Source organism: Oncorhynchus mykiss, chromosome 11, assembly GCF_057628025.1.
Source record: "Oncorhynchus mykiss isolate SJ-2025 chromosome 11, ASM5762802v1, whole genome shotgun sequence".
Lineage (NCBI taxonomy): Eukaryota > Metazoa > Chordata > Actinopteri > Salmoniformes > Salmonidae > Oncorhynchus > Oncorhynchus mykiss.
In genome coordinates, this window is record NC_143032.1 from 506485 (window position 1) to 622733 (window position 116249).

The 116249-nt window shown below is 44.9% G+C and overlaps 1 protein-coding gene and 1 pseudogene across 2 annotated transcripts; both read left to right on the forward strand.

The window, feature by feature from the left end:
• Window positions 1-11072: 11072 nt before the first annotated feature.
• On the forward strand, window positions 11073-113830 carry dlec1 (DLEC1 cilia and flagella associated protein). Of its 2 annotated transcripts, none has more exons than XM_090189206.1 (38): window positions 11073-11156; window positions 11342-11467; window positions 12096-12236; window positions 17217-17373; window positions 17844-17954; window positions 21483-21676; window positions 21944-22155; window positions 32583-32667; window positions 37663-37750; window positions 44252-44425; window positions 45740-45876; window positions 49459-49551; window positions 49659-49749; window positions 50050-50212; window positions 54145-54337; window positions 54437-54658; window positions 55938-56031; window positions 61407-61537; window positions 62825-63085; window positions 63280-63410; window positions 66685-66838; window positions 67581-67691; window positions 70459-70577; window positions 71599-71790; window positions 72061-72128; window positions 72238-72389; window positions 74538-74653; window positions 74776-74846; window positions 74959-75173; window positions 79789-80058; window positions 88942-89064; window positions 89146-89240; window positions 97198-97285; window positions 97601-97810; window positions 105564-105725; window positions 105881-106034; window positions 112207-112327; window positions 113361-113830. In XM_090189206.1, the coding sequence occupies exons 2-38, from the start codon at window positions 11384-11386 to the stop codon at window positions 113485-113487; spliced, it is 5310 nt and encodes a 1769-aa protein (XP_090045332.1). In that variant the 5' UTR covers window positions 11073-11156; window positions 11342-11383; the 3' UTR covers window positions 113488-113830. The 2 variants fall into 2 exon arrangements, with proteins under 2 accessions (XP_090045332.1, XP_090045333.1); XM_090189207.1 differs by having other exon boundaries at window positions 79789-79923.
• On the forward strand, window positions 108086-108961 carry LOC149979458 (uncharacterized; annotated as a pseudogene).
• Window positions 113831-116249: the final 2419 nt, after the last annotated feature.

Consider the following 116249-nt stretch of genomic DNA (forward strand, 5'->3'; position numbering starts at 1 on the left):
GTGTTTCTGTCATCTAATATTTATAACATGTTTTTATCTGGACACTCTGTTTTCCTGGAATTCTTCCTTCTTGCAGGCTACTACCACTTTTAGTCTTAATCTTTACTACACTACTCACTGTTTAGCATATGACCTTACATGTGAATCCTTAAAGAGATGGGTGGTGCTGGCTTAAGAGTGTGTGAACAATGCTGAATGGGTGTAGACAAGGAGAGCTCTCCAGTACAGTAGGTACCAAAACATTCAAAGGCCCTTTTCTCAAAAGTGAGTTTACAAGTTTTTAACTTTCAAAGCAGAATTACTTTCCCATTGTTCCTCAAAAATGCAGTGTATGATATACCATTTTGTAGCTCTGATTCTCTACTTTTATCCAATGTAAAAAAAAAAAAAAAAAACAATTTCAATTTTTCTACTTCAGACCAATTTGAGCCAATCAGTCACATATGTGATTTGTATATGGTAGTACGATGTGATTTGTATATGGTAGTACGATGTGATTTGTATATGGTAGTACGATGTGATTTGTATACGGTAGTACGATGTGATTTGTATACGGTAGTACGATGTGATTTGTATACGGTAGTACGATGTGATTTGTATACGGTAGTGCGATGTGATTTGTATACGGTAGTTAGATGTTAGCTTTAAGCACCAACTGTCAGAGCAGCTCACAGATTACTGCACCTGTACATAGCCCACCTATAATTTAGCCCAAACATCTACCTCTTTCCCTACTGTATTTAATTTATTTATTTATTTTGCTCCTTTGCACCCCATTATTTTTATTTCTACTTTGCACATTTCTTCCATTGCAAATCTACCATTCCAGTGTTTTACTTGCTATATTGTATTTACTTTGCCACCATGGCCTTTTTTTTGCCTTTACCTCCCTTATCTCACCTCATTTGCTCACATCGTATACAGTCAATAATACAGTGTAAACAAGTCAGTTTGTTTTACTCCATGTGTAACTCTGTCGTTGTATGTGTCGAACTGCTTTGCTTTATCTTGGCCAGGTCGCAATTGTAAATGAGAACTTGTTCTCAACTTGCCTACCTGGTTAAATAAAGGTGAAATAAAAAATAAAAAAAATAAAAATTTGATGTGTATGGTAGTTAGATGTGATTTGTGTATGGTAGTTAGATGTGATTTGTGTATGGTAGTTAGATGTGATTTGTGTATGGTAGTTAGATGTGATTTGTGTATGGTAGTTAGATGTGATTTGTGTATGGTAGTTAGATGTGATTTGTGTATGGTAGTAACATGTGATTTGTGTATGGTAGTTAGATGTGATTTGTGTATGGTAGTTAGATGTGATTTGTGTATGGTAGTAACATGTGATTTGTGTATGGTAGTTAGATGTGATTTGTGTATGGTAGTAACATGTGATTTGTGTATGGTAGTAACATGTGGGGGTGAATTTATTTTCCAGAGGGAAGCGAGAACCAGCAAAAAAATCCTTATTGACTTGAAAATATCAAATATATGTGTATCTCATGAGACCTCATGAACCAGCCATTTTGAATGACATGGGAATAAGTCTTAGATCTTCAATATATCATTAAGTGGACTCGCACCCAAAGGATGTAATGGTCTCCTTTCCCAGGATCAGCTCCCACACACTGAGGAACAACAATCTTGCCGTTTATCTGAACATCCTATTTTGGTTTAGAGATTATAAGGATTCAAATACTTTCAACACTGAACGAATGCATATGAACCAAGAGAGCCGTCATTTTATTAAGTTCAGTCAGTCTGCATTTCTGCATAGGCTCCTGAGTGGCGCAGCGGTCTAATCCACTGCATCTCAGTGCTAGAAGTGTCACTACAGTCCCTCGTTCAAATCCAGACTGTATCACATCCGGCCATGATTAGGAGTCCCATAAGGCGGTGCACAATTGGCTCAGCATCGTCCCGGTTAGGGCCGGGGTAGGCCGTCATTGTAAATAAGAGTTGTTTTCTTAACTGACTTGCCTGGTTAAATCATACCAATGATGCCTGGTTAAATCATACCATCATACCGTCAGGTAACAAGACAGGACACGTTCATGGACATGTCTGCTGTTAGTCTAGGATATGACACACGACAAGAGCTTTCACCTATTGAGAGAAATAAAGTCACACTCTTAATACAATGTGTACGAGAGGAGATGTTTGCATTACAGACAACATTAACTACTACACTTCTAATATATTTCTATACGTACATCCTTGGTCTCCATTTCTGCTACTAGCTGGGATAACCTGGTGTCTGCTACTAGGTGGGATAACCTGGTGTCTGCTACTAGCTGGGATAACCTGGTGTCTGCTACTAGCTGGGATAACCTGGTGTCTGCTACTAGCTGGGATAACCTGGTGTCTGCTACTAGCTGGGATAACCTGGTGTCTGCTACTAGCTGGGATAACCTGGTGTCTGCTACTAGCTGGGATAACCTGGTGTCTGCTACTAGCTGGGATAACCTGGTGTCTGTTACTAGCTGGGATAACCTGGTGTCTGTTACTAGCTGGGATAACCTGGTGTCTGCTACTAGCTGGGATAACCTGGTGTCTGCTACTAGCTGGGATAACCTGGTGTCTGTTACTAGCTGGGATAACCTGGTGTCTGCTACTAGCTGGGATAACCTGGTGTCTGCTACTAGCTGGGATAACCTGGTGTATAGACTGTAGATAATTAGAAGACAGTGATACTAGTGTTACCAGTTACTGTAGGACTGCCACGTGTTGAGCAAGACATCACATCTATTACAATTGTACTCACACCCTCAGACACCAACGTCTTATTTGTTAACCAGTCTCTCCAAGTCCTCCAGAGTGGTAAGAGGATTTCTGAGGATTGTACTCTGCTCGTTGGTTTCCTCTTTATAGATCCTGTAAAGGACACGCTGGAGATGGAAAACCAAACAGCAAAAAACATGATGAAATGCTCTCACAGGAAAGAGGTTACATGCTTTAAACGTACACTGTTTTACTGCTTTACCTTGTCGGTAGTTGAAACGGGAAACCCCTCCGTGGAGAATCTGGTCGGTTCTGTTGTCATTATTTCAAAGTTGATTAGCGTTCCATCAACATGAAACAATTTCACTACTGAATATTTAATTCAAAAAAGCACTCGCACATCTGAGAACTTGTTTTAGGTGCTAGTATCACTTGAATAAAAATAAGTGATATTAGCAAGAGCAGTGTGCAGTGCTCTTTTCTTTGAAACCATTAAATACATGAAATGATGAGGCATATCATACCATTGTCAGTTGTGCCGCTTCCCTCAACTACAACATGATCTGCAGTCTGATCTGTCTCTGCTTCACTCTGACTGTTAGCACCGTAGCCAAGGTTGTCTGAAATTTCTTAACCATATTAGAACATGCAGTATATTCTGCCTTTTGTACTGTAATGGATAAACCATAAACTGTCTCTAATGCTTCAAAACATTATCTAAAGAACATGAATAATAACTTTTATATCTACACAGTCACCAACGAAGCATCGTTACCCATCGCTCCACAAAAGCCACAGCCCTTGCAGAACAAGGGGAACAATTACTTCAAGGCCTCAGAGCGAGTGACATCACCGATTGAAATGCTATTAGCGCTATTAACTAGCTAGCCATTTCACATCGGTTACAAGAGCATAAAAGGTCAAGCACCCAGAAGGCAATTTTTTTTTTTGCCCCTCTTAAAAAAATTGCAGGAAGTGGTTGGAGGAGATTAACTGCTTGTTGAACCCCCTTATTGATAGGTTTCCCAGCGGTATAGCTTCACTCTCTCCTCAAGCTAAGTCACTTAAAGCTATTTGTGATGATCTGGGGTATGCGGATGTCTGGAGAGCTTTTCATCCCTCCAACATGGGATGTCAGACTAGAATAGATTTTTTTTTATGCCCAGGACGTCTCTGCAGTCTGTTTTATCCGCTAGGATAGGAAGCATAGTCATATCTGATCATGCTGAGGTGATCCTGGACACAACTCAACGGGGCATTCAATCGGTCAAGACATTGGAGGTTGAACACAACCATTCTTAAAGACCATATATTCACATATTTTATTACAGAGTTTAAAGCATTTTTCTCTACTCTCAATCAACAGATAACCCCTCGCTCCTTTGGGAGACCTGTAAAGCGTATGCCAGGGGTCTGATTATGTCATACACAGCTACTAAGAGACGGAAAAAGCGTGAAAAGCAAAAAATGTTAGAGGGTGAATTAGGAACTAAAGAGAAGGACTACATTAAAACGCCCACTCCTGCCCTATTAAAGGAAATATCAGTCATTAGATCAACGTTAGACTCTCTCCTAACACAGGACGCTGAAAAGAAAATGAGATTTGTCAGGCAAAAGCAATATGAACATGGCGATAAGCCAGGAAAGTACTTGGCATACCTAGCTAAAAAGAGAGCTGACTCTCAGCAAATTGCTACTATTACTGATTCTGATGGTAATCATTTATATAAAAATAAATTGATAAGTGACTCATTTTAAGAAATTTTATACAAACCTTTATGCCTCAGAACTGCCAAATGATGCACCCAAATTAATGGAGAACTTATTTTGTAAGATTGAGCTCCCTACTATCTCCGAAGAGCAGAGGTCCCTCCTTAATGCCCCTATTACCAAGGAAGAGATAATGTTCGCAATTAAGAATCTGCAAAAATGGTAAGGCCCCAGGACCAGACGGGTTTTGTAGTGAGTTCTATAAAGAGTTCCATGGCCTGATCCTTGAGCCATTGCGTGATATGTTTAACCACTCATTTTCAAATGACCAACTCCCTCAAACACTGAGAGAAGCCAACATTTCACTTATTCTCAAAAAGGGAAAATGTCCAGTCTTGTTCCTCGTACAGACCAATTTCCCTTCTGAATGTGGATAGAAAATTGCTTTCTAAAATTCTAGCCACAAGATTAGAGGACTCACTGCCACTAATTGTGAAAGGAGACCAAACTGGCTTCATTAAGGGCCGTAAGTCATGCAACAATGTCAGGCGGCTTCTTAATGTAATTCAAGCCTACCAACAAAGTGCTGTGGATGGTCTTGTGCTCTCCCTAGATGCTGAGAAAGCATTTGATCGTGTGGAGTGGTCTTACCTATTATTTGGTCTGGGTGACAACTTTATAAAATGGGTGAAAGTTCTATATGATGATCCTCAGGCTGCTGTCCTTACTAATGGGCTAATATCTTCTCTATACACAGAGGTACCTGACAGGGCTGTCCTTTATCCCCCCTCCTCTTTGCACTCATTATGGAACCACTGGCCGAGGCCATCAGGGTAACGCCTGCTATACAGGGGCTGCTCATTGGTGATGTTCACCATAAAATAAGCTTGTATGCTGATGTCCTGATATTCATCTCTAGTCCCGAGACTTCAATTACATCTCTTATTAATATTATTGAATTATTCAGCGACTTCTCAGGCTTCAAGATTAACCTAACTAAGTCAGAGGCTATGCCACTTGGTAGCCTTCACTCTGTACCTAATACTTCTCCCCCCTTCCCTTTTAAATGGTCTCCCTCAGGTTTTATGTATCTGGGTATGTTTGTAACTCCTAAATTCCAGCAAATGTACAAAGCCAATTTGTTCCCTTATTTGATACAATAAGATAGGATCTGGAGCGCTGGAACTCTCTCCCGATTTCTTGGTTGGGTAGAATATCCCTCTTGAAAATGAACATTTTACCTAGACTACTCTACCCAATCCAAATGATCCCAGTATTACTCTCCAATAAGGTAATAAAGGATGTAAATGGATGGCTAAGTTCCTTTTATATGGATAAACGCAAGCCAAGACTTAAGATGGCAATATTGCAGCTGCCAAGTTCTATGGGCGGCTTGGACCTGCCCAAAATCAGGTTCTATCAATGGTGTGCCCACCTTTGTTATATTTCTGACTGGATCACAAATGATGACTCCTCTATTTGGTTAGACATTGAGACTTCTCTTTCAAAATACCCCTTACAGGATCTTTTATTTTTCAAAAGTTTCAAGTCTGTAGAAGATCACTGCAATAATCCCGTTACACTTAACACACTCAAAGTATGGAGGTCAGTTCAAAGCTTCCTGGGAAGGTCCAAACTAACCTCTGCTCTTACCCCAATTCTTAACAACCCAGATTTCAGTCCACGATTGCTGGATGCTGGCTTTAACTTTTGGCTTAATAAGGGCATACGCAGGCTAAATTACTTATTTGCTGATAAGATTTTGTTTTCATTTGAGCAGATGGTCGAGAAATATTGACTCCCAAAGCAGGACTTTTTCCGCTTCCTACAAGTAAGACATTATATTCCACCTTAATTGGTAACCCTGATGTGTCTGTCATTGAAAGAATGCTTTTTTTCCCACAAAGGAAAATGTCTATAAGTCTGTTTTTTATGATACTTTAAGGTCCTTTTCTGCTGTCAACGCACAGAGGGTGAAACAAGTGTGGGAGAAAGAATTGTCTGTTACTATTGACGAAGAGATGTGGGAGGACATTTGGAGATGTGCAAAAACAATATCTACAGTGCCTTGCAAAAGTATTCGGCCCCCATGAACTTTGCGACCTTTTGCCACATTTCAGGCTTCAAACATAAAGATATAAAACTGTATTTTTTTGTGAAGAATCAACAACAAGTGGGACACAATCATGAAGTGGAACGACATTTATTGGATATTTCAAACTTTTTTAACAAATCAAACTGAAAAATTGGGCGTGCAAAATTATTCAGCCCCCTTAAGTTAATACTTTGTAGCGCCACCTTTTGCTGCGATTACAGCTGTAAGTCGCTTGGGGTATGTCTCTATCAGTTTTGCACATCGAGAGACTGAAATGTTTTCCCATTCCTCCTTGAAAAACAGCTCGAGCTCAGTGAGGTTGGATGGAGAGCATTTGTGAACAGCAGTTTTCAGTTCTTTCCACATATTCTCGATTGGATTCAGGTCTGGACTTTGATTTGGCCATTCTAACACCTGGATATGTTTATTTTTGAACCATTCCATTGTAGTTTTTGCTTTATGTTTTGGATCATTGTCTTGTTGGAAGACAAATCTCCGTCCCAGTCTCAGGTCTTTTGCAGACTCTATCAGGTTTTCTTCCAGAATGGTCCTGTATTTGGCTCCATCCATCTTCCCATCAATTTTAACCATCTTCCCTGTCCCTGCTGAAGAAAAGCAGGCCCAAACCATGATGCTGCCACCACCATGTTTGACAGTGGGGATGGTGTGTTCAGCTGTGTTGCTTTTACGCCAAACATAACGTTTTGCATTGTTGCCAAAAAGTTCAATTTTGGTTTCATCTGACCAGAGCACCTTCTTCCACATGTTTGGTGTGTCTCCCAGGTGGCTTGTGGCAAACTTTAAACGACACTTTTTATGGATATCTTTAAGAAATGGCTTTCTTCTTGCCACTCTTCCATAAAGGCCAGATTTGTGCAATATACGACTGATTGTTGTCCTATGGACAGAGTCTCCCACCTCAGCTGTAGATCACTGCAGTTCATCCAGAGTGATCATGGGCCTCTTGGCTGCATCTCTGATCAGTCTTCTCCTTGTATGAGCTGAAAGTTTAGAGGGACGGCCAGGTCTTGGTAGATTTGCAGTGGTCTGATACTCCTTCCATTTCAATATTATCGCTTGCACAGTGCTCCTTGGGATGTTTAAAGCTTGGGAAATCTTTTTGTATCCAAATCCGGCTTTAAACTTCTTCACAACAGTATCTCGGACCTGCCTGGTGTGTTCCTTGTTCTTCATGATGCTCTCTGCATTTTTAACGGACCTCTGAGACTATCACAGTGCAGGTGCATTTATACGGAGACTTGATTACACACAGGTGGATTGTATTTATCATCATTAGTCATTTAGGTCAACATTGGATCATTCAGAGATCCTCACTGAACTTCTGGAGAGAGTTTGCTGCACTGAAAGTAAAGGGGCTGAATAATTTTGCACGCCCAATTTTTCAGTTTTTGATTTGTTAAAGTTTGAAATATCCAATAAATGTCGTTCCACTTCATGATTGTGTCCCACTTGTTGTTGATTCTTCACAAAAAACTACAGTTTTATATCTTTATGTTTGAAGCCTGAAATGTGGCAATAGGTCGCAAAGTTCAAGGGGGCCGAATACTTTCGCAAGGCACTGTATATGTAATCGTCCTAGAGCAATCCAATTAAGAATAATACACAGATTGCATATATCCCCAAATCGCAGACATGCTTGTAGCCCCACTTCCTCTTCTCCTCAGTGTCTTAAATGCAAAACTGAAACAGGCACCCTAACACATTGTTTATGGTCATGTACCAAAATACAAAGATACTGGTCTGGTGTTCTGCAAGAAATTGAAAAGATCCTAGGGGTTGACCTAGAATTGGACCCAGTTTCTTTACTGTTAGGTCTCCCTAGTAGGCAGGTTACTTCTGTGGGTTAAAGGAGGCTTTACAACATCCTTACCTTCGCAGCGAGGAAAAACATCCATTTTACAGTGGATTAGTGATAAGGTTCCTTCCATTAAAGATTGGCATAAGATACTATTTGAATGGGTGCCTCTGGAATATCTGACATGTACATTGCATTCTAAAACAGACCAGTTCTACAAAGTATGGGAACCTTATCTAAATTACCTAGAACCTGAGGTATCAGCTATTATGCTGCAAGGATTCTCGTAGAATGACGGGGATCTATGTATTTCAGAACTACACTGTATGTTCCATGTGTGGAACCTAACCTCTTGGTTTAAACTGAGCTTTTTTGTTTAATTTCTGTTTGTAAGTTTGTTTAAAATGTATGTATTGAGAGACACAATGATGATGATGGGGTGAGAGAAGCACCGAGCGGGAAGAGGAAAATGGTGTAAATATGTATGTGTGTGTGTGCATACGCGTATGTGTGTATATGCGTGTATGTGTATATACGCGTAGATATGTGTAAGTGGGTACTGTTTTTCTTCTTTTTCTCTGTGTGCTTTGTCTCTGTTGCTGTATCTCTTAATATGGGTGAAAATTGTGAAATTCCAATAAAAATACTGTTACAAAAAAAAACTGCAGGAAAGAAGCAAGCCAAGACAAACCATACTGAACAACAACAAACAACTGTTCTACCTGAGAAAATACACCGAATGAGAAGATTCAGATACCTCCAACGAGGAACACTTCCGAATTGTGTGCATGGGGCACTTTAACAATTCCAAATCCAAGGAAGTCTGGGTGCAGTGCTGGGACACACACTGTCACACCGACACACACTGTCACACTGACACACACACACACACTGACACAAACACACACACTGCCACACTGCCACACACTGACACAAACACACTGTCACACACAAACACACTGTCACACTGACACACACTGCCACACACACACTCACACTGTCACACACACACTCACACTGTCACAGTGACACACACAAACACCATCTCAGCTACACACACACTGCCACACACTGTCACACAAACACACACACACCAGAAAACTGCAGGTGTTTAGTTTAGCCTAGTTGTTTGGTTGAGAAAGAGGGTAAAATAATACATATTTTATTATTTCTGCCAAACAAAATGTTAAACATGGCAATGTTGCTCTCATGGTCTCAAGAAAGGCGTTCAATAATTAGTTGCATGTCACGATTTATGCACTTTTTCGTTCTGTTACAATTCACACCAAACACTGTCACAATTAACCCAGACCATAGGGTAAATTGTGACACTTCACTCTTTGTATTTAAGACAACACCATGCATTTGCAGTTTGATTTACATATATAATAACCACACCAATTTTTTTATTTTTTAAAAATATTTTTATTTTTATTTTTTATTTATTTCACGTTTTTTTTTAACCAGGTAGGCAAGTTGAGAACAAGTTCTCATTTACAATTGCGACCTGGCCAAGATAAAGCAAAGCAGTTCGACACATACAACGACACAGAGTTACACATGGAGTAAACAACAACACAGAGTTACACATGGAGTAAAACAAACATACAATCAAGGTCTGTAGGTAAAAGACAAATGTAGGTTGTTTGTATCAAGTTTTGAATACAATACCATAAACGATCAAATGAGAAATGAGAAGAGTGTTAAAATCATCCCTGGTCTCCCCTAGCCTATAGTCCAAGTTAGAAGCATACACATATTAACCCATCATTTAGAAGCTCAATACTGCAGTGAATATACCCTGTCAATTTAGACAGTGAAATAAAGCATGGCACGTGCTGAGGCTGCGCTGAGTGCGCTCTCTCCGACTTCCCAATTCCCCGGTATGCAGCTCGAAAAGCTACCCTATTGTTTCTGTTTTTAGGGACAATACACGCACCCTACCTCGGCCACAACAACACAATGTAATGAAGAATGTTATTGTTTTCAAGTGAGTACAAAACTCTAGTCTAGGCTGTAAACTGCAGTGACTAGCCTTTGAATAACCACTCAAAAGCCTGGCGTTTTGAATGCATATTCATTTCGAAATGACTGCATAAAGCCTGCCTGATTGGGAAACTATTTGGATCAGTTATGAGGTTTTTCACGGCAGTTTAGTCTATAGGTCCAGGCACATTAGAAGGCCAGTAATCTGGTGTATTTTGACAAACATACTAATGCAGTGATTTCTAGTGGCGCGCATATGAATTATGATAAAGCGAGAGCGCAGAGGAAGTTGTATATATCGTTTCCGCGTGTGGCTTCCATGTTTTAAAATCGTTTGCAAATGAGGTGAATAGGAGAAGCAGTTTCTGCCTATCTTCATACTGTTCTGTCTTTGCTGTCGTAAAGTAAGAGGCCCCTATTGCCAGCTAGAGTAGGTGAGCATGCCTGGACGTTTGCAGCATAGCAGGCATGCTGGATCCTGTTGGAAACCACAAAAGCAGCAGATGGCATGTTCTCAAGTGTGTCTTGATTCTGTAATAGTTGATTCCTGCAGAATTCTTGCACGTTTAATCAAGCAAATAGTAGCACTGGACTATTTAGATTGGCAAAACTATTGTCATTTTTGACAGGTGAAAATATGACAGTAATATTATTTGATAGAGTAAATATTTTACTGCACATTTATAAATGTATTATTGACTTCCAATGAACGGGTTTTGGGTAAAACGCTCTGGCCCCTTTAAGAAAACCGGGCCGTTTCTATGGTTACTACTTGTACACAAAGAGCGGGCGGCAGAAGCTGGGAAGAAAAGTGCTACTTTCACACCTTGCCAGGTTTGTGAACCACACAATATAATATTTACGCATGAATTATAGATTCATGTGTGTTTTGTGTGTTTTATAGACAATATAATATTTACACAATAGAATATTTACGCATGAATTATAGGTTCATGTGTGTTTTGTGTGAATTATAGATTAATGTGTGTCATGTGTGTTTTTGTCGTTGACTTAATTAGGCTACTATACCTCACAACTGTTTGGCCCAACAGACTGCAACCATGCTTGAGGAATCTGAGCCAAGACCCCAAACAGGGTTAGACCCGTCCATGAACCGTCATCGACCTGCATCAGAAAAAACACAGGTTAGCACTAACTAACGATTTTATCATGCCAGTTTGATTCTTACAGTAACTAGGCTTTTTTTAAACCATTTTTTTACCAAGTAAATTGACTGAGAACAGATTTTCATTTACAGCAACGAACTGGGAAATAGTTACAGGGGAGAGGAATGAGTCATTTTGACGCTGGGGATGATTAGGTGACCGTGTTGGTGTGACGGCCAGATTGGGAATTTAGCCAGGACACAAGGGTTAACACCCCTACTATTACTATAAGTGGCATGGGATTCTTAATGACCACAGAGAGTCAAGACACCTGTTTAACGTTCCATCCGAAAGACAGCACCCTACACAGTGATTGGGGCAATGTCCCCAATCACTGCCCTGGGGCATTGTTTGGAGACCAGAGAAAATAGTGCCTCCTACTGGCCCTCCAACATCACTTCCAGCAGCATTTGGTCCCCTGTACAGCGACCGACCAGGACCAACCCTGCTTAGCTTCAGAGGCAAGCCAGCAGTGGGATGCAGAGTGGTCTGCTGCTGGCTAATTAGTAGGCCTAACTATGTGGTAATGTCAGTGTGTTTCATTCAAGAAGAGTCATTGACTAACATTATAGGCCTAAGTCTAATGCTACGTTATATTTTCCAATAGGACATTTCACATTTATTAGCAAGCATCTTCAAGGATCTCTACACAACAGAGATTATTGGGAAAGACACAGTTGCCATTCTTACCAAGACAAGAAGGGGAGGCAACAACTACCATGACAAATATGTGGAGGATCTTCAACAGGTAGCTAGCTACTCATTCAACAACTACAAAATATAGCTAGCTAGCTATGTGCCCTCACTGCCCTGTGCAAACTGTGTGTGTGTCTGTGTGTCTCTGTGTGTGTGTGTGTGTGTGTGTGTCTGTGTGTGTGTGTGTGTGTGTGTTGACCTTCATCAGTTTCATTTACAGATAGAAAATGAAGGAGGCTTTTATATCTAAGATAATTTAAATAAAATATGTGTTTATATGCTTCAAGATCACCTTTTTTGGTCATGTTTTTGCAACTCATTTACCAATCACATCATGTTTTGTGTCTTATCCAATTGTGATAGGTCACTGAACTGATAGGAGTTAATTTTGAAATATATACGCAATAGCCTCCTTCAGTTTGTTCTCTGTAAAACTCAGATGGATAAGGGTCAGTTTATTATAAAGAAGCACTGTCATCAAAGAGATGCAAAATTTCCTCTTCACTTCAGTTTGCTCTTCAATCGCTAGTCTTTGGAACAAACGGTTCCAATGGTAAGACTCTATGCCGGAGCTATGCCTACATTATTATTTTTTACTGCAAATTTGCGGGTCAAATTTAATTTCATTAACCATGTTGCGGGCCGCTATTATTTGTTTAATAACAACCAACCTTGTTAGCCATGTTACCTAGATGGACAACAACCTGGTCACTTGCCCAGTATGTTGGCACTGGGAAAGTTATTGGATACTGTTAGAGTTGCGTAAATTCGAATCTGGTATCAGGATAAATATAACAATGAGTCACCGATTTTATACTATGTATTTTTTATTAGCTAAGTAATAAATGGCAAATGCAACTTTCGTATATACGGGCTCACTGTAATACCACGCAGGGCAGAACAGAGAACTGACAAGATGTATGTAAACAGTATTCTTTATACTGTGATAGACATAGTTCCAACCCGTCTGTTGGCCTATCACAGTAGAGGCTGGGCGTGGTTTAAACTTGCCCAGCCTATTGCAGGCGCTGAGGCGGGTCCCCGCCTCTTGGCGCTTCTTGGAGTCCTCCCTCCGTCGATGTATAGATCCTTACTGTTCTGGTATCGCAGCCTAGTTAGAACAGTTGCTCAGTTCCTGCTATTGTGTTGTTCAGTATTTTTCCATCTCAGATAAACCTTGTGATGACCACCCCTCCCTATAACAACTTTGTAAGATACAGCAAGTCACACCATGTGCTCAATATTGTTACATCCAAACACAAGGACAAAGCATCTGCTGGGCTGTTATCTACAGTTTTGCAACATGCAGGTCACACCATGTTACTCAGTTCTTGTCACACACAAACAGGCAAGTAGCAAGCAGTTGTTTAATCTCAATGATGCTCCAGTGCACAAATGCAGACACCTCACACAACCAACATCAGATAATATTTAATCATATATATCTAATGGCTATAATGTAAAATACAGGATCCAACAATACCTATTCCAGGTGATGTGAAAGGTAGGATTCATAGGCCTCTTAATTTAATGTTAGGGTTTGACATTAGGGTTAGACATCAGGGTTAGGATTAGACATTAGGGTTAGACATTAGGGTTAGACATTAGGGTTAGACATTAGGGTTAGTGTTAGACATTAGGGTTAGGGTTAGACATTAGGGTTAGACATTAGGGTTAGGGTTACACATTAGGGTTAGACGTTAGGGTTAGACATTAGGGTTAGTGTTAGATATTAGGGTTAGACATTAGGGTTAGACATTATGGTTAGTGTTAGACATTATGGTTAGTGTTAGACATTAGGGTTATGGTTAGACATTAGGGTTAGACATTAGGGTTAGACATTAGGGTTAGACATTAGGGTTAGGGTTAGGGTTAGTGTTAGATATTAGGGTTAGACATTAGGGTTTGACATTAGGGTTAGGGTTAGACATTAGGGTTAGGGTAAGACATTAGGGTTAGACATTAGGGTTAGTGATAGACATTAGGGTTTGACATTATGGCTAGGGTTAGACATTAGGGTTTGACATTAGGGTTAGACATTAAGGTTAGACATTAGGGTTAGGGTTAGTGTTAGATTTCAGGGTTAGACATTAGGGTTTGACATTAGGGTTAGGGTTAGACATTAGGGTTAGACGTTAGGGTTAGGGTTAGACATTAGGGTTAGACATTAGGGTTAGACATTAGGGTTAGTGTTAGACATTAGGGTTAGGGTTAGACATTAGGGTTAGGCTTAGTGTTAGACATAAGGGTTAGGGTTAGACATTAGGGTTAGACATTAGGGTTAGTGTTAGACATTAGGGTTAGACTTTAGCGTTAGACATTAGGGTTAGTGTTAGACAGTAGGGTTAGGGTTAGACATTAGGGTTAGGCATTAGGGTTAGACATTAGGGTTTGGTTTAGACATTAGGGTTAGACATTAGGGTTAGGGTTAGACATTAGGGTTAGTCATTAGGGTAGGGTTAGACATTAGGGTTAGGGTTAGACATTAGGGTTAAGTTTAGACATTAGGGTTAGACATTAGGGTTACACATTAGAGTTACACATTAGGGTTAGGGTTAGACATTAGGGTTACACGTTAGAGTTACACATTAGGGTTAGGGTTAGACATTAGGGTTAGTCATTAGGGTTAGACGTTAGGGTAGGGTTAGACATTAGGGTTAGGGTTAGACATTAGGGTTAGGTTTAGACATTAGGTTTAGACATTAGGGTTAGACATTGGGGTTAGACATTAGGGTTAGTGTTAGACATTAGGGTTAGACATTAGGGTTAGGGTTAGACATTAGGGTTAGGGTTAGACATTAGGGTGAGATATTAGGGCTAGGGTTAGGGTTAGACATTAGGATCAGACATTAGGGTTAGGGTTAGACATTAGGGTTAGACATTAGGGTTAAGTTTAGACATTAGGGTTAGTGTTAGACATGAGGGTTAGACTTTAGGATTAGACATTAGGATTATACATTAGGGTTAGTGGTAGACATTAGGGTAAATCATTAGGGTTAGACATTAGGGTTAGACATTAGGGTTAGGGTTAGACATTAGGGTTAGACATTAGGGTTAGACAGTAGTGTTAGTGTTAGACATTAGGGTTAGACATTAGGGTTAGTGTTAGACATTAGGGTTAGGCATTAGGGTTAGTGTTAGACATGAGGGTTAGACTTTAGGATTAGACATTAGGGTTAGACATTAGGGTTAGACATTAGGGTCAGACATTAGGATCAGACATTAGGGTTAGACATTAGGGTTAGGGTTAGACATTAGGGTTAGACATTAGGGTTAGTGTTAGACATGAGGGTTAGACTTTAGGATTAGACATTAGGATTATACATTAGGGTTAGTGGTAGACATTAGGGTAAATCATTAGGGTTAGACATTAGGGTTAGACATTAGGGTTAGGGTTAGACATTAGGGTTAGACATTAGGGTTAGACATTAGGGTTAGGGTTAGACATTAGGGTTAGTGTTAGACATGAGGGTTAGACTTTAGGATTAGACATTAGGGTTAGACATTAGGGTTAGACATTAGGGTTAGACATTAGGATCAGACATTAGGGTTAGACATTAGGGTTAGGGTTAGACATTAGGGTTAGACATTAGGGTTAGTGTTAGACATGAGGGTTAGACTTTAGGATTAGACATTAGGATTATACATTAGGGTTAGACATTAGGGTTAGGGTTAGACATTAGGGCTATGTTTAGACATTAGGGTTAGACATTAGGGTTAGACATTAGGGTTAGACATTAGGGTTAGGTTTAGATATTAGGGTTAGACATTAGGGTTAGACATTAGGGTTAGGTTTAGATATTAGGGTTAGACATTATGGTTAGACATTAGGGTTAGGTTTAGATATTAGGGTTAGACATTAGGGTAGGGTTAGACATTAGGGTTAGGGTTAGACATTAGGGTTAGGTTTAGACATTAGGTTTAGACATTAGGGTTAGACATTGGGGTTAGACATTAGGGTTAGTGTTAGACATTAGGGTTAGACATTAGGGTTAGGGTTAGACATTAGGGTTAGGGTTAGACATTAGGGTTAGACATTAGGGTTAGTGTTAGACATGAGGGTTAGACTTTAGGATTAGACATTAGGATTATACATTAGGGTTAGACATTAGGGTTAGGGTTAGACATTAGGGTTAGGTTTAGACATTAGGTTTAGACATTAGGGTTAGACATTGGGGTTAGACATTAGGGTTAGTGTTAGACATTAGGGTTAGACATTAGGGTTAGGGTTAGACATTAGGGTTAGGGTTAGACATTAGGGTTAGACATTAGGGTTAGTGTTAGACATGAGGGTTAGACTTTAGGATTAGACATTAGGATTATACATTAGGGTTAGACATTAGGGTTAGGGTTAGACATTAGGGCTATGTTTAGACATTAGGGTTAGACATTAGGGTTAGACATTAGGGTTAGGTTTAGATATTAGGGTTAGACATTAGGGTTAGACATTAGGGTTAGGTTTAGATATTAGGGTTAGACATTATGGTTAGACATTAGGGTTAGGTTTAGATATTAGGGTTAGACATTAGGGTTAGACATTAGGGTTAGGGTTAGACATTAGGGTTAGACATTAGTGTTAGTGTTAGACATTAGTGTTAGACATTAGTGTTAGACATTAGTGTTAGACATTAGGGTTAGACATTAGTGTTAGATTTTAGGGTTAGACATTAGTGTTAGACATTAGTGTGTTAGACATTAGGGTTAGACGTTAGGTTTATGGTTAGACATTAGGGTTAGACATTAGGGTTAGCTGTGTGGTTAATTAGAATATATGACTTCGTGGCTAGTGAGGGTTAGTGTTAGTGCCAACTATTGACCACTCTGCAGAGCTGCCTCCAGAACAAGATTCATGACAAGAAATGCTAACCTGCATTTGGCGCATCAGTGCAACCAATGAACATTAAGTATGGGAAAGGAAAGGGGATACCTAGTCAGTTGTCCAACTGAATGTATTCAACTGAAATGTGTCTTCTGCATTTAACCCCCTGTGTTTGTGTTTTTCTACATAACTTCTCACTGCTTGAGCCTCCAGGTCCATTCAGAGTACAGCCGTCGGATGCGTGATGCTGACATGTTGGAGAACCACATCATTCAGGCTCGGGTCCAGGCCACGGCCACAGAGAGCAGGGCCCACACCAAGGTGGTGGAGGAGGTGGGAGAGGCCTACCAACAGCTGGGTCTGCCTCCAGGTACACTGGTCTGGATCACTCTTTAATGCTACTGTATCACTAGCCTCTAGGAGCTAGGGTATTACAAACTGTACCGTGGGACGCCTTGTGAAGAGATCACTGCAATAAGCCTTGTGTTTTGTGAAGAGATCACTGCAATAAGCCTTGTGAGGAGATCCCTGCAATAATCCTTGTGCTTTGTGAAGAGATCACTGCAATAAGCCTTGTGCTTTGTGAAGAGACCACTGCAATAAGCCTTGTGTTTTGTGAAGAGATCACTGCAATAAGCCTTGTGTTTTGTGAAGAGATCACTGCAATAAGCCTTGTGCTTTGTGAAGAGATCACTGCAATAAGCCTTGCGTTTTGTGAAGAGATCACTGCAATAAGCCTTGTGTTTTGTGAAGAGATCACTGCAATAAGCCTTGTGCTTTGTGAAGAGATCACTGCAATAAGCCTTGCCACCTAAAATAAGTGTGTGTTTGTTTCCTCAGTCAGGTGGACCTTCATGTGGTGTGTTGACAATGGCCTTCTGAAGAGTAACAACTTGATCTGTCCAGAAGACTACATCACAGGACTGAACCCGCTCATCAAAGCCCCCAGAGGTACAGTAGTATGCCCCTCAAAGCCCCCAGAGGTACAGTAGTATGCCCCTCAAAGCCCCCAGAGGTACAGTAGTATGCCCCTCAAAGCCCCCAGAGGTACAGTAGTATGCCCCTCAAAGCCCCCAGAGGTACAGTAGTATGCCCCTCAAAGCCCCCAGAGGTACAGCAGTATGCCCGTCCCTCAAAGCCCCCAGAGATACAGTAGTATGCCCCTCCCTCAAAGCCCCCAGAGGTACAGTAGTATGCCCCTCCCTCAAAGCCCCCAGAGGTACAGTAGTATGCCCCTCCCTCAAAGCCCCCAGAGGTACAGTAGTATGCCCCTCCCTCAAAGCCCCCAGAGGTACAGTAGTATGCCCCTCCCTCAAAGCCCCCAGAGGTACAGTAGTATGCCCCTCCCTCAAAGCCCCCAGAGGTACAGTAGTATGCCCCTCCCTCAAAGCCCCCAGAGGTACAGTAGTATGCCCCTCCCTCAAAGCCCCCAGAGATACAATAGTATGCCCCTCAAAGCCCCCAGAGGTACATTAGTATGCCCCTCAAAGCCCCCAGAGATACAGTAGTATGCTCCTCAAAGCTCCCAGAGGTACAGTAGTATGCCCCTCAAAGCCCCCAGAGATACAGTAGTATGCCCCTCAAAGCCCCCAGAGGTACAGTAGTATGCCCTTCCCTCAAAGCCCCCAGAGGTACAGTAGTATGCCCTTCCCTCAAAGCCCCCAGAGATACAGTAGTATGCCCTTCCCTCAAAGCCCCCAGAGGTACAGTAGTATTCCCCTCCCTCAAAGCCCCCAGAGGTACAGTAGTATGCCCCTCCCTCAAATCCCCCAAAGGTACAGTAGAATGCCCCTCAAAGCCCCCAGAGGTACAGTAGTATGCCCCTCAAAGCCCCCAGAGGTGCAGTAGTATGCCCCTCAAAGCCCCCAGAGGTGCAGTAGTATGCCCCTCAAAGCCCCCAGAGGTACAGTAGTATGCCCCTCAAAGCCCCCAGAGATACTGTAGTATGCCCCTCAAAGCCCCCAGAGATACAGTAGAATGCTCCTCAAAGCCCCCAGATGTACAGTAGTATGCCCCTCAAAGCCCCCAGAGGTACAGTAGTATGCCCCTCAAAGCCCCCAGAGGTACAGTAGTATGCCCCTCCCTCAAAGCCCCCAGAGGTACAGTGGTATGCCCCTCAAAGCCCCCAGAGGTACAGTAGTATGCCCCTCCCTCAAAGCCCCCAGAGGTACAGTATTATGCCCCTTAAAGCCCCCAGAGGTACAGTAGTATGCCCCTCAAAGCCCCCAGAGATACAGTAGTATGCCCCTCAAAGCCCCCAGAGGTACAGTAGTATGCCCCTCCCTCAAAGCCCCCAGAGGTACAGTAGTATGCCCCTCCCTCAAAGCCCCCAGAGGTACAGTAGTATGCCCCTCCCTCAAAGCCCCCAGAGGTACAGTAGTATGCCCCTCCCTCAAAGCCCCCAGAGGTACAGTAGTATGCCCCTCCCTCAAAGCCCCCAGAGGTACAGTAGTATGCCCATCAAAGCCCCCAGAGGTACAGTAGTATGCCCCTCAAAGCCCCCAGAGATACAGTAGTATGCCCCTCAAAGCCCCCAGAGATACAGTAGTATGCTCTTCAAAGCCCCCAGAGGTACAGTAGTATGCCCCTCAAAGCCCCCAGAGGTTTAGTAGTATGCCCCTCAAAGCCCCCAGAGAAACAGTAGTATGCCCCTCAAAGCCCCCAGAGGTACAGTAGTATGCCCCTCAAAGCCCCCAGAGGTACAGTAGTATGCCCTTCCCTCAAAGCCCCCAGAGATACAGTAGTATGCCCCTCCCTCAAAGCCCCCAGAGGTTCAGTAGTATGCCCCTCCCTCAAAGCCCCCAGAGGTTCAGTAGTATGCCCCTCCCTCAAAGCCCCCAGAGGTTCAGTAGTATGCCCCTCCCTCAAAGCCCCCAGAGGTTCAGTAGTATGCCCCTCCCTCAAAGCCCCCAGAGGTTCAGTAGTATGCCCCTCCCTCAAAGCCCCCAGAGGTTCAGTAGTATGCCCCTCCCTCAAAGCCCCCAGAGGTACAGTAGTATGCCCCTCCCTCAAAGCCCCCAGAGGTACAGTAGTATGCCCCTCCCTCAAAGCCCCCAGAGGTACAGTAGTATGCCCCTCCCTCAAAGCCCCCAGAGGTACAGTAGTATGCCCCTCCCTCAAAGCCCCCAGAGGTACAGTAGTATGCCCCTCCCTCAAAGCCCCCAGAGGTACAGTAGTATGCCCCTCCCTCAAAGCCCCCAGAGGTACAGTAGTATGCCCCTCCCTCAAAGCCCCCAGAGGTACAGTAGTATGCCCCTCCCTCAAAGCCCCCAGAGGTACAGTAGTATGCCCCTCCCTCAAAGCCCCCAGAGGTACAGTAGTATGCCCCTCCCTCAAAGCCCCCAGAGGTACAGTAGTATGCCCCTCCCTCAAAGCCCCCAGAGGTACAGTAGTATGCCCCTCCCTCAAAGCCCCCAGAGGTACAGTAGTATGCCCCTCCCTCAAAGCCCCCAGAGGTACAGTAGTATGCCCCTCCCTCAAAGCCCCCAGAGGTACAGTAGTATGCCCTTCCCTCAAAGCCCCCAGAGGTACAGTAGTATGTCCCTCAAAGCCCCCAGAGGTACAGTAGTATGCCCTTCCCTCAAAGCCCCCAGAGGTACAGTAGTATGCCCTTCCCTCAAAGCCCCCAGAGGTACAGTAGTATGCCCTTCCCTCAAAGCCCCCAGAGGTACAGTAGTATGTCCCTCAAAGCCCCCAGAGGTACAGTAGTATGCCCTTCCCTCAAAGCCCCCAGAGGTACAGTAGTATGCCCCTCAGAGCCCCCAGAGGTACAGTAGTATGCCCCTCCCTCAAAGCCCCCAGAGGTACAGTAGTATGCCCCTCACTCAAAGCCCCCAGAGGTTCAGTAGTATGCCCCTCACTCAAAGCCCCCAGAGGTACAGTAGTATGCCCCTCCCTCAAAGCCCCCAGAGGTACAGTAGTATGCCCTTCCCTCAAAGCCCCCAGAGGTACAGTAATATGCCCTTCCCTCAAAGCCCCCAGAGATACAGTAGTATGCCCTTCCCTCAAAGCCCCAGAGGTACAGTAGTATGCCCTTCCCTCAAAGCCCCCAGAGGTACAGTAGTATGCCCTTCCCTCAAAGCCCCCAGAGGTACAGTAGTATGCCCTTCCCTCAAAGCCCCCAGAGGTACAGTAGTATGCCCTTCCCTCAAAGCCCCCAGAGGTACAGTAGTATGCCCTTCCCTCAAAGCCCCCAGAGGTACAGTAGTATGCCCTTCCCTCAAAGCCCCCAGAGGTACAGTAGTATGCCCTTCCCTCAAAGCCCCCAGAGGTACAGTAGTATGCCCTTCCCTCAAAGCCCCCAGAGGTACAGTAGTATGCCCTTCCCTCAAAGCCCCCAGAGGTACAGTATGCCCCTTAAACACCCTTTGGAATGCACGTAATTTAGAACAGATCATCCATTTTAAAGTACTCTGAAAACACTTTACCCTTCAGTGTAAGTCTCTTTTAACTCTGTCAACTGTCTGTCTGTCCTCCCAGCCATGTCCCCCCCAGGCTTTGCCAAGCCGACTGTGTCCTACAACAGACACATATGCTACCTTCCCCAGGACGATGGCTACACAGTGATCCCTCCCCCAGAGCGGACAGCCCAGAGCTTGCTGGAGGAGTCAGAAACGTCCCTCACCCTTGCCTGTAGCTCAGACACCTGCACCCCCCGAAGCCTACCTAGCCAGGTAGGACACACAGAGGTGGTCTTGTTTGAAGGCTTGTTTTGAATACTGTGAAGGGGTGGGTTAAGATTTGGGTATGGATGAGTCTCAGGTCACCACTGATGTGACCTCTCCTCTGCTGGTGTTGACGAGTCTCAGGTCATCACTGATGTGACCTCTCCTCTGCTGGTGTTGACGAGTCTCAGGTCATCACTGATGTGACCTCTCCTCTGCTGGTGTTGACGAGTCTCAGGTCACCACTGATGTGACTTCTCCTCTGCTCTATTCCAGAAGGTGTGCAGAGTGAGGAAGCCTAAGTGGATGTATGAGCTGAGTGCTAAGAGCAGAGCAGAGGAGAGGGCTGGCCTTCAGAAACTACAGCACAGACACAAGTTCCTGCGGAACCCCAGATTCCTTCCCCCCAACGCACACCAGGGGGGCAAGTCGCTCATCCTGCTTTGGGAAAAGGGAGACAGGGGAAGGAAGGGGCAAAAGCAGGAGAGGTAGGACTCTGTTCAGCTTCATGTGTTTGCAGAACTAGGTAGCCTAGGCTGTGTTGGTTTGGACTTGTAGCATCCCAAATGGCCCCCTATTCCCTATGACATCTGACTAGTGCAGGGTGTTTCACTGGGATCAGGGAATAGGGGGCCATTTGGAGCGGAACAATTCTCTTTTATGCTACAAGTGCAAACCGACACAGGAAGAGCAGCTCTGAACGCCTACTGCTTGGTTCTAGAAGTAATGACATGTGTTGACTAACAGGATGAACTCCAGTCCATGATCCGTTTCTGACTCCATTGGTTATTCATATGCAAAGTTGGGCTGTGGGGCGGCAGGTAGCCTAGTGGATATTAGGTGTAAATTAGTTCTATATGACTTCCTTCCTGTCTGAACATCAGTTACCCTCATACCTGACTGTCACGAATCCCGCCGAAGATGGTGCCTCTTCCTGTTCGGGCGGCGCTCGGCGGTCATCGTCGCCGGCCTACTAGCTGCCACCGATCCCCTTTTCTGTCTGATTAGTTGCACCTGTTTTGTGTTGTGGTTGTGGGCTATTTAAACCCAGTAGGCCCGCCGGCTTTTGTGCGGGCTTGTTTCTCTGTTCGTTTTGTGGATGTGATATTGTCTGTATTTCTCCAGACTGTTTGTGTCCTGTTTTTGGGTCGGTCATTGTATGCGCCTGGTGTTTTGGCATGACCTACTTTTCTCCGGAACTAATACAGTTGTCCTTTACCCTCTGCTCTCTGCGCCTGACTCCGCCCCCACTACTCCTAGAAGTCGTAACACTGACCTGGAAAACTATGATCTCAGTGAAACACCCTGGTTCAGCAAAAAAAGAAACGTCCTCTCACTGTCAACTGCATTTATTTTCAGTAAACTTAACATGTGTAAATATTTGTATGAACAAGATTCAACAACTGGGACATAAACTGAGCAAGTTCCACAGACATGTGACTAACAGAAGTGGAATGGTGCGTCCCTGAACTAAGGGGGTTTCAAAATCAAAAGTAACAGTCAGTATCTGGTGTGGCCACCAGCTGCATTGTACTGCAGTGCATCTCCTCCTCGTGGACTGCACCAGATTTGCCAGTTCTTGCTGTGAGATGTTACCCCACTCTTCCACCAAGACACCTGCAAGTTCCCGGACCTTTCAGGGGGGAATGGCCCTAGCCCTCACCCTCCGATCCAAAAGGTCCCAGACGTGCTCAATGGGTTTGAGATCCGGGCTCTGCGCTTGCCATGGCAGAACACTGACATTCCTGTCTTGCAGGAAATCACACACAGAACGAGCAGTATGGCTGGTGGCATTGTCATGCTGGAGGGTCATGTCAGGATGAGTCTCCAGGAAGGGTACCACATGAGTGAAGAGGACGTCTTCCCTGTAACAGACAGCTTTGAGATTGCCTGCAATGACAACAAGCTCAGTCCGATGATGCTGACACACAGCCCCAGACCATGACTGACCCTCCGCCTCCAAATCGATTCCGCTCCAGAGTACAGGCCTCAGTGTAACGCTCATTCCTTCGACAATAAACGCGAATCCGACCATCACCCCTGGTGAGACAAAACCGCGACTCGTCAGTGAAGAGCACTTTTTGCCAGTCCTGTCTGGTCCAGCGACAGTGGGTTTGTGCCCATAGGCGATGTTGTTGATGTCTGGTGAGGACCTGCCTTACAACAAGCCTACAAGCCCTCAATCCAGCCTCTCTCGGCCTATTGCGGACAGTCTGAGCACTGATGGAGGGATTGTGCGTTTCTGGTGTAACTTGGGCAGTTGTTGTTTCCATCCTGTACCTGTCCCGCAGGTGTGATGTTCGAATGTACCGATCCTGTGCAGGTGTTGTTGGCACACGTGGTCTGCCACTGTGAGGATGATCAGCTGTCTGTCCTGTCTCCCTGTAGCGCTGTCTTAGGCGTCTCACAGTACGGACATTGCAATTTATTGCCCTGGCCACATCTGCAGTCCTCTAGCAGGCATCTTTCTTTTGGTGTTTTTCAGAGTCAGTAGAAAGGCCTCTTTAGTGTCCTAAGTTTTCATAACTGTGACCATAATTGCCTGTTTCCATAATTGTCTGTAAGCTGTTAGTTTCTTAATGACCGTTCCACAGGTGCATGTTCATTAATTGTTAATGGTTCATTGACCAAACATGGGAAACAGTGTTTAAACCCTTTACAATGAAGATCTGTGAAGTTATTTGGATTTTTACGAAGTATCTTTGAAAGACAGGGTCATGAAAAAGGGACTTCTCTTTTTCTGCTGAGTTTATGATCCCAGTGAAACACCCTGGATCATTATGATGTCATGTCTATACGAAACATGATGCTTCTGTCCCAAATGGCACTCTATTCCCTATGTAGTGCACTTCTGTCCATAGGGGTCTGGTCCAAAGTAGTGAACTATATAGGAAATAAGGTGCCATTTGGGAATGCAGGCAATGAACGCTTGTGTGTTTGTTTGAGACATGATGAGAATTAGCGCCTGTTGGTTTTCAGAGTCACTCCATCCATAGCCTGCTGGTGTAGCTGTTGTCAAAGCAGAACGTAGAAGAATATATAAGAAGATAGATTTAACAATGTCAAATCATCTTACTGAGAACATACTGACAGCACCACAGGACCATTACGCCCATCATCTGACTGAGAACATACTGACAGCACCACAGGACCATTGCACCCATCATCTGACTGAGAACATACTGACAGCACCATAGGACCATTACACCCGTCATCTGACTGAGAACATACTGACAGCACCATAGAACCATTACACCCGTCATCTGACTGAGAACATAATGACAGCACCACAGGACCACTACACCCATCATCTGTCTGAGAACATACTGACAGGACCATTACACCCATCATCTGACTGAGAACATGATGACAGCACCACAGGACCATTACACCCATCATCTGATTGAGAACATACTGACAGGACCATAACACCCATCATCTGACTGAGAACATACTGAGAGCACCACAGGACCATTACACCCTTCATCTGACTGAGAACATAATGACAGCACCACAGGACCATTACATCCATCATCTGACCCTTTGCTATGAGACTTGAAATTGAGCTCAGGTGCATCCCGTTTCCATTGATCATCGTTGAGATGTTTCTACACCTCGATTGGAGTCCACCTGTGGTAAATTCAATTGATGGGGCATGTTTTGGAAAGGCACACACTTGTCTATATAAGGTCCCACGGGTGACAGTACCTATCAGAGCAAAAACCAAGCCCTGAGGTTGAAGGAATTGTCCGTAGAGCTCCAAGACAGGATTGTGTCGAGGCACAGATCTGGGGAAGGGTACCAAAAAATGTTGTCTGCAGCATTGAAGGTCCCGAAGAACACAGTGGCCTCCATCATTCTTAAATGGAAGGTTTAACGACAACGACCCTAAGCACACAGCCAAGACAACGCAGGAGTGGCTTCGGGACAAGTCTCTGAATGGAGTGAGTGAGTGGCCTAGCCAGAGCCCCATCAAACAACTCTGGAGAGACCTGAAAATACCTGTGCAGAGACGCTCCTCATCCAACCTGACATACCCAAGAAGACATTTCTAAAAACATGTTTTTGCTTCATCATTATGGGGTATTGTGATGTCATTATGGGGTATTGTGATGTCATTATGGGGTATTGTGTGTAGATTGATGAGGGGAAAAAAAACTATTTAATCAATTTTAGAATAAGACTGTAATATAAAACAAAATGTGGAAAAAGTCAAGGGGTCTGAATACTTTCCGAATGCACTTTACACACCCACCAGACACCACTACGGGTTTCTTCACTCTACCCAAACCAAAAACTCACTCAGTTATGTATAGAGCCATGTCTTCGTGGAATGATCTGTTACTCAGTTATATATAGAGCCATGTCGTCATGGAATGCTCTGCTACCAGGGGTTACTCAGGTAAAGCAGGTTTAGCCTTAAAAAAACAGATTTTGTTACGGTGCGTAAATGAGGACCCAAAAGCGAATTAACGTAAACAGAACTTCTTTAATAACAAAACATAGGTAGGCTCAGATAGACCGGCAGATTCCGACAGGACAGGACAAGGTTGCAGCAAACATGACGATAGTCTGGTTCAGGCATGAAAAACACAAACAAGAATCCGACAAAGACAGGAACAAAAACAGAGAGAGATATAGAGGACTAATTAGAGGGAAAAAGGGAACAGGTGGGAAAAGGGGTGACGAGGTAGTTAGGAGGAGACAAGGAACAGCTGGGGGAAAGAGGGGGAGAAAAGGTAACCTAATAACGACCAGCAGAGGGAGACCGGGTGAAGGGAAAGGACAGAAACGAGACACAACATGACAATACATGACAGTACCCCCCCACTCACCGAGCGCCTCCTGGCGCACTCGAGGAGGAAACCTGGCGGCAACGGAGGAAATCATCGATCAGCGCACGGTCCAGCACGTCCCGAGAGGGAACCCAACTCCTCTCCTCAGGACCGTACCCCTCCCAATCTACTAGGTACTGATGACCACGGCCCCGAGGACGCATGTCCAAAATCCTACGGACCCTGTAGATGGGTGCGCCCTCGACAAGGATGGGGGGGGGGGGGGGGAAGACGAGTGGGGGCGCGAAGAACGGGCTTGACACAGGAGACATGGAAGACCGGGTGGACGCGACGAAGATATCGCGGAAGGAGAAGTCGAACTGCGACAGGATTAATGATCTGAGAAATACGGAATGGACCAATGAACCGCGGGGTCAACTTGCGAGAAGCGGTCTTAAGGGGAAGGTTCTGAGTGGAGAGCCAAACTCTCTGACCGCGACAATATCTAGGACTCTTAGTTCTACGCTTATTAGCAGCCCTCACAGTCTGCGCCCTATAACGGCAAAGTGCAGACCTGACCCTCTTCCAGGTGCGCTCGCAACGTTGGACAAAAGCCTGAGCGGAGGGGACGCTGGACTCGGCGAACTGAGATGAGACCAGCGGAGGCTGGTACCCGAGGCTACTCTGAAAAGGAGAGCCCGGTCGCAGACGAAGGAAGCGAGTTGTGGGCGTATTCTGCCCAGGGGAGCTGTTCTGACCAAGACGCAGGGTTGCGAAAAGAAAGACTGCATAAGATGCGACCAATAGTCTGATTGGCCCGTTCTGCTTGACCGTTAGACTGGGGGTGAAAGCCGGAAGAGAGACTGACGGAAGCCCCAATCAAACGGCAAAACTCCCTCCAAAATTGAGACGTGAATTGCGGACCTCTGTCCGAAACGACGTCTGACGGAAGGCCATGAATTCTGAAAACATTCTCGATGATGATTTGTGCCGTCTCTTTAGCAGAAGGAAGCTTAGCAAGGGGAATAAAATGAGCCGCCTTAGAGAACCTGTCGACAACCGTAAGAATAACAGTCTTCCCCGCTGACGAAGGCAGTCCGGTGACAAAATCTAAGGCGATGTGAGACCACGGTCGAGAGGGAATGGGAAGCGGCCTGAGACGGCCGGCAGGAGGGGAGTTACCGGACTTAGTCTGCGCGCAGACCGCACAAGCAGCCACGAAGCGACGCGTGTCATGCTCCCGGGTGGGCCACCAAAAACGCTGGCGAATGGAAGCAAGCGTACCCCGAACGCCAGGGTGGCCGGCTAACTTGGCAGAGTGAGCCCACTGAAGAACGGCCAGACGAGTAGGAACGGGAACGAAAAGAAGGTTCCTGGGACAAGCGCGCGGCGACGGAGTCTGAGTGAGTGCTTGCTTTACCTGCCTCTCAATTCCCCAGACAGTCAACCCGACAACACGCCCCTCAGGGAGAATCCCCTCGGGGTCAGTGGAGGCTACTGAAGAACTGAAGAGACGAGATAAAGCATCAGGCTTGGTGTTCTTAGAGCCCGGACGATAAGAAATCACGAACTCGAAACGAGCGAAAAACAGCACCCAGCGCGCCTGACGCGCATTAAGTCGTTTGGCAGAACGGATGTACTCAAGGTTCCTATGGTCAGTCCAAACGACAAAAGGAACGGTCGCCCCCTCCAACCACTGTCGCCATTCGCCTAGGGCTAAGCGGATGGCGAGCAGTTCGCGGTTTCCCACATCATAGTTACGTTCCGACGGCGACAGGCGATGAGAAAAATACGCGCAAGGGTGGACCTTGTCGTCAGAGAGGGAGCGCTGAGAAAGAATGGCTCCCACGCCCACCTCTGACGCGTCAACCTCGACAACGAACTGTCTAGTGACGTCAGGTGTAACAAGGATAGGTGCGGATGTAAAACGATCCTTGAGGAGATCAAAAGCTCCCTGGGCGGAAACGGACCACTTAAAGCACGTCTTGACAGAAGTAAGGGCTGTGAGAGGAGCTGCCACCTGACCGAAATTACGGATGAAACGACGATAGAAGTTCGCGAAGCCGAGAAAGCGCTGCAGCTCGACGCGTGACTTAGGGACGGGCCAATCAATGACAGCTTGGACCTTAGCGGGATCCATCTTAATGCCTTCAGCGGAAATAACAGAACCGAGAAATGTGACGGAGGAGGCATGAAAAGAGCACTTCTCAGCCTTCACAAAAAGACAATTCTCTAAAAGGCGCTGGAGGACACGTCGAACGTGCTGAACATGAATCTGGAGTGACGGTGAAAAAATCAGGATATCGTCAAGGTAAACGAAAACAAAGATGTTCAGCATGTCTCTCAGGACATCATTGACTAATGCCTGAAAGACAGCTGGAGCGTTAGCGAGGCCGAAAGGAAGAACCCGGTATTCAAAGTGCCCTAACGGAGTGTTAAACGCCGTCTTCCACTCGTCCCCCTCCCTGATGCGCACGAGATGGTAAGCGTTACGAAGGTCCAACTTAGTGAAAAACCTGGCTCCCTGCAGGATCTCGAAGGCTGAAGACATAAGAGGAAGCGGATAACGATTCTTCACTGTTATGTCATTCAGCCCTCGATAATCTATGCAGGGGCGCAGAGACCCGTCCTTCTTCTTGACAAAAAAAACCCCCGCTCCGGCGGGAGAGGAGGAGGGGACTATGGTACCGGCGTCAAGAGCTACAGACAAATAATCTTCGAGAGCCTTACGTTCGGGAGCCGACAGAGAGTATAGTCTACCCCGGGGGGGAGTGGTTCCCGGAAGGAGATCAATACTACAATCATACGACCGGTGTGGAGGAAGAGAGGTGGCCCTGGACCGACTGAACACCGTGCGCAGATCGTGATATTCCTCCGGCACCCCTGTCAAATCACCAGGCTCCTCCTGTGAAGAAGAGACAGAGGAAACAGGAGGGATAGCAGACATTAAACATTTCACATGACAAGAGACGTTCCAGGAGAGGATAGAATTACTAGACCAATTAATAGAAGGATTATGACAAACTAGCCAGGGATGGCCCAAAACAACAGGTGTAAAAGGTGAACGAAAAATTAAAAAAGAAATGGTTTCGCTATGATTACCAGAGACAGTGAGGGTTAAAGGTAGCGTCTCACGCTGAATCCTGGGGAGAGGACTACCATCCAAAGCGAACAAGGCCGTGGGCTCCCTTAACTGTCTGAGAGGAATGTTATGTTCCCGAGCCCAGGTCTCGTCCATAAAACAGCCCTCCGCCCCAGAGTCTATTAAGGCACTGCAGGAAGCTGACGAACCGGTCCAGCGTAGATGGACCGACAAGGTAGTGCAGGATCTTGAAGGAGAGACAGGAGTAGTAGCGCTCACCAGTAGCCCTCCGCTTACTGATGAGCTCTTGGCTTTTACTGGACATGAAGTGACAAAATGACCAGCGGAACCGCAATAGAGACAGAGGCGGTTGGTGATTCTCCGTTCCCTCTCCTTAGTCGAGATGCGGATACCTCCCAGCTGCATAGGCTCAGCACCCGAGCCGGCAGAGGAAGATGGTAGTGATGCGGAGAGGGGGGCAACGGAGAACGTGAGCTCCTTTCCACGAGCTCGGTGACGAAGATCAACCCGTCGCTCTATGCGAATAGCGAGTTCAATCAAGGAATCCACGCTGGAAGGAACCTCCCGGGAGAGAATCTCATCCTTTACCTCCGCGCGGAGACCCTCCAGAAAACGAGCGAGCAAAGCCGGCTCGTTCCAGTCACTGGAGGCAGCAAGAGTGCGAAACTCAATAGAGTAGTCTGTTATGGATCGATTACCTTGACATAGGGAAGACAGGGCCCTGGAAGCTTCCTCCCCAAAAACAGAACGATCAAAAACCCGTATCATCTCCTCCTTAAAGTCCTGATACTGGTTAGTACACTCAGCCCTTGCCTCCCAGATTGCCGTGCCCCACTCACGAGCCCGTCCAGTAAGGAGAGATATGACGTAGGCGATACGAGCTGTGCTCCTGGAGTAAGTGTTGGGCTGGAGAGAAAACACAATATCACACTGGGTGAGGAACGAGCGGCATTCAGTGGGCTTCCCAGAGTAACACGGCGGGTTATTGATTCTGGGCTCCGGAGATTCGAAAGCCCTGGAAGCCTCGAAGCCGGTGGATCGAGGCGGAGATGGTGAACCTGTTCTGTGAGGTTGGAGACTTGGGCGGCCAGGGTCTCAACGGCATGTCGAGCAGCAGACACTTCCTGCTCGTGTCTGCCTAGCATCGCTCCCTGGATCTCGACGGCAGAGTGGAGAGGATCCGAAGTCGCTGGGTCCATTCTTGGTCGGATTCTTCTGTTACGGTGCGTGAATGAGGACCCAAAAGCGAATTAACGTAAACAGAACTTCTTTAATAACAAAACATAGGTAGGCTCAGATGGACCGGCAGATTCCGACAGGACAGGACAAGGTTGCAGCAAACATGACGATAGTCTGGTTCAGGCATGAAAAACACAAACAAGAATCCGACAAAGACAGGAACAAAAACAGAGAGAGATATAGAGGACTAATTAGAGGGAAAAAGGGAACAGGTGGGAAAAGGGGTGACAAGGTAGTTAGGAGGAGACAAGGAACAGCTGGGGGAAAGAGGGGGAGAAAAGGTAACCTAATAACGACCAGCAGAGGGAGACAGGGTGAAGGGAAAGGACAGAAACAAGACACAACATGACAATACATGACAGATTTAAAACCATATTGTATCACAGAGCCTCTCCTCTTTCTAAAGCTCTCATTAACTGTTCTGTATATAATTATATGAATATGTATATACTGTAGGAATAGTGTGTAAATACAGTAGTCATTAGTTTTTTTCTCTTGATGTCTTTATTGTTATTTAATTGAATATTGTCTTATGTTGTTCTTGTCTATAACTGTTATGTACCCTGGTGTATTTTATGTTTTGTTTGGAACCCAGGAAGAGTAGCTGCTGCATGTCAACAGCTACTGGGGAACTATTCAACTAAACCATAACACTTCAAGGCTAACAAGCACACACATTTTCTTCAAAAAAACTTCAAAAAAATGTCAGTTTCTAGTTCCATTAGATTTTAGTTGTTACATTCCTAGAAGTCAGCTTCCTTCCATTATTGGGTGTATATCAGCGGCAGCATGGAGACAACCCTGAAGTTGGAAACTTAATGTTTAAATCCTGTTGGGGATTAATCAGAATTAGTTGGGTAACATAGATAAGATGTTTTATTTTCATGATATGCTTGTGAGTTACTTCTCATCAGAAGGTATTTTGTTGTACTATAGTGGTGGCCATTTGCAGTCATCTGTTCTCTGTCAGGACTATGTTGCTTGGGCCGCAGAGAGGGGAGAGGTCAAGCGTGTCATCATGTGTAAACGTATATTTTAAACCATGTGAAGGGATGATTGATGGGGAACCAATTATCTCTTGGCTCCACTGTGTCTGTGTGCCAGTCACTCCCTACTTTTCCCATCGGGAGAGGAGGATGGCAGTGTCTGGAACCATTCTATGTTCCCTCTCTCGTTGCCCCTATCTTGACCTAGAGGCTCACTTTCCTCTCCATGAGCTTGTCCAGAATTGGTTGTATTTGGGATGGGAGTATCTAAAATGACAATTGATATATACCATTGGGTGGGGGTAATGTCTTGGTACCATTTTGTACGATAATTTATAGCCAATGCTGTCTGGCTAGGGGATACTCCTCTCTGAAGTAAAGTCTTTCTTTGTCTAAGTTCCTAAGACCTGTGGTTTGTCATGTCGACTAGGGGGGGTGGATCTTTGCTATAAAGGATCCCAGTTGCCATTATGTTGACGACTCTCAACTTTTCATTAGAGATACTGAATTGTTGAAAGTCAAAATGCTATTGCAAAAGCTTAATTATTATTAAAGGTGAAGATTAAGCATCATTCTGACTGGTGTGTGATTTGCTCTCTCATCATTTGGTAATTAAGGAAATTTCCACGACAATCCTAATGTGGTTAACTTAATAATTACCTGGAGTAGACATGCATGACACTTATTCAGGACACACAAACCTGTCTGTTTTCTGTGTGTCATTGTGTTTTTCATCAGTTGCCCAGTCTGTCTACCTATCACAGCGCAGTAAATAATGCCCCATAACCTGTCTTCATGTTGTTCCCCCCCAGATCCCCAGCTGAGCCCATCCCTGTGTTCCTGGCCAATCCACCTGTTGTCTTCTTCACTGACTACAGAGTGGGACAGGTATTTGAGGTATGTACTGACGACAGTGGGACAGGTATATGAGGTACGTACTGACGACAGTGGGACAGGTATATGAGGTACGTACTGACGACAGTGGGACAGGTATATGAGGTACGTACTGACGACAGTGGGACAGGTATATGAGGTACGTACTGATGACAGTGGGACAGGTATATGAGGTGCGTACTGACGACAGTGGGACAGGTATATGAGGTATGTACTGACGACAGTGGGACAGGTATTTGAGGTATGTACTGACTACAGTTGGACAGATGTATGAGGTACGTAACGAATACAGTAGGATGGATGTATGTACCTCATACGAGGTACGTATCGACTACAGTAGGACAGATGTATGTGGGACGTATCAACTACAGTAGGACAGATGTGTGAGGTACGTACTGACTACAGTGGGACAGATGTATGAGGTAAATATCAACTACAGTAGGAGAGATGAATACGGTACGTATTGACGACATTGTTCCTGGCCAATCCATCTGTTGTCTTCACTGACTACAGAGTGGGACAGGTATTTGAGGTATGTACTGACTACAGTTGGACAGATGTGTGAGGTACGTAACGAATACAGTAGGATGGATGTATGTACCTCATACGAGGTACGTATCGACTACAGTAGGACAGATGTATGTGGGACGTATCAACTACAATAGGACAGATGTGTGAGGTACGTACTGACTAGATTAGGACAGATATATGAGGTTACGGAACTGACTACAGTAGGACAGATGTATGTGGGACGTATCAACTACAATAGGATAGACGTATGAGGTACGTACTGACTAGAGTGGGACAGATGTATGAGGTACATATCAACTACAGTAGGACAGATACATACGGTACGTATTGACGATATTGGGACAGGTGTGTGAGGTACGTACTGACTACAGTGGGACAGGTGTATTGGGTACGTACTGACTACAGTGGGACAGGTGTGTGAGGTACGTACTGACTACAGTGGGACAGGTGTATGAGGTACGTACTGACTACAGTGGGACAGGTGTATGAGATATGTACTGACTACAGTGGGACAGGTGTGTGAGGTACGTACTGACTACAGTGGGACAGGTGTATGAGGTACGTACTGACTACAGTGGGACAGGTGTATGAGGTACGTACTGACTACAGTGGGACAGGTGTCTGAGGTATGGTACAGAAACAAACCTTCACCTCACCTCACTTTTCCCCACTGGAGTAAAATCTCTTATCTATTGTAGTCATAACGTTCCAAATCAAAAAATCTAATCAAATGTATTTGTCACATACACATGGTTAGCAGATGTTAATGCGAGTGTAGCGAAATGCTTGTGCTTCTAGTTCGGACAATGTAGTAATAACCAACAAGTAATCTAGCTAACAATTCCACAACTACTACCTTATACACACACGTGTAAAGGGATAAAGAATATGTACATAAAGATATATGAATGAGTGATGGTACAGAGCGGCATAGGCAAGATGCAGTAGATGGTATCGAGTACAGTATATACATATGAGATGAGTAATGTAAGGTATGTAAACAAAGTGGCATAGTTTAAAGTGGCTAGTGATACATGTATTACATAAAGATGCAGTAGATGATATAGAGTACATATGAGATGAATAATGTAGGGTTTGTAAACATTATATTAAGTAGCATTGTTTAAAGTGGCTAGTGATATATTTTACATCAATTCCCATTATTAAAGTGGCTGGAGTTGAGTCAGTGTGTTGGCAGCAGCCACTCAATGTTAGTGGTGGCTGTTTAACAGTCTGATGGCCTTGAGATAGAAGCTGTTTTTCAGTCTCTCGGTCCCAGCTTTGATGCACCTGTACTGACCTCACCTTCTGGATGATAGCGGGGTGAACAGGCAGTGGCTCGGGTGGTTGTTGTCCTTGATGATCTTTATGGCCTTCCTGTGACATCGGGTGGTGTAGGTGTCCTGGAGGGCAGGTAGTTTGCCCCCGGTGATGCGTTGTGCAGACCTCACTACCCTCTGGAGAGCCTTACAATTGTGGGCGGAGCAGTTGCCGTACCAGGCGGTGATACAGCCCGACAGGATGCTCTCGATTGTGCATCTGTAGAAGTTTGTGAGTGCTTTTGGTGACAAGCCAAATTTCTTCAGCCTCCTGAGGTTGAAGAGGCGCGGCTGCGAGTGAGCCATGTTTCTGTGAAGCAAAGAACATTACAGTCTCTGATGTCCCTCTGGAATGCTACCCTTACTCGGACATCATTAACCTTTGTTGTCAAGAGACTGGACATTGGCGAGTAGTATGCTAGGGAGTGGTGCGCGATGTGCCCCCGGAGCCTGACCAGAAGACCGCTTCGTTTCCCTCTTTTACGAAGTCATTGTTTTGGGTCGCCGGCTGGGATCCATTCCGTTGTCCTGGGTGAAATTGCAGAACACAGGATCCGCTTCGGGAAAGTCATATTCTTGGTCGTACTGATGGTGAGTTGACACTTGCTCTTATATTCAGTAGTTCTTCTCGACTGTATGTAATGAAACCTAAGATGACCTGGGGCAACCAATGTCAGAAATAATAGGAACGCGAAGCGAGGCGGCCATCTCTGTCGGCGCCAGAAGTAAAAGGACCGTTGTCTAGTGTTTCTCTTATCTATTGTAGTCATAACGTTCCAGGACCGTTGTCTAGTGTTTCTCTTATCTATTGTAGTCATAACGTTCCAGGACCGTTGTCTAGTGTTTCTCTTATCTATTGTAGTCATAACGTTCCAGGACCGTTGTCTAGTGTTTCTCTTATCTATTGTAGTCATAACGTTCCAGGACCGTTGTCTAGTGTTTCTCTTATCTATTGTAGTCATAACGTTCCAGGACCGTTGGCTAGTGTTTCTCTTATCTATTGTAGTCATAACGTTCCAGGACCATAAAAAATCCTACAATGTGATTTTCTGGATTTTTTCTCTCATTTTGTCTGTCATAGTTGAAGTGTACCTATGATGAAAATTACAGGCCTCTCTCATCTTTTTAAGTGGGAGAACTTGCACAATTGGTGGCTGACTAAATACTTTTTTGCCCCACTGTATATATATATAACATTCTATTGGTTGGAAGAATTTTGTATAATAATTTAAATTGAAAAATTATGTTTTTAATCTGCCGTCATCTTGCACATCAGTTCATAAACAATGTGCCAAAGAATCACTACATCGAAAATCTCTTCCCAACTATTTTGTTATCTATAGTGAATTCGGAAAGTATTCAGACCCTTTGACTTTTTCCACATTTTGTTACGTTACAGCCTTATTCTAAAATGTATTAAGTAGTCCCTGCCCATCAACCTACACACAATACCCCATAATGACTAAGCAAATCAGGTTTTGAAATTTTTGCTAATTTCTTAAAAATAATAAACTGTGATATCACATTTGCATAAGTATTCAACCCCTTTACTTATTACTTTGTTGAAGCACCTTTGGCAGCGATTGCAGCATTGAGTCTTCTTGGGTATGACGCTACAAGCTTGGCACACCTGTATTTGGAGAGTTTTTCCCATTCTTCTCTGCAGATCCTCTCAAGCTCTGTCAGGTTGGATGGGGAGTGTTGCTGCACTGCTTTGCTTTATCTTGGCCAGGTTGCAGTTGTAAATCAGAACTTGTTCTCAACTGGCCTACCTGGTTAAATGAAGGTGAAATATATATTTTTGTAAAGTCTGGGCTCTGGCTAGGCCACTCAAGGACATTCAGAGACTTGTCCTGAAGTCACTCCTGCATTGTCTTGGCTGTGTGCTTAGGGTCATTGTCCTGTTGGAAGGTGAACCTTCACCCCCAGTTTGAGGTCCTGAGCGCTCTGGAGAAGGTTTTCATCAAGGATCTCTCTGTACTTTGCTCCGTTCATCTTTCCCTCGATCCTGACTAGTTTCCCAGTCCCTGCCACTGAAAAACATCACCACAGCATGATGCTGCCACCACCATGCTTCACCGTAGGGATGGTGCCAGGTTTCCTCCAGACGTGATGCTTGGCATTCAGGCCAAAGAGTTCAGTCTTGGTTTGATCAGGCCAGAGAATCTTGTTTCTGATGATCTGAGAGTCTTTAGGTGCCTTTTGGCAAACTCCATGCAGGCTGTCATGTGCATTTTACTGAGGAGTAGCTTCCGTCTGGCCACTCTAGCATAAAGGTCTGATTGGTGGAGTGATGCAGAGATGGTTGTCCTTCTGGAAGGTTCTCCCATCTCCACAGAGGATCTCTGGAGCTCTGTCAGAGTGACTATCAGGTTCTTGGTCACCTTCCTGACCTAGGCCACTCTCCCCGATTGCTCAGTTTGGCCAGCTCTAGGAAGAGTCTTGGTGGTTCCAAACATCTTCTATTTAAAGAATGATGGAGGTCACTGTGTTCTTGGAGACCTTCAATACGGCAGAAATGTTTTGGTACCCTTCTCCAGATCTGTGCTATCCTGTCTTGGAGCTCTTTGGACAATCCCTCGACCTCATGACTTGGTATTGGCATGCACTGTCAACTGCGGGACCTTATATAGACAGGTGTGTGCTTTTCCAAATCATGTCCAATCAATTGAATTTACCACAGGTGGACTCCAATCAAGTTGTAGAAACATCCCAAGGATGATCAATGGAAACAGGATGAACCTGAGCTCAATTTACAGTCCCATAGCAAAGTTGCTAAATACTTACGTAAATAAGGTATTTCTGAAAATGTATTTTTGCTTTATCATTATGTGGTATTGTGTGTAGATTGCTGAGGATTTCTATTTATTTAATCAATTTTAGTATAAGGTAACTTAACAAAATGTGGAAAAAGTCGAGGGGTCTAAATAGTTTCCCCAGGCACTGTGTCTACATGTTGTCATAACATTCCAGGACTGTTGTCTAGTGTTTCTCTTGTCATTGTACTCATAAGACCTCTGATATTCCCTGGTTTTGTTGAACTACAACCCTGTGATTCTGGTTCACCAAGGCTTCAATAAACGACGACAGTGGAATCCATTATTTGCAATGATTGACCTCTTCCTCTCCTCTCCTCTTCCTCCTTCAGACTACAGTGGAGCTGAGGAACATGACTGCTACCAGCCGACATGTCCGGGTCCTCCCCCCCACCACCCCTCACTTCTCCCTGGGTCTCGGTCAGTACTCTAACCTCCCCCCACCACCCCTCACTTCTCCCTGGGTCTCGGTCAGTACTCTAACCTCCCCACCACCCCTCACTTCTCCCTGGGTCTCGGTCAGTACTCTAACCTCCCCCTCACCACCCCCCCCACCACCCTCACTTCTCCCTGGGTCTCGGTCAGTACTCTAACCTCCCCCCACCACCCCTCACTTCTCCCTGGGTCTCGGTCAGTACTTCCCCCCACCACTAACCCTAACCTTCCCCCCCACCACTAACCCTAACCTTCCCCCCCACCACTAACCCTAAACTTCCCCCCCACCACTAACCCTAAACTTCCCCCCCACCACTAACCCTAACCCTCCCCCCCACCACTGACCCTAAACTTCCCCCCACCTCTAACCCTAACCTTCCTGGGGGGAGATAAAGCTTAAGAGGGTTTGAACGATTCTGAATGGGTGTAGACAAAGAAGTGCTCTCTAGTTGCGACTAGGGAAAAGGTATTAGGGAAAAAAGTGGCTTCTGTAAACCTGAAGGAGGGAACAAGGTATTAACGACCAATCATATTCACCTGAAAAAAGTGAAATCACACCCAACAGGCCAATGCAGGCCGAGCCCGCCCTCAGAAGTCCTCCTTCCTGGCTAATACCGGGGCTCGCATTCATTTCCTCAATTCAGTTCCTCACTTCAGCATGCCTAAAATACCCTGTTGTCACTGGGGCAAAATATGTTATACATTTTTTCCTCCTTCAGGAAACAATAGTTATATTTATAACTGTACGTTCCCTTTCAGTCGTCATTCGGTATAACATACTATAAGGACATAGAATCACACCCCAAGCCGGCAGCCCACTGCAGCGAAAATACACACAGGTTTCACTGGCTCCAAAAAGGGTTTACAGAAGCCACTTTTTTCCCTAGTAGCAACTAGAGAGCACTTCTTTGTCTACACCCATTCAGAATTTATCTCCACCCATCTCTTTAAGAATTGATCCGAGCGTTCTGTCCTAGCAACAGCAGTCAAGCACCCAATCTAACTGGCTAACAGTTGTTGCAGTGATATTCTATTAACATGGACACTTGCATGGTGGAGTCTTTTGTTAAGACATGTACCTAGCTAGCTAAACAATGAACCATAATCACAACTCATGACATTACTACCCTGCATGAATCTGAAGGTAGCTGACCAACCAGGTTCAATGTTAGCTAGCTAACATTAGGCTATCACTAGCAATGCAAATGGCTCTGAGATACGAATAGTGAGATCATACACGTAACGTTATCCAGCGAGCCAGACAGCTAACGTTAGCTAGCTAGCTAACAGTACACTTTAACTTGAAATGAAAATACTTTATGAAATGTGACTTTATGAAATGTGTAATATCTGAAAATGTAGCTAGCTATACTATCTTACCAGGATACATCATGGTTGGACGCTTCTCCCTGTCACGGATGCCATGGTTGCCCTTAGTTTGAATATGTTTATTTAATTATTTTATTTTTTAACCTTTTTTTAACTAGGCAAGTCAGTTAAGAACACATTCTTATTTACAATAATGGCCTACCAGCAGGGATGGGGGGCTGGTATTAAAAATAAATTAAATACAAATATAGGACGAAACACACATCACGACAAGAGATACAACACTACACTACATAAAGAGAGACCTAAGACAACAACATACAGTGCCTTGCGAAAGTATTCGGCCCCTTGAACTCTGCGACCTTTTGCCACATTTCAGGCTTCAAACATAAAGATATAAAACTGTATTTTTTTGTGAAGAATCAACAATAAGTGGGACACAATCATGAAGTGGAACGACATTTATTGGATATTTCAAACTTTTTTAACAAATCAAAAACTGAAAAATTGGGCGTGCAAAATTATTCAGCCCCTTTACTTTCAGTGCAGCAAACTCTCTCCAGAAGTTCAGTGAGGATCTCTGAATGATCCAATGTTGACCTAAATGACTAATGATGATAAATACAATCCACCTGTGTGTAATCAAGTCTCCGTATAAATGCACCTGCACTGTGATAGTCTCAGAGGTCCGTTAAAAGCGCAGAGAGCATCATGAAGAACAAGGAACACACCAGGCAGGTCTGAGAGGTCTGTTGTGAAGAAGTTTAAAGCCGGATTTGGATACAAAAAGATTTCCCAAGCTTTAAACATCCCAAGGAGCACTGTGCAAGCGATAATATTGAAATGGAAGGAGTATCAGACCACTGCAAATCTACCAAGACCTGGCCGTCCCTCTAAACTTTCAGCTCATACAAGGAGAAGACTGATCAGAGATGCAGCCAAGAGGCCCATGATCACTGGATGAACTGCAGAGATCTACAGCTGAGGTGGGAGACTCTGTCCATAGGACAACAATCAGTTGTATATTGCACAAATCTGTCCTTTATGGAAGAGTGGCAAGAAGAAAGCCATTTCTTAAAGATATCCATAAAAAGTGTTGTTTAAAGTTTGCCACAAGCCACCTGGGAGACACACCAAACATGTGGAAGAAGGTGCTCTGGTCAGATGAAACCAAAATTGAACTATTTGGCAACAATGCAAAACGTTATGTTTGGCGTAAAAGCAACACAGCCCATCACACTGAACACACCATCCCCACTGTCAAACATGATGGTGTCAGCATCATGGTTTGGGCCTGCTTTTCTTCAGCAGGGACAGGGAAGATGGTTAAAATTGATGGGAAGATGGATGGAGCCAAATACAGGACCATTCTGGAAGAAAACCTGATGGAGTCTGCAAAAGACCTGAGACTGGGACGGAGATTTGTCTTCCAACAAGACAATGATCTAAAACATAAAGCAAAATCTACAATGGAATGGTTCAAAAATAAACATATCCAGGTGTTAGAATGGCCAAGTCAAAGTCCAGACCTGAATCCAATCGAGAATCTGTGGAAAGAACTGAAAACTGCTGTTCACAAATGCTCTCCATCCAACCTCACTGAGCTCGAGCTGTTTTGCTCTAAACAGGGCAACATTCACAAGGCCGAAGGGCCAGACGGATTACCAGGACGTGTAATCAGAGCATGCGTGGACCAACTGGCAAGTGTCTTCACTGCCATTTTCAACCTCTCCCTGAACGAGTCTGTAATGCCTACATGTTTCAAGCAGACCACCATAGTCCCTGTGCCCATGAAAGCGGAGGTAACCTGCCTAAATGACTACCGCCCCGAAGCACTCACGTCGGTAGCCAGGAATTTCTTTGGAAGGCTGGTCATGGCTCACACCAACACCATCCCTAGACCCACTCCAATTTGCATACCGCCCCAACCGATCCACAGATGACGAAATCTCAATTGCACTCCAGACTGCCCTTTCTCATCTGGACAAAAGGAACACCTATGTGAGAATGCTGTTCATTGACTACAGATCAGTGTTCAACACCATAGTGCCCACGAAGCTCATCACTAAGCTACGGACTGTGGGACTAAACACCTCCCGGTGGATCCTGGACTTCCTGACGGGCCGCCCCCAGGTGGTGAGGGTAGGTAGCAACACATCTGTCACGCTGATCCTCAACACTGGAGCTCCTCAGGGGTGCGTGCTCAGTCCCCGCCTTTACTCCCTGTTCACCCACGACTGCGTGGCCAAGCACAACTCCAACACCATCATTAAGTTTGCTGATGACACAACAGTGGTAGGCCTGATCACCGACAACGATGAGACGGCCTATAGGGAGGAGGTCAGTGACCTGGCAGTGTGGTGCCAGGACAACAACCTCTCCCGCAATGCGAGCAAGACAAAGGAGCTGATCGTGGACTACAGGAAAAGGACGGTTGAACAAGCCCCCATTCACATCGACAGGGCTGTAGTGGAGCGAGTCGAGAATTTCAAGTTCCTCGATGTCCACATCACCAACAAACTTTCATGGTCCAAACTCACCAAGACAGTCGTGAAGAGGGCACGGCAACACCTTTTCCCCCTCAGGAGACTGAAAAAATGTGTCATGGGTCCCCAGATCATCAACAAAAATCTACAGCTGCACCAGCGAGAGCAGCCTGACCGGTTGCATCACCTCCTGGTATGGCAATTCCTCGGGATCCGACCGTAAGGCACTACAGAGGGTAGTGCATAATGTCCTCCTCCCTCTGTCCTACTGTTTTTATTAGTGTAATGTTACATAGGCTTACATTTTTGAAGTCAGCTGTAGAGAGAGTCTATTTACACAAGATGATAAATAGTGAAGTGAAGAACAAACACCATTGTAAATACAACCCACGTTTATTTATTTTCCATTTTGTACTTTAACCATTTGCACATCGTTACATCACTGTATATACAGTTGAAGTCGGAAGTTTACATACACTCAGGTTGGAGTCAATAAAACTTGTTTTTCAACCACTCCACAAATTTCTTGTTAACAAACTATAGTTTTGGCAAGTCGGTTAGGACATCTACTTTGTGTATGACACAAGTAATTTGTCCAACAATTGTTTACAGACAGATTATTTCACTTATAATTCACTGTTTCATAATTCCAGTGGGTCAGAAGTTTACATACACTAAGTTGACTGGGCCTTTAAACAGCTTGGAAAATTCCAGAAAATTATGTCATGGCTTTAGAAGCTTCTGATAGGCTAATTGACATAACTCGAGTCAATTGGAGGTATACCTGTGGATGTATTTCAAGCCCTAACGTCAAACTCAGTGCCTCTTTGCTTGACATCATTGGAAAATCAAAAGAAATCAGCCAAGACCTCAGAAAAAAATTGTAGACCTCCACAAGTCTGGTTCATCGTTGGGAGCAATTTCCAAACACCTGAAAGTCCCACGTTCATCTGTACAAACAATAGTACGCAAGTATAAACACCATGGGACCACGCAGCCGTCATACTGCTCAGGAAAGAGACGCGTTCTGTCTCCTAGAGATGAACGTACTTTGGTACGAAAAGTGCAAATCAATCCCAGAACAACAGCAAATGACCTTGTGAAGATGCTGGAGGAAACGGGTACAAAAGTATCTATATCCACAGTAAAACGAGTCCTATATTTACATAACCTGAAAGGCCACTCAGCAAGGAAGAAACCACTGCTCCAAAACCGCCGTAAAAAAAGCCAGACTACGGTTTGCAACTGTACATGGGGACAAATATCGTACTTTTTGGAGAAAAGTCTTCTGGTCTGATGAAACAAAAATAGAACTGTTTGGCCATAATGACCATCGTTATGTTTGGAGGAAAAAGGGGTAGGCTTGCAAGCCGAAGAGCACCATCCCAACTGTGAAGCACGGGGGTGGCAGCATCATGTTGTGGGGGTTCTTTCCTGCAGGAGGGACTGGTGCACTTCACAAAATAGATGACATGATGAGGACGGAAAATTATGTGGATATATTGAAGCAACATCTTAAGTCAGGAAGTTAAAGCTTGGTCGCAAAATGGTCTTCCAAATGGACAATTACCCCAAGCATACTTCCATTGTTGTGGCGAATTGGCTTAAGGAAAACAAAGTCAAGGTATTGGAGTGGCCATCACAAAGCCCTGACCTCAATCCCATCGAAAATTTGTGGGCAGAACTGAAAAAGCTTGTGCGATCAAGGAGGCCTACAAACCTGACTCAGATACACCAGCTCTGTCAGGAGGATGGGCCTCATGCTTCTACACCTGCATTGTTTACTGTTTGGGGTTTTAGACTGGTTTTCTGTACAGCACTTTGATATATCAGCTGATGTAAGAAGGGCAATATAAATACATTTGATTTATTTCGGCTACCCAAAACGTTTGATCCAAGTCAAACAATTTAAAGGCAATGCTACCAAATAATAATTGAGTGTATGTGAACTTCTGACCCACGGGGAATGTGATGAAATAAATTAAAGCTGAAATAAATCATTCTCTCTATTATTATTCTGACATTTCACATTCTTCAAATAAAGTGGTGATCCTAGCTGACCTAAGACAGGGAATTATTACTAGGATTAAATGTCAGAAATTGTGAAACTGATTTGAAATGTATTTGGCTAAGGTGTAGGTAAACTTTTGACTTCAACTGTATATATAATATGACATTTGTAATGTCTTTGTTCTTTTGGAACTTTTGTGAGTAATGTTTACTGTTAATTTTTGTTTATTTCACTTTTGTTTATTATCTACTTCACTTGTTTTGGCAATGCTAACATATGTTTCCCATGCCAATAAAGATCAATGCTAACATATGTTTCCCATGCCAATAAAGATCAATGTTAACATATGTTTCCCATGCCAATAAAGATCAATGCTAACATATGTTTCCCATGCCAATAAAGATCAATGCTAACATATGTTTCCCATGCCAATAAAGATCAATGTTAACATATGTTTCCCATGCCAATAAAGCCCCTTGAATTGAATTGAAATACAACTGCGGTCTTAATGATTCTGAGTAAAGAGGAGATAATGTTGAGTCCCAAATATCACCCTATTCCCTATATAGTGCACTAAAGTCCTGGTCAAGAGTAGTGCACTATAAATGTAATAGGATGCTGTATGGGATGCAGTCACTGACGGTGTTGTTGTGTCATCAGGCAGGTTTCCAGGCGAGGGGGGTATCGTAGCCCCTGGGATGTCCTGCCAGTACACAGTACTGTTTGCTCCAGACTCCCTGGCTGACTACCAAGACTTCCTGGTTGTAGAGAGTCAGGCCCAATACCCACTGCTGGTTCCCATCGAGGCCCGCAGACCGCCACCTATACTGACACGTGAGTGGTCCTAACCTCCGCCCATACTGACAGGTGAGTGGTCCTAACCTCCGCCCATACTGACACCTGAGTGGTCCTGACCTCCGCCCATACTGACACCTGAGTGGTCCTGACCTCCTCCCATACTGACAGCTGAGTGGTCCTGACCTCTTCCCATACTGACAGCTGAGTGGTCCTGACCTCTTCCCATACTGACACCTGAGTGGTCCTGACCTCTTCCCATACTGACACCTGAGTGGTCCTGACCTCTTCCCATACTGACACCTGAGTGGTCCTGACCTCCTCCCATACTGACACCTGAGTGGTCCTGACCTCCTCCCATACTGACACCTGAGTGGTCCTGACCTCCTCCCATACTGACAGCTGAGTGGTCCTGACCTCCTCCCATACTGACAGCTGAGTGGTCCTGACCTCCTCCCATACTGACACCTGAGTGGTCCTGACCTCCTCCCATACTGACACCTGAGTGGTCCTGACCCCCTCCCATACTGACAGCTGAGTGGTCCTGACCTCTTCCCATACTGACACCTGAGTGGTCCTGACCTCTTCCCATACTGACACCTGAGTGGTCCTGACCTCTTCCCATACTGACACCTGAGTGGTCCTGACCTCCTCCCATACTGACACCTGAGTGGTCCTGACCTCTTCCCATACTGACACCTGAGTGGTCCTGATCTCCTCCCATACTGACACCTGAGTGGTCCTGATCTCCTCCCATACTGACACCTGAGTGGTCCTGACCTCCTCCCATACTGACACCTGAGTGGTCCTGACCTCTTCCCATACTGACACCTGAGTGGTCCTGATCTCCTCCCATACTGACACCTGAGTGGTCCTGATCTCCTCCCATACTGACACCTGAGTGGTCCTGACCTCTTCCCATACTGACACCTGAGTGGTCCTGATCTCCTCCCATACTGACACCTCAGTGGTCCTGACCCCCTCCCATACTGACACCTGAGTGGTCCTGACCCCCTCCCATACTGACAGCTGAGTGGTCCTGACCCCCTCCCATACTGACAGGTGAGTGGTCCTAACCTCCCATACTGACACCTGAGTGGTCCTGACCTCCTCCCATACTGACAGCTGAGTGGTTCATACTACCTAACGAGCAATGATGTTATTATGATCATTGATTGCTCCGTATAGCGTAGCCTAATGCAGTACACCTCTAACCAAACTGTTGCCCTTGAGTGTTACCTAAAGAAAATTGAAAACAGAATAAAAGTGTACTTAGTTAGTGATTAAGCTCATTCTACCACACACCCTTATGTGTACTGACTTGGTTTGTCCCTCTGTCTTGTGTCCGCCCAGTGCCCAGTGTTCTGGACTGTGGCTACTGTCTGGTAGGAGGGGTGAGATTCAGACAGTTCCTGTGTTGTAATGAGGGCCTCAGTGCTGGAACCTTCTGTATCCTCCCCCGGAGACAGTGGCCCGCCTCCAACATCAGGGTAAATACAATCACCTCTGGGTTAGGGTGTTAGGGTTAGAGGTCAAAGGGTAAATACAATCACCTCTGGGTTAGGGTGTTAGGGTTAGAGGTCAAAGGGTAAATAAAATCACCTCTGAGTTAGGGTGTTAGGGTTAGAGGTTAAAGGGTAAATAACCCATGTCACACCCTGGCCTGACCAAAATAATAAAGGAAACACAAAATACTTCGACCAGGGCGTGACAGAACCCCCCCCCCCCCCTAAGGTGCGGACTCCCGGACGCACATCAAAATCAATAGGGAGGGTCCGGGTGGGCGTCTGTCCATGGTGGCGGCTCCGGCGCGGGACGCGGACCCCACTCAATCAATGTCTTAGTCCCTCCTCCTCGCGTCCTAGGATAGTCCACCCTCGCCGCCGACCATGGCCTAGTAGTCCTCACCCAGAATCCACCTGGACTGAGGGGCAGCTCGGGACTGAGGGGCAGCTCGGGACTGAGGGGCAGCTCGGGACTGAGGGGCAGCTCGGGACTGAGGGGCAGCTCGGGACTGAGGGGACGCTCGGGACTGAGGGGACGCTCGGGACTGAGGGGACGCTCGGGACTGAGGGGACGCTCGGGACTGAGGGGACGCTCGGGACTGAGGGGACGCTCGGGACTGAGGGGACGCTCGGGACTGAGGGGAAGCTCGGGACTGAGGGGAAGCTCGGCACTGAGAGGAAGCCCAGCACTGAGAGGAAGCTCAGCACTGAGAGGAAGCTCAGCACTGAGAGGAAGCTCAGCACTGAGGGGAAGCTCAGCACTGATGGGAAGCTCAGGCAGGTAGTTGGATCCGGCAGATCCTGGCTGGCTGGTGGTTCTGGCAGATCCTGGCTGACTGGCGGATCTGGAAGAGTCTGGTTGACTGGCAGATCTGGAAGAGTCTGGTTGACTGGCAGATCTGGAAGAGTCTGGTTGACTGGCAGATCTGGAAGAGTCTGGCTGACTGGCAGATCTGGAAGCGTCTGGCTGACTGGCAGATCTGGAAGAGTCTGGCTGACTGGCAGATCCTGGCAGACTGACGGATCTGGCTGCTCCATGCTGACTGGCGGCTCTGGCTGCTCCACGCTGACTGGCGGCTCTGGCTGCTCCATGTAGACTGACAGCTCTGGCGGCTTCTTACAGACTGGCAGTTCCTTGCAGGCTGGCAGCCCTGGCTGCTCCATGCAGACTGGCAGCTCTGGCTGCGCTGAACAGGCAGGAGACTCCGGCAGCGCTGGAGAGGAGAAAGGCTCTAACAGCGCTAAACAGGCGGGAGACTCCGACAGCGCTGGAGAGGAGGAAGGCTCTGACTGCGCTGAACAGGCGGGAGACTCCGGCAGCGCTGTAGAGGAGGAAGGCTCTGGCAGCGCTAGATAAGCGGGAGACTCCGGCAGCGCTGGAGAGGAGGAAGACTCTGGCAGCGCTGGACAGGCGAGGCGCACTGTAGGCCTAATGCGTGGTGCTAGCACTGGTGGTAGAGAACACGCACAGGAAGCCTGGTGCGGGGAGCTGCCACCGGAGGGCTGATGCGTGGAGGTGGTACTGGATAAACCGAACCGTGCAGGCGCACTGGAGCTCTTGAGCATCGAGCCTGCCCAAATTTACCTGGCTCAATGCCCACTCTAGCCCGGCCGATACGAGGAGCTGGTATGTACCGCACCGTGCTATGCACCCGCACTGGAGACACCGTGCGCACCACAGCATAACACGGTGCCTGCCCGGTCTCTCTAGCCCCCCGGTAAGCACAGGAAGTTAGCGTAGGTCTCCTACCTGGCGTAGCCATACTCCCTGTGAGCCCCCCCCCAATAGATTTTTGGGGCTGACTCTCGGGCTTCCATCCGCGTCGCCGTGCTGCCTCCTCAAACCAGCGCCTCTTCGCTTTCGCCGCCTCCAGTTCTTCTTTGGGGCGGCGATATTCTCCAGGCTGTGCCCAGGGTCCTTTTCCGTCCAATATCTCCTCCCAAGTCCAGAAATCCTGTGATCGCTGCTCCTCCTGCCTGTCACCACGCCGCTTGGTCCTGTTGTGGTGGGTGATTCTGTTACGGTTTTCTTCGGGTGAAGTAGAGTCGGACCAAAATGCAGCGTGGTTGATTCGATACATCTTTAATAAAGACGAAAAACGAACGATACAAAACAACAAACGGAATGTGAAAACCTATACAGCCTATCTGGTGACAACAAACACAGAGACAGGAACAATCACCCACGAAACACTCAAAGAATATGTCTGCCTAAATATGGTTCCCAATCAGAGACAACGATAATCACCTGCCTCTGATTGAGAACCAATTCAGACAGCCATAGACTTTGCTAGAGAACCCCACTAAGCCACAATCCCAATACCTACTAAAACCCCAAGACAAAACACACCACATAAATGAACCCATGTCACACCCTGGCCTGACCAAAATAATAAAGAAAACACAAAATACTTCGACCAGGGCGTGACAATTATGGTCTGTAGGACAGGGTTATATTATGGTCTGTAGGACAGGATTATATTATGGTCTGTAGGACAGGGTTATATTATGGTCTGTATAACAGGGTTATATTATGGTCTGTAGGACAGGGTTATATTATGGTCTGTATAACAGGGTTATATTATGGTCTGTAGGACAGGGTTATATTATGGTCTGTATAACAGGGTTATATTATGGTCTGTAGGACAGGGTTATATTATGGTCTGTAGGACAGGGTTATATTATGGTCTGTAGGACAGGGTTATATTATGGTCTGTAGGACAGGGTTATATTATGGTCTGTAGGACAGGGTTATATTATGGTCTGTATAACAGGGTTATATTATGGTCTGTAGGACAGGGTTATATTATGGTCTGTAGGACAGGGTTATATTATGGTCTGTAGGACAGGGTTATATTATGGTCTGTAGGACAGGGTTATATTATGGTCTGTAGGACAGGGTTATATTATGGTCTGTAGGACAGGGTTATATTATGGTCTGTATAACAGGGTTATATTATGGTCTGTATAACAGGGTTATATTATGGTCTGTAGGACAGGGTTATATTATGGTCTGTAGGACAGGGTTATATTATGGTCTGTAGGACAGGGTTATATTATGGTCTGTAGGACAGGGTTATATTATGGTCTGTATAACAGGGTTATATTATGGTCTGTAGGACAGGGTTATATTATGGTCTGTAGGACAGGGTTATATTATGGTCTGTAGGACAGGGTTATATTATGGTCTGTAGGACAGGGTTATATTATGGTCTGTATAACAGGGTTATATTATGGTCTGTATAACAGGGTTATATTATGGTCTGTAGGACAAGGTTATATTATGGTCTGTAGGACAGGGTTATATTATGGTCTGTATAACAGGGTTATATTATGGTCTGTAGGACAAGGTTATATTATGGTCTGTAGGACAGGGTTATATTATGGTCTGTATAACAGGGTTATATTATAGTCTGTAGGACAGGGTTATATTATGGTCTGTATAACAGGGTTATATTATGGTCTGTAGGACAGGGTTATATTATGGTCTGTATAACAGGGTTATATTATGGTCTGTATAACAGGGTTATATTATGTCTGTAGTAATTCTTCATCTCTCACTGCCAGTCTGTAGTAACTACCAGCTTTGCTGAGGAGCCCCCGTTTGCAGTCAGCCCCTCCCTATTTGAGCTGCAACCTGGGCAGACCACAGTAGTGGAGGTGAGTCAATCAGCCGTTTTGGTCATATCACAGCCTCTAAAGTCAGATAGTGCTTTGTCTGCACTGAGAAACTGTGTGTGTGTGTCTGCGTGTGCGTCATGTCCCAGGTGGTGTTCTTCCCAATGCTGGCAGAGAGTTGCTCCCAGGTCTTCACCATAGTATGTGACAACTGCCAGGTCAAAGACATCACTGTACAAGGTGTGTGTCTGTCTCCAGGTCAGGGCCAGCTGATAGGCCTAGAGCTGGTGTGTGTCTGTCTCCAGGTCAGGGCCAGCTGATAGGTCTAGAGCTGGTGTGTGTCTGTCTCCAGGTCAGGGCCAGCTGATAGGTCTAGAGCTGGTGTGTGTCTGTCTCCAGGTCAGGGCCAGCTGATAGGTCTAGAGCTGGTGTGTGTCTGTCTCCAGGTCAGGGCCAGCTGATAGGTCTAGAGCTGGTGTGTGTCTGTCTCCAGGTCAGGGCCAGCTGATAGGTCTAGAGCTGGTGTGTGTCTGTCTCCAGGTCAGGGCCAGCTGATAGGTCTAGAGCTGGTGTGTGTGTCTGGGGAAGAAGAGGTCCCTGCTCTCGGAGAACTCTGTGACGTCACAGCTGAACACTATGTCCGCTTCCCCACTGCCAACCCTCACTCCGTCCAACAGAAGACACTCACCATCAGGAACAACACGTAAGTCCTGCTACCTGCCCTAACCCTTAAAAACTCCTAAAGTCGATGTCAGCGCCCCCACATACATCTAATTAGCATATTTTAAAAACCCTATTAGTACCCGTCAGTTTTAACTAGACTAGAGATATCTGTTTTTTTACATTTGATACGTCTCAATCCTCCGATGTCACACTTCCCCATCTGTGGTGAAAGGTGACAGAGTTCGAGTGGTGTGTATCAGACCATGAGACATCTGTGGTGAAAGGTGACAGAGTTTGAGTGGTGTGTATCAGACCATGAGACATCTGTGGTGAAAGGTGACAGAGTTCGAGTGGTGTGTATCAGACCATGAGACATCTGTGGTGAAAGGTGACAGAGTTCGAGTGGTGTGTATCAGACCATGAGACATCTGTGGTGAAAGGTGACAGAGTTCGAGTGGTGTGTATCAGACCATGAGACATCTGTGGTGAAAGGTGACAGAGTTCGAGTGGTGTGTATCAGACCAAGAGACATCTGTGGTGAAAGGTGACAGAGTTCGAGTGGTGTGTATCAGACCATGAGACATCTGTGGTGAAAGGTGACAGAGTTAGAGGGGTGTTTGACAGACCATGAGACATCCCATCTGTGGTGAAAGCTGACAGAGTTCGAGTGGTGTGTATCAGACCATGAGACATCCCATCTGTGGTGAAAGGTGACAGAGTTCGAGTGGTGTATATCAGACCATGAGACATCCCATCTGTGGTGAAAGGTGACAGAGTTAGAGTGGTGTGTATCAGACCATGAGACATCCCATCTGTGGTGAAAGGTGACAGAGTGGTGTTTGACAGACCATGAGACATCCCATCTGTGGTGAAAGGTGACAGAGTTTGAGTGGTGTGTATCAGACCATGAGACATCCCATCTGTGGTGAAAGGTGACAGAGCTAGAGAGGTGTTTATCAGACCATGAGACATCCCATCTGTGGTGAAAGGTGACAGAGTGGTGTTTGACAGACCATGAGACATCCCATCTGTGGTGAAAGGTGACAGAGTTAGATCGGTGTTTGTCAGATCATGAGACATCCCATCTGTGGTGAAAGGTGACAGAGTGGTGTTTGACAGACCATGAGACATCCCATTTGTGGTGAAAGGTGACAGAGTGGTGTTTGACAGATCATGAGACATCCCATCTGTGGTGAAAGGTGACAGAGTGGTGTTTGACAGACCATGAGACATCCCATCTGTGGTGAAAGGTGACAGAGTGGTGTTTGACAGACCATGAGACATCCCGATAATTGGTCTTTTCACTAAAACGTCTGTAGCATTCGAACGGTTTGAGCTACAAACTAATGTGACCCCTCTGTAGAAAAGACTCTCAGGAACACTAGGACACCCACAGGCCTCACAAGGTTAATCTGAAGGTCCCCCGGTAGCAGTCAAAACATCAAGTATATATGGAGACTGTTCCGTGACAAAAATAAGGGGTTAAATACATGTAAAAAAATAAATAAATTAAATATAATGTTTCCTGATCTTTCTTCCAGTACAGATATAGGACAGACTCTTCAGAACAAACTTCCTTTTATTTTTTTTGTTGGGGGGGGGACTATCTGTTGTTTCATGTAATGAATCTGTTATTCAATGCGTTTGTATGGGCTAATAAATAAATATTTATATATTTATATTTTGATAATTCATGGGATCTCAAAATTCTAAATCAAATAGCTAAATGATCCTTGGTATGACTTTCTTAAAACAATTCCATATATATCTTAGTAGAAGCCCCCTCCCCACCTGGGATCAACAACAACACGTTAGACCAGCTACCTGCCCTAACCCTTAAACTAACCACCATCAACAACAACACGTTAGACCAGCTACCTGCCCTAACCCTTAAACTAACCACCATCAACAACAACACGTTAGACCACCTACCTGCCCTAACCCTTAAACTAACCACCATCAACAACAACATGTTAGACCAGCTACCTGCCCTAACCCTTAAACTAACCACCATCAACAACAACACGTTAGACCAGCTACCTGCCCTAACCCTTAAACTAACCACCATCAACAACAACACGTTAGACCAGCTACCTGCCCTAACCCTTAAACTAACCACCATCAACAACAACACGTTAGACCAGCTACCTGCCCTAACCCTTAAACTAACCACAATCTGTCATGTACTGTCATGTTGTGTCTTGTCTCTGTCCTTTCCCTTCACCCTGTCTCCCTCTGCTGGTCGTTGTTAGGTTACCTTTTCTCCCCCGCTTTCCCCCAGCTGTTCCTTGTCTCCTCTTGACTACCTCGTCACCCCTTCTCCCACCTGTTCCCCTTTTCCCTCTGATTAGTCCCCTATATCTCTCTCTGTTTTTGTTCCTGTCCTTGTCGGATTCTTGTTTGTTGTGTTTCATGCCTGAACCAGACTGTCGTCATATTTTGCTGTAACCTTGTCTTGTCCTGTCGGAATCTGCCGGTCCGTCTGAGCCTACCTATGTTTGGTAATTAAAGAAGCTCTGTTTAAGTTAATTCGCTTTTGGGTCCTCATTCACGCACCGTAACACCATCAACCACAACACGTTAGACCAGCTACCTGCCCTAACCCTTAACTAACCACCATCAACAACAACACGTTAGACCAGCTACCTGCCCTAACCCTTAAACTAACCACCATCAACAACAACACGTTAGACCAGCTACCTGCCCTAACCCTTAAACTAACCACCATCAACAACAACACGTTAGACCAGCTACCTGCACTAACCCTTAAACTAACCACCATCAACCACAACACGTTAGACCACCTACCTGCCCTAACCCTTAAACTAACCACCATCAACAACAACACGTTAGACCAGCTACCTGCCCTAACCCTTAAACTAACCACCATCAACAACAACACGTTAGACCACCTACCTGCCCTAACCCTTAAACTAACCACCATCAACAACAACACGTTAGACCAGCTACCTGCCCTAACCCTTAAACTAACCACCATCAACAGCAACACGTTAGACCAGCTACCTGCCCTAACCCTTAAACTAACCACCATCAACAACAACACGTTAGACCACCTACCTGCCCTAACCCTTAAACTAACCACCATCAACAGCAACACGTTAGACCAGCTACCTGCCCTAACCCTTAAACTAACCACCATCAACAGCAACACGTTAGACCAGCTACCTGCCCTAACCCTTAAACTAACCACCATCAACAGCAACACGTTAGACCAGCTACCTGCCCTAACCCTTAAACTAACCACCATCAACAACAACACGTTAGACCACCTACCTGCCCTAACCCTTAAACTAACCACCATCAACAGCAACACGTTAGACCAGCTACCTGCCCTAACCCTTAAACTAACCACCATCAACAGCAACACGTTAGACCAGCTACCTGCCCTAACCCTTAAACTAACCACCATCAACAACAACACGTTAGACCACCTACCTGCCCTAACCCTTAAACAAACCACCATCAACCACAACACGTTAGACCAGAACCCCTTTCCAAATGTAATGTTTCAGATCTGATCTATATGTTTCTGTAGATGTTTGTAGAAATCTCTCTTTCTGTAGAATACTTTTTCTCACTTTTTTTTTCCTCTCTGTCTTTGTCTCTGTCTCTGTCTGTCTCTGTCTGTTTCTACTCTCTCTCTCTGTCTTGTTTCTACTCTCTCTCTCTGTCTTGTTTCTACTCTCTGTCTGTTTCTACTCTCTCACTGTCTGTCTCTGTCTGTTTCTACTCTCTCTCTGTCTGTTTCTTCTCTCTCTCTGTCTGTTTCTACTCTCTCTGTCTGTTTCTACTCTCTTTCTCTGTCTGTCTCTGTCTGTTTCTACTCTCTCTCTGTCTGTCTCTGTTTGTTTCTTCTCTCTCTCTGTCTGCTTCTTCTCTCTCTGTCTGTTTCTTCTCTCTCTCTCTCTCTCTCTCTCTCTCTCTCTCTATATATGTCTGTCTGTGTGTCAGTCACTTGGAGCTGACGTTCCATTGGCAGATCATGCAGCCCAACTTGCAGACCCTCCTCCCTGGGGAGATCCCTGACCCCGCCCACATCCAGTACCACTTGGCCAATGACGATGTGTTCTACGTCAGCCCCGCCTCCGGCCTGCTAACCCCCCTACAGGACCATGAGTTCCTCCTTACATACCAGCCCCAGCAGGTAACCTCTGACCTCTAACCCGACTGGACCATGAGTAGCTGTAGGGTGTGACTCACTAGGTGCATCAGTGTAGTAAACGTTGATGTGTGTTTTCTCCAGTTGATGGACTACCACCGTGTGTGTCACCTGGTAGTGAGGGACGTCCCAGAGCTGCCCAGAGAGGATGAACCTCTGGACACCGCCCCCAAGGTGAACGATGTGATTGTCATGGAGATAGAGGTCAAAGGGTTGACACAGGCCTACCGGGTCCTGTTGGAGCCTTATTCTATTCATATCCCTGGAGAGGTGTTCATAGGCACCACCATCCGCAGGAGCTTCAAGGTAATCAGTTATGATAGTACATCAATGAGATACTTTATGTTTACCCAGTGGGCAAATTGACCAAGTGACGCGCTTACATCCAAATTGACCAAGTGACACGCTTACGTCCAAATTGACCAAGTGACGCGCTTACGTCCAAATTGGCCAAGTGACGCGCTTACGTCCAAATTGGCCAAGTGACACGCTTACGTCCAAAAGCAGTTGGTGAACTGGTGATGTCTTTGCCCACAGGGTAAGTATAGTAGTCTATGTTCTCTTCTCCAGACCACCATGGTACCAGTAGTCTCTGATGGTCTGTTCTCTTCTCCAGACCACCATGGTACCAGTAGTCTCTGATGTTCTGTTCTCTTCTCCAGACCACCATGGTACCAGTAGTCTCTGATGGTCTGTTCTCCAGACCACCATGGTACCAGTAGTCTCTGATGGTCTGTTCTCCAGACCACCATGGTACCAGTAGTCTCTGTTCTCTTCTCCAGACCACCATGGTACCAGTAGTCTCTGATGGTCTGTTCTCCAGACCACCATGGTACCAGTAGTCTCTGATGGTCTGTTCTCTTCTCCAGACCACCATGGTACCAGTAGTCTCTGATGGTCTGTTCTCCAGACCACCATGGTGTCAGTAGTCTCTGTTCTCTTCTCCAGACCACCATGGTACCAGTAGTCTCTGATGGTCTGTACTCTTCTCCAGACCACCATGGTACCAGTAGTCTCTGATGGTCTGTTCTCTTCTCCAGACCACCATGGTACCAGTAGTCTCTGATGGTCTGTTCTCTTCTCCAGACCACCATGGTACCAGTAGTCTCTGATGGTCTGTTCTCCAGACCACTATGGTACCAGTAGTCTCTGATGGTCTGTTCTCCAGACCACCATGGTACAAGTAGTCTCTGATGGTCTGTTCTCTTCTCCAGACCACCATGGTATCAGTAGTCTCTGATGGTCTGTTCTCTTCTCCAGACCACCATGGTACCAGTAGTCTCTGATGGTCTGTTCTCTTCTCCAGACCACCATGTTACCAGTAGTCTCTGATGGTCTGTTCTCTTCTCCAGACCACCATGATGCCAGTAGTCTCTGTTCTCTTCTCCAGACCACCATGGTGTCAGTAGTCTCTGTTCTCTTCTCCAGACCACCATGGTGTCAGTGGTCTCTGATGGTCTGTTCTCCAGACCACCATGGTACCAGTAATCTCTGATGGTCTGTTCTCCAGAACACCATGGTACCAGTAGTCTGTGATGGTCTGTTCTCCAGACCACCATGGTACCAGTAGTCTTTGTCTCTTCAGATGTGGAACAACAGCAGATCCAGAATCGCCTTCCATTGGGAGAGGAGCGGTGACTGTCACATCATGGAGGTGGAGCCCCCTGCTGGGGAAATAGGTACACATCATGGTCACACACAGATAGATAGAGGCCAATGTATAAATAACATATATGTATATGCGTATATTTCCAGCTTATCCATACTGTATACATTTAACAGACAGTCTATATATTTAGTCCACATCCTTCCAGCTTATCCATACTGTATACATTTAACAGACAGTCTATATATTTAGTCCACATCCTTCCAGCTTATCCATACTGTATACATTTAACACACAGTCTGTATATTTAGTCCCCATCCTTCCAGCTTATCCATGCTGTATACATTTAACACACAGTCTATTTATTTAGTCCACATCCTTCAGCTCCACTCAACCCCTCCCATTTATCTCTGAAAACCATCCAGTTTTTATTTCTATTTGCCATATATTTTTCAACTGTGCTGTCTGTGATGTTTCACAAAAGTTCTGAAATATGTTAATATGTTAGAAATATGTTATCTACATAAGTATGCAGACCCTTTGCTATGAGACTTGAAATTGAAGTCAGGTGCATCCTGTTTCCATTGATCATCCTTGAGCTGTTTCTACAACTTGATTGGAGTTCACCTGTGGTAAATTAAATTGACTGGACATGATTTGGAAAGGCACACACCTGCATATATAAGGTCCCACAGTTGACAGTGCATGTCAGAGCAAAAACCAAGCCATGAGGTCGAAGGAATTGTGCGTAGAGCTCAGAGACAAGATTGTGTCGAGGCACAGATCTGGGGAAGGGTACCAAAAAATGTCTGCAGCATTGAAGGTCCCCAAGAACACAGTGGCCTCCATCATACTTAAATGGAAGAAGTTTGGATCCACCAAGACTCTTCCTAGAGCTGGCCGCCCAGCCAAACTGAGCAATCGGGGAAGAAGGGCCTTGGTCAATGGTCACTCTGACTGACAGAGCTCCAGAGTTCCTCTGTGGAAATGGGAGAACCTTCCAGAAGAATAACCATCTCTGCGGCACCACCAATCAGGTCTTTATGGTAGAGTGACCAGACGGAAGCCACTCCTCAGTAAAAGGCACGACAGCCCGCTTGGAGTTTACCAATAGGCACCTAAAGGACTCTCAGACTATGAGAAAGACTGCTCTGACTGCTCTGGTCTGATAAAACCAAGATTGAATTCTTTGGCCTGAACACCAAGCATCACATCTTGAGGAAACCTGGCACCATCCCTACGGTGAAGCACGGTGCTGGCATTATCATGCTGTGAGGTTGTTTTTCAGCAGCAGGGACTGGGAGACTAGTCAGGACCAAAGGAAAGATGAACGGAGCAAAGTACAGAGAGATCCTTGATGAAAACCTGCTCCAGAGCACTCAGGATCTCTGACTGGGGCGAAGGTTCACCTTCCAACAAGACAACGACCCTAAGCACACAGCCAAGACAATGCAGGAGTGGCTTCAGGACAAGTCTCTGAATGTCCTTGAGTGGCCCAGCCAGAGCCCAGACTTGAACCCGATCAAAGATCTCTAGAGAGACCTGAAAATAGCTGTGCAGCAACGCTCCCCATCCAACCTTGAGAGGATCTGCAGAGAAGAATGGTAGAAACTCCCCAAATACAGGTGTTCCAAGCTTGTCGTGTCATACCCAAGCAGACTCTATGCTGTAATTGCTGCCTAAGGTGCTTCAACAAAGTACTGAGTAAATGGTCTGAATACTTATGTAAATGTGATATTTCCTTAAATTAAACTGGTATTCTTTTTCATTCATCACAATTTTCTTTAGCCAATTTTGGTCGTTAATGCAGGGCTGACAGACAAGTTCCTAACTTCATCCCCTTTCTACTTGCCTCTTCCATTTTTGCGGTAATTCTGCAATTCGTTGGTTGTAATTCTGGTGAGAGCAGACATTTCCATATTTTTTTGTTAGCTGCATCTATGACATAACTCCACCAATCCTATTTATGAAGATTATACAAAAAGTCTAATTATTCCCCAAATATTGTTTTTTTTAACCATCGAGGTCTAATGCTTTAATATTTAATAATTTCTGCCCTCTGAATTCATATTCATTATATAAATAGGCCCATTTAATTTTGGCTGACTTGCCGTTCCAAATAAAATTGAATATTTTTTGCTCATATAATTTTAAAAACAAGTCGCTCGGTGTAGGCAAAACCATAAGCAAATTGGTAAACTGGGATATGACTAAAGAGTTAATCAGGGTAAACTGGGAAATGACTAAAGAGTTAATCAGGGTAAACTGGGATATGACTAAAGAGTTCATCAGGGTAAACTGGGATATGACTAAAGAGTTCATCAGGGTAAACTGGGATATGACTAAAGAGTTCATCAGGGTAAACTGGGATATGACTAAAGAGTTCATCAGGGTAATCTGGGATATGACTAAAGAGTTAATCAGGGTAAACTGGGATGTGACTAAAGAGTTAATCAGGGTGATTTTTCCACAAATAGACAGGTATTTTCCTTTCCACGGTAGCAAGATCTTATCTATTTTTGCCAACTTTCTATTAAAATTGAATGTAGTGAGATTATTTATTTATTTTAGGATATGTATACCGAGTATATCCACATCACTGTCAGACCATTTTATACGGTAATGTAAAAGTTGTATTTTTTAGTGATCCAATACGTAATATAGTAAGTACACTGATCATCATTTGGTTGTATTCCAGAGAGGTTATACAAAGTATCTAGATCCTCTATGAGGCCGTGCAGGGATCCACATTGTGGATTTAAAAGAAAACATGAATCATCAGTGTACAATGATACCGTGGTTTTTAAGCCAGGGATTTCAAGGCCCTTGATGTTATTGTTGGATCTGATTTTAATAGCTAACATTTTGACAGCCATAATAAATAGATATGCCGATAGTGGACAACCTTATTTTACTCCTCTTGACAGTTGAATACTTTCTGAGAAGTAGCCATTATTTAGTATTTTACACCTGTGGTTAACTTTAACCCATTTTAAAAGAGACATTCAGGCATTTATCAAGTTGATGTCGGAAGTTTACATACACTTAGGTTGGAGTCATTAAAACTTGTTTTTCAACCACTCCACAAATGTCTTGTTAACAAACTATAGTTTTGTCAAGTCGGTTAGGACATTTACTTTGTGTATGACACAAGTCATTTTTCCAACAATTGTTTACAGACAGATTATTTCACTTATAATTCACTGTTTCACAATTCCAGTGGGTCAGAAGTTTACATACACTACGTTGACTGCACCTTTAAACAGCTTGGAAAATTCACGAAAATTATGTCATGGCTTTAGGAGCTTCTGATAGGCTAATTGACATCATTTGAGTCAATTGGAGGGGTACCTCTGGATGTATTTCAAGGCCTACCTTCAAACTCAGTGCCTCTTTCCTTGACATCATGGGAAAATCAAAAGAAATCAGCCAAGACCTCAATGAAAAAATTGTAGACCTCATCCTTGGGAACAATTTAAAAGTTAATCTGTACAAGCAATAGTACGCAAGTATAAACACCATGGGATCACGCAACCGTCATACCGCTCAGGAAGGGTCTCCTAGAGATGAACTTACTTTGGTGTGAAAGTGCAAATCAATCCCAGAACAACAACAAAGGACCTTGGAAACAGGTAGAAAAGTATCTATATCCACAGTAAAACGAGTCGTTATAACCTGAAAGGCTGCCCAGCAAGGAATAAGCCACTGCTCCAAAACCGCCATAAAAAAGCCAGACTACGGTTTGCAACTGCACATATGGACAAAGATTGTACTTTTTTGAGAAATATCCTCTGGTCTGATGAAACAAAAATAGAACTGTTTGGCCATAATGACCATTGTTAGGTTTAGAGGAAAAAGGGGGATGCTTGCAAGCCAAAGAACGTCATCCCAACCGTGAAGCACGGGGGTGGCAGCATGATGTTGTGAGGGTGCTTTGCTGCAGGAGGGACTGGTGCACTTCACAAAATAGATGGCATCATGAGGTAGGAAAATGATGTGGATATATTGAAGCAACATCTTAAGACATCAGTGAGGAAGTTAAACCTTGGTCGCAAATGGGTCTTCCAAATGGACAATGACCCCAAGCATACTTCCATTGTTGTGGCAAAATGCCTTTAGGACAGCAAAGTCAAATTATTGGAATGGCCATCACAAAGCCCTGACCTCAATCCTATAGAACATTTGTGGGCAGAACTGAAAAAGTGTGTGCGAGCAAGGAGGCCAACAAACCTGACTCAGTTTGGCCTCTAGAGGTCTCTACCATTCTCTATGAGGTCATGGCATAGAGTTGGAGGCCCCTGCTGGGGAAATAGGAACATGTCATGGTCACATCATAGAGGTGGAGCCCCCTGCTGGGGAAATAGGAACATGACATTGTCACATCATAGAGGTGGAGCCCCCTGCTGGGGAAATAGGTACATGCCATTGTCACATCATAGAGGTAAAGCCCCCTGCTGGGGAAATAGGTACATGCCATTGTCACATCATAGAGGTGGAGCCCCCTGCTGGGGAAATAGGTACATGACATGATTCAGCCAGACTGTTTATAAGAGATGAACATGAATTATACATTTCAAGACATTTAGCAGAGGTGCAGCAGAACTCTGTAGCTTTAGTAGACTGACTGATTAATGTGTCTAGTAGACTGGTCGGTTGACTGACTAGTTAGTAGACTGTTCAGTTGACTGACTGGTCAGTTGACTGACTGACTGGTTAGTAGATTTATGTTGACTGACTGGTTAGTAGACTGGTCTCTTGACTGACTGATTTGTAGACTGGTCTGTTGGCTGACTGGTTATTAGACTGGTCTCTTGACTGACTGGTTAGTAGAAGTCTCTTGACTGACTGGTTGGTAGACTTGTCTGTTGACTGACTGGTTAGTAGACTGGTCTGTTGGCGGACCCGTTAGTAGACTGGCCTGTTGGCTGACTGGTTAGTAGGCTGGTCTGTTGGCGGACTGGTCAGTAGGCTGGTCTGTTGGTGGACCGGTTAGTAGACTGGTCTGTTGGCTGACTGGTTAGTAGGCTGGTCTGTTGACTGACTGGGTAGTAGACTGGTCTGTTGACTGACTGGTTAGTAGACGGTCTCTTGACTGACTGGTTGGTAGACTTGTCTGTTGACTGACTGGTTAGTAGACTGGTCTGTTGGCGGACCCGTTAGTAGACTGGCCTGTTGGCTGACTGGTTAGTAGGCTGGTCTGTTGGCGGACCCGTTAGTAGACTGGTCTGTTGGCTGACTGGTTAGTAGGCTAGTCTGTTGACTGACTGGGTAGTAGACTGGTCTGTTGACTGACTGGTTAGTACACTGGCTAGTAACCTGCTGTTTACTGACTGGTTAGTAGACTGGTCTGTTGACTGACTGACTGGTTAATAGACTGGGCTGTTGACTGACTAGTGGTTAGTAGACTGATCTGTTGTCTGACTGGTTGACTGTGTGTTTGTGGTCCAGAGATGAACGAGTGTTTTGACCTGGAGCTGGTTCTGACCGGAGGGCGACCAGGTGCGGTCATATCCAGACTGCTGTGTCATGTTCAGCACCATCACCAACCTGTTACTCTGGTCATACAGGTCACCTTCAAGGTGAGAGAGACTCCTATCATAGCTGTCTAAATGGCATCATCCGCTGAGTTAGTCATTCTCAGAGAGACTCATATCATAGATGTCTAAACGGCATCATCCGCTGAGTTAGTCATTCTCAGAGAGACTCATATCATAGCTGTCTAAATGGCATCATCCGCTGAGTTAGTCATTCTCAGAGAGACTCATATCATAGCTGTCTAAACGGCATCATCCGCTGAGTTAGTCATTTTCAGAGAGACTCATATCATAGCTGTCTAAACGGCATCATCCGCTGAGTTAGTCATTTTCAGAGAGACTCATATTATAGCTGTCTAAACGGTATCATCCGCTGAGTTAGTCATTCTCAGAGAGACTCATATCATAGCTGTCTAAACGTCATCATCCGCTGAGTTAGTCATTCTCAGAGAGACTCATATCATAGCTGTCTAAATGGCATCATCCGCTGAGTTAGTCATTCTCAGAGAGACTCATATCATAGCTGTCTAAATGGCATCATCCGCTGAGTTAGTCATTCTCAGAGAGACTCATATCATAGATGTCTAAACGGCATCATCCGCTGAGTTAGTCATTCTCAGAGAGACTCATATCATAGCTGTCTAAATGGCATCATCCGCTGAGTTAGTCATTCTCAGAGAGACTCATATCATAGCTGTCTAAACGGCATCATCCGCTGAGTTAGTCATTTTCAGAGAGACTCATATCATAGCTGTCTAAACGGCATCATCCGCTGAGTTAGTCATTTTCAGAGAGACTCATATTATAGCTGTCTAAACGGTATCATCCGCTGAGTTAGTCATTCTCAGAGAGACTCATATCATAGCTGTCTAAACGGCATCATCCGCTGAGTTAGTCATTTTCAGAGAGACTCATATCATAGCTGTCTAAACGGCATCATCTGCTGAGTTAGTCATTTTCAGAGAGACTCATATCATAGCTGTCTAAACGGCATCATCCGCTGAGTTAGTCATTCTCAGAGAGACTCATATCATAGCTGTCTAAACGGCATCATCTGCTGAGTTAGTCATTTTCAGAGAGACTCATATCATAGCTGTCTAAACGGCATCATCCGCTGAGCTAGTCTCAGAGAGACTCATATCATAGCTGTCTAAACGGCGTCATCCGCTGAGGTAGTCATTCTCAACACGAGATTTGATTGGAGAGTATTACCTGACAGTTAAACATTCTGAAAAGGATTGTATAGTGCTCTACCAGTACAACAGACGTATCCTTCATCTTTGTGTAACCTCGCCAACTCTACATCCTCCCGTGTGTGTTGGTGTGTTCCAGGGTCCGCAGGTGTCTGTGACTGTTCCCAGTCTTGACCTAGGTCTAATGCAGCTAGGTGACCAGACCCAGGCCACCATGGTCCTCACCAACACCACTCATCTAGAGGCCTTCTGGAGCCTGGGGCCAGAGAAGGCAGAGAGGACAGACAGTCTGGAGTCTGGGAAGGCAGAGAGGACAGACAGTCTGGAGTCTGGGAAGGCAGAGAGGATAGACAGTCTGGAGTCTGGGAAGGCAGAGAGGACATACAGCCACCACACACAGGTAAACACACTAACAAGTGAGTTAAAGGTAAGTTAAAGTAAAACACTGAAATATCACACATACTGTAATATTGAGGTATTGCCTCTGGTCGCCCTGGTAACAGTGTTTTACAACAGTTTGTCCGTTTGTACTGAGACCTGATAGTCCCATTGTTGTCCTCTGTTGGTGTTTGTCTTCTTCTCCTGTGTTGCTAGATCACAGTGCAGCCGTGTAAAGGAGTGCTGCCCCCTCTGGCCTCCTGCAGTGTAGACATCCTCTTCAGACCCCTGTTCTGTCAACACTTTGACACCGTGCTTGAGCTGGCTGTGGAGAATGGCCAAGGATGGTGAGGATTTCACCCATGCCTTCAGCACTAATTGTACCAATAGGAAATCAATTTATTAGCTAGCAAGATCTATATCTGTGAATCAGCAACCTCTAGCTGTACTGGTTCTGTCTCCAGTCACCTCTACATGTACTGGTTCTGTCTCCAGTCTCCAGTCACCTCTATCTGTACTAGTTCTGTCTCCAGTCACCTCTAACTGTACTGGTTCTGTCTCCAGTCACCTCTAACTGTACTGGTTCTGTCTCCAGTCACCTCTAAATGTACTGGTCCTGTCTCCAGTCACCTCTAGCTGTACTGGTTCTGTCTCCAGTCACCTCTAACTGTACTGGTTCTGTCTCCAGTCACCTCTAAATGTACTGGTTCTGTCTCCAGTCACCTCTAACTGTACTGGTTCTGTCTCCAGTCACCTCTAACTGTACTGGTTCTGTCTCCAGTCACCTCTAACTGTACTGGTTCTGTCTCCAGTCACCTCTAAATGTACTGGGCCTGTCTCCAGTCACCTCTAACTGTACTGGTTCTGTCTCCAGTCACCTCTAACTGTACTGGTTCTGTCTCCAGTCACCTCTAAATGTACTGGTCCTGTCTCCAGTCACCTCTAACTGTACTGGTTCTGTCTCCAGTCACCTCTAACTGTACTGGTTCTGTCTCCAGTCACCTCTAAATGTACTGGTCCTGTCTCCAGTCACCTCTAACTGTACTGGTTCTGTCTCCAGTCACCTCTAACTGTACTGGTCCTGTCTCCAGTCACCTCTAACTGTACTGGTTCTGTCTCCAGTCTCCAGTCACCTCTAAATGTACTGGTTCTGTCTCCAGTCACCTCTAACTGTACTGGTTCTGTCTCCAGTCACCTCTAGCTGTACTGGTTCTGTCTCCAGTCACCTCTAACTGTACTGGTCCTGTCTCCAGTCACCTCTAACTGTACTGGTTCTGTCTCCAGTCTCCAGTCACCTCTAAATGTACTGGTTCTGTCTCCAGTCACCTCTAACTGTACTGGTTCTGTCTCCAGTCACCTCTAGCTGTACTGGTTCTGTCTCCAGTTACCTCTAACTGTACTGGTTCTGTCTCCAGTCACCTCTAACTGTACTGGTCCTGTCTCCAGTCACCTCTAACTGTACTGGTTCTGTCTCCAGTCTCCAGTCACCTCTAGCTGTACTGGTCCTGTCTCCAGTCACCTCTAACTGTACTGGTCCTGTCTCCAGTCACCTCTAACTGTACTGGTTCTGTCTCCAGTCACCTCTAGCTGTACTGGTTCTGTCTCCAGTCACCTCTAACTGTACTGGTCCTGTCTCCAGTCACCTCTAACTGTACTGGTTCTGTCTCCAGTCTCCAGTCACCTCTAAATGTACTGGTTCTTTCCCCCTCTCCAGTCACCTGTACCTGTGTGTCCCCCTCTCCAGTCACCTGTAACTGTGTTTTGTACCTGTCTGTCCCCCTCTCCAGTCACCTGTACCTGTCTGTCCCCCTCTTCAGTCACCTGTAACTGTGTTTTGTACCTGTCTGTCCCCCTCTCCAGTCACCTGTACCTGTCTGTCCCCCTCTTCAGTCACCTGTAACTGTGTTTTGTACGTGTCTGTCCCCCTCTTCAGTCAACTCTAACTGTGTTTTGTACCTGTCTTCCCCCTCTTCAGTCACCTGTAACTGTGTTTTGTACCTGTCTTCCCCCTCTCCAGTCACCTGTAACTGTGTTTTGTACCTGTCTTCCCCCTCTTCAGTCACCTGTAACTGTGTTTTGTACCTGTCTTCCCCCTCTCCAGTCACCTGTACCTGTCTGTCCCCCTCTCCAGTCAACTGTAACTGTGTTTTGTACCTGTCTGTCCCCCTCTCCAGTCACCTGTAACTGTGTTTTGTACCTGTCTGTCCCCCTCTCCAGTCACCTGTACCTGTCTGTCCCCCTCTTCAGTCACCTGTAACTGTGTTTTGTACCTGTCTGTCCCCCTCTTCAGTCACCTGTAACTGTGTTTTGTACCTGTCTGTCCCCCTCTCCAGTCACCTGTACCTGTCTGTCCCCCTCTTCAGTCACCTGTAACTGTGTTTTGTACCTGTCTGTCCCCCTCTTCAGTCACCTGTAACTGTGTTTTGTACTTGTCTGTCCCCCTCTCCAGTCACCTGTACCTGTCTGTCCCCCTCTCCAGTCACCTGTAACTGTGTTTTGTACCTGTCTGTCCCCCTCTCCAGTCACCTGTACCTGTCTGTCCCCCTCTCCAGTCACCTGTACATGTCTGTCCCCCTCTCCAGTCACCTGTACCTGTCTGCCCCCCTCTCCAGTCAACTGTAACTGTGTTTTGTACCTGTCTGTCCCCCTCTCCAGTCACCTGTAACTGTGTTTTGTACCTGTCTGTCCCCCTCTCCAGTCACCTGTACCTGTCTGTCCCCCTCTCCAGTCACCTGTAACTGTGTTTTGTACCTGTCTGTCCCCCTCTCCAGTCACCTGTACATGTCTGTCCCCCTCTCCAGTCACCTGTACCTGTCTGCCCCCCTCTCCAGTCACCTGTACCTGTCTGTCCCCCTCTTCAGTCACCCGTATCTGTGTTCTGTACCTGTCGGTCCCCCTCTCCAGTCACCTGTAACTGTGTTTTGTACCTGTCTGTCCCCCTCTCCAGTCACCTGTACCTGTCTGTCCCCCTCTCCAGTCACCTGTACCTGTCTGTCCCCCTCTCCAGTCACCTGTACCTGTCTGTCCCCCTCTTCAGTCACCCGTATCTGTGTTTTGTACCTGTCTGTCCCCCTCTCCAGTCACCTGTACCTGTCTGTCCCCCTCTTCAGTCACCTGTAACTGTGTTTTGTACCTGTGTTCCCCCTCTCCAGTCACCTGTAACTGTGTTTTGTACCTGTCTGTCCCCCTCTTCAGTCACCTGTAACTGTGTTTTGTACGTGTCTGTCCCCCTCTCCAGTCACCTGTAACTGTGTTTTTTACCTGTCTTCCCCCTCTCCAGTCACCTGTAACTGTGTTTTGTACCTGTCTGTCCCCCTCTCCAGTCACCTGTAACTGTGTTTTGCACCTGCCTTCCCCCTCTCCAGTCACCTGTAACTGTGTTTTGTACCTGTCTGTCCCCCTCTCCAGTCACCTGTAACTGTGTTTTGTACCTGTCTTCCCCCTCTTCAGTCACCTGTAACTGTGTTTTTTACCTGTCTGTCCCACTCTCCAGTCACCTGTAACTGTGTTTTGTACCTGTCTTCCCCCTCTCCAGTCACCTGTAACTGTGTTTTGTACCTGTCTGTCCCCCTCTTCAGTCACCTGTAACTGTGTTTTGTACGTGTCTGTCCCCCTCTCCAGTCACCTGTCGGTGCAGGCAGATGTCCACTCTCCTCAAGTGTGTCTGTTAACCTGTGATCTGGTATTCTCTGAGATCTATGTCGGAATTCCTGCCCGGGGATCCATCACCCTGATCAACCAGACCCTGCTGCCTGCTCACTACACCTGGACCATGGTGGGTCACCTACCTGTTCACTACACCTGAACCATGGTGGGTCACCTACCTGTTCACTACACCTGAACCATGGTGGGTCACCTACCTGTTCACTACACCTGAACCATGGTAGGTCACCTACCGGTTCACTACACCTGAACCATGGTGGGTCACCTACCTGTTCACTACACCTGAAGCATGGTGGGTCACCTACCTGTTCACTACACCTGAACCATGGTGGGTCACCTACCTGTTCACTACACCTGAAGCATGGTGGGTCACCTACCTGTTCACTACACCTGGACCATGGTGGGTCACCTACCTGTTCACTACACCTGGACCATGGTGGGTCACCTACCTGTTCACTACACCTGGACCATGGTGGGTCACCTACCTGTTCACTACACCTGGACCATGGTGGGTCACCTACCTGTTCACTACACCTGGACCATGGTGGGTCACCTACCTGTTCACTACACCTGAACCATGGTGGGTCACCTACCTGTTCACTACACCTGAAGCATGGTGGGTCACCTACCTGTTCACTACACCTGGACCATGGTGGGTCACCTACCTGTTCACTACACCTGGACCATGGTGGGTCACCTACCTGTTCACTACACCTGAACCATGGTGGGTTCTTTAGAGAGACTTCTCCTCACTCATTAGTTTTGCTGCCACAGTATCTAATCTATTCCATCTGTGATCCTCCCCTCTCTCCTCTCCCCTTCTTCCGTCCCCCATTCCTCCCTCCCTCCATCAGCTCCAGGGCCAGCAGGCGTCTCTGTGCTCGGCTAGTTTCACTCCCTCCTCTGGAACTCTGGGACCCAACGCCAAGAAGGACGTCACCGTGGCCTTCACAGCTTACACTGATGTTAGTTTACTACATTAAACACAGTTCATACTGATGTTAGTATACAGTCGTTGCCAAAAGTTTTGAGAATGACACAAATATTAATTTTCACAGTCTGCTGCCTCAGTGTGTATGATTGCAATTTTCAAATACTCCAGAATGTTATGAAGAGTGATCAGATGAATTGCAATTAATTGCAAAGTCCCTCTTTGCCATGCAAATGAACTGAATCCCCCAAAAACATTTCCACTGCATTTCAGCCCTGCCACAAAAGGACCAGCTGACATCATGTCAGTGATTCTCTCGTTAACACAGGTGTGAGTGTTAATGAGGACAAGGCTGGAGATCACTCTGTCATGCTTATTGAGTTCGAATAACAGACTGGAAGCTTCAAAAGGAGGGTGGTGCTTGGAATCATTGTTCTTCCTCTGTCAACCATGGTTACCTGCAAGGAAACACATGCTGTCATCATTGCTTTGCACAAAAAGGGCTTCAAAGGCAAGGATATTGCTGCCAATAAGATTGCACCTAAATCAACCATTTATCGGATCATCAAGAACTTCAAGGAGAGCGGTTCAATTGTTGTGAAGAAGGCTTCAGGGCGCCCAAGAAAGTCCAGCAAGCGCCTAGGACCGTCTCATAAAGTTGATTCAGCTGCGGGATCGGGGCACCACCAGTACAGAGTGTGCTCAGGAATGGCAGCAGGCAGGTGTGAGTGCATCTGCATGCACAGTGAGGCACAGACTTTTGGAAGATGGCCTGGTGTCAAGAAGGGCAGCAAAGAAGCCACTTCTCTCCAGGAAAAACATCAGGGACAGACTGATATTCTGTAAAAGGTACTGGGATTGGACTGCTGAGGACTGGGGTATAGTCATTTTCTCTGATGAATCGCTTTTCCGATTGTTTGGGGCATCCGGAAAAAAGCTTGTCCGGAGAAGACAAGGTGAGCGCTACCATCAGTCCTGTGTCATGCCAACAATAAAGCATCCTGAGACCATTCATGTGTGGGGTTGCTTCTCAGCCAAGGGAGCCATACACAGCCATAAATAAAGAATGGTACCAACACATCCTCCGAGAGCAACTTCTCCCAGCCATCCAGGAACAGTTTGGTGACAAACAATGCCTTTTCAAGTATGATGGGGCACCTTGCCATAAGGCAAAAGTGATCACTAAGTGGCTCGGGGAACAAAACATTGATATTTTGGGTCCATGGCCAGGAAACTGCCCAGGCCTTAATCCCATTAAGAACTTGTGGTCAATCCTCAAGAGGCGGGTGGACAAACAAAACCCCACATTTCTGACAAACTCCAAGCATTGATTATGCAATAATGGGCTGCCATCAGTCAGGATGTGGCCCAGAAGTTAATTGACAGCATGCCAGGGAGGATTGCAGAGGTCTTGAAAAAGAAGGGTCAACACTGCAAATATTGACTCTTTGCATCAACTTCATGTAATTGTCAATAAAAGCCTTTGACACTCATGAAATACTTGTAATTATACTTCAGTATTCCATAGTAACATCTGACAAAAATATCTAAAGACACTGAAGCAGCAAACTTTGTGGAAAATAATATTTGTGTCATTCTCAAAACTTTTGGCCACGACTGTACTACATTTAACACAGTTCAGACTGGTGTTAGTTTACTACATTTAACACAGCTCAGACTGGTGTTACTTTACTACATTAAACAGCTCAGACTGGTGTTACTTTACTACATTAAACAGCTCAGACTGGTGTTAGTTTACTACATTAAACACAGCTCAGACTGGTGTTAGTTTACTACATTAAACAGCTCAGACTGGTGTTAGTTTACTACATTAAACACAGCTCAGACTGGTGTTAATTTACTACATTTAACACAGTTCAGACTGGTGTTAGTTTACTACATTAAACAGCTCAGACTGGTGTTACTTTATTACATTAAACACAGCTCAGACTGGTGTTACTTTACTACATTAAACACAGCTCAGACTGGTGTTACTTTACTACATTAAACACAGCTCAGACTGGTGTTAGTTTACTACATTAAACACAGCTCAGACTGGTGTTACTTTACTACATTAAACACAGCTCAGACTGGTGTTACTTTACTACATTAAACAGCTCAGACTGGTGTTAGTTTACTACATTAAACACAGCTCAGACTGGTGTTAGTTTACTACATTAAACACAGCTCAGACTGGTGTTAGTTTACTACATTAAACAGCTCAGACTGGTGTTAGTTTACTACATTAAACACAGCTCAGACTGGTGTTAGTTTACTACATTAAACACAGCTCAGACTGGTGTTAGTTTACTACATTAAACAGCTCAGACTGGTGTTAGTTTACTACATTAAACACAGCTCAGACTGGTGTTAGTTTACTACATTAAACACAGCTCAGACTGGTGTTAGTTTACTACATTAAACAGCTCAGACTGGTGTTAGTTTACTACATTAAACACAGCTCAGACTGGTGTTAGTTTACTACATTAAACACAGCTCAGACTGGTGTTAGTTTACTACATTAAACAGCTCAGACTGGTGTTAGTTTACTACATTAAACACAGCTCAGACTGGTGTTAGTTTACTACATTAAACACAGCTCAGACTGGTGTTAGTTTACTACATTAAACACAGCTCAGACTGATGTTAGTATCCAGCCACCCCGCTGTACATTATATTATAAGTACCTATCCATCCACTGGACACTGAACACAGCTCTCTACAGCAACTACAACTAAGAGCAACACACCTCTAAGTGACTGATGTCTGTCTCATCTCTCCATCCCTGTCTTTCCCTGTAGATGGAGTTAAGTGCAGTAGCAGCGTTGTGTGAGGTGACAGGGATGAAAGATCCTCTGGTTTTACGATTCTTCTCTACAGCCCAGAGACTCAACGTGTCCTACTCTCTACCTAGAGACTGGTACGTGTCCTACTGTCCACCTAGAGACTGGTACGTGTCCTACTGTCCTACTGTGTACCAGTCTCTAGGTAGCAAGGACATTGTTATATTCAGAGGTAGACTGGCTTTGGCACCAAGGAAATAGTTATTTTCAGAGGTAGCTGGCTTTGGCAGCCAAAACAGACAAATGCATCTAGGTAGAGCATGCTAGATAGCTAAATAGCTAATTACAACAGGTGTTCAGAACATGCTAGGTAGCTAATTACCACAGGTGTTCAGAACATGCTAGGTAGCTAATTACCACAGGTGTTCAGAGCATGCTAGATGGCTAATTACCACAGGTGTTCAGAGCATGCTAGATGGCTAATTACCACAGGTGTTCAGAGCGCACTAGATAGCTAATTACCACAGGTGTTCAGAGCATGCTAGATGGCTAATTACCACAGGTGTTCAAATCAAATCAAATCAAATTTTATTTGTCACATACACATGGTTAGCAGATGTTAATGCGAGTGTAGTGAAATGCTTGTGCTTCTAGTTCCGACAATGCAGTAATAACAGTAATCTAACTAACAATTCCAAAACTACTGTCTTGTACACAGGGGATAAAGAATATGTACATAAGGATATATGAATGAGTGATGGTACAGAGCAGCATAGGCAAGATGCAGTAGATGGTATCGAGTACAGTATATACATATGAGATGAGTAATGTAAGGTATGTAAACAAAGTGGCATAGTTTAAAGTGGCTAGTGATACATGTATTACATAAGGATATAGTCGATGATATAGAGTACAGTATATACGTATGCATATGAGATGAATAATGTAGGGTAAGTAACATTATATAAGGTAGCATTGTTTAAAGTGGCTAGTGATATATTTACATCATTTCCCATCAATTCCCATTATTAAAGTGGCTGCTAGAGCATGCTAGATAGCTAATTACCACAGGTGTTCAGATCACGCTAGATAGCTAATTACCACAGGTGTTCAGAGCATGCTAGATGGATAATTAGATCATGTGTGTCTTCTCTCCAGTCCCGGATTAGAAGCAGAGGACCCTGCTGTATCGTTGGTTCTGGACTTTGGAGACAACGTCCTGTTGAAGCGACCAATTACCAAGCAGCTGGTTATGACCAATCACACAGCAATCCCAGCCCCCTTCACTCTGGAGGCGGAGTACTTCACTGGACACGCCCCCTCACCACCAGCCGGCCAATCGCAGCAGAGGTACAGTCTGTATTTTCTTAGTTTATGCGGGGTCGCCTGAAATCACTAACATCTGGTTTTCAGGGATACAGTATCTTCAACATGGCTTCCGTTACCCCTGAAAACCGGATGTGGGAACTATTTTTACGCCTGCTACGTTAGGTTATTATTCTCTAAACCATCTGTTCATGTGTTTCATGCATGAGTGTTTTTCTTTGAATGGTTTGCATCGAATAAATACTTTTGTCTCACCTCTGTTATGTTAATCTGTGCATTGACCCTGTGTTTCAGGGGCCTGCATGTGAGGAAGCCTTTACACCCTGTCCAAGCTAAGAAAGTAGAGGACAAGGCACAGGAAGGTACACAGTAGGATTCATTTCCACAGAAATCATTTCATGTTTCATCCCCTGAATACAGTACATCTGACTGAACTGGGTTGTGACTGTGTGGTCCTGTATATACTGACAGGGTTTGTGAGTGGGCTGTTGGCCCATGGAAAGGGCGCAGCGTTCTTCGTCCACCCAGATTGTGGCATTCTGGGAGCGTTTGAGACTCAAACCATCGACATCACATCCTTCACCAACATGTGGGGGGAATACAGAGACCAGCTCATCTGTAAGGTACGACACTACTACTAACCCCTAACCCCTAATACTAACCCCTAACCCCTAATACTAAACCCTAACACCTAATACTAACCCCTAACACTAACCCCTAACCCCTAACACTAACCCCTAATACTAACCCCTAACACTAACCCCTAACCCCTAACCCCTAATACTAACCCCTAACCCCTTATACTAGCCCCAAATACTAAACCCTAACACCTAATACTAACCCCTAACACTAACCCCTAACCCCTAACACTAACCCCTAACCCTAACACTAACCCCTAACCCCTAACCCCTAATACTAACCCCTAACCCCTTATACTAGCCCCAAATACTAAACCCTAACCCCTAATACTAACCCCTAATATTAACCCCTAATACTAAACCCTAACCCCTAATACTAACCCCAATACTAACCCCTAACCCCTAATACTAACCCCTAACACTAACCCCTAACCCCTAATACTAACCCCTAATACTAACCCCTAATACTAACCCCTAACACTAACCCCTAACCCCTAATACTAACCCCTAATACTAACCCCTAATACTAACCCCTAACACTAACCCCTAACCCCTAATACTAACCCCTAACACTAACCCCTAATACTAACCCCTAACACTAACCCCTAATAATAACCCCTAACCCCTAATACTAACCCCTAATACTAAACCCTAATACTAACCCCTAACCCCCAATACTAACCCCTAACCCCTAATACTAACCCCTAATTCTAACCCCTAATACTAACCCCTAACCACTAATATTAACCCCTAATACTAACCCATAACCCCTTATACTAACCCCTAACCACTAATATTAACCCGTAATACTAACCCGTAATACTAACCCCTAACATTAACCCCTAATACTAACCCCTAACCCATAATATTAACCCCTAATACTAACCCCTAATACTAACCCCTAACCACTAATATTAACCCCTAATACTAACCCCTAACCCCTAATACTAACCCCTAATACTAACCCATAAGCCCTAATACCAACCCCTAACCACTCATATTAACCCCTAATACTAACCCCTAACCCCTAATACTAACCCCTAATCCGTAATACAAACCCCTAATATTAACCCTTAACCCCTAATACTCACCCCTAATACTAACCCCTAATACTAACCCCTAATACTAACCCCTAACCACTAATATTAACCCCTAATATTAACCCCTAACCCCTAATACTAACCCCTAACCCCTAATGCTAACCCCTAATACTAACCCCTAACCCCTAATACTAACCCCTAACCCGTAATACAAACCCCTAATACTAACCCCTAACCACTAATATTAACCCCTAATACTAAGCCCTAACCACTAATATTAACCTCTAATACTAACCCCAAATACTAACCCCTAACCCCTAATACTAACCCCTAATACTAACCACTAATATTAACCCCTAATACTAACCCCAAATACTAACCCCTAACCACTAATTTTCACCCCTAATACTAACCCCTAACACTAACCCCTAACCCCTAATATTAACCCATAACCCCTAATATTAACCCCTAACCACTAATATTAACCCCTAATACTAGCCCCTAATACTAACCCCTAATATTAACCTCTAACCCCTAATACTAACCTCTAACCCCTAATACTAACCCCTAATACTAACCACTAATATTAACCCCTAATACTAACCCCTAATACTACCCCCAATACTACCCCTAATACTAACCCCTAATACTAACCACTAATACTAACCCCTAATACTAACCACTAATACTAACCCCTAACCCCTAATACTAACCCCTAATATTAACCCCTAACCACTAATATTAACCCCTAACCCCTAATACAAACCCCTAATACTAACCCCCCTCCCCTAATACTAACGCCTAGCCCCTAATATTAACCCCTAACACTAACCCCTAACCCCTAATACTAACCCCTAATACTAACCCCGAACCCCTAATACTAACCCCTTCTACTAACCCCTAATACTAATCCCTAATACTAGTGGTAGTAGTTGTAAAAGTAGTAGTAGTGGCAGTAGTAGTCGTAGCAGTTATAGTAGTAGTAGCAGTAGCAGTAGTAGTAGCAGTAGTAGTAGTAGCAGTAGTAGTAGTAGTAGTAGTAGTAGTAGTAGTAGTAGCAGCTGTCTGTACCTGTCTTCTGTCTCCGTGGTAGGTGGGGGACCTCCAGCCCAAGCTGATCCCCATTCAGATGACAGTGATGGGCTGTCCTCTTTACTTCCAGATGATTGGTCCACAGCCAGACAGACAGAACCAGGGACCAATCATACGGTGAGCTGGATTCCGAGTACTGTAGCTGAGTGTAACTATATCTTCTGATACGTTCTATAACTTCCTCATAAATCTCCCAATGACCTATCTGCATCTTTACCTACCTACCTGTCTCTTCTCAGGTTTGGTACTCACGTCTCTGGAGGAGACACAGTGTCCCGCTCTCTACGTCTGAACAACACAAGCCCCTACGGTAAGATCTCAGCTCTGGACACCTCAGACATCCTCGTCAGATGGACCTGTTTCCTTAAAGGGACAAACTTTAGTCAAGTGTGAACACATTATTGCTGTGTGTTTTATGTCAGATATCCGTATGGACTGGGAGAGCTACAACGTGGACCAGGAGGACAGGAAGCTGCTGGATGTGGTGGTTGCCTACGGAGACGCCTTTCCCCTGAAGGACGTAGACGGCAACGAGGTGGTTGGGGGCGGGGCCATGTCTAATGATACTCCGCCCACTTGGGACCGGAGCCACACACCCAGCACTGAGGGAACAAGCTCCTCCCTCAAGAGCAAGTCTGTGAGTGGATGGAGACACCTGTCCTTCATAGACATGACAACATACAGTGCCTTGCGAAAGTATTCGGCCCCCTTGAACTTTGCGACCTTTTGCCACATTTCAGGCTTCAAACATAAAGATATAAAACTGTATTTTTTTGTGAAGAATCAACAACAAGTGGGACACAATCATGAAGTGGAACGACATTTATTGGATATTTCAAACTTTTTTAACAAATCAAAAACTGAAAAATTGGGCGTGCAAAATTATTCAGCCCCCTTAAGTTAATACTTTGTAGCGCCACCTTTTGCTGCGATTACAGCTGTAAGTCGCTTGGGGTATGTCTCTATCAGTTTTGCACATCGAGAGACTGAAATGTTTTCCCATTCCTCCTTGCAAAACAGCTCGAGCTCAGTGAGGTTGGATGGAGAGCATTTGTGAACAGCAGTTTTCAGTTCTTTCCACAGATTCTCGATTGGATTCAGGTCTGGACTTTGACTTGGCCAGTCTAACACCTGGATATGTTTATTTTTGAACCATTCCATTGTAGATTTTGCTTTATGTTTTGGATCATTGTCTTGTTGGAAGACAAATCTCCGTCCCAGTCTCAGGTCTTTTGCAGACACCATCAGGTTTTCTTCCAGAATGGTCCTGTATTTGGCTCCATCCATCTTCCCATCAATTTTAACCATCTTCCCTGTCCCTTCTGAAGAAAAGCAGGCCCAAACCATGATGCTGCCACCACCATGTTTGACAGTGGGGATGGTGTGTTGCTTTTACGCCAAACATAACGTTTTGCATTGTTGCCAAAAAGTTCAATTTTGGTTTCATCTGACAAGAGCACCTTCTTCCACGTTTGGTGTCTCCCCCAGGTGGCTTGTGGCAAACTTTAACCAACACTTTTTATGGATATCTTTAAGAAATGGCTTTCTTCTTGCCACTCTTCCATAAAGACCAGATTTGTGCAATATACGACTGATTGTTGTCCTATGGACAGAGTCTCCCACCTCAGCTGTAGATCTCTGCAGTTCATCCAGAGTGATCATGGGCCTCTTGGCTGCATCTCTGATCAGTCTTCTCCTTGTATGAGCTGAAAGTTTAGAGGGACGGCCAGGTCTTGGTAGATTTGCAGTGGTCTGATACTCCTTCCATTTCAATGTTATCGCTTGCACAGTGCTCCTTGGGATGTTTAAAGCTTGGGAAATCTTTTGTATCCAAATCCGGCTTTAAACTTCTTCACAACAGTATCTCGGACCTGCCTGGCGTGTTCCTTGTTCTTCATGATGCTCTCTGCGCTTTTAACGGACCTCTGAGACTATCACAGTGCAGGTGCATTTATACGGAGACTTGATTACACACAGGTGGATTGTATTTATCATCATTAGTCATTTAGGTCAACATTGGATCATTCAGAGATCCTCACTGAACTTCTGGAGAGAGTTTGCTGCACTGAAAGTAAAGGGGCTGAATAATTTTGCACGCCCAATTTTTCAGTTTTTGATTTGTTAAAAAAGTTTGAAATATCCAATAAATGTCGTTCCACTTCATGATTGTGTCCCACTTGTTGTTGATTCTTCACAAAAAAATACAGTTTTATATCTTTATGTTTGAAGCCTGAAATGTGGCAAAAGGTCGCAAAGTTCAAGGGGGCCGAATACTTTCGCAAGGCACTGTATTTCTACCAAAACAATTATGGGTTCAACATGATCACAACATGTACAATGTGCCACAAGTATGGATTTAACATGATCACAACATGTACAATGTGCCACAAGTACAGTGGGGCAAAAAAGTATTTAGTCAGCCACCAATTGTGCAAGTTCTACCACTTAAAAAGATGAGAGAGGCCTGTAATTTTCATCATAGGTACACTTCAACTATGACAGACAAAATGAGAAAAAAAATCCAGAAAATCACATTGTAGGATTTTTTATGAATTTATTTTCAAATTATGGTGGAAAATAAGTATTTGGCCACCTACAAACAAGCAAGATTTCTGGCTCTCACAAACCTGTAGCTTCTTCTTTAAGACGGTCCTCTGTCCTCCACTCGTTACCTGTATTAATGGCACCTGTTTGAACTTGTTATCAGTATAAAAGACACCTGTCCACAACCTCAAACAGTCACACTCCAAACTCCACTATGGCCAAGACCAAAGAAAGAGCTGTCAAAGGACACCAGAAACGCAATTGTAGACCTGCACCAGGCTGGGAAGACTGAATCTGCAATAGGTAAGCAGCTTGGTTTGAAGAAATCAACTGTGGGAGCAATTATTAGGAAATGGAAGACATACAAGACCACTGATAATCTTCCTCGATCTGGGGCTCCACGCAAGATCTCACCCCGTGGGGTCAAAATGATCACAAGAACGGTGAGCAAAAATCCCAGAACCACACGGGGGGACCTAGTGAATGACCTGCAGAGAGCTGGGACCAAAGTAACAAAGCCTACCATCAATAACACACTACGCCGCCAGGGAGTCAAATCCTGCAGTGCCAGACGTGTCCCCCTGCTTAAGCCAGTACATGTCCAGGCCCGTCTGAAGTTTGCTAGAGAGCATTTGGATGATCCAGAAGAAGATTGGGAGAATGTCATATGGTCAGATGAAACCAAAATATAACTTTTTGGTAAAAACTCAACTCGTCGTGTTTGGAGGACAAAGAATGCTGAGTTGCATCCAAAGAACACCATACCTACTGTGAAGCATGGGGGTGGAAACATCATGCTTTGGGGCTGTTTTTCTGCAAAGGCACCAGGACGACTGATCCGTGTAAAGGAAAGAATGAATGGGGCCATGTATCGTGAGGTTTTGAGTGAAAACCTCCTTCCATCAGCAAGGGCATTGAAGATTAAACGTGGCTGGGTCTTTCAGCATGACAATGATCCCAAACACACTGCCTGGGCAACAAAGGAGTGGCTTCTGTAGTGGAAATTTCCTGTATTTACCAAATCATGAGAGCAAACCACACACAAGTCAGAGTTATCATAAAGTCCATCTTTAATTATATGAGCTCCATCACAACCCCTGTGACTCTCAGATCAATTCAGTGTCTATCAATGAATTCTCTGAGAGTCCTTACACATTGCAACTGAGATCCTTTATAGCAAAGACACACATAGCCAGACAGCATTGGCTATAAATTATCATTCAGCTTTGTCTCCTAAACTATGTTCTTATCTCGTTCTCAGGACCATAAAACAAAACCTCATCAACAGGCATATATCAAATACACCCCTCCTGGACAAGATCACAGAGACACAGTGACTGGCACATTGTGGAGCCAAGAGATAATTGGTTTAAAAGATATGTTTACATATGAAGACAAGCTTGACCTCTCCCCTCTCTGCGGCCCAAGTAACTGAAACCTGACAGAGAACAGATAACTGCAACCGACCGGCCAACAGCCATCCAAAAATAGACATTCTAATGACATATCTCACATAAGCATGAAATAAAAATAATAAATCATATTATTTATAAATGTTACCTAAATAATTCTGATTCCGCCACGACACTTCGTAAGAAGCATTTCAAGGTCCTGGAGTGGCCTAGCCAGTCTCCAGATCTCAACCCCATAAAAAAATCCTTGGAGGGAGTTGAAAGTCCGTGTTTCCCAGCAACAGCCCCAAAACATCCCTGCTCTAGAGGAGGGTTAGGGTTAGGGGCCAAAATACCAGCAACAGTGTGTGAAAACCTTGTGAAGACTTTACGTTTGACCTCTGTCATTGCCAACAAAGGGTATAAATTCCTAAAAAATCCTACAATGTGATTTTCTGGATTTTTTTTCTAATTTTGTCTGTCATAGTTGAAGTGTACCTATGACATACATTACAGGCCTCTCTCATCTTTTTAAGTGGGAGAACTTGCACAATTGGTGGCTGACTAAATACTTTTTTGCCCCACTGTATGTGTTTAACATGATCACAACATGTACAATGTGCCACAATTATGGGTTCAACATGATCACAACATGTACAATGTGCCACAATGATGGGTTCAACATGTACAATGTGCCACAAGTATGGGTTCAACATGATCACAACATGTACAATGTGCCACAATTATGGGTTCAACATGTACAATGTGCCACAATTATGGGTTCAACATAATCACAACATGTACAATGTGCCACAAGTATGGGTTCAACATGATCACAAGATGTACAATGTGCCACAATTATGGGTTCAACATGTACAATGTGCCACAATTATGGGTTCAACATGATCACAACATGTACAATGTGCCACAAGTATGGGTTCAACATGATCACAACATGTACAATGTGCCACAATTATGGGTTCAACATGTACAATGTGCCACAAGTATGGGTTCAACATGATCACAACATGTACAATGTGCCACAAGTATGGGTTCAACATGATTACAACATGTACAATGTGCCACAATTATGGGTTCAACATGTACAATGTGCCACAATTATGGGTTTAACATGATCACAACATGTACAATGTGCCACAAGTATGGGTTCAACATGTACAATGTGCCACAAGTATGGGTTCAACATTATCACAACATGTACAACGTTGTTACTGTGATAAGCATTCTGTTGTGTCGATGTGGCTGCGGATACCATCACATAAGCATGTATCAATGGTTGTTCCTTCTCACCTGGAGGACCTTGAGGAGGAGAAGGAGGAGGAAGGATCTGTCCACTCTGCGTCTCCTCAGAAGAGGCTCTTCTCTGTCTTCATCAGGCCGCATGAAGGCAACGCCTCCGACTACCCATACTGCATCACTCCACAGCAGATAGTACGTATAGCATACTACCCATACTGCATCACTCCACAGCAGATAGTACGTATAGCATACTACCCATACTGCATCACTCCACAGCAGATAGTACATATAGCATACTACCCATACTGCATCACTCCACAGCAGATAGTACGTATAGCATACTACCCATACTGCATCACTCCACAGCAGATGGAGGGCTTGTTTGACATTGCAGCCAACAGTGCAGGCGATTGCCGACTAACTGATCTGTGTAAATAGTCCGGTGGCCATTTAATAAATTGTTCAGCAGTCTTATGGCTTGGGGGTAGAAACTATTCAGGAGCCTTTTGGACCTAGACTTGGCGCTCCGGGTATTGCTTGCCGTGTGGTAGTAGAGAAAAAAATCTATGACTTGGGTGACTGGAGTCTTTGACTATTTTTTGGGCCTTCCTCTGACACCGCCTAATATAGAGGTCCTGGATGGCAGGAAGCTTGGCCCCAGTGATGTACTGGGCCGTACACACTACCCGCTATAGCACCTTACGGTCAGATGCCTAGCAGTTGCCATACCAGGCGGTGATGCAACTGGTCAGGATGGTGCAGCTGGAGCAGCTCGATGGTGCAGCTGGAGAACTTTTTGAGTATCTGGGGACACATGCCAAATATTTTCTGTCTTCTGTGGGGGAAAAGGTGTTGTCGTGCCCTCTCCACAGCTGTCTTGGTGTGTTTGGACCATGATAGTGTGTTGGTGATATTGACACCAAGGAACGTGAAACTCTGGACCCACTCCACTACAGCCCGTCAATGAGAATGGGGGCCTGTTCGGCCCGCCTTTTCCTGTAGTCCACAATCATCTCCTTTGTCTTGATCACGTTGAGGGAGAGATTGTTGTCCTGGCACCACACGGCCAGGTCTCTGACCTCCTCCCTTTAGGCTGTCTCGTCATTGTCGACTGTTGTGTCATCGGCAAACTTAATGATGGCGTTGGAGTCGTGGATGGCTGTGCAGTCATGAGTGAGTCCCATCGATGTGAATTTTATTGTATTTTTTTTATTTTTTATTTCACCTTTATTTAACCAGGTAGGCCAGTTGAGAACACCTTTATTTAACCAGGTAGGCTAGTTGAGAACACCTTTATTTAACCAGGTAGGCCAGTTGAGAACACCTTTATTTGACCAGGTAGGCCAGTTGAGAACACCTTTATTTAACCAGGTAGGCCAGTTGAGAACACCTTTATTTAACCAGGTAGGCCAGTTGAGAACACCTTTATTTAACCAGGTAGGTTAGAGAACAAGTTCTCATTTACAACTGCGACCTGGCCAAGATAAAGCAAAGCAGTGCGACACAAACAACACAGAGTTACACATGGAGTAAAACAAACATACAGTCAATAACACATTAGAAAAGTCTATATACAGTGTGTGCAAATGTATAAGACTAGGGAGGTAAGGCAATAAATAGGCCATAGAGGCAAAATAATTACAATTTAGTATTAACACTGCAGGGATAGATGTGCAGATGATGATGTGCAAGTAGAGATACTGGGGTGAAAAAGAGCTAAAATAAATAACAATATGGAGATGAGGTAGTTGGGTGGGCTATTTACAGATGGGCTGTGTACAGGTGCAATGATCGGAAAGCTGCTCTGACAACTGATGCTTAAAGTTAGTGAGGGAACAACAGGCCCTCCGATTTCACACACTGAACTCTATCTGAGAAATCAAATGTTATTTGTTACATACACATGGTTAGCAGATGTTAATGTGAGTGTAGCGAAATTCTTGTGCTTCTAGTTCCGACAATGCAGTAATAACAACAAGTAATCTAACAATTCCACAACAACTACCTAATACACACAAGTGTAAAAGAATGAATAAGAATTTGTACATATAAATATATGGATGAGCGATGGCCGAACGGCATAGGCAAGATGCAGTAGATAGTATAGAGTACAGTATATACATATGAGATGACTAATGTAGGGTATGTAAACATTATATAAAGTGGCATTGTTTTTAGTAACTAGTGACACATTTATTACGTCCAATTGTTTGTTATTAAAGTGGCTATAGTCTTGAGTCAGTATGTTGGCAGCAGCCACTCAATGTTAGTGATGGGATATGTTCCGGATAGCCTCAAACAACAACATTGATGTATACGCTGATTCGGTGAGCGAGTTGGTGAACCAGGCGAGGCAATCAAGGCTGTTGAGTCTGCCGATAAGGATGTGGTAATTGACAGAGTCAAAAGCCTTGGCCCAGGTCGATGAGGACGGCTGCACAGTACGGCCTTTTATCGATGGCGGTTATGATATAATTTAAGACCTTGAGCGTGGCTGAGGTGTACCCATTACCAGCTCGGAAACCAGATTGCACAGTGGAGAAGGTACGGTGGGATTCGAAATGGTCGGTGATCTGTTTGTTAACTTGGCTTTCGAAGACTTTAGAAAGGCAGGGCAGGATAGATATAGGTCTGTAACAGTTTGTGGCTAGAGTGTCTACCCCTTTGAAGAGGGGGATGCCTGTGGCAGCTTTCCAATCTTTAGGGATCTCAGACAATTCGAAAGAGAGGTTTAACAGGCTAATAATAGGGGTTGCAACAATTGCGGCAGATAAATTTAGAAAGAGAAGGTCCAGATTGTCTAGCCCAGCTGATTTGTAGCAGTCCAGATTTTGCAGCTCTTTCAGAACATCAGCTATCTGGATTTGGGTGAAGGAGAAGCGGGGTGGGGGGCTTGGGCAAGTTGCTGTGGGGGGTGCATAGCTGTTGGCCGGGGCAGGTGGAAAGCCCTGGAAAAATGCTTATTGAAATTCTTAATTATTGTAGATTTATCGATGGTGACAGTGTTTCCTAGCCTCAGTTCAGTGCAGTGAATGGGGGCGTGTTTGGCCCTCTTTTTCCTGTAGTCCACGATCAGCTCCTTTGTCTTGCTCATGTTGAGGGAGAGGTTGTAGATTTTTGTTGAGAATCTGGGGACCCGTGACACATTTTTTCAGTCTCCTGAGGGGGAAAGGTGTTGCCGTGCCCTCTTCACGACTGTCTTGGTGAGTTTGGACCATGAAAGTTTGTTGGTGATGTGGACATCGAGGAACTTGAAATTCTCGACTCGCTCCACTAAAGCCCAGTCGATGTGAATGGGGGCTTGTTCAACCGTCCTTTTCCTGTAGTCCACGATCAGCTCCTTTGTCTTGCTCGCATTGCGGGAGAGGTTGTTGTCCTTGCACCACACGGCCAGGTCTCTGACCTCTTCCCTATAGGCTGTCTCATCGTTGTCGGTGATCAGGCCTACCACTGTTATGTTGTCAGCACGCTTAATGATGGTGTTGGAGTCGTGCTTGGCCACGCAGTCGTGGGAGAACAAAGAGTACAGGAGGGGACTAAGTACTCACCCCTGGGGGGTCCCGGTGTTGAGGATCATCGTAAAAGATGTGTTGTTGCCTACCCTTACCACCTGGGGAGGCGGCCCGTCAGGAAGTACAGGAAGTATAGGATCCAGTTTCAAAAGGAGGTGTTTAGTCCCAGGGTCCTTAGCTTAGTGATGAGCTTTGAGGGCACTATGGTGTTGAACGCTGAGCTGTAGTCAATGAACAGCATTCTCACATAGGTGTTCCTTTTGTCCAGGTGTGAAAGGGCAGTGTGGAGTGCGATTGAGATTGCGTCATCTGTGGATCTTTTGGGGCGGTATGCGAATTGGAGTGGGTCTAGGGTTTTCGGGATGATGGTGTTGATGTGAGCCATGACCAGCCTTTCAAAGCACTTCATGGCTACCGAGGTGAGTGTTACGAGGCGGTAGTCATTTAGGCAGGTTACCTTCACTTTCTTGGGCACAGGGATTATTTTGGTGGTCTGCTTGAAACATGTAGGTATTACAGACTCGGTCAGGGAGAGGTTGAAAATATCAGTGAAGACACTTGCCAGTTTGTCAGCGCATGCTCTGAGTACACTTCCTGGTAATCCATCTGGCCCCACGACCTAGTGAATGTTGACCTGTTTAAAAGTCTTGCTCAGCTTGGCAATGGAGAGCGTGATCACACAGTCGAGCCTTTAGCTCGATGCGGATGTTGCCTGTAATCCATGGCTTCTTGTTGGGATAATGTAGCGTAGCATCCGCGTCATCTGACCATTTCCGTAGGTACTCTACCTCAGATGAGCAATACCTCGAGACTTTGTTAATATTACACATCGCGCTCCACCTGTTATTGAAAAATAGACACACACCCCCAAGCCTCGTCTTACCAGACATAGCTGTTCCTGCAGATGCACGGAAAACACAGCCAACTGTGTATTATCTGTGTCGTGGTTCAGCCTCATCTCGGTGAAACATAAGATATTACAGATTTTAATGTCCCGTTGATAGGATAGTCTCAACCGGAGATCATCTAGTTTATTTTCCAGTGATTGCACGTTAGCCAATAGAACGGATGGTAGAGGCGGGTTTTGCCGACTAATTCTCACACCCCGATCTCTGCCCCTTGTATTTCCATTTTTTCTTCACTTGGGCCTGGTCTCGGAGAACTAGTATATCCTTCAAATAATTAATTTAAAAATCTTTGTTCAGTTAGAGGTTGCTTTTTCTGATATCCAGACGCTCTTTTCGGTCATAAGAGACAGTAGCAGCAACATTATGTACAAAAAACCCCACAAAATAGCACAGTTGATTAGGAGCCCGTAAACCAGTGCTATTATCATCAAATCCAGTCAGTGATGAGAGAATAGTCAGATTAACTGATACCTGACATGGTGGCATAGCAGGAAATTGGAGTACCGTGAACCAAGAGGTTGTGAGTTCAAATCCCAGGTGAGGACATGTTGAATAATAATGACAGAATAATTTAACATTCACAATGTAATTGTGTGTCAATATGTCAGTTAAAAGCACTGTGTGTGCACTGTGAATGCAACGTTCACATGAAACGTATCTAGAACATGAATATCTTATGTTCTGTGCACATGGATACCATGTTCTGTGTATGCTTGGTGAAACTCTGAAGAAGACGTCAGCTTGACTTAGAAATGTCAGTCATCAGTTTACATCCTGTACAATAGATTAAAGTGAGCATAAAGAAATCTCTGTCTACTTTTGTTGTTGAGTGCTCCAACTCCTCCTTTCTACCTCGAATGTGTCCTTTTGGAAGTTTTTCTTGGTAATCCATTCTCATGTTTGGTGGAAAGTTGATTGAATACTCTCCTAACCCACAGAAAACTGGACACATTCATGTTTTTGCAATGTTCTCATTTAATATGTCTATAACATTAATATATTATGTTCTGAGAACATGGTAACCATGCTCGGTAAGTTCTTTTTGATATGAAGGGAATGGTCTCTTGGAAACAATCCTTGCACATAACGGAAACATTCTTATGAAAACGCTAGTTAATGACCTAATGAGACTCTTAAGGGAATGTTTGTTGTTAGCTAGGTACAGCAGACTGCCCATACATACTGCCTCACTACCCATATCCGTACAGTCCGCCCGGAGGATTCAACTCGGGTCAGGGTCGGTGGGTCCGATGTGGTAGGATCCCCTTGTGGGACTGACCTCCGATCGGGCTCAGCCTCCCCGGGCGCATTTCCTCCGTCGTTGGTGCGCCTCGACAGGCTCTGGGTCGGCTTGGAAGGGCTGGGGGCAAAGTTGGCTACCGGTTTCGGCCGTGAGCTTACAGCGCCCCTGCTCCGTACTCGCCTCTTCCCGGGGCCAAGGACTTAGTATCCGCTGTGTCATGTCTCCCTACGGGGGGGGGGGGGGGGCATGAATGTCAACCAGGTCGGACCACGTTGCGTCGCCAGGGCGGGGATCGGCTCACGTAAACTGGCGCCAGGGGTCAGCGGCGATGTTGGCAACCCACCCGACCCATCTTGAAACACGGACCAAGGAGTCTAACCTCTCTGGGATTAGTGTCCCACGCTAGCGTCCCACCTCGACAACAGCCAGTGAAATTGCAGGGCGCCAAATTCAAACAACAGAAATATCATATTTAAAATTCCTCAAACAAACAAGTATTATACACCATTTTAAAGATACACGTCTTGTTAATCCAGCCGCTGTGTCAGATTTCAAAAGGCTTTACAGTGAAAGCACACCATGCGATTATGTTAGGACAGCGCCTAGCCACAAAAAACCATACAGACCATTTCCAGCCAAGGAGGGGACTCACAAAAGTCAGAAATAGCGATTAAATTAATCACTATCCTTTGATGATCTTCAACTGGTGGCACTCCCAGGACTCCATGTTACACAATAAATGTTAGTTTTGTTCAATAAAGTCCCTCTTTATGTCCAAATACCTTGTTTGCGTGTTTAGTTCAGTAATCCAAAGGCACAAAGCGCGATCACAACATCGACGAAAAGTTTTAAAAAAGTTCCATTAAAGATCGTAGAAACATGTCAAACGATGTTTTAATCCATCTTTAGGATCTTTTTATCATGAATATTCAATAATATTTCAACCGGACAATACCGTTTTCATTAGAAAGGAAAGAGAACGAAAAGCGTGCTCACAGCCACGAGCGATAAACAACTCAAGGCTTTCAGCTGAGCCACTTGCTTTGAGTAGTCTTATTCTCACCTCTTTCACAATAGAAGCCTGAAACAACTTCTAAAGACTGTTGACATCTACTGGAAGCCTTAGGAAGTGCAATCTGACCCCACAAACACTGGATACTGGATAGGCATTCACTTAAAAAACTACAAACTTAAGAATTCCCACTTCCTGTTTGGATTTTTCTCAGGTTTTCGCCTGCCATATGAGTTCTGTTATACTCACAGACATTATTGTAACAGTTTTGGAAACTTTAGAGTGTTTCCTATCCAATGCATATCCTAGCTTCTGGGCCTGAGTAACAGGCAGTTTACTCTGGGCACGCTTTTCATCCAAACTTCCCAATGCTGCCCCCTATCCCAATGAAGCTAACGCATGCTCTAGTCAGAGGGTTTTCTCCGAATACACCCCGTCTCGCAATGAAAGTGAGGGCCGGGGCGCGCACCACCGGCCCGTCTCGCTCGCTCTGTCAGGGAGGTGGAGTGTGTGCAATAGGACCCAAAAGATGGCGCCCTGGAATGGGTTCGCCCCAAGAGAGTGGCCCAAGCCCTGGAAAGCGATGCGGTTCTGGTGGCGTCCGGTGAGCTCTCGCTGGCCCTTGTAAATCTGGGGGAGAGGGTGTAAATCTCGCTCCAGGCCGTACTCATATCTGCAGAGGTCTCCAAGGTGAACAGCCTCTGGCATGTTAGAACAATGTATGTAGGTATGTAAGGGAAGTCGGCAAGTCAGATCCCCTCTAAGGGCTGGGTCGGTCAGGCTGGGGTGTGAAGTGGGGCTCTCGCCACGGCTGGGGGAGCAGTTGCTTCGTTGCCCTCCTCTCGCCACCGTTTGAAGTTCATTGTGCGGCCCATCTTGTGGTCTCTCGTGCGTGGTCTCGCAAGGGGGTTCATCGAGGTGGTGTCTGGCGGTGGGCCGAAAGCAAACCATTGGGGCTTGGATCCGATGGTTGGCGGCGGCAACTCTGGACGCGTGTTGGGCCCTTCTCGCGGATCTCCTCAGCTACGGCGGCCCCGTTCGTCAGCCCTGTTCGTGCCTAGTAGCTTAGAACTGATCTAGACCAGGGGATTCCAACTGTTTAATTAAAACAAAGCATCGCAAAGGCCCAAGGTGGGTGTTGACGCGAAGTGATTTCTGCCCAGTGCTCTTCAAGTCAAAGTGAAGAAATTCAATAATTCAATGAAGCGCTAGTAAAGGGCGGAGTGAGTATGACTCGATTAAGGTAGCCAAGTGCCTCGACATCTAATTAGTGATGCGCATGAATGGATGAACGAGATTCACACTGTCCATACTTACTATCTAGTGAAACTACAGCCAAGGGAACGGGCTTGGCGGAATCAGTGGGGAAAGAATGGACAGTTTTTGCATTGCGTAAACAACAACAGTAATCGTCTGATTGCGGGGATGCAGGGCTGTGTTCAAAACCACTACAAGTGTGCTTGTTCTATTTCCTCACCGGCACAGCTTGGAGAGCTCTAAAAATAGCCTTCTAGTGTCTTCTTCGAGTCAGAAAATAGCATTGAAATGACTTAGGAACTGCACACTTTGTAGAAGTGTGGCCACTTGGAGACACCAGTTAGTCCCCGCATTGAAACCCACAGTTTAGAGAGGTGAGGCCACTTGAAGACACCAGTTGTTCCTCTCACTCAAACCCACACTTTGGAGAGGTGAGGCCACTTGGAGACAAATGTTAGTCCTCTCACTCAAACCCATACTTTGGAGAGGTGAGGCCACTTGGAGACACCAGTTAGTCCTCTCACTCAAACCCATACTTTGGAGAGGTGAGGCCACTTGAAGACACCAGTTGTTCCTCTCACTCAAACCCACACTTTGGAGAGGTGAGGCCACTTGGAGACACCAGTTAGTCCTCTCACTCTGCACCTACCCCACATCTTCCAGGAATATTCTTACCCTTTTACTGAATGTATTTTCAGTATATTTTCAAATTTTGTAATCAAAATGTACATAAAATCAACAGTGTAATGTTTGGTTTCAGTCTTGTGTCAGGTGAACTGTTGTGTCCTCACATTTGGTCTAATAATTTTCTCATGAACTCCAAACTGTTCCCTTTTAATTGCTACCATGCGTATGCATATGCATTTAATTTTTCTTCTGAAACAAAAAATTACAACGTTGCCCTAGCCATAAAGGGTTAAGGAGTGGCTCTCCCATAAGCACCAAACAGGTAGCAGCAGCTGGTTCTGGTTCTGGTCTGTTTAGACACCAATGTGATAGCAGCTGGGTCTGGTCTGCTTAGTTCATTGACGCTATATGTCTCTCTTCCATCTCTGGATAGTACATACAGCAGACTACCCATACAGCATCACTCTACAACAGATAGTACACACAGCAGACTACCCATACTGCATCACTCTACAGCAGACTACCCATACTGCATCACCCCACAACAGATAGTATGTCCATCTTTAAGAGACCATCACGTTAATTGTGCTGTATACAGCAGACTGGAAAGCAGGTATGTTGACCAGTCTTATAACCTTGTTGTTATTCCAGAATGTCCCAGCAGGGGGAAGCAGCACCATCCACGTCTCCTTCACTCCCCTGACCCTGTCAGAACTGACCTCTAATGCTGCCTGTGTATCCTTCGCTTTGGGCTTCATGAGCCTTGACTCCATGGTAATATGGTTCCTTCCAAATTTGATGTGCCATGATTCTGTCACCATGTTATGTTTGGTACTCACATGTGTGTCTTTCCAGGTGTCGTCCTGTATCCCAGGTAAGGTTCAAAGGGCTCAGGGTCAGGATCTGGAACCTCTCAGATTGGACCTCCAGGCCTCTGTCAGACCTGCCGTGTAAGAAACCACTATTGACCATTATGCTTAATTGGGTGGTTTCCAAGACTAAAACGTACAGTGCCTTGCAAAAGTATTCATCCCCCTTGTCGTTTTTTTACTATTTTGTTGCATTACAACCTGTAATTTAAGTAGATTTTGGGGGGATTTCATGTAATGGACATACACAAAAAAAGTCCAAATTGGTGAAGTGAAATGAAAAAAATTACTTGTTCTAAAAAATTCAAAATAATTATAAACAGAAAATTGGTGCGTGCATATGTATTCATCCCCTTTGCTATGAAGCCCCTAAATAAGATCTGGTGCAACCAAATACCTTCAGAAGTCACATAATTTGTTAAATAAAGTCCACCTGTGTGCAATCTAAGTGTCACATGATCTCAGTATATATACACCTGTTCTGAAAGGCCCCAGAGTCTGCAACACCACTAAGCAAAGGGCACCACCAAGCAAGCGGCACCATGAAGACCAAGGATCTCTCCAAACAGGTCAGGGACAAAGTTATGGAGAAGTACAGACCAGGGTTGGGTCATAAATAAATACCCTAAACTTTGAAAATCCCACGGTGCACCATTAAATCCGTTATTACAAAATGGAAAGAATATGCCACGACAACAAACCTGCCAAGAGAGAGCCAAACTCATGGACCAGGCAAGGAGGGCATTAATCAGAGAGGCAACAAAGAGACCAAATATAACCCTGAAGGAGCTGCAAAGCTCCACGGCAGAGATTGCTGGGCTTTACGGAAGAGTTGCCAGAAAAAGCCAATGCTTCAAGAAAAAAATAAGAAAACATGTTCGCTGTTCACCCAAAGGCATGTGGGAGACTCCCCATACACATACAATAACGTACTCTGGTCAGATGAGACTAAAATTTAGGTTTTTGGCTATCAAGGAAAACGCTATGTCTGGAGCAAACCCTGTTTTTCATCGGCAGGGAGTGAGAAACTGGTTGGAATTGAAGGAATGATGGATGGAAATAAATACAGGGAAATTCTTGAGGAAACCTGTTTCAGTCTTTGAGACTGGGACGGAGGTTCACCTTCCAGCAGGACAATGACCCTAAGCATACTGCTAAAGCAACACTCAAGTGGTTTAAGGGGAAACATTTAAATGTCTTGGAATGGCCTAGTCAAAGCCCAGACCTCAATCCAATTGAGAATCTGTGGTATGACTTAAATATTGCTGTACACCAGCAGAGCCCATCCAACTTGAAGGAGCTGGAGCAGTTTTGCCATGAAATGTGCCAAGCTTATAGAGACATACCACAAGAGACTTGCAGCTGTAATTGCTGCAAAAGGTGGCTCTACAAAGTATTGACTTTGGGGGGTGAATAGTTATGCACACTTAAGTGTACAGTTTCTTTTGTCTTATTTCTTGCTTGTTTCACAATAAAAAATATTTAGCATCTTCAAAGTGTTATGTAAATCAAATGATACAAACCCCTCAAAAATCAATTTTAATTCCAGATTGTAAGGCAACAAAATAGGTAAAATGCCAAGGGGGGTGAATACTTTCGCAAGCCACTGTTCTTTCAATGGAGATTCTCCATTGAGCTTCCTTTAAGTCCAGGACTTGGCTTAATCGGCGTCCGCGAAAACTATCCCAATGTGTGGCAGAACAGATAGGTTCTGTAAACCTACTGAAAACCTATCTGTTCTGTAAACCTACTGTTCTGTAAACCAACTGAATGTGTAGCATTATATCCCAATGTGTAGCAGAACAGATCTGTAAACCTAGCTGTTCTGTAAACCTAGCTGTTCTGTAAATCAACTGTTCTGTAAACCTAGCTGTTCTGTCAACCTAGCTGTTCTATAAACCTAGCTGTTCTGTAAATCAACTGAATGTATGAAATTGTAGAGCAGGTGGTCATCTCTTCAGCCTGTCAGTGACTTCCTGTCTGTGTTCATCTCTTTAGCCTGTCAGTGACTTCCTGTCTGTGTTCATCTCTTTAGCCTGTCAGTGACTTCCTGTCTGTGTTCATCTCTTCAGCCTGTCAGTTACTTCCTGTCTGTGTTCATCTCTTCAGCCTGTCACTGACTTCCTGTCTGTGTTCATCTCTTTAGCCGGTCAAATCAAATCACATTTTATTAGTCACATGCGCCGACTACAACAGGTGTAGACCTCAGAGTGAAATGCTTACTTACAAACCCTTAACCAACAATGCAGTTAAAAAGAATATGGATAAGAATAAAAAAAAGTAACAAGTCATTAAAGAGCAGCAGTATAATAACAATAGCGAGACCATATACAGGGGGGTACCGGTAAAGAGTCAATATGTGGGGGCACTGGTTAGTTGAGGTAATATGTACATGAAGGTAGAGTTATTAAAGTGACTATGCATAGATGACAACAGAGAGTAGCAGCTGTGTAAAAGATTGTCTGAGTAGCCATTTGATTAGGTGTTCAGGAGTCTTATGGCTTAGGGTTAGAAGCTGTTTAGAAGCCTCTTGGACCTAGACTTTGCGCTCCGGTACCGCTTGCCGTGCAGTAGCTGAGAGAAAAGTCTATGACTTGGGTGGCTGGAGTCTTTGACAATTTTTAGGGCCTTCCTCTGACACCGCCTGGTATAGAGGTCCTGGATGGCAGGAAGCTTGGCCCCAGTGATGTACTGGGCCATTCACACTACCCTCTGTAGTGCCTTGCGGTTAGAGGCCGAGCAGTTGCCAGCTGTAGAACCCTTTGAGGACCCATGCCAAATCTTTTCAGTCTCCTGAGGGGGAATAAGTTTTGTCGTGCCTTCTTCACGACTGTCTTGGTGTGCTTGGACCAGGTTAGTTTGTTGGTGATGCTTTCAACCTGCTCCACTGCAGCCCCGTCGATGAGAATGGGGGCGTGCTCGGTCTTCTTTTTCCTGTGGTCCACAATCATCTCCTTAGTCTTGATCACGTTGAGGGAGAGGATGATGTCCTGGCACCACACGGCCAGGTCTCTGACCACCTCCCAAAAGGCTGTCTCATCATTGTCGGTGATCAGGCCTACCACTATTGTGTCATCTGCAAACTTATTGATGGTGTTGGAGTCGTGTCTGGCCATGCAGTCATGAGTGAACAGGGAGTACAGGAGCGGACTGAGCACGCACCCCTGAGGGGCCCCCATGTTGAGGATCAGCGTAGCGAATCAGCGTTGCTACATACCCTTACCACCTAGGGGCGGCCCGTCAGGAAGTCCAGGATCCAGTTCCAGAGGGTGGTGTTTAGTCCCAGGGTCCTTAGCTTATTGATGAGCTTTGAGGGCACTTCCGCGCCGACAGAGATTGCAGCCTCGCTTCGCGTTCCTAGGAAACTATGCAGTATTTCGTTTTTTTATGTGTTATTTCTTACATTGTTACCCCAGGAAATATTAGGTTTTATTACATATAGCCGGGAGGAACTATTGGATATATGAGCAACGTCAACTCACCAACATTACGACCAGGAATACGACTTTCCCGAAGCGGATCCCCTGTTTGGTCCACCACCCAGGACAATGGATCGGATCCCAGCCGCCGACCCAAAACAACGGCGCCGCAGAAGGGGCAGACGGAGCGGTCTTCTGGTCAGGCTCCGTAGACGGGCACATCGCGCACCGCTCCCGAGTTTACTACTCACCAATGTCCAGTCTCTTGACAACAAGGTTGATGAAATTCGAGCAAGGGTTGCCTTCCAGAGAGACATCAGAGATTGTAACATTCTTTGTTTCACGGAAACATGGCTCACTCTGGATACATCATCAGAGTCAGTACAGCCACCTGGTTTCTTCACGCACCGCGCCGACAGAAACAAACATCTCTCTGGTAAGAAGAAGGGCAGGGGTGTATGCCTTATGATTAACGAGACGTGGTGTGATCATAACAACATACAGCAGTCATTTTGTTCACCTGACATAGAATTCCTTACAATCAAATGCCAACCGCATTATCTACCAAGAGAATTAACTTCGATCATAATCACAGTCGTGTATATCCCCCCCAAGCAGACACATCGACAGCCCTGAAATAACTTAATTTGACTCTATGTAAACTGGAAACCACATATCCTGAGGCTGCATTTATTGTAGCTGGGGATTTTAACAAGGCTAATCTGAAAACAAGGCTCCCTAAATTTCATCAGCATATCGAATGCGCGACCCGGGCTGGAAAAACCCTGGATCATTGTTATTCTAACTTCCGCGATGCATATAAAGCCCTCCCCTGCCCTCCTTTCGGAAAATCTGACCATGACTCCATTTTGTTGCTCCCAGCCTATAGAAAGAAACTAAAACAGGAAGCACCCGTGCTCAGGTCTGTTCAATGCTGGTCCGACCAATCGGATTCCACGCTTCAAGATTGCTTCAATCACGTGGACTGGGATATGTTCCGCATAGCGTTGGACAATAACATAGATGAATTCGCTGATTCGGTGATCGCGTTTATTAGCACGTGCATCGGTGTCTATTAAAACATTCCCCAACCAGAAACCGTGGATTGATAGCAGCATTCGCGCAAAACTGAACTCGCGAACCACTGCTTTTAATCAAGGCAAGGTGACCGGAAACATGACCAAATACAAACAGTTTAGCTATTCCCGCCGCAAGGCAATCAAACAAGCTAAGCGTCAATATAGAGACAAAGTAGAGTTGCAATTCAACGGCTCAGACACGAGAGGTATGTTGCAGGGTACAACAGTCAATCACGGACTACAAAAGGAAAACCAGCCCCGTCGCGGACCACAATGTCTAGCTCCCAGACAAACTAAACAACTTCTTTGCTCGGTTTGAGGACAATACAGTGCCACTGACACGGCCCGCTGCCAAAACCTGCGGGCTCTCCTTCACTGCAGCCAACGTGAGTAAAATATTTAAACGTGTTAACCCTCGCAAGGCTGTCGGCTCAGACGGTATCCCCAGCCGCATCTTCAGAGCATGCGCAGACCAGCTAGCTGGCTGATGTGTTTACGGACATATTCAATCAATCCTTATCCCAGTCTGCTGTTCCCACATGCTTCAAGAGGGCCGCCATTGTTCCTGTTCCCAAGAAAGCTAAGGTAACTGAGCTAAATGACTATCGTCCTGTTGCACTCACTTCCGTCATCATGAAGTGCTTTGAGAGACTAGTCAAGGACCATATCACCTCCACTCTACCTGACACCCTAGACCCACTCCAATTTGCTTACCGCCCCAAACAGGTCCACAGACGCTGCAATCACATTGCACACTGCCCTAACCCATCTGGACAAGAAGAATACCTATGTGAGAATGCTGTTCATCGACTACAGCTCAGCATTTAACACCATAGTACCCTCCAAACTCGTCATTAAACTTGAGACCCTGGGTCTCGATCCCGCCCTGTGCAACTGGGTACTGGACTTCCTGACGGGCCACCCCCAGCTGGTGAGGGTAGGTAACAACATCTTCACCCCGCTGATCCTCAACACTGGGGCCCCACAAGAGTGCGTTCTGAGCCCTCTCCTGTACTCCCTGTTCACCCATGACAGCGTGGCCATGCACGCCTCCAACTCAATCATCACGTTTGCGGACGACACAACAGTGGTTACCAACAACGATGAGACGGCCTACAGGGAGGAGGTGAGGGCCCTCGGAGTGTGGTGTCAGGAAAATAACCTCACAATCAACGTCAACAAAACAAAGGAGATGATCGTGGAAACAGCAGAGGGAGCACCCCCAAATCCACAGACTGGACAATAGTGGAGAAGTTGGAAAGTTCCTCTGCGTACACATCACGGACAAACTGAAATGGTCCACCCACACAGACAGCGTGGTGAAGAAGGCCCAACAGCGCCTCTTCAACCTCAGGAGGCTGAAGAAATTTGGCTTGTCACCAAAAACACTCACAAACTTTTACAGATGCACAATCGAGAGCATCCTGTTGGGCTGTATCACCGCCTGGTACGGCAACTGCTCCGCGTCTGCACAACGCATCACCGGGGGCAAACTACCTGCCCTCCAGGACACCTACACCACCCGATGTCACAGGAAGGCCAAAAATATAATCAAGACAACAACCCGATCCACTGCCTGTTCACCCCGCTATCATCCAGAAGGCGAGGTCAGTACAGGTGCATCAAAGCTGGGACCGAGAGACTGAAAAACAGCTTCTATCTCAAGGCCATCAGACTGTTAAACAGCCATCACTAACATTGAGTGGCTGCTGCCAACATACAGACTCAACTCCAGCCACTTTAATAACAAACAATTGGACGTAATAAAGGTATCACTAGTCACTTTAAACAATGCCACTTTATTTAATGTTTACATAGCCTACATTACTCATCTCATATGTATATACTCTACTCTATACCATCTACTGAATCTTGCCTATGCCGTTCGGCCATCGCATATATTTTCATGTACATATTCTTATTCATTCCTTTACACTTGTGTGTAAAAGGTAGTTGTTGTGAAATTGTTAGATTACTTGTTAGATGTTACTGCACGGTCGGAACTAGAAGCACAAGCATTTCACTACACTCACATTAACATCTGCTAACCATGTGTAGGTGACAAATAAAATGGTATTTTATTTCATTTGAATGCTAAGCTGTAGTCAATGAATAGCATTCTCACTTAGGTGTTCCTTTTGTCCAGGTGGGAAAGGGCAGTGTGGAGTGTGATTGAGATTGCATCATCTGTGGATCTGTTTGGGCAGTATGCAATTTGGAGTGGGTCTAGGGTTTCTGGGATAATGGTGTTGATGTGAGCCATGACCAGCCTTTCAAAGCACTTCATGGCTACAGACGTGAGTGCTGCGTGTTGGTATTACAGACTTGGACAGGGAGAGGTTGAAAATGTCAATGAAGACACTGTCAGGGACTTACTGTCTGTGTTCATCTCTTTAGTCTGTCAGTGACTTACTGTCTGTGTTCATCTCTTTAGCCTGTCAGCAACTTGCTCTGTGTTCCTCTGACTCCCTCATAGCCTGTCAGTGACTTGCTTTGTGTTCCTCTGACTCCCTCATAGCCTGTCAGTGACTTGCTGTGTGTTCCTCTGACTCCCTCATTGCCTGTCAGTGACTTGCTGTGTGTTCCTCTCCTTTTTCCCCCATAGCCTGTCAGTGACTTGCTGTGTGTTCCTCTGACTCCCTCATTGCCTGTCAGTGACTTGCTGTGTGTTCCTCTCCTGACTCCCTCAGAGCCTGTCAGTAACTTGCTGTGTGTTCCTCTGACTCCCTCATTGCCTGTCAGTGACTTGCTGTGTGTTCCTCTCCTGACTCCCTCATAGCCTGTCAGTGACTTGCTGTGTGTTCCTCTCCTGACTCCCTCATAGCCTGTTAGTAACTTGCTGTGTGTTCCTCTGACTCCCTCATAGCCTGTCAGTGACTTGCTGTGTGTTCCTCTGACTCCCTCATTGCCTGTCAGTGACTTGCTGTGTGTTCCTCTCCTGACTCCCTCATAGCCTGTCAGTGACTTGCTGTGTGTTCCTCTGACTCCCTCATTGCCTGTCAGTGACTTGCTGTGTGTTCCTCTCCTGACTCCCTCATAGCCTGTCAGTGACTTGCTGTGTGTTCCTCTGACTCCCTCATAGCCTGTCAGTGACTTGCTGTGTGTTCCTCTGACTCCCTCATAGCCTGTCAGTGACTTGCTGTGTGTTCCTCTCCTGACTCCCTCATAGCCTGTCAGTGACTTGCTGTGTGTTCCTCTGACTCCCTCATAGCCTGTCAGTGACTTTCTGTGTGTTCCTCTGACTCCCTCATAGCCTGTCAGTGACTTGCTGTGTGTTCCTCTCCTGACTCCCTCATAGCCTGTCAGTGACTTTCTGTGTGTTCCTCTGACTCCCTCATAGCCTGTCAGTGACTTGCTGTGTTGCTCTGACTCCCTCATAGCCTGTCAGTGACTTGCTGTGTTCCTCTCCTGACTCCCTCATAGCCTGTCAGTGACTTGCTGTGTTCCTCTCCTGACTCCCTCATAGCCTGTCAGTGACTTGCTGTGTTCCTCTCCTGACTCCCTCATAGCCTGTCAGTGACTTGCTGTGTTCCTCTTTAGCCTGTCAGTGCAGATGGAGGAGGAAGAGGAGTGTCTGGAGTTCTGTGCTGTGGCTAGTGATTTAATACAGGGCGAGCCACACAATGAGGTGGGTCTGAGACACCTGCCAAACCACCTACATATTTAAATATGTCCTCCAGGGGGTTTTGAACTTTTCCTGTTGGAAAGTGATATCCCAATAATAAAATACAGTAAAGGACACACACTAAAGGGCACGAAAAATGTTTTGAGTAAAATAGTGTTTTTTGTACTTTACTGTGTTTATACTTGACGTTGCTTTTCAACAGTAAAATATATATTTTTAACCACTGGACATTTTTCTGTCTGCCCTGTTGCATTTCTTCCATTTACAGGCACATATTTTGTAATTGGGTAACTTCTCTACCATGTTGTGTTTTCTCAGATGGTCCAGAGGAAGTGTTCCGTCACACGGACGTTCCAGTTGAAGAACAGTACAGAGATGCCTCTGAGTTTCAGGCTGAGCACCCAGCCTCCCTTTTCTGTACTGCAGCCTAGAGGGTGTGCCGAGACAGCCGGCTGCTCCTCCCCCAGCCACAGCCTCCCACCTGGGGAGAACAAGCTACTGCTGCTGCAGCCACGACACAACAAGCAGGTAGGTTAGTACATAGGTACCTAACAATACACCAGAACACATCAGTAGATACCTAACAATACACCAGAACACATCAGTAGGTACCTAACAATACACCAGAACACATCAGTAGATATATACCTAACAATACACCAGAACACATCAGTAGATACCTAACAATACACCAGAACACATCAGTAGATACCTAACAATACACCAGAACACATCAGTAGATAGATACCTAACAATACACCAGAACACATCAGTAGATAGATACCTAACAATACACCAGAACACATCAGTAGATACCTAACAATACACCAGAACACATCAGTAGTAGATACCTAACAATACACCAGAACACATCAGTAGTAGATACCTAACAATACACCAGAACACATCAGTAGATAGATACCTAACAATACACCAGAACACATCAGTAGATACCTAACAATACACCAGAACACATCAGTAGATAGATACCTAACAATACACCAGAACACATCAGTAGATAGATACCTAACAATACACCAGAACACATCAGTAGATAGATACCTAACAATACACCAGAACACATCAGTAGATACCTAACAATACACCAGAACACATCAGTAGATACCTAACAATACACCAGAACACATCAGTAGATAGATACCTAACAATACACCAGAACACATCAGTAGATACCTAACAATACACCAGAACACATCAGTAGATACCTAACAATACACCAGAACACATCAGTAGATACCTAACAATACACCAGAACACATCAGTAGATACCTAACAATACACCAGAACACATCAGTAGATAGATACCTAACAATACACCAGAACACATCAGTAGATAGATACCTAACAATACACCAGAACACATCAGTAGATACCTAACAATACACCAGAACACATCAGTAGATACCTAACAATACACCAGAACACATCAGTAGATACCTAACAATACACCAGAACACATCAGTAGATACCTAACAATACACCAGAACACATCAGTAGATACCTAACAATACACCAGAACACATCAGTAGATAGATACCTAACAATACACCAGAACACATCAGTAGATACCTAACAATACACCAGAACACATCAGTAGATAGATACCTAACAATACACCAGAACACATCAGTAGATACCTAACAATACACCAGAACACATCAGTAGATACCTAACAATACACCAGAACACATCAGTAGATACCTAACAATACACCAGAACACATCAGTAGATACCTAACAATACACCAGAACACATCAGTAGATAGATACCTAACAATACACCAGAACACATCAGTAGATAGATACCTAACAATACACCAGAACACATCAGTAGATACCTAACAATACACCAGAACACATCAGTAGATACCTAACAATACACCAGAGCACATCAGTAGTAGATACCTAACAATACACCAGAACACATCAGTAGATACCTAACAATACACCAGAACACATCAGTAGGTACCTAACAATACACCAGAACACATCAGTAGTAGATACCTAACAATACACCAGAACACATCAGTAGATAGATACCTAACAATACACCAGAACACATCAGTAGATACCTAACAATACACCAGAGCACATCAGTAGTAGGTACCTAACAATACACCAGAACACATCAGTAGATAGATACCTAACAATACACCAGAACACATCAGTAGATACCTAACAATACACCAGAACACATCAGTAGATACCTAACAATACACCAGAACACATCAGTAGGTACCTAACAATACACCAGAACACATCAGTAGATACCTAACAATACACCAGAACACATCAGTAGATACCTAACAATACACCAGAACACATCAGTAGATACCTAACAATACACCAGAACACATCAGTAGATACCTAACAATACACCAGAACACATCAGTAGATACCTAACAATACACCAGAACACATCAGTAGTAGATACCTAACAATACACCAGAACACATCAGTAGATAGATACCTAACAATACACCAGAACACATCAGTAGATAGATACCTAACAATACACCAGAACACATCAGTAGATACCTAACAATACACCAGAACACATCAGTAGATACCTAACAATACACCAGAACACATCAGTAGATAGATACCTAACAATACACCAGAACACATCAGTAGATACCTAACAATACACCAGAACACATCAGTAGATACCTAATAATACACCAGAACACATCAGTAGATACCTAACAATACACCAGAACACATCAGTAGATAGACACCTAACAATACACCAGAACACATCAGTAGATAGATACCTAACAATACACCAGAACACATCAGTAGATACCTAACAATACACCAGAACACATCAGTAGGTACCTAACAATACACCAGAACACATCAGTAGTAGATACCTAACAATACACCAGAACACATCAGTAGGTACCTAACAATACACCAGAACACATCAGTAGTAGATACCTAACAATACACCAGAACACATCAGTAGATACCTAACAATACACCAGAGCACATCAGTAGTAGATACCTAACAATACACCAGAACACATCAGTAGGTACCTAACAATACACCAGAACACATCAGTAGTAGATACCTAACAATACACCAGAACACATCAGTAGATAGATACCTAACAATACACCAGAACACATCAGTAGATACCTAACAATACACCAGAACACATCAGTAGATACCTAACAATACACCAGAACACATCAGTAGATAGATACCTAACAATACACCAGAACACATCAGTAGATACCTAACAATACACCAGAACACATCAGTAGATACCTAACAATACACCAGAACACATCAGTAGATACCTAACAATACACCAGAACACATCAGTAGTAGATACCTAACAATACACCAGAACACATCAGTAGTAGGTACCTAACAATACACCAGAACACATCAGCAGATACCTAACAATACACCAGAACACATCAGTAGGTACCTAACAATACACCAGAACACATCAGTAGTAGATACCTAACAATACACCAGAACACATCAGTAGATACCTAACAATACACCAGAACACATCAGTAGATATATACCTAACAATACACCAGAACACATCAGGAGATACCTAACAATATACCAGAACACATCAGTAGGTACCTAACAATACACCAGAACACATCAGTAGTAGATACCTAACAATACACCAGAACACATCAGTAGTAGATACCTAACAATACACCAGAACACATCAGTAGATACCTAACAATACACCAGAACACATCAGTAGATACCTAACAATACACCAGAACACATCAGTAGATACCTAACAATACACCAGAACACATCAGTAGATACCTAACAATACACCAGAACACATCAGTAGATACCTAACAATACACCAGAACACATCAGTAGATACCTAACAATACACCAGAACACATCAGTAGATACCTAACAATACACCAGAACACATCAGTAGTAGATACCTAACAATACACCAGAACACATCAGTAGTAGATACCTAACAATACACCAGAACACATCAGTAGATAGATACCTAACAATACACCAGAACACATCAGTAGTAGATACCTAACAATACACCAGAACACATCAGTAGATACCTAACAATACACCAGAACACATCAGTAGATACCTAACAATACACCAGAACACATCAGTAGATACCTAACAATACACCAGAACACATCAGTAGTAGATACCTAACAATACACCAGAACACATCAGTAGATAGATACCTAACAATACACCAGAACACATCAGTAGTAGATACCTAACAATACACCAGAACACATCAGTAGATACCTAACAATACACCAGAACACATCAGTAGATACCTAACAATACACCAGAACACATCAGTAGATACCTAACAATACACCAGAACACATCAGTAGATACCTAACAATACACCAGAACACATCAGTAGATACCTAACAATACACCAGAACACATCAGTAGTAGATACCTAACAATACACCAGAACACATCAGTAGATAGATACCTAACAATACACCAGAACACATCAGTAGATACCTAACAATACACCAGAACACATCAGTAGATACCTAACAATACACCAGAACACATCAGTAGATAGATACCTAACAATACACCAGAACACATCAGTAGATACCTAACAATACACCAGAACACATCAGTAGATACCTAACAATACACCAGAACACATCAGTAGATAGATACCTAACAATACACCAGAACACATCAGTAGATAGATACCTAACAATACACCAGAACACATCAGTAGATACCTAACAATACACCAGAACACATCAGTAGATAGATACCTAACAATACACCAGAACACATCAGTAGATACCTAACAATACACCAGAACACATCAGTAGATACCTAACAATACACCAGAACACATCAGTAGATACCTAACAATACACCAGAGCACATCAGTAGATACCTAACAATACACCAGAACACATCAGTAGATACCTAACAATACACCAGAACACATCAGTAGATACCTAACAATACACCAGAGCACATCAGTAGATACCTAACAATACACCAGAACACATCAGTAGATACCTAACAATACACCAGAACACATCAGTAGATACCTAACAATACACCAGAACACATCAGTAGTAGATACCTAACAATACACCAGAACACATCAGTAGGTACCTAACAATACACCAGAACACATCAGTAGATACCTAACAATACACCAGAACACATCAGTAGATACCTAACAATACACCAGAACACATCAGTAGATACCTAACAATACACCAGAACACATCAGTAGATACCTAACAATACACCAGAACACATCAGTAGTAGATACCTAACAATACACCAGAACACATCAGTAGATAGATACCTAACAATACACCAGAACACATCAGTAGATAGATACCTAACAATACACCAGAACACATCAGTAGATACCTAACAATACACCAGAACACATCAGTAGATAGATACCTAACAATACACCAGAACACATCAGTAGATACCTAACAATACACCAGAACACATCAGTAGATACCTAACAATACACCAGAACACATCAGTAGTAGATACCTAACAATACACCAGAACACATCAGTAGATAGATACCTAACAATACACCAGAACACATCAGTAGATAGATACCTAACAATACACCAGAACACATCAGTAGATACCTAACAATACACCAGAACACATCAGTAGATAGATACCTAACAATACACCAGAACACATCAGTAGATACCTAACAATACACCAGAACACATCAGTAGATACCTAACAATACACCAGAACACATCAGTAGATACCTAACAATACACCAGAACACATCAGTAGTAGATACCTAACAATACACCAGAACACATCAGTAGATACCTAACAATACACCAGAACACATCAGTAGATACCTAACAATACACCAGAACACATCAGTAGGTACCTAACAATACACCAGAACACATCAGTAGTAGAGACCTAACAATACACCAGAACACATCAGTAGATACCTAACAATACACCAGAACACATCAGTAGATACCTAACAATACACCAGAACACATCAGTAGTAGATACCTAACAATACACCAGAACACATCAGTAGTAGGTACCTAACAATAGGTGTTGTGCAGAATAACAGTTCCATTTCTGTCATATCAAGGTGCAGTGCAGTATAAACTGGATCAGTGTAAACTATATCAGTATAAACTATATCAATATAAACTGGATTAGTGTAAACTATATCAGTATAAACTATATCAATATAAACTGGATTAGTGTAAACTATATCAGTATACACGGCAGGGTAGCCTAGTGGTTAGAGCGTTGGACTAGTAACCGGAAGGTTGCAAGTTCAAACCCCCGAGCTGACAAGGTACAAATCTGTCATTCTACCCCTGAACAGGCAGTTAACCCACTGTTCCTAGGCCGTCATTGAAAATAACAATTTGTTCTTAACTGACTTGCCTAGTTAAATAAAGGTAAAAAAATATATTAAAAAAAATCAATATAAACTATATCAGTATAAACTATATCAGTATAAACTGGATCAGTGTAAACTATAACAGTATAAACTGGATCAGTGTAAACTATAACAGTATAAACTGGATCAGTGTAAACTATAACAGTATAAACTGGATCAGTGTAAACTATAACAGTATAAACTGGATCAGTGTAAACTATATCAGTATAAACTATATCAGTATAAACTGGATCAGTGTAAACGATATCAATATAAACTGGATCAGTGTAAACTATATCAGTATAAACTATATCAGTATAAACTGGATCAGTGTAAACGATATCAATATAAACTGGATCAGTGTAAACTATATCAATATAAACTATATCAATATAAACTATATCAGTATAAACTATATCAATATAAACTATATCAGTGTAAACTATATCAGTGTAAACTATATCAGTATAAACTATATCTGTATAAACTATATCAGTATAAACTATATATGTATAAACTATATCAATATAAACTATATCAGTATAAACTATATATGTATAAACTATATCAATATAAACTATATCAGTATAAACTATATCAGTATAAACTATATATGTATAAACTATATCGATATAAACTATATCAGTGTAAACTATAACAGTATAAACTGGATCAGTGTAAACTATAACAGTATAAACTATATCAGTATAAACTATATCTGTATAAACTATATCAGTATAAACTATATATGTATAAACTATATCAATATAAACTATATCAGTATAAACTATATCAATATAAACTATATCAGTGTAAACTATAACAGTATAAACTGGATCAGTGTAAACTATAACAGTATAAACTGGATCAGTGTAAACTATATCAGTATAAACTATATCAATATAAACTATATCAGTGTAAACTATAACAGTATAAACTGGATCAGTGTAAACTATATCAGTATAAACTATATCAATATAAACTATATCAGTATAAACTATATCAATATAAACTATATCTGTATAAACTATATCAGTATAAACTATATATGTATAAACTATATCTGTATAAACTATATCAGTATAAACTATATCAATATAAACTATATCTGTATAAACTATATCAATATAAACTATATCTGTATAAACTATATCAGTATAAACTGGATCAGTGTAAACTATATCAGTATAAACTATATCAATATAAACTATATCTGTATAAACTATATCAGTATAAACTATATCTGTATAAACTATATCAGTATAAACTATATATGTATAAACTATATCAATATAAACTATATCAGTATAAACTATATCAGTATAAACTATATCAATATAAACTATATCAATATAAACTATATCAGTATAAACTATATATGTATAAACTATATCAGTATAAACTATATCAGTATAAACTATATCAGTATAAACTATATATGTATAAACTATATCAATATAAACTATATCAGTATAAACTATATCAGTGTAAACTATGTCAGTGTAAACTGTATCAGCGTAAACTATATCAGTGTAAACTATGTCAGTGTAAACTGTATAAGCGTAAACTTTATCAGTGTAAACTGTATCAGCGTAAACTGTATCAGCGTAAACTATATCAGTGTAAACTATATCAGTGTAAACTACATCAGTATAAACTATATCAGTGTAAACTATATAAATATAAACTATATTAGTATAAACTATATCATTGTAAACTGTATCATTGTAGACTATATCAGTGTAAACTGTATCAGCATAAACTCAGTGGACATATTGCATGTACATATAGGGATTCTACAATGGGACTTCCAATATCCTTTCCTCCTGTGGTTGGCAGGTGAAGGTGGCGTTCCACAGCTCTCTATCCATGCTGGCCTATCTGAGGCAGTCTGCAGAGGAAGTCCCGCCCAACGTGTCTCTGGTTACCAATGAGAGTGGAGAGAGGAAGCTGAGGTTCCGGCAGACCCTGTCAGTGCATTACAACAACAACAGTCTGCAGGTAACAGATCATTCATAGTGATAGTAAGATATATTTACAGTCATTCTGATTTAACAGTGGTCATCCATACATGCTTTGGTTCAGAGTACATGGTGTGCTAACTGTCTGTACTCCTGCCCTGTTCTGTCCTGTCTTTAAACCTCTCCTGTCCGCAGACCGTGCCACTCTGTGCCCACCTGTCCCTGCCCACTGTAAGTCTGTCCTGTGACAGTCTGGACTTTGGTACCTGCTACGTGGGTCAAACCCTGGTCAAGGAGGTCCATCTTTCCAACCGAGGAGGCTCCTCTAGCTACTGGAGAGTAATCATAGGTAACCATGGTCCTGTAGTTACTAGAGCACTCATAGGTAACCATGGTTCTGTAGTTACTAGAGCTCTCATAGGTAACCATGGTCCTGTAGTTACTAGAGCTCTCATAGGTAACCATGGTCCTGTAGTTACTGGAGCACTCATAGGTAACCATGGTTCTGTAGTTACTAGAGCACTCATAGGTAACCATGGTCCTGTAGTTACTAGAGCTCTCATAGGTAACCATGGTCCTCTAGCTACTGGAGAGCTCTCATAGGTAATCATGGTTCTGTAGTTACTAGAACTCTCATAGCTAACCATGGTTCTCTAACTACTGCAGAGCTCTCATAGGTAATCATGGTTCTGTAGTTACTAGAGCTCTCATAGGTAACCATAGTCCTGTAGTTACTAGAGCACTCGTAGGTAATCATGGTTCTGTAGTTACTAGAGCACTCGTAGGTAACCATGGTCATGTAGTTACTAGAGTTCTCATAGGTAACCATAGACCTGTAGTTACTAGAGCACTTTTAGATAACCATGGTCCTGTAGTTACTAGAGCACTTTTAGGTAATCATGGTCCTTTAGTTATTAGAGCACTCGTAGGTAACCATGGCACTGTAGTTACTAGAGCACTCGTAGGTAACCATGGTCATGTAGTTACTAGAGTTCTCATAGGTAACCATGGCACTGTAGATAGTAGAACACTCATAGGTAACCATGGTCCTCTAACTGCTGGAGAGCTCTCATAGGTAACCATGGTTCTGTAGTTACTAGAGCTCTCATAGGTAACCATGGTCCTGTAGTTACTAGAGCTCTCATAGCTATCCATGGCCATGTAGTTACTAGAGCTCTCATAGCTATCCATGGCCATGTAGTTAGTAGAGCACTCATAGGTAACCATAGACATGTAGTTACTAGAGCACTCATAGGTAACCATGGTCCTGTAGTTACTAGAGCACTTTTAGGTAACCATGGTCCTTTAGTTATTAGAGCTCTCATAGGTAGTTCTCATGTAGCTCTCATGTAGTTACTACAGCACTCATAGATAACCATGGAGAGCCTTACGGTTGTGGTCTGAGCAGTTGCCATACCAGGCGGTGATCCAGCCCAACAGGATGCTCTCGATTGTACATCAGTAAAAGTTTGTGAGTGTTTTTGGTGACAAGCCGAATTTCTTCAGCCTCCTGAGGTTGAAGAGGCGCTGTTGTGCCTTCTTCACCACGCTGTCTGTGTTGGTGGACCATTTCAGTTTGTCCGTGATGTGTACGCAGAGGAACTTAAAACTTTCCACCTTCACTACTGTCCCGTTGATGTAGTTACTAGAGCACTCATAGGAAACTATGGATCTGTAAATACTAGAGCTCTCATAGGTAACCATTGTACTGTAGCTACTGGAGAGCTCTCATAGGTAACCATGGTTCTGTAGTTACTAGAGCTCTCATAGGTAACCATGGTTCTGTAGTTACTAGAGCACTCATAGGTAACCATTGTACTGTATTTACTGGAGAGCTCTCATAGGTAACCATAGTTCTGTAGTTACTAGAGCACTCATCGGTATCCATGGTTCTGTAGTTACTAGAGCTCTCATAGGTAACCATAGTTTTGTAGTTACTGGAGAGCTCTCATAGCAAACCATGGTTCTGTAGTTACTGGAGAGCTCTCATAAGGAACCATGGTTCTGTAGTTACTAGAGCTCTCATAGGTAACCATTGTACTGTAGTTACTGGAGAGCTCTCATAGGTAACCATAGTTCTGTAGTTACTAGAGCACTCATAGGTAACCATGGTTCTGTAGGTACTAGAGCACTCATAGGTAACCATTGTACTGTAGCTACTGGAGAGCTCTCATAGGTAACCATGGTTCTGTAGTTACTAGAGCACTCATCGGTATCCATGGTTCTGTAGTTACTAGAGCTCTCATAGGTAACCATGGTTCTGTAGTTAACCAGAGATGGCATTGTCACATTAATTTGAATGATTGGACCAAGGCGTTGTCGTGGAGTAGATTAGATCGTTGTCGTAGACTCCGGACCGTAGATCACTGACTGGGGACCGTCGCTGCAGGCTCCTGACTGGGGACCGTCGCTGCAGGCTCCTGACTGGGGACCGTCGCTGCAGGCTCCGGACTGGAGACCGTCGCATGAGGCTCCGGACTGCAGACCGTCGCATGAGGCTCCGGACTGCAGACCGTCGCAGGAGGCTCTGGACTGGAGACAGTCGCAGGAGGCTCTGGACTGCAGACCGTCACAGGAGCCTCCGGACCTTGGATTGCAGGAGGCTCTGGGCCATGGATCATCACTGGAGGCTCTGGGCCATGGATCATCACTGGAGGCTCTGGGCCATGGATCATCACTGGAGGCTCCGGGCCATGGATCATCACTGGAGGCTCTGGGCCATGGATCATCACTGGAGGCTTCGGGCCATGGATCATCCCTGGAGGCTTCGGGCCATGGATCATCCCTGGAGGCTTCGGGCCATGGATCATCACTGGAGGCTCCGCACTGGATCATCACTAAGGTCTGGAGCGTAGAGCTGGCACAACGTGTCCTGGACAGATGACAACCTTCGCACGGCAAGTGCGGGGTGCTGGCATAGGACGCACTCGGCTGTGGAGGCGCACTGGAGAAACGGTGCGTAGAACTGGCACACATTGTACCGGAACGGTGACACACACCTCAGGGTGAGTGCGTGGAGGAGACACAGGACGTACCGGACTGGGGAGGCGCAATGGAGGCCAGATGCTTGAAACTGGTGCATATGACACCGGACTGGTGTCACGCTCCTCAGCACTCCCGCTCTGCAGCGCTGTCAACGCCAACACCTCTCTCCGGAATCTTTGGGGCTGTCTCTCTCCGGAAAATTGGGGCTGTCTTTTGGGCTTGCGTCCTGGCTGCTAAACCTGGCATCGTTGCTGTTCCTCCTTCGCTGCTTCCGCCTGTTTCCATGGCAGGCTTTTGTCTCCTGCCATTATTTCCTCCCAAGTCCAGGATGTCCTCCACTCCTGGCTTTCCTCCCAGGCCCAGGATCCCTGCTCCTCCTGGGCACGCTGCTTGGTCCTGGGGTGGTGGGATCTACTGTTACGTGCGTTTGAATGATTGGACCAAGGCGCAGCGTGCGTAGAATTCCACATGTTTAATCAAATATTAAACTCACCAAACAAAACAGAAGAAAACAAAACATGACGTTCTGGGCGGCTCACAGGCATCTACACAAAAACAAGATCCCACAATCTAAGGTGGGAGAAAGGGCTGCCGAAGTATGATCCCCAATCAGAGACAACGATACACAGCTGCCTCTGATTGGGAATCATACTAGGCCAACAAAGAAATAGAAACATAGATTTGCCCACCCAAGTCACACCCTGACCTAACCAAATAGAGAATAAAAAAGTCTCTCTAAAGTCAGGGCGTGACAGGTATTGATATAGCTGGATTTGTAACATAAGTTCCATATGCAACCAAATATTTTGCTCTGCAACCAGGTCTTTTATTTTGGGAGCGTTAACTATTTGTTTATACTTTGTTCAGTCATGTTACCTCGTTGCCTAGTATCGTGTCTTTGGCTATGCCGGATTAAGTGATATGACATGCTATTCTATAAAATAATTTCTCCGTAATTAATATTACCTGATTGAGCTAATGATGTAAATGTAATTAACTAGAGAGTCGGGGCACCACAAAATAATATTTATAGAGCTGTTATCTTCCGAATAAACTCTTAAAGACCTAATAATATTTTGCATCAATAGCAGTCAATATTAATTGTCACCTTAATTCAGTTTCATCTGAAAGTTGTAAATTCTTGGTTATCTTCACGAACCCTGGCTAACAAGTTGAATCAGCAATACAATATTGGGTTTAATTATTTATTTACTAAATACCTAACTAATCTCACAGAATTACACATACACATAATTAATCATAACTTGATTGCAAATTACGTCATAAAGGAAAACGTCCCTAGCGGGCGGAACAGATATGACAGCTTGTTACACAAAAAAAGAAGTGGCTGGGTTTGAGTGAAAGAGCGGGAAGACTGAGGAACAAAGGGCGAAGCTGTGCTATCGTAAATACACTATCTTATGCATTCTAAATTACCGCCCATTTGGAAAAGGAAAATGCAATAAATATTTACTCTGAGCTGCGCTTCAGTAGGTTGGTGGTAGATGGAGGGCTCCGTGATAAATGCAATTGATTGGACATGATTTGGAAAGGCACACACCTGTCTATATAAAGTCCCACAGTTGACAGTGCATGTCAGAGCAAAACCAAGCCATGAGGTCGAAGGAATTGTATGTGGAGCTCTGAGACAGGATTGTGTCGAGGCACAGATCTGGGGAAGGGTGCAAAAAAATGTCTGCAGCATTGAAGGTCCCCAAGAACACAGTGGCCTCCATCATTCTTAAATGGAAGAAGTTTGGAACCACCAAGATTCATCCTAGAGCTGGCCGCCCGGCCAAACTGAGCAATCGGGGAGAAGGGCCTTGGTTAGGGAGATGACCAAAAACATGAGGGTCACTCTGACAGAGCTCCAGAGTTCCTCTGTGGAGATGGGAGAACCTTCTAGGGAGGACAACCATGTCTGCAGCACCTAGGACGGAGAGCGCACCAGAAGAGTGGGGGTCTACAGCGGTGCGATTCCCACCAGAGGCGAGATACGGGAGACGCGGTGGTGAAGGACAACCGAGCAGCACCTGGGGAGGGGTGCTCCATGGAGGCAGAGAGACCACCGGAGAAGGTGCAGTGGGAGGATGGTAGTGCAGAGGGAGGATGGTAGTGCAGAGGGAGGATGGTAGTGCAGAGGGAGGATGGCAGTGCAGTGGGAGGATGGTAGTGCAGTGGGAGGATGGTAGTGCAGTGGGAGAATGGCAGTGCAGTGGGAGGATGGTAGTGCAGCATGGTAGTGCAGAGGGAGGATGGTAGTACAGAGGGAGGATGGCAGTGCAGTGGGAGAATGGTAGTGCAGTGGGAGGACGGCAGTGCAGAGGGAAGATGGTAGTGCAGTGGGAGGATGGTAGTGCAGAGGGAGCATGGTAGTGCAGAGGGAGGATGGTAGTGCAGAGGGAGGATGGTTGTGCAGTGGGAGGATGGTAGTGCAGCATGGTAGTGCAGTGGGAGAATGGTAGTGCAGCATGGTAGTGCAGTGGGAGGATGGTAGTGCAGAGTGAGAATGGTAGTGCAGAGGGAGGATGGTAGTGCAGTGGGAGGATGGTAGTGCAGTGGGAGGATGGTAGTGCAGAGGGAGGATGGTAGTGCAGTGGGAGGATGGTAGTGCAGTGGGAGGATGGTAGTGCAGTGGGAGGATGGTAGTGCAGTGGGAGGATGGTAGTGCAGTGGGAGGATGGTAGTGCAGAGGGAGGATGGTAGTGCAGTGGGAGGATGGTAGTGCAGTAGGAGGATGGTAGTGCAGAGGGAGGATGGTAGTGCAGAGGGAGGATGGTAGTGCAGTGGGAGGATGGTAGTGCAGTGGGAGAATGGTAGTGCAGTGGGAGGATGGCATTGCAGTGGGAGGATGGTAGTGCAGAGGGAGGATTGTAGTGCAGTGGGAGGATGGTAGTGCAGTGGGAGGATGGTAGTGCAGCATGGTAGTGCAGTGGGAGGATGATAGTGCAGAGGGAGCATGGTAGTGCAGCATGGTAGTGCAGAGGGAGGATGGTAGTGCAGAGGGAGGATGGCAGTGCAGTGGGAGAATGGTAGTGCAGTGGGAGGATGGCAGTGCAGTGGGAGGATGGTAGTGCAGAGGGAGGATTGTAGTGCAGTGGGAGGGTGGTAGTGCAGCATGGTAGTGCAGAGGGAGGATGGTATTGCAGCATGGTAGGGGGGTATGTGCCTTTGTAAGATTGGATATTGCTTATATCATCAGATTTGCTGGATATATAGGAAATTATTTTGTTAGGGGATTTCAATACTGATATCTGCAGAAAGGATAGGCCAACCCACAATGTATTTATGCATTTCTGAAACCTGTGAAGCATGGGAGTGGGCAGATTTCCTCGTCCTTCTCAGCAGCTGTGATTTTGGGCAGCTCCATGGTAAGAAATGTTACTATTCCTGGTGTAAAAGCAATTTTGAAACCTTTTGGAAACAGAACACATTTTATACACAATTCAAAAAGCATGCGATTGATTTCAAACAAACCAGAAGGGGTGTAAAATGCGCCCGTGATTGGTGATGGTATGTTAACTCTCTGTCTGCAGACTCTGGTGAGGAGGAGGAAGGGTCAGAGTTCAGAGTGACTCCTGACTGTGGGGTCCTGAAGCCGTTGGAGTATCCTGTCTCCTCTTCCACACAGCCCCTACAGATCAGCTTCACAGCCAGGTAACTACTCCCTAACTAACACACAGCCAGGTAACTACAACCTAACTAACACACAGCCAGGTAACTACAACCTAACTAACACACAGCCAGGTAACTACCTCCTAACTAACATACAGTCAGGTAACTACCCTCTAACTAACACACAGCCAGGTAACTACCCCTAACTAACACACAGCCAGGTAACTACCCCCTAACTAACACACAGCCAGGTAACTACTCCTAACTAACACACAGCCAGGTAACTACCCCCTAACTAACACACAGCCAGGTAACTACCCCCTAACTAACACACAGCCAGGTAACTACCCCCTAACTAACACACAGCCAGGTAACTACCCCCTAACTAACACACAGCCAGGTAACTACCCCCTAACTAACACACAGCCAGGTAACTACCCCCTAACTAACACACAGCCAGGTAACTACCCCCTAACTAACACACAGCCAGGTAACTACCCCCTAACTAACACACAGCCAGGTAACTACCCCTAACTAACACACAGCCAGGTAACTACCCCCTAACTAACACACAGCCAGGTAACTACTCCTAACTAACACACAGCCAGGTAACTACCCCCTAACTAACACACAGCCAGGTAACTACCCCCTAACTAACACACAGCCAGGTAACTACCCCCTAACTAACACACAGCCAGGTAACTACCCCCTAACTAACACACAGCCAGGTAACTACCCCCTAACTAACACACAGCCAGGTAACTACCCCTAACTAACACACAGCCAGTTAACTGCCCCTAACTAACACACAGCCAGGTAACTGCCCCCTTAACGAACACACAGCCCCTACAGGTAACACCTCAATAACCACATCTACTACTGTATTCCTACAAATATATCTTGATGTGGTTTAGTTACATATTTCTCTGTATGGTCTAGTTATATAGGTCTCTATATGGTTTGGTTACTGTCCATAGGTCTCTCTCTATATGGTTTGGTTACTGTCCATAGGTCTCTATATGGTTCACTTCCATATCATTACTGGTTCTCTACAAGTCTAATTTGTCTCCTGTAGCAAGGAGAGGGAGTTCCAAGCCACAGCCGTAGTAAAGGGGTTCCTGGGGGAGCCCCCCTTATCGCTACACGTCCAGGGACGCGGCTCCTTCGACCAGAGATTTGTGTCTCTACTTACTGACATTTAGTCTCAGGGGACATGACCTTAACCTGAGAACACTGGCAACAGTTGTGTGCACTCTTTGCATGTATTTATCACACCTTGTACTTAGTGAATAGCACAGGAGGTTGGTGGCATCTTAATTGGGGAGAACAGGCTTGTGGTAATGACTGGAGCGTAATAGGTGGAATGGCATTAAATAAATCAAACACATGGTTTACATGGTTTGATGCCATTCCATTTGCTCCATCCCGGCCATTACCTGGAGCTGTCCTCCCCTCAGCAGCCTCCACTGGTGTGTATGATGTTACTGTATGATGTTACTGTGTACGTTGTTGGTTTATGGAAATGAACAATTCAACTATTCACAAGTGTTTCTGTGTTTTTATTGAGCATGACGCTGAGCTTTCAATGGACTGTTAGAACCCAACTCATAACTCACTATCAACTGTTCTGTCCAGAGGTCCAAGATGATTTATTGTTTTATAATACTGGTATTCTGAACAGAAAGACCTGCATCTGATACCACATTCTGTCACATTCATCAACAAATTTAAATACACTTTGGAAAAAGGAAGAAAGGTTGGAAGTCAATCCAGGGAGGCAAAAAGGACATTGTCGAAGTTTAATTTGGTAAGACAAAAGCTGCGAAAAGAGAGGAGAAATAAAGAGAAGGGGAGGGACAGAAAAGTAATGTTTGGAAATATAGCCTATATATGAAGGGACTATGTGTTGACTATGTGTCAACTTTCACAGTGAAAGCCTTTATTTATACATTGTGTGTGAATGAATTGAACATCGTCAAATGCATCACTAAAGAATATTGTGCCGACAGAGATGGCCGCCTCGCTTCGCGTTCCTAGGAAACTGCAGTTTTGCAGTTTTTTTACGTGTTATTTCTTACATTGGTTGCCCCAGGTCATCTTAGGTTTCATTACATACAGTCGAGAAGAACTACTGAACATAAGAGCAGCGTCAACTCACCATCAGTACGACCAAGAATATGACTTTCGCGAAGCGGATCCTGTGTTCTGCCTTTCACCCAGGACGACGGAATGGATCCCAGCCGGCGACCCAAAAAAACGACTTCGTAAAAGGGGGAAACGGAGCGGTCTTCTGGTCAGACTCCGGAGACGGGCACATCGTGCACCACTCCCTAGCATTCTTCTCGCCGATGTCCAGTCTCTTGACAACAAGGTTGATGAAATCCGAGCAAGGGTAGCATTCCAGAGGGACATCAGAGACTGTAACGTTCTTTGCTTCGCGGAAAGATGGCTCACTGGAGAGACGCTATCGGAATCGGTGCAGCCAGCTGGTTTCTCCACGCATCGCGCAGACAGAAACAAACATCTTTCTGGTAAGAAGAGGGGCGGGAGCGTATGCTTCATGGTTAACGTGACGTGGTGTGATCATAACAACATACAGGTACTCAAGTCCTTCTGTTCACCTGATTTAGAATTCCTCACAATCAAATGTCGACCGCATTATCTACCAAGGGGACTCTCCTTCACTGCAGCCGACGTAAGGAAAACATTTAAACGTGTCAACCCTCGCAAGGCTCAGGCCCAGACGGCATCCCCAGCCGCGCCCTCACAGCATGCGCAGACCAGCTGGCTGGTGTGTTTACGGACATATTCAATCAATCCCTAGCCCAGTCTGTTGTTCCCACATGCTTCAAGAGGGCCACCATTGTTCCTGTTCCCAAGAAAGCTAAGGTAACTGAGCTAAACGACTACCGCCCCGTAGCACTCACTTCCGTCATCATGAAGTGCTTTGAGAGACTAGTCATGGACCATATCACCTCCACCCTACCTGACACCCTAGACCCACTCCAATTTGCTTACCGCCCAAATAGGTCCACAGACGATGCAATCTCAACCACACTGCACACTGCCCTAACCCATCTGGACAAGAGGAATACCTATGTGAGAATGCTGTTCATCGACTACAGCTCGGCATTTAACACCATAGTGCCCTCCAAGCTCGTCATCAACCTCGAGACCCTGGGTCTCGACCCCGCCCTGTGCAACTGGGTACTGGACTTCCTGACGGGCCGCCCCCAGGTGGTGAGGGTAGGCAACAACATTTCCACCCCGCTGATCCTCAACACTGGGGCCCCACAAGGGTGCGTTCTGAGCCCTCTCCTGTACTCCCTGTTCACCCACGACTGCGTGGCCACGCACGCCTCCAACTCAATCATCAAGTTTGCGGACGACACAACAGTGGTAGGCTTGATTACCAACAACGACGAGACGGCCTACAGGGAGGAGGTGAGGGCCCTCGGAGTGTGGTGTCAGGAAAATAACCTCACACTCAACGTCAACAAAACTAAGGAGATGATTGTGGACTTCAGGAAACAGCAGAGGGAATACCCCCCTATCCACATCGATGGTAGTGGAGAGGGTAGTAAGTTTTAAGTTCCTCGGCGTACACATCACAGACAAACTGAATTGGTCCACCCACACAGACAGCATCGTGAAGAAGGCGCAGCAGCGCCTCTTCAACCTCAGGAGTCTGAAGAAATTTGTCTTGTCACCTAAAGCACTCACAAACTTCTACAGATGCACAATCGAGAGCATCCTGTCGGGCTGTATCACCGCCTGGTACGGCAACTGCTCCGCCCACAACCGTAAGGCTCTCCAGAGGGTAGTGAGGTCTGCACAACGCATCACCGGGGGCAAACTACCTGCCCTCCAGGACACCTACACCACCCGATGTCACAGGAAGGCCATAAAGATCATCAAGGACAACAACCACCCGAGCCTATCATCCAGAAGGCGAGGTCAGTAC

Excerpts from the sequence above, each read along its gene's own strand:
- dlec1 (XM_090189206.1), top strand. The coding sequence starts at position 11,384 with ATGCTTGAGGAATCTGAGCCAAGACCCCAAACAGGGTTAGACCCGTCC. Across the intron at positions 45,877-49,458 it reads GGCCCGCCTCCAACATCAGG|TCTGTAGTAACTACCAGCTT; the intron begins GTAAATACAATC and ends TCTCACTGCCAG. Across the intron at positions 74,847-74,958 it reads GAACAACACAAGCCCCTACG|ATATCCGTATGGACTGGGAG; the intron begins GTAAGATCTCAG and ends GTTTTATGTCAG.